Source organism: Cherax quadricarinatus, chromosome 23, assembly GCF_038502225.1.
Source record: "Cherax quadricarinatus isolate ZL_2023a chromosome 23, ASM3850222v1, whole genome shotgun sequence".
In the NCBI taxonomy this organism is placed as follows: domain Eukaryota; kingdom Metazoa; phylum Arthropoda; class Malacostraca; order Decapoda; family Parastacidae; genus Cherax; species Cherax quadricarinatus.
Window position 1 is genome coordinate 26692022 of NC_091314.1, and position 130498 is coordinate 26822519.

General features: G+C 40.0%; 1 protein-coding gene across 1 annotated transcript; it reads right to left on the minus strand.

The window, feature by feature from the left end:
• Positions 1-34828: 34828 nt before the first annotated feature.
• Positions 34829-121369, minus strand: LOC128685567 (pescadillo homolog). The gene is made up of 10 exons (XM_070088031.1): positions 121245-121369; positions 113854-114087; positions 111757-111964; positions 111389-111552; positions 87080-87215; positions 76024-76145; positions 69554-69703; positions 68157-68266; positions 46738-47024; positions 34829-35351 (listed from the first exon to the last, which is right to left on the minus strand). The coding sequence occupies exons 1-10, from the start codon at positions 121266-121268 to the stop codon at positions 35011-35013; spliced, it is 1776 nt and encodes a 591-aa protein (XP_069944132.1). The 5' UTR covers positions 121269-121369; the 3' UTR covers positions 34829-35010.
• Positions 121370-130498: the final 9129 nt, after the last annotated feature.

Sequence of the window (130498 nt, forward strand, 5' to 3'; positions counted from 1 at the left end):
TGTCCCCTAATACCACTCCTCTCATCCAGCCCATGGACCAGCAGATCATTTCAAACTTCAAAAAGCTCTAAACCAAAGCAATGTTTCAAAGGTGCTTGGATGTGACCTCAGACACTCAATTGACCCTAAGAGAGTTCTGGAAGGTTCACTTCAATATCCTTAAGTGACTTCCAGGACTTTGAACTCTGCTTGGAGAAAATTGTGGTCAGAATGTGTCCAAAAAAAGGATTTTGAAGGGTTTGAGGTTGACCCTGTCGACCCTACACTTGTTGTGCAAACTATTGTGGCACTGGGGAATTCCAAGGGGTTGAATGTGTGTGGCCAGGATGTGGAAGAGTTAGTGGAGAACCACAATGAACAGCTAACCACTGAAAAGATGCAAGAGCTTCATCTGCAACAGCAACAGACCACAGCTGAGGAAATTGCTTCAGAGGAGGAGGAAGAGAGATGGAAGAAGATGCCTTCTTCAGAGATTAAGGAGATTTGTGCCATGTGGAATAGGGTGCAAACATTTGTAGAGAAACATCACCCTAACAAATCCGTTGCAAGCCGTGTCGGCAACATGTACAATGACAATGCCTTGTCCCATTTTAGGCAAATTTTAAAGAGACGCCAGAAACAGAGCTCTCTGGAACAATTTTTTGAGCGACAGGGGTCCCGTGACTCTCAAGCTGGTCCTAGTGGCATTAAAACACAAAGAAGGGAAGTAACCCCAGATAAGGACTGGGTACCTAGAGTCTTTATGGAAGGGGATTCCCTTTCCAAACAATAGTGCAACTTCTCCCATCTTCCATACACCAACAAGAGTCTTCAGTAAAGGTAAGTGTGATATTATTGTTTTATACTTGATTTCTCATTCTTTTCTGTATGTAAATCTATATTTAATCTATTAAAAAAATAATTTTTGTTAATACTTTCGGGTGTCTGGAATGGATCAATTGGATTTACCTAATTTCTCTTGGGAAAATGGTTTCGACATTGGTGAATTCCGAACTTCGGCAGACTCTCTGGAACGGATTAATCACGAAACTCAGCGGTCCATTGTATAAGGACAGGACATAGAGGCGACTGTGGATGTGGATACTAAAGAGGTTTTTAGGGAGCTGAGCAACTCTGTAGAAGGACAGCTGTGGGAATCTCACTGGAAGGTGATGAGAAACTGCCATAGCATAAGAGATACCCTTGTTTTTCCTTAAGACTAACGAATCTCCTTTTCTCTTAAGCAAACTAGGCAACAGCATGGTAAGCCTCTCTACAGTTAAGGCAAGGGGGAGGTTGATACACCACAGACTGGGCATTCCGCCATTTATAATATTTGGCTGGGAGGCCGAAGTGCCAGCAATTTCTGCATAATTATGGTGTAGGGATTAAATCCTGCACTTGTAAATCGTGTCCTGATATATATATATATATATATATATATATATATATATATATATATATATATATATATATATATATATATATATATATACTGACCGAATTTTTTCCCATAAGGAATATTGTGAAGTAGATTAGTCAGTGGACCCCCGGTTAACGAACTTTTTTCATTCCAGTAGTATGTTCAGGTGCCAGTACTGACCGAATTTTTTCCCATAAGGAATATTGTGAAGTAGATTAGTCCATTTCAGACCCCCAAACATACACGTACAAACGCACTTACATAAATACACTTACATAATTGGTCGCATTTGGAGGTGATCGTTATGCGGGGGTCCACTGTATATATATATATATATATATATATATATATATATATATATATATATATACATATATATATATATATACAGTGGACCCCCGCATAACGGACGCCTTGCATAGCGGACAATCCACATAGCGGACGCTTTGATCGCTAAAATTTTGCCCCGCATAGTGGACAAAAACCCGCTCAGCGTCCTTCGTCCGAGACGCGTCCAATGTGCGCTTGAGCCACGCTCACATGTTCCGCGGGTGGCATTGTTTACCAGCCAGCCTCCGCGGTAACATCCAAGCATACAATCGGAACATTTTGTATTATTACAGTGTTTTTGGTGATTTTTTTCTGGAAAATAAGTGACCATGGGCCCCAAGAAAGCTTCTAGTGCCAACCCTACAGCAATAAGGGTGAGAATTACTATGGAGATGAAGAAAAAGATCATTGATAAGTATGAAAGTGGAGTGCGTGTCTCCGAGCTGGCCAGGTTGTATAATAAACCCCAATCAACCATCGCTACTATTGGTGGTACAGCTGCTGCTGCTGCTGTATCACCGTCAGCTGCTGCTGCACTGTCAGCTGCTGCTGCTGTACCACCGTCAGCTGCTCCTGCTGCTGTAGTACCGTCTGCTGCTGCTGTAGCATCATCTGCTGCTGCTGTAGCATCGTCTGCTGCTGCTGTAGCATCGTCTGTTGCTGCTGTAGCATCGTCTGTTGCTGCTGTACCACCGTCAGCTGCTGCTGCTGCTGTAGCATCGTCTGCTGCTGCTGCTGCTGTAGCATTGTCTGCTGCTGCTGTAGCATCGTCTGTTGCTGCTGTAGCATCGTCTGCTGCTGCTGCTGCTGTAGCATCGTCTGCTGCTGCTGCTGCTGTAGCATCGTCTGCTGCTGCTGCTGCTGTAGCATCGTCTGCTGCTGCTGTAACATCGTCAGCTGCTGCTGCTGCTGCTGTAGCACCGTTGTTGGTGTGGCTTATTGAGAATACCAAGAAACAATTAACCCCAGAGGATTTGCCACCCAGGATAGCCCAAAAAAGTCAGTGTCATCGAAGACTGTCTAACTTATTTCCATTGGGGTCCTTAATCTTGTCTCCCAGGATGCAACCCACACCAGTCGACTAACACCCAGGTGAACAGGGAAAATGCCTGGAACTAGTGCTCATATTGGTGAATTTAGAGCCAGCAAAGGTTGGTTTGAGAGATTTAAGAATCGTAGTGACATACACAGTGTGATAAGGCCTGTTCTGGAAGAAAATACCAAACAGGACCTACAGTACTCAGGAGGAAAAGGCACTCCCAGGACACAGTGTCTCATCAGTCATTGCTGCATCTTCAATAAAGGTAAGTGTCATTTATTCTTCATTTAGTAGAGTAGTACATGCACAATATATATTGTGCATGTATACTCTTATTGTGCTGTATCCTTTCTTTGTGTGTAGGAAAATGTATATTTCATGTGGTAAAATTTTTTTTTTCAAACTTTTGGGTGTCTTGCACGGATTAATTTGATTTCCATTATTTCTTATGGGGAAAATTCATTCACATAGCGAACATTTCGCATAACAGCCAGCCCTCTTGCACGGATTAAGGTCGCTATGCGGGGGTCCACTGTATATATATATATATATATATATATATATATATATATATATATATATATATATATATATATATTATATATTATGTGTGCGTGTGCCTGCAATAAGATCACAGTAAACAGGTGATTTCAGAATATGCAAAACAACCACTGTGAAAGAATAGAGAAATTCCAAGCACTTTCGTGACTACTCGCATATATATATATATATGCAGGACAAGCCATGGGGGAGGGCGTTGGGGTGGAAATCTTTAGCTCAAGTACAGTGGACCCCCGCTTAACGATCACCTCCCAATGCGACCAATTATGTAAGTGTATTTATGTAAGTGCATTTGTACGTGTATGTTTGGGGGTCTGAAATGGACTAATCTACTTCACAATATTCCTTATGGGAACAAATTCGGTCATTACTGGCACCTGAACATACTTCTGGAATGAAAAAATATCGTTAACCGGGGGTCCACTGTACTTTCACACTTCTCAGTGCATCATCAGGAGCTGTGCAATGTTGCAAGGGAGCAACCAAAGCAGGGAGAGAGTTCTCAGTGTAGCGTAGATGTTACCGTCCACGGTTACCCTTAGACTGTGGTTAGTGGTCGGTGCCACCCCACCCTACCATCATCTCCCTACTCCCCATATGGGGTAGGAGGGTTTCTGAGATGTCAAATATGAAATTATAAGATATAAAAAGCCAGCCCTAAGCTTTTTCTAATCGTTTATAACAGGTCATGTGGTTTGAGAAAATAAGTTTCTCATTAGATACCGTAGACATGGATTGCTATTATTCTGTGTGACCTTTTCAAATAATGAAAGGAATAGAAAGTGCTCTTTGTCTGTTTAAATGTTCTGCTCTGAGGTACTCGAATGTTCTACCGATGTACTCAGAAGTATCTCTTCCTAAATACTGTATGCTATTTTTCTACAAACGCTCACTACTCAAAGCCCACAAAGCTGCTCTCAAGTTAGAATTTCTAAATAAGTGCCTAAGTGAACAGGTCCTTCCGAAATCTCTACTGCAGAACAGGTTGGTCAGGCTAGCTACTACACCATTCGATCAACTACACAAGTTATTGCTCATTAAAAATATTGAACTAGTAAGACATGAAAAGAAGATACTTTTCACTGAAATGAGAAAAACCAAAACAGTATTCTTTAAAAGATTCCCCCACGTTGGCATGACTACTTGCTTGATTATATTTATAGGGAACTTAGAAGAGTCAGACAAAACGCCAAACGCAATCATTTTAGGAAGTTAAATAATCTCATAGCACAGAGTGGTTGGACCACACATGTGAATCCGGAGTTTGTTATGAACCTCTAGCAAGAAATTAAGCAGTGATCAACAGGCAGCACTAGGGTTTGGATTAAGCTTGGCGCCCTCAACAAATGTCGTTAATTACATAGACTTTGCAAAATCGTTTTGCATACTAGAAAAACACGGCGACTTGACCCCTGATACTTTTAATATATGCAAAGGTATGGTGTATGGAACTTTACTCCAACCAGTGTTACCCAGTTGCCCATTAAGATTCACAAAAGCTTACAAAGAACTCATTAATGATTAGACTTTGCACCTCTCACGAGGTGATAAATCTAAGGTAGCTGTTATTTTGGACAAAATTGAATATTTAGAGAAAATGAACCATTTATTGAGTGATGATGAAACGTATAAACCGCTCATTAAAAACTCCACTGACCAAGTGTAGAGCCATTTTAATAAACACCTTAAAACGTTATTGAAAGGGAATGATGAATTAATTAAATATCTGTCAGCTAGGTCAGCAACTCTACCATATCTATATGGGGTAATCAAGACCCATAAGCCAGGATACCCAGCACATCCCATTATTAGTTCAGTAGGCTCAGCATCATATAATCTATCTAAATGGTTGGTTAAACTTCTAACTCCCATGGTTGGTAAGATCTCAGACGCACATATTAAAAATAATGATGACCTCACTGAGAGGCTCCAGAAATTAAATGTCCCTCATGACTTTTCTTTAGTGAGCTTTGAAGTTACAGCTCTGTTCACCAAAGTCCCTGTCCCTGACTTGCTTTCGTACCTCAAAGAGGAACTAGAAAACTTCCCCACGAAAACAATAATTGAATTGATAAAACTTTGTTCCTGATTGCAAATTCGTGTTTGAAGGGAAATACTATGCTCAAAAACAAGGCATGGCAATGGGAAATCCCCTTAGTCGCTTACTCAGTAACCTGTATATGGAATTCTATGAGACCAGACTTCTTAAAGACATTCTCCCAGATAAAGCTAGTTGGTTCAGATACGTAGATGATGTTCTTTGCCTGTGGTCTAATGATCACAACATTGATGAGTTTCTTCCCAGACTCAATGGCTTAGTACCTTCCATTAAGTTCACCACAGAACATTAAATAACACTTTGCCGTTCCTAGATGTTTTAATCCATCGTGTTGATAGAAAATTCAAATTCACAGTTTATAGGAAGTCCACCAATATGTCGTCATACATTCACTATTATTCCAACCACGAAATCACGGTAAAAAGGCGTGTGTTCCTCACAATGTTCTTGAGAGCATTGCGCATCTGCAGTCTAGAGTACCTAGAGGACGAAATCAGCAAGATATTCAACATAGCCACAAAACTAAGATATCCTAGAGATGAAGATTGAGACACTTATGCACCATATGAGAATCTTTATTTAGGAAACGTTTCGCCACACAGTGGCTTCATCAGTCCAATACAAAGCAGAAAGGTGCAAGGAGAGGAGATTGAGGTAATCAGTCCCTCAGCCTGGAGTCGATGTGTTTAGTCCATCAATCTTGTAGAATGTACAGCATGATCATGTGATCATGTCGGAGGATCTCACCTTCAAGGGCCATAACATTGTATCAATCGCAGCTGCTAGAAAAATGACAGGATGGATAATGAGAACCTTCAAAACTAGGGATGCCAAGCCCATGATGACACTCTTCAGGTCACTTGTTCTATCTAGGCTGGAATATTGCTGCACACTAACAGCACCTTTCAAGGCAGGTGAAATTGCTGACCTAGAAAATGTACAGAGAACCTTCACGGCGCGCCTAACGGAGATAAAACACCTCAATTACTGGGAGCGCTTGAAGTTCCTGAACCTGTATTCCCTGGAATGCAGGTGGGAGAGATACATGATTATATACACCTGGAAAATCCTAGAGGGACTAGTACCGAACTTGCACACGAAAATCACTCACAACAAAAGCAAAAGACTTGGCAGACGATGCAACATCCCCCCAATGAAAAGTAGGGGTGTCACTAGCACGTTAAGAGACCATACAATAAGTGTCATTGGCCCGAGACTGTTCAACTGCCTCCCAGCATACATAAGGGGGATTACCAATAGACCCCTGGCAGTCTTCAAGCTGGCACTGGACAAGCACCTAAGTCGGTACCTGACCAGCCAGGCTGTGGCTCGTACGTTGGTTTGCGTGCAGCCAGCAGTAACAGCCTGGTTGATCAGGTTCTGATACACCAGGAGGCCTGGTCACAGACCGGGCCGCGGGGGCATTGACCCCCGGAACTCTCTCCAGGTAGTCAGGTGAGGCGAAGCAGGAGGAGGCAGGGTCATAGTGATACCATCCACTAGTCTAAGTAGGTCTTTGTCCAAAGGTAGGACAAGTTGGAGAATTCTTTGTATTATCACAACTGTCAGACACTGCATCATCATGGGATCCTGATACAAAGAATTCTCCAACTTGTCTTACCTTTGGATGAAGACCTACTTCGACTAGTGGATGGTACCACTATGACCCCACCTCCTCCTGCTTCGCCTCACCTGACTACAGTATATAAGCCACGTCTACGGCCCTATGCTGTACATTCTACAAGATTGATGGACTAAACACATCGACTCCAGGCTGAGGGACTGATTACTTCAATCTCCTCTCCTTGCACCTTTCTGCTTTGTATTGGACTGATGAAGCCACAGTGTGGCGAAACATTTCCTAAATAAAGATTCTCATATGGTGCATAAGTGTCTCAATCTTCAACTTGTCGGTTTTCAAAACCATTCATCATATCCTAGGGATTTTGTCGAGAAGGAACTAATGTCAGCAAAAGACTTTTTACAAGACTGAACCTAAAGAAGTGATGGCCAGAATAAATGTACTGGTTTAACCATACAATGAGAATGTGGCTTGCCTGCGTGATCAATATAAACCTTGCTTTCAAAAATACGGGGACAGTGAAACAAAGGCTGATTAAAAACACCCTCCAACAAAGTTGGTGGGGTTTACAAGGTCTCATGTACTCAGTGTCCTCTCTCATATATCAGTCAAACAGGTAAATTTCTGGAAACCAGAATTGCCCAGCATAAATACTCAGTCAGGACAGGGCAGGAGTCGAATGTTATCTTTAACAACGTTAGTTCATGTAATCACCCACCAGAATGGGATGCTGCCCAGATTATAGTACCAAACAGTTCTGTCATAAAAGAAACATAATTGAATCTTCCCTCTTGAAACATGAAAGGAATACAGCATATGTATAACTCAAATTACGGGTTATACAAACTCGATAGCTATTTAGTAGAGTCCATTGTACACAATCTTAAACAACAATGCTATACAAAAATCACAGGATTGTTCTTTGTAGATCAGGTCAGCAAACAAAGGGAGACAGCAGAGGGCAGCAAAAGACTAGCTCCCTTAAGGTCTACTATACTAATAGCAGGAGTGTAAGAAATAAGATAGATGAGCTAAGATTAATTGCAAGTGCAGGAAACATAGATATCATTGCAATAACAGAGACCTGGCTCAATCTGAAAGATAGAGAGATGCCTTCTGAATGTCACATACTGACAGGGTCAACAGGAAGGGTGGTGGAATAGCAATGTACGTCAGAGACAATTTAAATTGTTGTGTTAGACAAGATATAAAATTAGAAGCATCAGCCACTGAATCTGTTTGGTTACAGCTTCTCGAGGGCCGTGAAAAACTAATTTTGGGTGTGATTTACAGGGCCCCAAATCTTGATAGGGAGTGCGGTAAACTTCTATGGGATGAAATTCGTAAGGTATCTACATATGAAAATGTTGTGATAATGGGAGATTTCAACTATAGACAGATTGACTGGAGCAATTTGACAGGAGATTTAGTCAAGTGACTTTCTTGATACGATTCAAGATTGTTTTTTAAAACAGTTTGTGACAGAGCCAACTAGAGGAAATAACCTGCTTGACTTGGTTCTTGCCAGCATGGAAATGCTAATTAATAATCTTGAGGTTAATGATGAGTTTGGGGAAAGTGATCACAAATCACTCAGTTTTAATGTATCATGGAATTCCCCTAATAATGGCAATCAAGTCTCTGTCCCTGACTTCATGCTTGGCTGATTTCATAGGACTGAAAAATTACTTGGGTGGGCTGAACTGGAATGACCTGACTATGGGTCAGGTAGGTGGTGACGACTGCCGATATGACGTTTTCCAAGGCATAGTTCTAGCTGCTCAGATAACTTATGTTCCAAATAGGGAAATCAGATCAAGCAAAAATGATCCTATATGGATGAACAATAGATTAAAACATCTCATTGGTCAAAAGAGAGGCATATATAGGCAAATCAAAAGAGGAGAGGTGCAATTAAGAAATCAATATATTCAGTTAAAGAGAGAAATAAAAAAGGGAATAAGAAAAGCTAAGAGAGATTATGAGGTTAAAGTTGCAAGAGAATCGAAGACTAACCCAAAAGGATTCTTTCAGGTATACAGAAGTAAGATCAGGGACAAGATAGGCCCACTCAAAAGTTACTCAGGTCAGCTCACGGACAGTGATAAGGAAATGTGTAGAATTTTTAACACATACTTCCTCTCAGTTTTTACACAGGAAGATACTAGCGATATTCCAGAAATAATAAATTATGTAGAACAGGATGATGATAAATTATGCACGATTAGGGTCACAAGTGGCATGGTCCTTAGGCAAATAGATAAATTAAAACCTAACAAATGCCCAGGCCCTGATGAACTGTATGCAAGGGTTCTAAAGGAATGTAAAGAGGAGCTTAGCAAGCCTCTAGCTAATCTTTTCAACATATCACTACAGACTGGCATGGCGCCAGGTAAGTGGAAAATGGCAAATGTGATACCTATTTTCAAAGCAGGTGACAGGTCCTTAGCTTTGAACTATAGACCAATAAGCCTAACCTTTATAGTGGGAAAATTTATGGAATCAATAATTGCCGAGGCAGTTCGTTGCCACCTTGAAAAGCATAAATTAATCAACGAATCTCAGCATGGTTTTACAAAGGGGCGTTCCTGCCTTATGAATTTATTAACTTTTTTCACTAAGGTGTTTGAGGAGGTAGATCATGGTAATGAATATGATATTGTGTATATGGACTTCAGTAAGGCTTTTGACAGGGTCCCACATCAGAGACCATTGAGGAAAATTAAGGCACATGGAATAGGAGAAATTTTTTCCTGGACAGAGGCATGGTTGACAAATAGGCAGCAGAGAGTTTGCATAAATGGGGAGAAATCAGAGTGGGGAAGCGTCACGAGCAGTGTTCCACAGGGGTCAGTGTTGGGCCCTCTGTTGTTCACAATCTACATAAACGACATTGATGAGGGCATAAAGAGCGACATAGCAAGTTTGCCGATGACACCAAAATAGGCCGTCGAATTCATTCTAACGAGGACATTAGAGCACTCTAGGATGATTTGAATAGACTGATGCAGTGGTCGGAGAAGTGGCAGATGCAGTTTAATATAGACAAATGCAAAGTTCTAAATGTTGGACAGGAAAATAACCATTCCACATATAAACTAAATAATGCAGATCTTAATATACTGATTGCAAAAAAGATTTAGGAGTTCTGGTTAGCAGTAATCTGAAGCCAAGACAACAGTGCATAAGTGTTCGCAATAAAGCTAACAGAATCCTTGGCTTCATATCAAGAAGCATAAATAAGAGGAGTCCTCAAGTTGTTTTTCAACTCTATATATCCTTGGTTAGGCCTCATTTAGATTATACTGCACAGTTTTGGTCACCATATTACAGAATGGATGTAAATTCTCTGGAAAGCATACAAAGGAGGATGACAAAGTTGATACCATGTACAGTGGACCCCCGCATAACGATATTATTTCAATCCAGAAGTCTGTTTGGGTGCCGTTATAGACCGAATTTGTTCCCATAAGAAATACTGTGAATTAGATTAGTCCTTTTCAGACCCCTAAAATTACACCTACAAAAGCACTTACAAAAATAAACTTACATAATTGGTCGAGTTGGGAGCTGATCGTTATCCGGGGGTCCACTGTATTAGAAATCTTCCCTATGAGGATAGACTGAGGGCTCTGAATTTGCACACTCTAGAAAGGCGTAGAACCAAAGGGGATATGATTGAGGTGTATAAATGGAAGACAGGAATAAATAAAGGGGATGTAAATAATATGCTGAAAATATCAAGCCTAGACAAGACTCGTAGCAATGGTTTTAAGTTGGATAAATTCATATTCAGGAAGGATATAGGAAAGCACTGGTTTGGCAATAGAGTTGTGGATAAGTGGAACAAACTCCCAAGTACAGTTATAGAAGCTAAAACGTTGTGTAGTTTTAAAGGTAGGTTAGATAAATACATGAGTGGGTGTGAGTTGGACCTAATTAGCTTGTACTACTAGGTCAGTTGCCGTGTTCCTTGGGTGAATGTGACCTGACCTGACTAGGTTGGGGCATTGGCTTAAGCCGGTAGGAGACTTGGACCTGCCTCACATGGGCCAGTAGGCCTGGTGCAGTGTTCCTTCTTTCTTATGTTCTTATGCCATGTGGATTGATGGATTGGTGACGCCAGACCAGTGTCTACGCACCAAAACTTTAAACCACATCAGTTGTGATGGTTATATAACGCGTGTAGCTGTTTATGTACTATACAGTGACAAGCACACAAGATAACGAGACAATGTAAAAAGAAGTTAAAGGGTATTAGTAGAATTTAGATCATAGAAATATTATCGGATAGGCATAGAAAGTCCCCATGTATGGCATATTAACAGACACTGAGCAAAATAGTACACAATATTTTGGAAGATATACTTCTGAGTACGTACAATGGTAGAATATTCGAGTACCTCAGAGCAGGACATTTAAATGGACAAAGAGCACTTTCTATCATTAATTCAAAAGGTCATACAGAATAATAGCAATCTATGTCTACAGTATCTAACGTGTTTCTCACACCATATGAAATGTTATAAACGATTAGAAAAAGCTTAGGGCTGACTTTTTGGCTTTTTATATCTTACAATATCATACTTGACATCTCAGAAACCCTCCTACCCCATATGGAGAGTAGGGGGATGATGGTAAGGTGGGGTTGGCACCGACAACTAATCGCAGTCTAAGGGTAACCGTGGACGGTGACACCTACGCTACTCTGAGAACTCTCTCCCTGCTTTGGTTGCTCCCTTGCAACATTGCACAGCTCCTGATGATGCACTGAGAAAAGTGAAAGTACTTGAGCTAAAGATTTCCACCCCCACCCATGGCTTGTCCTGCATAGTTAAGATTGTCTGCGATTGTTTGCATATACATTATATATATATATATATATATATATATATATATATATATATATATATATATATATATATATGTGTGTGTGTGTATATAATGACAGTAGTTTGTTGGATTATGTATTGGTAGATAAAAGACTGTTGAGTAGACTTCAGGATGTACATGTTTATAGAGGGGCCACAGATATATCAGATCACTTTCTAGTTGTAGCTACACTGAGAGTAAAAGGTAGATGGGATACAAGGAGAATAGAAGCATCAGGGAAGAGAGAGGTGAAGGTTTATAAACTAAAAGAGGAGGCAGTTAGGGTAAGATATAAACAGCTATTGGAGGATAGATGGGCTAATGAGAGCATAGGCAATGGGGTCGAAGAGGTATGGGGTAGGTTTAAAAATGTAGTGTTAGAGTGTTCAGCAGAAGTTTGTGGTTACAGGAAAGTGGGTGCAGGAGGGAAGAGGAGCGATTGGTGGAATGATGATGTAAAGAGAGTAGTAAGGGAGAAAAAGTTAGCATATGAGAAGTTTTTACAAAGTAGAAGTGATGCAAGGAGGGAAGAGTATATGGAGAAAAAGAGAGAGGTTAAGAGAGTGGTGAAGCAATGTAAAAAGAGAGCAAATGAGAGAGTGGGTGAGATGTTATCAACAAATTTTGTTGAAAATAAGAAAAAGTTTTGGAGTGAGATTAATAAGTTAAGAAAGCCTAGAGAACAAATGGATTTGTCAGTTAAAAATAGGAGAGGAGTTATTAAATGGAGAGTTAGAGGTATTGGGAAGATGGAGGGAATATTTTGAGGAATTGTTAAATGTTGATGAAGATAGGGAAGCTGTGATTTCGTGTATAGGGCAAGGAGGAATAACATCTTGTAGGAGTGAGGAAGAGCCAGTTGTGAGTGTGGGGGAAGTTCGTGAGGCAGTAGGTAAAATAAAAGGGGGTAAGGCAGCTGGGATTGATGGGATAAAGATAGAAATGTTAAAAGCAGGTGGGGATATAGTTTTGGAGTGGTTGGTGCAATTATTTAATAAATGTATGGAAGAGGGTAAGGTACCTAGGGATTGGCAGAGAGCATGCATAGTTCCTTTGTATATAGGCAAAGGGGATAAAAGAGAGTGCAAAAATTATAGGGGGATAAGTCTGTTGAGTATACCTGGTAAAGTGTATGGTAGAGTTATAATTGAAAGAATTAAGAGTAAGACAGAGAATAGGATAGCAGATGAACAAGGAGGCTTTAGGAAAGGTAGGGGGTGTGTGGACCAGGTGTTTACAGTGAAACATATAAGTGAACAGTATTTAGATAAGGCTAAAGAGGTCTTTGTGGCATTTATGGATTTGGAAAAGGCATATGACAGGGTGGATAGGGGGGCAATGTGGCAGATGTTGCAAGTGTATGGTGTAGGAGGTAGGTTACTGAAAGCAGTGAAGAGTTTTTACGAGGATAGCGAGGCTCAAGTTAGAGTATGTAGGAAAGAGGGAAATTTTTTCCCAGTAAAAGTAGGCCTTAGACAAGGATGTGTGATGTCACCGTGGTTGTTTAATATATTTATAGATGGGGTTGTAAGATTAGTAAATGCAAGGGTCTTGGCAAGAGGCGTGGAGTTAAAAGATAAAGAATCACACACAAAGTGGGAGTTGTCACAGCTGCTCTTTGCTGATGACACTGTGCTCTTGGGAGATTCTGAAGAGAAGTTGCAGAGATTGGTGGATGAATTTGGTAGGGTGTGCAAAAGAAGAAAATTAAAGGTGAATACAGGAAAGAGTAAGGTTATGAGGATAACAAAAAGATTAGGTGATGAAAGATTGGATATCAGATTGGAGGGAGAGAGTATGGAGGAGGTGAACGTATTCAGATATTTGGGAGTGGACGTGTCAGCGGATGGGTCTATGAAAGATGAGGTGAATCATAGAATTGATGAGGGAAAAAGAGTGAGTGGTGCACTTAGGAGTCTGTGGAGACAAAGAACTTTGTCCTTGGAGGCAAAGAGGGGAATGTATGAGAGTATAGTTTTACCAACGCTCTTATATGGGTGTGAAGCGTGGGTGATGAATGTTGCAGCGAGGAGAAGGCTGGAGGCAGTGGAGATGTCATGTCTGAGGGCAATGTGTGGTGTGAATATAATGCAGAGAATTCGTAGTTTGGAAGTTAGGAGGAGGTGAGGGATTACCAAAACTGTTGTCCAGAGGGCTGAGGAAGGGTTGTTGAGGTGGTTCGGACATGTAGAGAGAATGGAGCGAAACAGAATGACTTCAAGAGTGTATCAGTCTGTAGTGGAAGGAAGGCGGGGTAGGGGTCGGCCTAGGAAAGGTTGGAGGGAGGGGGTAAAGGAGGTTTTGTGTGCGAGGGGCTTGGACTTCCAGCAGGCATGCGTGAGCGTGTTTGATAGGAGTGAATGGAGACAAATGGTTTTTAATACTTGACGTGCTGTTGGAGTGTGAGCAAAGTAACATTTATGAAGGGATTCAGGGAAACCGGCAGGCCGGACTTGAGTCCTGGAGATGGGAAGTACAATGCCTGCACTCTGAAGGAGGGGTGTTAATGTTGCAGTTTAAAAACTGTAGTGTAAAGCACCCTTCTGGCAAGACAGTGATGGAGTGAATGATGGTGAAAGTTTTTCTTTTTCGGGCCACCCTGCCTTGGTGGGAATCGGCCAGTGTGATAATAAAAGAAAAAAAAAATATATATATATATATTATATATATTATATATATATATATATATATATATATATATATATATATATATATATATATATATATATATATATATAATATGCAATGAGATCACAGTAAACAGGTGATTTCAGAATATGCAAAACAACCACTCTGAAAGAATAGAGAAATTCCAAGCGCTTTCGTGACTACTCACATTATCAAGGAACTATCATAGTTCCTTGATAATGTGAGTAGTCACGAAAGCGCTTGGAATTTCTCTATTCTTTCAGAGTGGTTGTTTTGCATATATATATATATATATATATATATATATATATATATATATATATATATATATATATATATATATATATATATATATATATATACATTATATATATATATATATATATATATTATATACATATATATATATATATATATATAAACACACACACATACATACTCACACAGATGGGGTCCACCTCTGGAGTAAATTGTGGGACCCATAGCCTCGGAGAAGTGGACATTAAGGTTTCAAGGTAGAATATTTGGATTTCTTCCTTTAGCTGTTTGAATATTCCACTTCCCATACCACCCCATCTTTTCATTTTTTTTTTTACCAATAAATAAATATATACAGTGGACCCCCGGTTAACGATATTTTTTCACTCCAGAAGTATGTTCAGGTGCCAGTACTGACCAAATTTGTTCCCATAAGGTATATTGTGAAGTAGATTAGTCCATTTCAGACCCCCAAACATACACGTGCAAACGCACTTACATAAATACACTTACATAATTGGTCGCATTCAGAGGTGATCGTTATGCGGGGGTCCACTGTATATATGAGAGAGAGAGAGAGAGAGAGAGAGAGGTAGTAGGTTGGTAGACGGCAACCACCCAGGGAGGTACTACCGTCCTGCCAAGTGAGTGTAAAACAAAAGCCTGTAATTGTTTTACATTATGGTAGGATTGCTGGCGTTTTTTCTGTCTCATAAACATGCAAGGTTTCAGGTACGTCTTGCTACTTCTGCTTACACTTAGGTCACACTACACATACATGTACAAGCATATGTATACACACCCCTCTGGGTTTTCTTCTATTTTCTTACTAGTTCTTGTTCTTGTTTATTTCCTCTTACCTCCATGGGGAAGTGGAACAGAATTCTTCCTCCTTGAGCTATGCGTGTTGTAAGAGGCGACTAAAATGCCAGGAGCAAGGGGCTAGTAACCCCTTCTCCTGTATATATTACTAAATGTGAAAGGAGAAACTTTTGTTTTTCCTTTTGGGCCACCCTGCCTCGGTGGGATACGGCCGGTGTGTTGAAAGAAAGATATATATATAAACACACACACACACATACACACTTACACAGATGGGGTCCACCTCTGGAGTAAATTGTGGGACCCATAGCCTCGGAGAAGTGGACATTAAGGTTTCAAGGTAGAATATTTGGATTTCTTCCTGAAGCTGTTTGAATATTCCACTTCCCGTACCACCCCATCTTTTCATTTTTTTTACCAATAAATAAATAAATAAATAAATAAATAAATATATATGAGAGAGAGAGAGAGAGAGAGAGGTAGTAGGTTGGTAGACAGCAACCACCCAGGGAGGTACTACCGTCCTGCCAAGTGAGTGTAAAACAAAAGCTTGTAATTGTTTTACATGATGGTAGGATTGCTGGTGTCTTTTGTCTGTCTCATAAATATGCAAGATTACAGGTATGTCTTGCTACTTCTACTTACACTTGGGTCACACTACACATACATGTACACGTTTATTTATACACACTCATCTGAGTTTTCTTTGATTTTATCTTAATAGTTCTTGGTCTTATTACCTTTCCTTTTATATCCATGGGGAAGTGGAATAAGAATCTTTCCTCCGTAAGCCATGCGTGTTGTAAAAGTCAACTAAAATGCCGGGAACAATGGGCTAGTAACCCCTTTTCCTGTAAAGATTACTAAAAAGAATAAGAAGGAAATTGTCAAAGTGGGAAGTCTGAATGTGCGTGGATGTTGTGCAAATGATAAGAAAGAGATGATTGTGGATGTTATAAATGAGAAGAAGCAGGATGTCCTGGCTCTAAGTGAAACAAAACTGAAAGGGGTGGGAGAGCTTCAGTGGAGAGGAATAAATGGGATTAGGTCAGGGGTTTCAAATAGAGTTAGAGCTAAAGAAGGAGTAGCAATAATGTTGAAGGATAAGATATGGCAGGAAAAGAGGGACTATAAATGTATTAATTCAAGGATTATGTGGAGTAAAATAAAGGGTTGGATGTGAAAAGTGGGTTATAGTAAGTGTATATGCACCTGGAGAAGAGAGAAGTGTAGAGGAGAGAGAGAGATTTTGGGAAATGTTGAGTGAATGTGTGGGGAGTTTTGAACCAAGTTTGAGAGTACTTTTGGTTGGGATTTCAATGCTTAAGTGGGTAAAAATGTTGTGGAGGGAGTAGTAGGTAAATTTGGAGTGCCAGGGGTAAATGTAAATGGGGAGCCTTTAATTGAGCTATGTGTAGAAAGAGATTTGGTAATAAGTAATACATATTTTATGAAAAAGAGGATAAATAAATATACAAGGTATGATGTAGCACGTAATGAAAGTAGTTTGTTAGATTATGTATTGGTGGATAAAAGGTTAATGGGTAGGCTCCAGGATGTACAGTGGTCCCTCGCTTTTCGTAGTTCTCGGCAATCGTAAATTTCGCCAATCATAGGGATATTTTCGTATAAACATGGACTCGCTTTTCATAGGTTGACTCGCGAATAGTAGTTCGTCCGGGACGCGTACGCACGGTGTGAGCCAAGGCGGCCTCCCTACCCAGCCAGTCTGACATTGTTTACCAGTGAGAGAAGGTCCCCTCAAGTGCTCCTTCGAAATATTTCGTAATATTCCACTGATTTTAGTGCTTGCAAGTACTAAATAAGCTACCATGACTCCAAAGAAAGCTCCTAGTGCCAAGCCTGTGGCACTAGGCCTGGTCACAGACCGGGCCGCGGGGGCATTGACCCCCGGAACTCTCTCCAGGTAAACTCCAGGTAAAGAAGGTGAGAAATATGTAGTGACAAAGTCTTGTGCCATTTTAGGGAAGTATTAAAGAGACGCCAGAAACAGAGCTCTCTCCACAGTTACTTTGCGAGACAGGACTAGAGTGACTCTCAAGGTGGTCCTAGTGGCATTAAGAAACAGAAGAGAAGCAACCCCAGAGAAGCAATTGGTACCTGAGGTGTTGCTGGAAGGGGATGTCCCTTCCAAACTGTAAACAATCCAATCTCTCTCCTCCTCCAGTCTCCCATATACTAAGAAGAATCTCCAATAAAGGTAAGTGTTATGCTGTTAATGTTTCATTCATCATTTCCCATTGTATTGTTTATGTACTACATGTATATTTCATGTAAAAAAATTTTTTGTTTTAATACTTCTGGGTGTCAGGAACAGATTAATTGTATTTACATTATTTCTTATGGGGAAAATTGATTTGCAAATCGTAAATTTCGTTTATAGTAGCTCCTCCAGGAACGGATTAATTACGAAAAACGAGGGACCACTGTACATGTCTATAAAGGGGCAACTGATATATCGGATCATTATTTAGTTGTAGCTACAGTTAAAGTAAGAGGTAGATGGGACAAGAGGAAGGTGGCAACAACAAGTAGGAGGGAAGTGAAGGTGTATAAACTAAGGGAGGAGGAAGTTTGGGTGAGATATAAGTAACTATTGGCAGAAAGGTGGGCTAGTGCAAAGATGAGTAGTAGGGGGGGTTGAAGAGGGTTGGATGAGTTTTAAAAATGCAGTATTAGAATGTGGGGCAGAAGTTTGTGGTTATAGGAGGGTGGGGGCAGGAGGAAAGAGGAGTGATTGGTGGAATGATGAAGTAAAGGGTGTGATAAAAGAGAAAAAGTTAGCTTATGAGAGGTTTTTACAAAGCAGAAGTGTTATAAGAAGAGCAGAGTATATGGAGAGTAAAAGAAAGGTGAAGAGAGTGGTGAGAATGCAAAAGGAGAGCAGATGATAGTGGGAGAGGCACTGTCAAGAAATTTTAATGAAAATAAGAAAAAATTTTGGAGTTAAACAAGTTAAGAAAGCCTAAGGAACATATGGATTTGTCAGTTAAAAACAGAGTAGGGGAGTTAGTAGATGGGGAGAGGGAGGTATTAGGTAGATGGCAAGAATATTTTGAGGAACTTTTAAATGTTGAGAGGAAGAAAGGGAGGCGGTAATTTCATGCACTGGCCAGGGAGGTATACCATCTTTTAGGAGTGAAGAAGAGCAGAATGTAAGTGTGGGGGAGGTACGTGAGTCATTACATAGAATGAAAGGGGGTAAAGCAGCTGGAACTGATGGGATCATGACAGAAATGTTAAAAGCAGGGGGGATATAGTGTTGGAATGGTTGGTACTTTTGTTTAATAAATGTATGAAAGAGGGGAAGGTACCTAGGGATTGGCAGAGAGCATGTATAGTCCCTTTATGTAATGGGAAGGGGGGCAAAAGAGATTGTAAAAATTATAGAGGAATAAGTTTACTGAGTATACCAGGAAAAGTGTACGGTAGGGTTATTATTGAAAGAATTAGAGGTAAGACAGAATGTAGGATTGCGGATGAGCAAGGAGGTTTCAGAGTGGGTAGGGGATGTGTAGATTAAGTGTTTACATTGAAGCATATATGTGAACAGTATTTAGATATAGGTAGGGAAGTTTTTATTGTACTTATGGATTTAGAAAAGGCATGTGATAGAGTGGATAGGGGAGCAATGTGGCAGATGTTGCAAGTATATGGAATAGGTGGTAAGTTACTAAATGCTGTAAAGTTTTTTTATGAGGATAGTGAGGCTCAGGTTAGGGTGTGTAGAAGAGAGGGAGACTACTTCCCGGTAAAAGTAGGTCTTAGACAGGGATGTGTAATGTCACCATGGTTGTTTAATATATTTATAGATGGGGCTGTAAAAGTAGTAAATGCTAGGGTGTTCAGGAGAGGGGTGGGATTAAATTATGGGGAATTAAATACAAAATGGGAATTGACAGTTACTTTTTGCTGATGATACTGTACTTATGGGAGATTCTAAAGAAAAATTGCAAAGGTTAGTGTATGAGTTTGGGAGTGTGTGTAAAGGCAGAAAGTTGAAAGTGAACATAGAAAAGAGTAAGGTGATGAGGGTATCAAATGATTTAGATAAAGAAAAATTGGATATCAAATTGGGGAGGAGGAGTATGGAAGAAGTGAATGTTTTCAGATACTTGGGAGTTGACGTGTCGGCGGATGGATTTATGAAGGATGAGGTTAATCATAGAATTGATGAGGGAAAAAAGGTGAGTGGTGCGTTGAGGTATATGTGGAGTCAAAAAACGTTATCTATGGAGGCAAAGAAGGGAATGTATGATAGTATAGTAGTACCAACACTCTTATATGGGTGTGAAGCTTGGGTGGTAAATGCAGCAGCGAGGAGATGGTTGGAGGCAGTGGAGATGTCCTGTTTAAGGGCAATGTGTGGTGTAAATATTATGCAGAAAATTCGGAGTGTGGAAATTAGGAAAAGGTGTGGAGTTAATAAAAGTATTAGTCAGAGGGCAGAAGAGGGGTTGTTGAGGCGGTTTGGTCATTTAGAGAGAATGGATCAAAGTAGAATGACATGGAAAGCATATAAATCTATAGGGGAAGGAAAGAGGGGTAGGGGTCGTCCTCGAAAGGGTTGGAGAGAGGGGGTAAAGGAGGTTTTGTGGGCGAGGGGCTTGGAGTTCCAGCAAGCGTGCATGAGCGTGTTAGATAGGAGTGAATGGAGACGAATGGTACTTGGGACCTGACGATCTGTTGGAGTGTGAGCAGGGTAATATTTAGTGAAGAGATTCAGGGAAACCGGTTATTTTCATATAGTCGGACTTGAGTCCTGGAAATGGGAAGTACAATGCCTGCACTTTAAAAGAGGGGTTTGGGATATTGGCAGTTTGGAAGGATATGTTGTGTATCTTTATATGTGTATGCTTCTAAACTGTTGTATTCTGAGCACCTCTGCAAAAACAGTGATAATGTGCGAGTGTGGTGAAAGTGTTGAATGATGATGAAAGTATTTTCTTTTTGGGGATTTTCTTTCTTTTTTGGGTCACCCTGCCTCGGTGGGAGACGACCGACTTGTTGCAAAAAAAAAAAAAATATATATATATATATAAATATATATATATATATATATATATATATATATATATATATATATAGAAATAAGATAATGAGGTCCACCTCTGGTGTAAATTGTGGGACCCATAGCCTTGGAGAAGTGGATAAAAAGGCTTCAATGAAGAATGAATCAATGAATAAATGAAAATGTATATATGTATGTGTGTGTGTGTGTGTGTGTGTGTGTGTGTGTGTGTGTGTGTGTGTGTGTGTGTGCGCGTGTGCGTGCGTGCGTGCGTTCGTGCGTGCATGTGCATGCGTGTCAATTTGGATATATTACAAGGAAGGCTGTGTCTATCATATGAATCGGCAAGTTCTGGAGCTCAAATTGCTCCATAATGTCTGCATCACATTTCAGTCTTGTTGCACTGTGATATGCAGAGTGATGATGTATTGTGACGGGAATATTGTCAACAAAGCTGAGAAAGGAGTTATTATTGTCTAGCATTCTACATAAGACACATTTGCATTCCACTCTTGAGAATATTATCCAACATGTCACAAGAGTGCTCTGCTGATACTATGTTTGGAAAGATAGTCTGTAGGTGTCGTTGGTTGAAGAATAAAGAATTTTTTTATGAACTACCTTGAAATACATATTAGAGGGAGAGAGAATTTCAAGCAGGTTGTTTCTGAGAATAAGAGCAAGGAGTAGCAGTAACAGGGTCAGCATTAATTATAAGTCAAGGTCACTCAAATGGGGGGTCCTGATGTGCAAATGATCTGAAAATTAATGCACTGTGGGGGGAGGGGGGAAGCCAGAGTAATGGTCAAGGCTGAGCAAAAATGAGAAGTATTAAAAGTATCAATTGGAATTTTAACACTGAAATCAGTTAAGATATTTCCCAGAGGCAGCACTAGGTTGTGGAAAGGTCCATCGATGTGCTGGGCCCGGGAAGAGGCTACGAGTGTCCATGATGGAGTTTTTTTTTTTTCTAAAAATAAAAAAAGGGTGGGAAGGGAAAGGAAGATGCCTAGCTCTGAGGAGAAACAAAGAGACTGTACATCCTCCTCTGTGTCAAAGAGGTCCCTTGGCATGGAAGTGTTGATGCTGCATTATTACAACCCAGGATTCCAAATGGCCTGTTACCCTGGGTGTAATGGGAGCAAATAAACACAGTAGAAAAGTTTTAGACTTATATTATCCTTCACCAATTTAGAACAGCAATATGTACACTATGTACAGTGATAAGTATAGTGCACTCCACGGTAAGCAAAGCAGAAATAGAAGCCACAAGATAGCAGACCGTGCTTCAACCAGCTCTAGAATGGGAATGACAAGGGCAGACAGGAGAGCGGTACCCACATAACCTCTGCGATTGCCAAAACCATCTTCTTATTGGCTAGAACCTGGTCACTAGTTGAACGACGGGGCCCCATCATCAACTCTTAGCAACCTGGTTCGCTGGTTGGGGGAGATAGCCTGTAAATGAGGGTGTACATGCGCCGAATAAAGGTTACGTACTCTTTGCATGCCACACCCCCACCCCGAAAAGGCTCAGGATTAGGCTGCCACCTCCCAGTGGTAACCGTGCCGCCATGGCACAAAATAATGGGACCGCCTTTCCTCTCCACCATCCAACTCTTAGATAGAGCTCAGCTTTTCTCGTGACCAAAAGCCAAACCCTAAACTTAGAGTGAGACAGCAGTCAGACAGGCTAGCATAGGTCCAAGATACAGGCGGACGGTAGCCCGCATCCCCTCACTAAAAAAAAAACCCACACCAGGGGATAAAAAAAAAGAGCATGAAAAGGGGTTACCACAAATAACATCCTAACCTAAATAATAATATTATTAGACTCTAGATAAAGAGTCTGCCAACATATTTTCTTTGCCGGCAATATATTTAATAGAAATATTGTAGGGCTGCAGCCTTAGCGTCCAGCGCATAAGCCTTGTGTTGTGGTTCTTCATGGCTTGGAGATATACTAGAGGATTGTGATCACTGTAGACTGTGACCACCTGCGATGTCTGGCCCACATAAACATCGAAATGCTCCAAAGCCAGTACCAGCGCAAGGGCTTCTTTTTCAATGGTAGAATAAGCCCTCTGATGCGGCTGGAACTTGGCTGAAAAGTATGCTACAGGCTGCAACTCCTTGTTCCCGATTTGTAATAGTACTGCCCCAACCCCAGACTCACAAGCATCAACCTGTAATGAAAAAGGTTTGGAGAAGTCTGGAGACAAGAGAATGGGTGCAGTACACAATAATCTTTTTGCTTTATTAAAAGCAGTGTTACAGTCTGATGTCCAATTAAAGGGAACTTTATGACTGGTAAGAGAGGTAAGAGGGGCTACAATATCTGAGAAATTCTTACAGAATCTTCTGTAAAATCCTATCATGCCTAGGAAACGTTGAAGAGATTTCCTATCATGAGGAACTGGATAATCTTTAATAGAAAGAACTTTAGCAAGTTTAGGTGCAACTTTACCACTACCTACTTCATGGCCTAGAAAAGTGACAGTGGCCTGGCCAAAGGAAGATTTAGATAAATTAACTGTTAAATGGGAACTCTTAAAGGTCTCAAACAGAGCCTTAAGTCTAAGTAGGTGTTGATCCCAAGTATCAGACACCACAACAATATCATCTAGGTACGCTGCCGTGCCTTCAAGTCCTTTAATAGCCTGATGGATAAGTTTCTGGAATGAAGAGGGGGAATTTTTCATTCCGAAGGGGGTAACTGTGTATTGATAATGACCTCCTGGAATTACGAAGGCAGAGATTTCCTTCGCCTTATCTGTCAAAGGTACCTGATAGTAGCCTTTAAGGAGATCTAATTTGGACACAAAAGTAGCCTTACCCACAAAGTCAATTACGTCATCCAGACGAGGAAGAGGGTAAGCATTTGTAATTGTGACCTCGTTCACTTTACGGTAGTCTGTACACATACGAAACCCTCCATCAGCCTTCTTCACAAGGATGCACGGTGAAGCCCATGGACTAGATGACTCCTCCACTAAACCATGCTTTAACAAAAATTCTACTTCCTGCTGAAGCAGCCTTTGCTTTTCAGGATTAGCTCTGTAGGGGGAGAGTTTAATTGGTTTAGAGTTTCCCACATCTACATCATGGTAACCTAACGTACATTTTTTCGGCACATCCGAAAAAATATTAGGATATGACTGTAGAAGCTCAGTTAAATTTGTTGCTTGCATTTCAGATAATCACTCCATTAAAGGGCTAGGATCCTTGAGGAGGACAGAATTTGAAAGTTTAATATTAATTTCAGAGATAGAGTGCAAAGGGTCAGAGTTGTCCTCAGAGGTAGAGGACAGAGTCATTACTGGGACTTTATCTGGTGTATGAAAGGCCTTTATTTGATTAATGTGGTAAGTTTTAGTTTTTGAGGTCTTATCAATGGGAGCTACCACATAATTTACATCAGATAATCTACTTACAATCTGCATAGGTCCCAAAAATCTAGCTTTCAAGGTGTGGCCAGGTATAGGTTCCTGCACCAACACCTTGTCTCCTGGATGGAAGGAGCGGAATTGTGCACTTCTGTCATACCTCTGTTTCATCTTACTTTGAGCTGTCTTTAGGTTAGCCTTGGCTAACTGACGTGCCACCTGCAACCTTGAAGACGGATTGTAGAGTGTTGAGCTAACGTCTTCTCCCATCCATCCTTCTTTGAGCACCCGAAGAGGACCTCGTACATTGTGCCCAAAGATCAGCTCAAAAGGACTATACCCTGTAGACGCTTGCACAGTCTCTCGTACTGAGAACAGCAACAAAGGTAGTGATTCATCCCAGTCTGTAGGAAAGTGCATGCAAAAACTTCTCATCATTGTTTTTAATGTCTGGTGGAATCTTTCCAAGGTGCCTTGGGACTGAGGATGATAGGCAGTGGATAAGTTGTGGATTACCCCTAACCTAGTTAATACTTCCCTAAATGCTTTGGCAGTGAAGTTAGTACCTTGATCACTTTGAATAGTTTTAGGAATGCCAAAACAAGAAATGAATTTTGTTAAAGCTTTGAGAATAGCTTTAGTATTAATACTACGCATGGGAATTGCTTCAGGATATCTGGTTACTTTATCCATAATCGTAAATAAATATTGATTTCCAGACTTTGACCTAGGTAGTGGACCTACACAATCTATAATTAGATCTGCAAAAGGTTCTCCATCAGCAGGTATAGGTTGGAGAGGTGCAGGTTTAATGGAATGTCCAGGTTTTCCAACTTGCTGACATTCTCGGCAACACCTAATATGATTCTTCACATCTTTCTTTAATTTTGGCCAATAAAATTCTTTTGTGATTCTATACAAGGTTTTTGTAATTCCTAAGTGACCTCCTAATGACGTATCATGAGCTATATTTAATATTTGAGGTCTGTACTTTGTTGGAGCCACTAACCTGTCATACAATTGCCGGGCCTCTATCTCCTTACCAGTCTCAGTGCAGATCAAATAATCGTTTTTAACTTCATACTTGACCGGATGACCCAAAGAGGATTTACCCATGGCTGCCTCAAAAGCGAATTTTAAAGAAGGGTCCTTTCATTGTTCCTCCCGGAAGGACAGTCCCTCGGGCATGGAAACAGAGACATCTGGCAATCCTGCAACCTGGGAATAGGAAGGCTTGATCGGGGTCTGTTCACTTGATTTACGAGGCTCCGGCCGGTGTGCCTCATAAAACAACGTGGCTATTCCGAGATCGGAGTCGTCCAAGGATAGGTCAACATTCTCTCCAGACAACCCTTGGGATGTTGCCCGAGTTATGGCCAACACCGGAGAAGAATTAATCATTATAGGTTCAGGACACGAACTAACAGTAGTAATGTTATTACCCAGTAATAACATTGCATCTTTCATGGGGAATCCTTTTGAGACACCTACAGTCAAGTACCCAGTGTAATATTTGCACTGTACATAAATTTTATGCAAAGGAACAGAATATATAGCTCCTCCAAATGCTTCCAATAAAACAGAGGAATTCAAAGAAGTATTCTCTGAAAGGGGTAATATTCCCTCTCTTACAAGTGAGCAATATGCTCCAGTATCTCTAAAGGTCTTTACTTTAGTTGTTTCTGAGTTTTCCTGAAGGGAAATAAGACTTTTGCAATAATAAGGGGCCATACCTTTTTCTACTTCTCTAGGGGACATGTTACTAGGGATATTAGAGATTTTCCCAATGGGTTGGGGTTTATGGGGGCAGTTGGGACTGATGTGACCTACTTTATTGCACCTGAAGCAGACGACAGGCTTGCCCTTTACTCCCTGTTGACGTTGCAAATGGTGTCGTTCTGGCTGGTGTCTCTCTGGATACTGTTGTCGAGATGCACCATGAGTAGTTTGCCTCTCCGCAGGTGGACCATATGTTGAGAAGCTTGGCTCACCAGGTGACTTGGTTGGCTGACGTAGACGTTCTCCCTCCGGCTGGCACTTCATTCTCCAAGGTTGACGATCTCTGCTCATGCCAGGCTGTTGAAAAGAGAGACGGGACCGCTCGGACAAGGAGCGGTTAGTTTCGAAGGTATCAGCCAACCTGGCTGCCTCCAATGCAGTGGTTAAGTCACGATCCTGCAGAAAGACTCGAACCTCTGGTCCCACAGACTCCAGCAGGTTATCAATCAGAATAAGCTGCACCAGCTCCTCAAAGGTAGAGACACCACTTGCTTTATACCAGCTGGTAAAAGCTTTGGTTTGCTGTCTCACAAAGTCGACTAGGGATTGACCAAGCTGTCGTCTGCCCAATTTAAAACTCTTGCGGTATTTGGCTGGGATACACGTATATGCTCCCAACACTGTGGTCTTCACTACTTGATAATCAGAAAATTCAACGTCATTTAATACTGACGTGAATTCTTGTGCCTTACCCAATAATGCTGTATGAACCAACGATGCCCAATGCTGTTCCGGTCACCTCAAGGCTCGAGCCTGATTTTCGAAGCTTTCGAAAAATTGCTCTGGTTCGGCCTCATTGAAGCGGGGAACAAACTGTACTGCTTTCTGTAAACTAAAATTATTTACAGAATGCGAAAACTGCTTCCTTTCTCTTTCCCCATCAAATTCTTCCCTTGCGAATGCTCTCTGTTCCCTAGTTTGCTCAAGGTTGATTTTTGCCAGCTCAAGTGCCAACGACACTGATTCACCTTGAGACAACCCAGCTGCACTATACTGACCATTTTGCTCCATAGGAGTATCATCTTCCTCCTGCGAGAACATAGGAGTGTTTGCCCTAGCTCCCGTAGAGGGAGGAGTCTGATGTGCCATCTCTTCTTCTATAAGTTTGTCAGCAATCAGTGAACGCAGTTGCGCAGCTGTGAGAGTGCGTTTGTATGTAATGCCAATGGAACGAGCAATTTGCCAACAACGCTGTAGGGACAATTTAGGTAGGTTATGCAAAGTATATGCCGACACCAGACGTCTGACTCGTCTAGGTGGCATAAGTTATTCGCTATGCACAGTACGATTGCAGAATACCCCAACGTAACACGTTAATTTTCAGAACACGCTTAGCTATGCACAGTACGTTTGCAGAATACGCATACCAGCAAAGCCGACTGCAAAATTCTCCACACCGAACAGGCTAATAACAACTGACACGCAAAATTTGTAAAGCAATGCCAGACAGCTACACTGTTCTAGAAGATTGACTGTAGCGAAGCGAGCACACCGAACAAGCTAGTAGCGAGCTGTTGAACGATCACACAATAGCAAGGCTGATCATAAAGCAACTGACACGCAAAATTTGTAAAGCAATGCCAGACAGCAAGCTGCACAATGTTCCTGCTACGAGCTTCACCCTAAACTCAACCGTTTCTCTAAGTCCAGCTCCAGATCTCGGACAGGCTACCCATATTACAACCCAGGATTCCAAATGGCCTGTTACCCCGGGTGTAATGGGAGCAAATAAACACAGAAAAGTTTTAGACTTATATTATCCTTCACCAATTTAGAACAGCAATATGTACACTATGTACAGTGATAAGTATAGTGCACTCCACGGTAAGCAAAGCAGAAATAGAAGCCACAAGATAGCAGACCGTGCTTCAACCAGCTCTAGAATGGGAATGACAAGGGCAGACAGGAGAGCGGTACCCACATAACCTCTGCGATTGCCAAAACCATCTTCTTATTGGCTAGAACCTGGTCACTAGTTGAACGACGGGGCCCCATCATCAACTCTTAGCAACCTGGTTCGCTGGTTGGGGGAGATAGCCTGTAAATGAGGGTGTGTACATGCGCCGAATAAAGGTTACGTACTCTTTGTATGGAACTAGTTCCATACCCTACATGCCAGTAAACCAGCAACCCAGGATAGGAACCTCACATCCACCATGCCACCTCAGAGGGCAAAAAGAGTGAGCGATTGGAAACCCGCCAAGAGGCACATCCCCCTTTGACCACCACCCTCCAGAACTAATAGGCATCATCTAAAGATACATCTGTAACTTTGAGGGCACCCAAAGCTGTCCTCCAGAACTCTAGAGGGTAGCTCAGCACATCCCTAGATGATCCAGATTCTACAGTAAACACCACTACTACCAAGGGCCTCAACAGAATGAGATGGTCAACAATTCCCTTTTCTTCAACCTAGCTAGAATTTGCAAAGAGAAATCTCCCTAAGGCCAAAAGGGTAAGAAAGGAAGGGATGTATTATTATAATAAAAAAGAAGGGTTAAACCACAAGGGTTATACAGTGCAGCAGAGCAGGGAAGGATGCAGGGGTAATGGGTAGCAAGAGGGAGAGGGATGATTATTAGACGACGTTGGAGATAAATTCTGCATGCTTGTTGATAGAGTGGGAAGGCCCAACAGAATGTGGCTAACAGATACTGGAACTTGACAATTCTCACAGAGAGGAACAGGATGCCTCTCCATGAGATACCCATGAGTAAGACGAGTGTGGCCGAAGCAAAGACGGGAGAGAGTAGTCTCCCAACCTCAACACTAATGACTAGATGATGGCCAGAAACCTATACTCAGTTTAATAGAATGAAGTTTGTTATGGAGCAGATCAGACCAACGTTGTTGCAAACGGGTGCGAAGATGGGTAGCAATTACAGCAAAATAGTCCATGAATGGAACACCTCTTTATGAAACTGGGAGGTCATGTACTGCTGACCGCACAGCAGTGTCTGCCTGTTTATTGCCCTGTATGTCAACATGACCAGGGACCCAACAAAAAACTATCTCTGTGTTTGCTAGAGATACAGTGTAATCAAAGCTGGATAAAAAGAACTAGGGGTGAGGTGTATCTAATTTCCGTATAGCCTGTAAAGCACTAAGGGAGTTTGAAACGACCACAAATGGTGACGCAGGCATAGATGCAATACGGACAAGTTCTACAAGAATGGAATACAATTCAGCTGTAAAAATGCTAACCGAGAGTAATAAATGCCCTTGCATGACACTGTCCGGAAACACTGCTGCGAATCTGACGCCATCAGAAGACTTAGAACCATCGGTGTACACAGGGATGGCATGAGAATGAGAGCAAAGTGGTCAAGAAAAAGAGAGCGGGAAGCCACTGTCGGTAGTTGGGCTTTCGCACATGGGAGTGGGAAGGAACAGACACGAACAGCCGGAACTTCCCAAGGGAGCAGGGAAAGGTGAGACGCTGCATGAACATAGAGAGGTGGTAACTGAAGAGAAAACAAGAGCGAATGTAGGCAGAGAGAAAAGGGATGGAGTAAACGGGCAACGAACAAATAGTCTACTAACATCAATGACTATCCTATATACGGAGGGATTGTAGAGGTCATGAGATCTAACATAATAGCAAAGGCAATGAGCATCACGGCAATCAGACAAGGATGGAAAATTCGCTTCTGAACAGAGGGTCTCAACAGGGGATGAACGAAAGGCACCAAGTCACAGACTGAGACCTTGGTGATATATAGGATCTAACTTAGAGCTGCAGGAGAGGCTGCAGAATAGATTTAGTCACCATAATCTAGCTTGGAAAAGACTAGGGTGGAATGCAAATGGAGGAGAGTGTGATGATCTGGTCCCCATCAACGTTGTGCGAGAACCTTAAGGAGATTTAGCCAACCATGGCAAGTCGTCTTTAATGAAGAAATGTGAGGTCTCCACGCTAGCCGGCGATCAAAGAGTAGGCCCAGAAACCTGACCATATCGCATGCCATAATACACAAACCGTGTAAGTACAAGGGAGTATCCAGTATAAGCGGGTGTCTAATGAAGGTAATGAATCGGGTTTTCATACTGGAAAATTTAAAGCTGTGAGAAGTGGTCCAATGGGAGACTTGGTCTATCACAACCTGAAGGGAGGCTGCTACTAGTCGACAGTCAGCGCTCGAGTAAGCTAAAGCGAAGCCATCAACATAAAGTGATGACCAAGTATGCGAAGGAAGAATGGAAGGTACGTCATTTATAGATAACAGAAAAAAGAGCAGTACTGAAGACACAACCTTGTGGGACTCCTTCGGCTTGTATGAAGTCTGAGGAAAGCGAGGTGCCAATACAGACCCAAAAATGTCTATTGGACAAGAAAGCAGCGATGATGTTTGGTAGATTACCGTGGAGGCCTAAGGAGTGGGCTTGGGCTAGAATGTTATACCTCCAAGTGGTGTCATATGCCTTCTCTAGATCGAAAAAAGACCGCTAGGACAGAGTGGTTGTTAGCAAAGGCATTTTGAATATACATACGTATTGAAGTGGAGCAAGGGGTCTAAAGTAGAGCGGCCTTTGCGAAAGCCATATTGGCAAGGGGAAAGGCTGTTGTGTCTCTGTAAGAATCACATCAGACGTCTATTCACTAATCATTTCATCACCTTGCAGACCACACTGGTCAGGGCAATAGGATGATAGTGAGAGGTGTCGAGCCCTGAGGCATCTGGTTTGCGAACCGGTAGTACAATAGCTGATTTCCAATGTTGTGGGAGAACCACTCACTCCCAAATTAGATTGAAAAGATGCAAAAGAATGGGAAGGGTCATAGAATGGAGATGCTGTAGCATACTGATGCGGATATCAAGTCCCGGCGTTGATGGCCGGCACATGGAAATCGTGGATTCTAATTCCAGTAGAGCAAAAGGTACATTATACGACTCCAATCCATTGGAGGAGAAATCTAAGGGCAATTGCTCTTTGGTAGGTTTAGACGCAAGAAATGGGGGACAGAGGCAAAGCCCTTGGGAGATACGGACAAGATAGTTCCCAATTTCTGTGGCAACTTCTAAAGGTTCTGCGACATCAACTCCAGTAACCCGCAAAATGGGAGCTGAGTCCAGAGTGTACTTACCACACAATTTCAACACCTTTTTCCAAATAGTGCGCATAGGAGAAGACGAGGTAATGGTAGACACACAGTCTCGCCAACAAGCATGTTTAGCATCACGTATGATGCGGCGAGCAACTGCCTTTGCCTGCTCAAAGTCCAAGAGATGCTCCATGGTACGTTTATATCGATAACGGCCCAGCGCAGCACGTTTTAAACATACAGCGTGGGCACATGTAGGAGACCACCAAGGTACGCATGTCTAAGAATGCCTACCTGAAGTTTGGGGGATAGAACGAGTTGCTGCAGTTAGGACTAAGGTCAAAATATGGTGTGCCAGTTCATCAATAGATGACGAAAAGAGGTCCTCGCAACAGGTGGTACGATGAGAGTACAAGTCTCAATCTGCTTCAGTAAACTGCCAAGGAGGGTTATGAAATGGTCGGGTATATGTAGTAGAAGTAAGGATAGGAAAGTGATCACTATCATGTAAATCTGGAAGAACAGACCACATGAAATTAAGTGCAATGGGCAAGGAACAGATAGAAAGATCAATGCAGGAGAGAGACTGAGTGTGAGAGTCAAAATGGGTAGGAGCACCTATTATTAAAACATGAAGAGGATGAGAAGCGAGGAGTCTCTCCAATAGATCACCACGAGTCGCAGTGGGACCCTCCCGCACAGGTGATGGTGAGCATTAAAATCACCCAACAACAAGATGGGTGGCGGTAGAGAAGATATTAAAAACACGATATCGAGATACAGAATGCACAGGAGGGAGAAAGATAGAGCAGACTGTAAACCACCTGTGTAAATAAATCCGAGCTGCAGTATAATGCAGCCAGGAACGAATAAAAACTTGTTGATATGGTATATCAATGCGCACAAAAAGCGTGCTTTCATTAAATGATTCGTCAGGTAAAGGATCTGGAGAGCAACACTTGGAGTTCTCCTCGATTGCCCCTAAGGCCACGATTATTCCATTGTAAAAAAGACATTATGTACAGAAATAAAACTGGCAACAATAAGAAACGATAAAACCTATGGGCTTTTAGGATCTGTAAAATCAACGTGTGGGGGTAACGGTAAGAGTGTAAGCAAGGAAGAATGTGAATGTTGCAGAGGAATAGTGTGTTGTAAGGGTTGCAAAATAGAAGGGGTAGGAGGAGTCTTGTTGGTGTCCATTGGGAGTGTCATCTTCGCAATATATTTGGAGATAGTGTCTAATGTCTCTGTTGTTAAGAAAGCCAACAATCCCATGATGTCAGAGACAGGAGAGGCATTGCAAGGAAAGGTCGAAGTAACTACAAAGGGAACTAAAGAGGTCTGAGGGGGGGCAGGGAGTATGAACCTGGAGAGATGTGTTGGCTGGGGTAGAAGAGACCTGCAGTGTAACAGGAGAGGAAGGAAGTTGGAGGGTAACTATGGAGGAAGACGTTGGAGAACAGGGGAAGAGGGGACTACACGAGGGAGGTGAACCTCTACCTTCGTGTGAGAACTGGAAAGGGGGTGAGAACGAGGCTCCAAGGTAGGATATATATATTCTGTGCAGGTGATGGACGTAATAAAAGTATAGGTGTGCGAGGTCTCGTAGGCTGAGAAGCAAGCGAGTGAGATGAAGAAGTAGAAGTAGGAAGTGGTGCGGAGGTAGGAGTGGTTAAAACTTCAAAAGAAATAGAAACTGGGGCGACCCTGGAAGACACAGACACAGAGGGATTGGGAAGCGGAAGGACCGTCGAGGTTGGAGGTCTTTGGGCTACCTGAGCATATGGGACACGAGGAAGTTTACCTTGAAGGCGGAGCTAAGAGACAGTCTAGTGTAAGTGAGGCCCTCACACCCATTAAGATAATGGATCTCTCGTTCATTACGATAAACCTGGCAACGGTGTGAAAAAGAAGAGACAAGACGGGAGAAGACTACAAGACATATTGGAATGATCTGTTGCAATGCAGACCAGGCAATCTGCTGCAGATCTGCAGTGTTTAGCGGGGTGTCCATAACGACAGCAATTACGACACTGTTGGGGAGTGGGAACTACTTGGCGGACCTCTGGGGGATGTCCCGCAATATAGACAGAGGACGAAAGTTCATGGCAGTTGAAGGGTAAACAGAGCGATGTTACTAGGAAAATGCCTCCGCCCACGAGCAGGCAGGATGTATGTATCTACCTTGAGAATAGGGAGGTTCTGAAGGGTTAATTGTTCTAAAAATCCTTGCCGCAAGACAAAAAATCGCTCTGTACAATGGTACGTAACGTGGTAAGACCACAGTACCACTGCAAGAATTATGAGTAGTGTGGTTACGAATGGTGACTGGTATGTTATCTATGGGAGTGATGCGGGAGAGAGCATGAGCTTGCTCTAAATTCTGCACTGTTACGACACGCGCACCTCTTCGAAGAGCATGGAAGGATATATTTTGGCCAACATGTCATAAAGGTGTTTTACCAATTCCATGATCAGAAAGATAATCAGTTTGAGACGTCGTTTATAAAGAAAAGAATTTTGTCCATTGCAAACTCATTAGTCCAGTACGCAAAGGCAGTGAGTGTCGTGTAGGTCGTTTCTGAGTGGACATTGATGAACTGTCGTCAGTAGATTGTCTTGGATGCTTAGGAGTAGAACCAAGGGCGGTCTGACCCGAGGGAGGTGGACGATCCGAGAACCATTGCACCGTATTCGGGGAAACTGGATGCATTGTGAAAGGTGTGCTAGAAGCAGCAGCACGAACAGAAATGGGTGACGTCGCAGCATCTGAAGCAGGTGATGAGGTGTCACCGGCAGAAAGTACAGGGGTATGAGAAGAGTCGAGAGAATGGTCACATAATGAAGCCAGGTCAGAACAAGGTGTGGGATCAGAATGGGGCCTGGGAGGAGGAAGGGTCTCACAGGGTGAAGACTCCATAATAATAGGTGCATCTTCTTTTTTGTTATTTTAAGAAAAAAAGAAAGAAAGAAGGAAAGGAAAAAAAGAGGGACAGTCACTAGGAGGTACGGAGGGGCCAAAAGTTCTTCCCCTCATCCAAGAGGGCTTCGAGCCCACTGGCAGTAAAGATGCAGCATGGAACCCGTGCCATACCCTACCCATCACGCCAATAAACCAGCGCTCCTGGACAGCAGCCTCACATACACCGAGCTACCTTGGCGGACAAAAGAAAGGACGGTCAGAAACCCGCCACAAAGCATACCTCCTTCGACTGTCACCCCCCAGAAACGACAGGCAGCTTCCGGAGATACACCCATCATCTAAAGGGTACCCCACCCACGACCCGGAAATCTGGGAAGGGAGCAGGGCATCCTCAGACAACTCAGATTCCACGGCAAACAGCACCACCCCCGAGGGAACTCACAGAGTGGGATGAACCCCAGAATGCCATCCCCTACCTAGAAACTGTAATGCCAGAGGGGAGGACCCCAGAGGCTACAAATAGGATGGGAAACAAGAGGAGGGTAGGGAGAGGGGAGGAAAGGGGAAAAAAGGGGGGTATAGGGAGGGTAGGGTAGAGAAGGGAGGATTGGGGGGTAATTAGGTTCAGTCGGAGGAAGAAGACCAAAAGGCCCAATTCCTCAGATCGATAGCCTCTTTACTGCTATAAGGAGCCCCCCCTTAACGAGGGGAAGGGATGGAAAAAGGGAAGGGGACAATTAGCTTTAGTCTAAGGAAGTAAACAAAGAGGTTCAATTCCTTTGATCAAGAGCCTTTTCACATGGAACCCCCCCCTCCCCCTTCCCTAAAGAGGAACAAGTTAATTGCATCAACAGTTCACAGAGGATTTCCCCACACTAGTGTTGACTGCATAACCTGTGATTAGAGTAACAGTTCACAAAAATAAGCACTAAAACCATATGGGCATTCAGCATTGCTCCACTGAAAATACAGAGCTTCCCCAGTGCTCATGTGGGACTGGCTAATATTGAATTAAGATGCTAAATAGCCAACTGTGGTAGAGTACTTTAAACTTAACTCTTTGTGAAGGTGGAAAGCAGTTAATGTGTAAATTTAATGGAAAGAATATATTTATTACATTTTAATGTTAACATTTCAAAAATTTGCAAATGTATATAATGTACCAAATAACTAGTCTTCAACAGCATATTACTATGTAATGATATCTAATAAAAGATACATTTACAGAGTTCTAAAATAAGCTATCATACTTATGACAATCACCTTGCTCTATATTTTAACTACTGATCTTTTCTGACTATTCTCTATTGTTCTGCTTTTCTTCTTCTTTTGCTTTTCTTTTTCATCAATAATTTTCCTCTTGTTTGTCAGTCGCACTACCTTCTCGGCCTCTTTTCTCTCTTTCGTTCTAAGGATGCGATACAGTCTCTTCTGTTTTCTTGGAATCATCATAACAGACAACCTTGTCTCTTCTTTCTCTCGCCTATTTTTTTCAGATTTTTTAACTATGACTTCAGAACCTTCATGAACAGCCATTTTTTCTATACTAGGATTCTGCACTGCTTCTTTTACTTCTTCAATTTCTTCTAGTTCCACATCACATTTTTTGTCTGAAAAATAGCATGCTTTCATGATTACACATCCATAATTTATGTGCAATTTATAACGGATTCATTTTCAGTACTAAAGCAAAAATAAGATACAAAATTTAGCCGTAGACACTAAGAGATTTGGAAGGCTGATAGCCACTGTTAATTACTGTGAGGGACAGTCAACTTTTATATAATTTTGATAATTGTGAGATGTGTGTGTTCTAACTGATGTGACAATGTACAATTCCTGCATATTTATTAATGAAACTTTACTGTGATCATTGTTCAGTATTATCTTCCATATTTTTAATAATTTTTATACTATTAATAATAAAGAAAGAGGCACTCTTTTCATCTCCAAAACTGAAATTCCTTGAGACATAGCACTGCCAAAACATTTAACCTCTTAACTGTCCAAACGTAGATCTACGTTACCGCTAGCGCTCCACACGAAGATCAACATTTTATTTTTCCTGCCTCCAAATTTGGCACAATTGGCCTGAGATGCCTGGTCAGTATAGAATAGGTCTTAACACTTGATGTACGCAGTATTAAAAAAAATCTGGGACCACTTAACCCTTTGTCTGTTTTGGTCGTACATATACGTCTTACGAGGTATCGTGTTTGACGTATATATACTCAAATTCTAGTGGCTTCAAATCAAGTAGGAGAAAGCTGGTAGCCCCACATGTGAGAGAATAGGTCTGTGTGGTCAGTGTGCACCATATAAAAAAAATCCTGGAGCATGCAGTGCATAATGAGAAAAAAAAAAAACTCTTGACCGTTTTTTTTAATTAAAATGCCGACTTTGTAGTCTATTTTCGTATAGTATTTATGGTTCTATTCTCGTTTTCTTGGTCTCATTTGATAGAATGGAAAACATATTATAGAAATAGAGGTGATTTTGACTGGTTTTACTATAAAAAGAACCTGTAAATGGAGCTCAAAGTAGTGGAAATGTCTGATTTTTGCTGATGTTCAAAAGTAAACAAATGATGTCATTGTCCAATAAATGTCCAACTAGCCATTCTAATATGCAGTCATGAATGGGTTGACATTATTTATACAATTATTATAATATTGCAGTAGTCTGCATAACAGTAAATCTTCTATTTTTTGTCTGAATAAAAATTCAAAATAGAAAGCAAGAGTAATATCAGAGGGGCCTGGAGATGTGACTGATGAGCAAAGAAAATGTTATTTTAGAGCCAGGAATGGCTGCATTGTTCATTCTGAACCTTATTTTGAAATTGTCATTTCTTTTAATTTTCGTGAAATTGGCCAAATTGCAAATTTCTGACCATGTTATTAGGTAGATGAAATCGGTAAATGGGCAGTTTCTAGTACTCAGTCGATAGAAAAATATCGCCACGGTCGCTAACTTCGCTAGAGCATAATTCCGTCAGTTTTCCATCAAATTTTGTTCTTTCGGTGTTATTACAATCGGGAAAAGATTATCTATCATTTCATAAGAAATATTTTTTTTTTTTGGGGGGGAAATTTTGCGACACAAGGAGACACCTCAGGATTTGGGGATGCGACAGTCAAGGGGTTAAAGTTCCTCAAAATATTCCAGTCATCTACCCAATACCTCCAGTTCCCCATCTACTAACTCCCCTACTCTGTTTTTAACTGACAAATCCATCCGTTCCCTAGGCTTTCTTAACTTGTTTAGCTCGCTCCAAATTTTTTTCTTATTTTCATCAAAATTTCTTGACAGTGCCTCTCCCACTCTATCATCTGCTCTCCTTTTACACTCTCACCACTCTTTTCACCTTTCTTTTACTCTCTCTATATACTCTGCTCTTCTTATATCACTTCTGTTTTGTTAAAACCTCTCATATGCTACCTTTTTCTCTTTTATCACACCCTTTACTTCATCATTCCACCAATCACTCCTCTTTCCTCATGCACCCACCCTCCCATAGCCACAAACTTCTGCCCCACATTCTAATACTGCATTTTTAAAACTATTCCAACCCTCTTCAACCCCCCATCCCCACTACTCATACTTGCACTAGCCAACCTTTCTGCTAATAGTTGCTTATATCTCACCCTAACTTCCTCCTCCCTTAGTTTATACACTTTCACCTCTCTCTTACTTGCTGTTGCCATTTTCCTTTTGTGCCATCTACCTCTTACTTTAACTGTAGCTACAACTAAATAATGATCCAATATATCAGATGCCCCACTATAAACATGTACATCCTGGAGCCTACCCATCAACCTTTTATCTGCCAATACATAATCTAACAAACTACTTTCATTACATGCTATATCATACCTTGTATACTTATTTATCCTCTTTTTCATAAAATATGTATTACTTATTACCAAACCTCTTTCTACACAGCTCAATTGAAGGTTCCCCATTTTCATTTACCTCTGGCACCCCAAGTTTACCTACTACTTCCCTCACAACATTTTTACCCATTTTAGCATTGAATTCCCCAACCACAAGTACTCTCTCACTTGGTTCAAAACTCCCCACACACTCACTCAACATTTCCCAAAATCTCTACCTCTCCTCTACACTTCTCTCTTCTCCAGGTGCATAAACACTTACTATAACCCATTTTTCACATCCAACCCTTATTTTACTCCACATAATCTTTGAATTTATATATTTATATTCCATCTTTTCCTGCCATATCTTACCCTTCAACATTATTGCTACTCCTCCTTTAGCTCTAACTCTATTTGAAACCCCTGACCAAATCCCATTTATTTCTCCCCACTGAAACTCTCCCACCCCCTTCATCTTTATTTCACTTTAAGTCAGGACATCCAGCTTCTTTTCACTCAAAACATCCACAATCATCTCTTTCTTATCATTCGCACAACATCCACGCACATTCAAACATCCCACTTTGACGGTTTTCTTCTTTTTCTTTTTAGTAGGCTATACGGGAAAAGGGGTTACTAGCCCATTGTTCCCGGCATTTTGCTTGACTTTTACAACACGCATGGCTTAAGGAGGAAAGATTCTTATTCCACTTCCCCATGGATATAAAGCGAAAAGCAATTAGAACATGAACTATTAAGATAAAATCAAAGAAAACTCAGATGATAACCTAACCTAACCTAACTTAACCCAAGTGTGTACAGTGGACCCTCAACCAGCGATATTAATCCGTTCCTGAGAGCTCATCGTTAGTCAAGTTAATTTTCCCCATAAGAAATAATGGAAATCAAATTAATCCATGCAAGACACCCCAAAGTATTGAAAAAAAAAATTTTTACCACATGAAATATTAATTTTAATACACACAAACTGAAGACATGCACAGTTACATGACACTTACCTTTACTGAAGATCTGGTGATGATTGATGGGATGGGAGGAGCGGAGACCGTTGATCTTGTTAGTGTTTAGAAGGGGAATCCCCTTCCATTAGCACTTGAGGTAGCAAGTCTTTTTCTGGGGTTACTTCCCTTGTTCTTTTAATGCCACTAGGACCAGCTTCAGAGTCATTGGACTTCTGTCGCACAACATATCTGTCCATAGAGGCCTGTACCTCTCGTTCCTTTATCCTAGTGTTTCACAACATTGTCAGTGTAATAGTCACCAGCACGGCTTGCAATAGCTGTGTGAGGGTGATTTTCATCAAAAAAGGTTTGCACTTTAAGCCACATTGCACACATTTCCTTAATCTTTGAAGTAGGCAACTTCTTCAATTTCTCTCTCCCCTCCTCCGAAGCAGTTTCCTCAGGTGTGGCCTCTTACTGTTGAAGATGATCTAGCAGCTCATCAGTGGTTTGTTCTTCATCGTCCTCCTCCACCAACTCTTCCACATCCTCACCAATATGAGCACTAGTTCCAGGCATTTTTTCCTGTTCACCTGGGTGTTAGTCAACTGTTGTGGGTCGCATCCTGGGGGACAATATTAAGGATCCCCAATGGAAATAAGTTAGACAGTCCTCGATGATGCACTGACTTTCTTGGGTTATCCTGGGTGGCTAACCCTCCGGGGTTAATTGTTTCTCGGTAATTGTTTCAAGTTAAGCCACACCAACAACACACTCTCCACATCTTCGAGTAATACAGCTGATGGTGGTGCAGCAACAACAACAGCTGACTGTGGTGCAGCAGCAGCTGCACCTTTGGCAAGAACAGCTTCCTTGATTGCCGTTTTCTTACCCACAATAGTAGCGATGGTTGATTGGGGTTTATTATATAACCTGACCCTCCGGGGTTAATCGTTTCTCGGTAATTGTTTCACGTTAAGCCACACCAACAACACTCTCTCCACATCTTCGAGTAATACAGCTGATGGTGGTGCAACAACAACAGCAGCAGCTGCACCTTTGGCAAGAACAGCTTCCTTGATTGCCGTTTTCTTACCCACAATAGTAGCGATAGTTGATTGGGGTTTATTATACAACCTGACCAGCTCAGAGACATGCACTCCACTTTCATACTTAGCAATGATCCCTTTCTTCATCTTCTCACCCTTTTTGCTGTAGGGTTGGCACTAGAAGCTTTCTTGGGGCCCATGGTGACTTATTTTGCAGGTGCAATCACTACAAAGGCTGTGATAATATATGTTCCAGTTGTATGTTTGGAAGCAACCGCGGTGGCTGGCTGGCTTGTAAACACTGTCACCCAGGGGACAAGTGAGGCGTGCTCAGGCCAAAGTGGACGCGTATGGTACGGAACGAATAGCGCTGGTCAGGTTTTTAAGCGCTAGTTGAGGCAAAATTTTTGCGTTAAAATGTATCGCTAGTCAGATTTATCGTTAATCGATGCCATCGCTGGTTAAGGGTCCACTGTATATACAAACGTGTACATATATGTATGTGTGACCTAAGTCTAAGTAGAAGTAGCAAGACATACCTGAAATCTTGCATGTTTATGAGACAGAAAAAAAGACACCAGCAATCCTACCATCATTATAAGGCATAATAAGCATGACTGGCAAGTAATACTTGTTCAGGAATCAGATGTGACCACTCTGCATTGTGTAATACCCACTGGATCATGAGCGGCTCTCTGTCCGAGACAGAAAGAGAAAAAAAGAGACAGGAAGACAGAAGGACAGGTAAGTAGACACATAGATAAACAGAGATAGAGTTAGACAGACATGTATATTTGTAATAATGAAAACAAATAAAGCCAAGGTTCACTGGAGCAGTGCATGATCATCAATTGTCAATCCACTGCTGCACTGTCAGCAGCAGAGTGACACTTGTCTTACACTGTGCTTCAAGGAATTTCATATATATTCCTGCATGTCTAAAATATTGCTGGAACCTATAAATGCTTGGTAAATGTCACCAAGAACACCTGTCACCAAGACAGGTGAAAATGTTCATTTGTAAGTGTGCTTGTGACTATCTGAGTACTATTTCAGTACTTAACCATTAAACTGTCCAAACGTAGATCTACGTTTGCACGCGTAGCGCTCTAAACGTAGATCAACGTTTTACTTTTCATTTCTTCAAATTTGGCACAATAGACTTGAGTCGCCTAGACATGAAAGAATGGGTCTGTGCACTCAGTGTGCGCAGTATTAAAAAAAATCTGGGAGTGCTCAGTACCTTGTGGGAGCACCAGTTCAATTGAGCATCAACTAGAGCAAATAGCATGGCCAACACCAGGGATTCACTGATGCCATGTCGCATTATTACTCCCATTTTAAAAGGAAAGTAAAAATAGGTTAGATAAATACATGAGTGAGTGGGTGGATGTGAGTTGGACCTGACTAGCTTGTGCTACTAGGTCTGATGTCATGCTCCTTCCTTCAATAGATCTGACCTGATTAGGTGGGCAATTGGTCTAACCTGGGGGGGTGGGGTGGCATAGACCTGCCTTGCATGGGCCAGTAGGCCTGCTACAGCATTCCTTCTTTCTTATGTTCTTATGTATTTGGCAGGCTGGCCGACTGGCTTTGGCTGTGTCTGTCTGTCTATATCTCTGTATCTGTCTGTCTATTTGTCTCTCTCTCACATGCACACATAAATACAGTTACTATACATAGTGTAAATTACTTAGGATAACCCAAAAATTCCAGGCAAAGATAGATAGACAGACGGACAAACATGTTTGTGTGTATCAGTGAAAACAAATAAAGCCAGGGTTCCCTGAGCGCCCATTTATCAAATGTCATTTGGCTGTCAACAGTTGTCATAACACCATTCTTCAAGGAGTTTCATATACATATACACCAGGCAGACAGAAAGAGAGATAAGCAGATGTACACAGATAGACCAATATAGACAGGCAGATAGATAGAGAGACAAGACATGTTTTTGTGTAACAGTGATAACAAATACAGCGAGGGTTAGCTGGAGCAGTAGACATTTATCAAATGTCACTGGGCTGTCAACAGTATAGGGATAATTTTTATAACACCATGCTTCAAGGTATACTCCAGTGTGTCTAAAACATTGCTGGGACCTATAAATACAGTGGACCCCCGCTTAACGATCACCTCCAAATGCGACCAATTATGTAAGTGTATTTATGTAAGTGCGTTTGTACGTGTATGTTTGGGGGTCTGAAATGGACTAATCTACTTCACAATATTCCTTATGGGAAAAAATTCGGTCAGTACTGGCACCTGAACATACTACTGGAATGAAAAAAGTTCGTTAACCGGGGGTCCACTGTACTTTGTATATATTTCTAGACAACAGTAAATAACCCAGGCAGGTGTAAGTGCTCACCTGTCAATCTGATTGTGACTATTTGAGCACTATTTCAGTACCTAATATTAGTGTCATAACAAAAACTGGCTATGAAATCACAAGAACTATTACAAATTATAATTATCAGAACATAAAAAATATACAAATTAAAATAAAAACAAGAAAAAAAGGTATATCAGCAACACTTCTGCAAGCGGCAGGAGTCGATGTTGCTGTCAGGTGAGCATCCAGAGCCAACTTCACAGTCTTATATCTTGGTAAGTACTGATCCTAAAAATTTTTTTTAACCCTATAACATATAGAAAAATGTGCTCTTCATTAAAAAAAAAAAAAATTATTTTTCAAAATATTAGGAGCGCCACGCAAGTAAACGCAGATCTACGTTTGGACAGTTTAAGGGGTTAATATTAGTGTCAGAACAAAGATTGCCTATGAAATCACAGGAACTACCGCAAATTGCAATTATCCGAACATAATTATATAAATGTAGGTAGTAGGTTGGAAGACAGCAACTGCTCAGGGAGGTACTACTGTCCTACCAAGTGAATGTAAAACAAAAGTCTGTACTTGTTTTACATAATGGTAGGACTGCTGGTGTCTTTTTTTCTGTCTCATGAACATGCAAGGTTTCAGGTACGTCTTACTACTTCTACTTACACTTAGGTCACACTACACATACATGTACAAGCATATATATATACACACACCCCTCTGGGTTTTCTTCTATTTTCTTTCTAGTTCTTGGTCTTGTTTATTTCCTCTCATCTCCATGGGGAAGTGGAACAGAATTTTTCCTCCGTAAGCCATCCGTGTTGTAAGAGGCGACTAAAATGCCCGGAGCAAGGGGCTAGTAAGCCCTTCTCCTGTATATATTACTAAATGTAAAAGAAGAAACTTTTGTTTTTCCTTTTGCGCCACCCCGCCTCGGTGGGATACGGCTGGTGTGTTGAAAGAAAGAAGAATTATATAAATGTAGGTAGTAGGTTGGTAGACAGCAACCACCCAGGGAGGTACTATCGTCCTGCCAAGTGAGTGTAAAACGAAAGCCTGTAATTGTTTTACATGATGGTAGGATTGCTGGTGTCCATTTTTCTGTCTCATAAACATGCAAGGTTTCAGGTATGCCTTGCTACTTCTACTTACATCTAGGTCACACTACACTTATATGTACAAGCATATATATACACACCCCTCTGGGTTTTCTTCTATTTTCTTACTAGTTCTTGTTTATTTCCTCTTACCTCCATGGGGAAGTGGAAGAGAATTCTTCCTCCGTAAGCCATGCGTGTTGTAAGAGGCGACTAAAATGCCAGGAGCAAGGGGCTAGTAACCCCTTCTCCTGTATATATTACTATATGTAAAAGGAGAAACTTTCGTTTATCCTTTTGGGCCACCCCGCCTTGGTGAGATACAGCCGGTGTATTGAAAGAAAGAAGTAGGTTGGTGTAGGTAGTAGGATGGTAGACAGCAACCACTCAGGGAGGTACTACCATCCTGCCAAGTGAGTGTAAAGCGGAAGCCTGTAATTGTTTTGCATGATGGTAGGATTGCTGGTGTCTTTTTATTCTGTCTCATACACATGCAAGATTTCAGGTACGTACCGTCTTGCTACTTCTACTTACACTTAGGTCACACTACACATACATGCACAAGCATATATAGACACACCCCTCTGGGTTTTCTTCTATTTTCTTTCTAGTTCTTGTTTATTGCCTCTCACCTCCATGGGGAAGTGGAACAGAATTCTTCCTCCGTAAGCCATGCGTGTTGTAAGAGGTGACTAAAATGCCGGGAGCAAGGGGCTAGTAACCCCTTCTCCTGTATAAATTACTAAATTTAAAAAGAGAAACTTTTGTTTTTCTTTTTGGGCCACCCTGCTTTGGTGTTATATGGCCAATTTGTTGAAAAAAATAATTATATAAATTTGCCAAGGGAGTGTAAAATAAAAACCTGTAATTGTTTTACATGATGGTAAGATTGCCGTGTCTTTCTGTCTCATAAACATGCAAGATTTCAGGTACGTCTTGTTAATTCTACTTACACTTATGTCACACTACACATGCATGAACAAGCATATATATATACCCCTCTCTGGGTTTTCTTACTAGTTCTTGTTTATTTCCTCTTATCTCCATGGGGAAGTGGAACGGAATTCTTCCTCCATAAGCCATGCGTGTCATAAGAGGCAACTATATTGCTGGGAGCAAGGAGCTAGTAACCCCTTCTCCTGTATATATTATTAAAGTTAAAAAAAGAAACTTTTGTTTTTCTTTTTGGGCCACTCTGCTACCGTGGGATACAGCCGGTTTGTTGAAAATAAAAAAAGAAAAGACTGCCAGTGTTTCATACACATGTAAGGTTTCAGCTACATCTTGCTACTTCTGCTTACACTTAGGTCACACTACACATGTATGTACAAGCATATATAACCCCCCCCCCCAGTTTTCTTCCATTTTCTTACTAGTTCTTGTTCTTGTTTATTTCTGCTTATCTCCATGGGGAAGTGGAACAGAAGTCTTCCTCTGTAAGCCATGCATGTCATAAGAGGCGACTAAAATGCTGGGAGCATTTTCAACATCTTACCAGAAGATATCAGAAATACTGCTGGAACAAGTGTTGAAGCCTTCAATAGGAAACTAGACAAGTATCTTCACCAGGTGCCAGATCAACCAGGCTGTGATGGATGTGGGGCAGCAGGCCTCCAGCAGCAACAGCCTGGTTGACCAGGCGTACACCAGACAAGCCTGGCCCATGGCTGGGCTCAGAGAGTAGATATACTCTTGAAATTCTTCAAAGGTATATCAAATGTATGAGCAAGGGGCTAGTAACCCCTTCTCCTGTTTTTTTTTTTTTCAACAAGTCGGCCGTCTCCCACCGAGGCAGGGTGACCCAAAAAAGAAAGAAAATCCCCAAAAAGAAAATACTTTCATCATCATTCAACACTTTCACCACACTCACACATTATCACTGTTTTTGAAGAGGTGCTCAGAATACAACAGTTTAGAAGCATACACATATAAAGATACACAACATATCCCTCCAAACTGCCAATATCCCAAACCCCTCCTTTAAAGTGCAGGCATTGTACTTCCCATTTCCAGGACTCAAGTCCGACTATATGAAAATAACCGGTTTCCCTGAATCCCTTCATTAAATATTAACCTGCTCACACTCCAACAGATCGTCAGGTCCCAAGTACCATTCGTCTCCATTCACTCCTAACATGCTCATGCACGCTTGCTGGAAGTCCAAGCCCCTTGCCCACAAAACCTCCTTTACCCCCTCTCTCCAACCCTTTCGAGGACGACCCCTACCCCGCCTTCCTTCCCCTATAGATTTATATGCTTTCCATGTCATTCTACTTTGATCCATTCTCTCTAAATGACCAAACCACCTCAACAACCCCTCTTCTGCTCTCTGACTAATACTTTTATTAACTCCACACCTTTTCCTAATTTCCACACTCCGAATTTTCTGCATAATATTTACACCACACATTGCCCTTAAAGAGGACATCTCCACTGCCTCCAACTGTCTCCTCGCTGCTGCATTTACCACCCAAGCTTCACATCCATATGAGAGTGTTGGTACTACTATACTTTCATACATTCCGTTCTTTGTCTCCATAGATAACGTCTTTTGACTCCACATATACCTCAAAGCACCACTCGCCTTTTTTCCCTCATCAATTCTATGATTAACCTCATCCTTCATAAATCCATCCGCCGACACGTCAACTCCCAAGTATCTGAAAACATTCACTTCTTCCATACTCCTCCTCCCCAATTTGATATCCAATTTTTCTTTATCTAAATCATTTGATACCCTCATCACCTTACTCTTTTCTATGTTCACTTTCAACTTTCTACCTTTACACACATTCCCAAACTCATCCACTAACCTTTGTAATTTTTCTTTAGAATCTCCCATAAGCACAGTATCATCAGCAAAAAGTAACTGTGTCAATTCCCATTTTGAATTTGATTCCCCAAAATTTAATCCCACCCCTCTCCCGAACACCCTAGCATTTACTTCCTTTACAACCCCATCTATAAATATATTAAACAACCATGGTGACATTACACATCCCTGTCTAAGACCTACTTTTACCGGGAAGTAGTCTCCCTCTCCCTCCTGTATATATTACTAAATTTAAAAGGAGAAACTTTTGTTTTTCCTTTTGGGCCACCCCGCCTCAGTGGGATACGGCCGGTGTGTTGAAAGAAAGAACATAAAAAAATGCCCTCTTTATTAAAAAAAAAAAATGATTTTTTCCCCCCAAAATATTTGGAGTGCTGGGGAAGGGGAGGGGTCAAACATTGATCTATGTTTGGACAGTTAAGGGGTTAATTCTAATCCCTCTCATATCCTGTGCTTGCAATGATTTTCAAGCAAAATCTGAAACAAGTCTTTAACCCGTAAACGGTCCAAACATATGTATACGTTTTTACCGCTAGTGCCCCAAACGTATATATACGTTTTTTTTTGTCATACATTCAACATTGCCACAATAAGCCTGAGTCGCCCAGACATGAGAGAATGGGTGTGCGCACTCACTGTGTGTCATATTAAAATAATTGGGGATGGCTGAGTACCATATGCTCTTTTTTCCTATTAAAAAAAAAAACTTTTTTTTTCTCTCAAAAAAGTTTGGGCACTACGGGAGAGAACGTATATATACATTTGGACCGTTTACGGGTTAAACACAAATGCAACTCATGAAACTATTACACAATAACTGTGGAGCAACTTACCTTTATTTTCTTCCACTGTTGTCTCACTTTCCTTAATTTCTTCATCTTCGCTGTCTTCATCTTCACTATCTTCCACATCCTGTAACTGGTCTAGAGGCAAGTCTCCTTTCTGTAGAGCCTCAAGTTTCTTTTTTTCTGGTGGGACATACAATGCTGTTGTTGTTGCTGTTTCTAAGGTAAATGGTGACAGATGTGCAGGAAGAGTTACCCCAGGAAAATACTCTTGCACTGGGAGAAGTATACGAGCATTGATGCAGTCATATACCCACTGTGGCTGAATATAATACCTGGAATTTTTTTTTTTTTCAATAAAACGTCTGCACCAATAAAAAATTGAAATAAAACACAAATATCAAAAATATTCAGTATTTAAGGGGAAGTAATAGGTATAACAATACTGAGAGACTGGAGTAAATACACATATACACACAGCCACCTTTCAGTGGCTGTGACATACATCTACATTACTGAGGCCAGGGTCCCTTGCATAGATCTACTCATAAATTATAGCAGCTTTAAATTTGGTAGGAGAGGCCTACTAGGCCCCTACATATGAGAGGATGGGTCTGCGTTGTCAGTGTATGCAGTAAATAAAAAATCGGAGCCCCTACAGTGTACTGTGGGAACGCTATACTAAGTTCACCTTGTTCACCAAGCAGCATGGATGCAAAGGCCTAACTCCCAGGTAAACTGAACAAGTTTTATTCTCTGTTGACAGCTCTAACAATAATAATTATGGAACCAACAATGAGTAATTTGGTTTGAACCATATAATAACTGAAAATGATCTTCAGGGCATTGGAAGTATCATTGCAAGATGATCACTAAATACCCTCTCATTTGAAGTTTAGTGATCACTTGCTACAGAAAAGAAATGGGCTCAGAAAAGATGTTGTGTCTGTGCACACACAACAAGGCCCCCACCAAAGTGCAGACACACAGGTTTTGTGTGTAGAGATGTGTAAAATACTGATGTGAAAGTTAAGACACTTGTGCAACATCTGGTTATCTTTATTGTAAACGTTTCACCAGATGTTGCACAAGTGTCTTAACTTTCATCTTGTCGGTAAACTTTCATCTTGTCGGTATTGTATACCTGTCTTGCACAAAATACTGATGTGTATGAAGTCATGTTTCAAGGGCTTTCACAGATTGCAACAGTTCTAGAAACATGTTAGAACAACAGTAATGCAAAACATTTGTACTTGTGCTGTTCACATGTTAACAATGTACTAATGACGCTATTAGTGCGGGTACTGTGCTGCATACAAAAGCTGGATATATGTATGTGCATGAGATGGGTATCACGGGTCATGAAATTTACTGGAAAATGCAAAAAATTAGAAACCCCCCCAAAAAAGGACAAAATAATAAAACAGAAATGTGAAGTGTGTGACAATCCCTGATGCTGCCATCACCAGGTCATAACCTTCACAGGTAAGTAGAAGATTTGAAGGGGTGAAAAATTGTGCATACTAGTATGCTGGACACAGTTATCAGTTGCATACCAGCATGCTGGACAGAGTTTAAAGGTTAACAGATATTGGCAACCTACTGAACAATCTACAAACTACACAGAGATGACAAAGAATCACCGAGCTCCTCAAGAATGCTAGATTATCTGATTAACGGAAAGAAGTGCTGACCAGGGAAGTGGAAAGTATCGAGCTTAAGTTAAAGGATTCATACAGGATCCAGGAGAGACAGGAGGAGCTAAAAGCAATTATTAGTGAAACTGAAAGAAATTTGAAATATTTCTTTTCATTTTATTATATTTATTATTATTATCACACTGGCCGATTCCCACCAAGGCAGGGTGGCCCGAAAAAGAAAAACTTTCACCATCATTCACTCCATCACTGTCTTGCCAGAAGGGTGCTTTACACTACAGTTTTTAAACTGCAACATTAACACCCCTCCTTCAGAGTGCAGGCACTGTACTTCCCATCTCCAGGACTCAAGTCCAGCCTGCCGGTTTCCCTGAACCCCTTCATAAATGTTACTTTGCTCACACTCCAACAGCACGTCAAGTATTAAAAACCATTTGTCTCCATTCACTCCTATCAAACACGCTCATGCATACCTGCTGGAAGTCCAAGCCCCTCGCACACAAAACCTCCTTTACCCCCTCTCTCCAACCTTTCCTAGGCCGACCCCTACCCCGCCTTCCTTCCACTACAGACTGATACACTCTTGAAGTCATTCTGTTTCGCTCCATTCTCTCTACATGTCCGAACCACCTCAACAACCCTTCCTCAGCCCTCTGGACAACAGTTTTGGTAATCCCGCACCTCCTCCTAACTTCCAAACTACGAATTCTCTGCATTATATTCACACCACACATTGCCCTCAGACATGACATCTCCACTGCCTCCAGCCTTCTCCTCGCTGCAACATTCATCACCCATGCTTCACACCCATATAAGAGCGTTGGTAAAACTATACTCTCATACATTCCCCTCTTTGCCTCCAAGGACAAAGTTCTTTGTCTCCACAGACTCCTAAGTGCACCACTCACTCTTTTTCCCTCATCAATTCTATGATTCACCTCATCTTTCATAGACCCATCTGCTGACACGTCCACTCCCAAATATCTGAATACGTTCACCTCCTCCATACTCTCTCCCTCCAATCTGATATTCAATCTTTCATCACCTAATCTTTTTGTTATCCTCATAACCTTACTCTTTCCTGTATTCACCTTTAATTTTCTTCTTTTGCACACCCTACCAAATTCATCCACCAATCTCTGCAACTTCTCTTCAGAATCTCCCAAGAGCACAGTGTCATCAGCAAAGAGCAGCTGTGACAACTCCCACTTTGTGTGTGATTCTTTATCTTTTAACTCCACGCCTCTTGCCAAGACCCTCGCATTTACTTCTCTTACAACCCCATCTATAAATATATTAAACAACCACGGTGACATCACACATCCTTGTCTAAGGCCTACTTTTACTGGGAAAAAATTTCCCTCTTTCCTACATACTCTAACTTGAGCCTCACTATCCTCGTAAAAACTCTTCACTGCTTTCAGTAACCTACCTCCTACACCATACACTTGCAACATCTGCCACATTGCCCCCCTATCCACCCTGTCATACGCCTTTTCCAAATCCATAAATGCCACAAAGACCTCTTTAGCCTTATCTAAATACTGTTCACTTATATGTTTCACTGTAAACACCTGGTCCACACACCCCCTACCTTTCCTAAAGCCTCCTTGTTCATCTGCTATCCTATTTTCCGTCTTACTCTTAATTCTTTCAATTATAACTCTACCATACACTTTAACAGGTATACTCAACAGACTTATCCCCCTATAATTTTTTCATACAGAAAAAAAAAAAATCTAGTAACAGGCCCTTGCTCAGGCAAGATGTGACTTACACAGATGGCAACAAAAAACTGAGTGAGATTCTGAAATCTCAATATGACTGTTTAACGAGCAAAACATTAGCTAAGAACTACGTATAGACCAATAGCTCTAATGTCCAACATCATAAAAATCTTTGAAAGAGTACTAAGAAGCATGACTGTAAGCCACTTGGATTCCCAAAAACTGCACAATCAGGAACAACACGAGTTCAGTGCAGGTCGTTAGTGCCTCTCACAACTAGTGGATCACTTTGATATGGTCTTGGATGCACTGGAAGAGAAACAGAATGCAGATGTAATATACACAGACTTTGCAAAAGCCTATGACAGGTGCGATCATTGTGTAATAGTGCACAAAATGCGTGCTAAAGGGATAAGTGGCAAATTGGGCAGATGGATCTTCAACTTTCCAATCAATCGAACACAGACAGTAGTGGTAAATAGAGTTAAGTTTGAAGCTGCCATGGTGAAGCTGTGTTCCACAAGACAGTACTTGCTCCCATCTTGTTCCTCATCATATCAGACATAGACGGAGAAGCAATCCATAACACCATGTCATCCTTCGCAGACAATACTAGGATCTGCACGAGACTGTCATCCATTGAGGATATGGTTGACCTTCAAGAAGATATAAACCAAGTTTTCCAATGGGCAATGGAAAACAATATGATGTTCAATGAAGACAAATTCCAACTACTCCGTTATGGAAAACTGGAGTAGATAATAACTAGAACTGAGTATACTACAAACTCTAGTCATACAATAGAGCGGAAAATTAATGTGAGGGACCTGGGAGTGGTAATGTCCGAGGATCTCGCTTTCAAGGATCACAACAGTGCCACGATCACAACTGCAAAGAAATATGACAGGATTGATAATGAGAACATTTAAAACAGAGAGATGGCAAGCCAATGATCATCATTTTTAAACCACTTGTTCTCTCTAGGCTGGAATACTGCTGTAAATTAATATCTCCATTCCAGGCAGGTGAAACTGCAGATCTAGAGAATGTACAGAGAACTTTTACTGCACATGTAAGTTCCGTCAAACACCTTAACTACTGGGAACATTTGAAAGCACTTGACTTATACTCGCTGGAACGCAGGTGAGAGATATACAGTGGACCCCCCGGCATACGATGGCATTGCTCTATGTTAAATCCAGCATACGATACATTTTAACGCAAAAATTTTGCCTCACCTCACGCGTCCCACGTGTGGCCTCAGTGCCAGTGTTCATAAGCCAGCCAGTGCGGTCGCATCTATGAATACATTCAGTACATTTCACATTATCCCAGTGTTTTTAGTGCTTGTAACTACAAAATAAGTCACCGTGGACCCCAAGAAAGCTTCTAGTGCCATCCCTGTGGTAAAAAGGGTGAGAATTAGTATGGAATTGAAAAAAGTGATTAAGGAAATGTGTGCAAAGTGGCTTGAAGTGCAAACCTTTATGGATGAAAATCACCCTCACACAGCTATTGCAAGCCGTGCTGGTGACTATTACAATGACAATGTTGTGTACCACTTTAGACAAATCATAAAGGAAAGAGAGGTACAGAGCTCTATGGACAGATATGTTGTGCGACAGAGGTCCAGTGACTCTCAAGCTGGTCCTAGTGGCGTTAAAAGAAGAAGGGAAGTAACCCCAAAAAAGGACTTGATACCTCAAGTCCTAATGGAAGGGGATTTCCCTTCTAAACAATAAGTTCGACATTCTCCCCTCCTCCCATCCCATCAATCATCACCAGATCTTCATTAAAGGTAAGTGTCATGTATTCTACTGCTAGTAGAATACTACTAACTGTGCATGTCTTCTTCAGTTTGTGTGCATTAAACTTAATATTTCATGTGGTAAATTTTTTTTTTTCATACTTTTGGGCGCCTTGCACAGATTAATTTGATTTCCATTATTTCTTATGGGGAAAATTAATTCGCCTTATGATAATTTCGGCATACGATGAGCTCTCAGGAAAGGATTAATGTCATATGCTGGGGGTCCACTGTATATTATAATCTACACTTGGAAAATTCTAGAAGGAATGATCCCTAATTTGCACATAGAAATCACTCCCTATGAAAGCAAAAGACTGGGCAGGCAGTGCAAAATACCCCCAATGAAAAGTAGAGGTGCCACTGGTGCACTAAGAGAAAACACAGTAAGTGTTCGGGGCCTCAACTGTTCAACAGCCTCCCACCAGGCATAAAAGGAATTACGAATAGACCCCTGGCTGCCTTCAAGAGGGAGCTGGACAGATACTTAAAGTTGGTGCCGGATCAGCCAAGCTGTGGTTCATATGTTAAACTATATGCAGCCAGCAGTAACAGGCTGGTTGATCAGGCCCCGATCCACTGGGAGGTCTGGTCATGGACCAGGCCACAGGGGGCGTTGATCCCTGGAATAACCTCCAGGCAGACGAAGCTCAGTCAGTCTTAAAGGGTACACAGCAATTCACAGAAACCTAACTGAGCCCAACGCAACAGTACAAAGATATCAATAAGGTAGCAGGATTTATTAAGCTTAACCCTTAAACTGTCCAAACGTAGACCTACATTCGCATGCGTAGCGTTCCAAATGTAGATCTACGTTCGCACGCGTAGCGTTTCGAACGTAGATCTACGTTCGATTTTAATGTAAAAAAAAAAAAAAAAAAAAAAGTAGATCTACATTCGGAGCGCTATGCGTGCAAACATAGATCTACGTTTGGACAGTTTAAGGGTTAAATAGCTTCACATGTTAATAAACAATATAAATTCTGTAGATCAATGGTTCAGAGAACTGACATGTTGATAAATTAGACACATGTGCAACTCTTGGGTATCTTTATTGAGGAAACGTTTCGCCACACAGTGGCTTCATCAGTCCAAACGTAGGAGAAACTTGAAGAACAGGAGGAGAATGAGGTAATCAGTCCCTCAACTTTGAGTCGATGTGTTCAGTCCATCAACCTTGAGTCGATGTGTTCAGTCCATCAATCTTGAATAGAATACGGCATATCAGCGGAGAAGCAGCTTATAAACCGTATGGCAGGAGAGGTGCAGCAGTCATAGGTCGTGTCACATTTGTTCAATGTGGAAGTAGGTCGTGCCCAAGAATTAGGCAAGCGAAGAATTCCTAAGTATTAAGATCCCAAGAAGTTGCAGTGTCTGACAGATTTGTAGATCAATGGTTCAGAGAACCGACATGTTGATAAATTAGACACATGTGCAACTCTTGGGTATCTCATTCTCCTCCTGTTCTTCAAGTTTCTCCTACGTTTGGACTGATGAAGCCACTGTGTGGCGAAAAGTTTCCTCAATAAAGATACCCAAGAGTTGCACATGTGTCTAATTTATCAATATAAATTCTATTCTTGCCTTGACAGGCAGCCAATGCAGCTTGTACAAGTAGAAGTCTTAGTTAAAATACCAGTCTAGCTGTACAATTCAGTACAGATTTCATTTTTTTTTATAACAAGTAGTTATTGCTACTTCTACTTACACTTAGGTCACACTACACTTACATGTTTATTTATACACACTCATCTAAGTTTTCTTTGATTTTATCTTAATAGTTCTTGGTCTTATTACTTTTCCTTTTATATCCATGGGGAAGTGGAATAAGAATCTTTCCTCCGTAAGCCATGAGTGTTGTAAAAGTCAACTAAAATGCCGGGAACAATGGGCTAGTAACCCCTTTTCCTGTTAAGATTACTAAAAAGAATAAGAAGAAAATTGTCAAAGTGGGAAGTCTGAATGTGCGTGGATGTTGTGCAAATGATAAGAAAGAGATGATTGTGGATGTTATGAATGAGAAGAAACTGGATGTCCTGGCTTTAAGTGAAACAAAGCTGAAGGGGGTGGGAGAGTTTCAATGGAGAGGAATAAATGGGATTAGGTCAGGGGTCTCAAATAGAGTTAGAGCTAAAGAAGGAGTAGCAATAATGTTGAAGGATAAGCTATGGCAGGAAAAGAGGGACTACAAATGTATTAATTCAAGGATTATGTGGAGTAAAATAAAGATTGGATGTGAAAAGTGGGTTATAGTAAGCGTATATGCACGTGGAGAAGAGAGAAGTGTAGAGGAGAGAGAGAGATTTTGGGAAATGTTGAGTGAATGCGTGGGGAGTTTTGAATCAAGTGTGAGAGTAATGGTGGTTGGGGATTTCAATGCTAAAGTGGGTAAAAATGTTATGGAGGGAGTAGTAGGTAAATTTGGGGTGCCAGGGGTAAATGTAAATGGGGAGCCTTCAATTGAGCTATGTGTAGAAAGAAATTTGGTAATAAGTAATACATATTTTATGAAAAAGAGGATAAATAAATATACAAGGTATGATGCAGCACGTAATGAAAGTAGTTTATTAGATTATGTATTGGTGGATATAAGGTTAATGGGTAGGCTCCAGGATGTAGATGTTTATAGAGGGGCAACTGATATATTGGATCATTATTTAGTTGTAGCTACAGTTAGAGTAAGAGGTAGATCTGAAAAGAGGAAGGTGGCAACAACAAGTAAGAGGGAGGTGAAAGTGCATAAACTAAGGCAGGAGGAAGTTCGGGTGAGATATAAGCGACTATTGGCAGAAAGGTGGGCTAGTGCAAAGATGAGTAGTGGGGGGCTTGAAGAGGGTTGGTATAGTTTTAAAAATGCAGTATTAGAATGTGGGGCAGAAGTTTGTGGTTATAGGAGGGTGGGGGCAGGAGGAAAGAGGAGTGACTGGTGGAATGATGAAGTAAAGGGTGTGATAAAAGAGAAAAAGGTAGCTTATGAGAGGTTTTTACAAAACAGAAGTGTTATAAGAAGAGCAGAGTATATGGAGAGTAAAAGAAAGGTGAAGAGAGTGGTGAGAGAGTGCAAAAGGAGAGCAGATGATAGAGTGGGAGAGGCACTGTCAAGAAATTTTAATGAAAAGAAGAAAAAATTTTAGAGTGAGTTAAACAAGTTAAGAAAGCCTAGGGAAAGTATGGATTTGTCAGTTAAAAACAGAGTAGGGGAGTTAGTAGATGGGGAGAGGGAAGTATTAGGTAGATGGTGAGAATATTTTGAGGAACTTTTAAATGTTGAGGAAGAAAGGGAGGCAGTAATTTCATGCACTGGCCAGGGAGGTATACCATCTTTTAGGAGTGAAGAAGAGCAGAATGTAAGTGTGGTGGAGGTAAGTGAGGCATTACGTAGAATGAAAGGAGGTAAAGCAGCTGGAACTGATGGGATCATGACAGAAATATTAAAAGTAGGGGGGGATATAGTGTTGGAGTGGTTGGTACTTTTGTTTAATAAATGTATGAAAGAGGGGAAGGTACCTAGGGATTGGCAGAGAGCATGTATAGTCCCTTTATATAAAGGGAAAGGGAACAAAAGAGATTGTAAAAATAATAGAGGAATAAGTTTACTGAGTATACCAGGAAAAGTATACGGTAGGGTTATAATTGAAAGAATTAGAGGTAAGACAGAATGTAGGATTGCGGATGAGCAGGGAGGCTTCAGAGTGGGTAGGGGATGTGTAGATCAAGTGTTTACATTGAAGCATATATGTGAACAGTATTTAGATAAAGGTAGGGAAGTTTTTATTGCATTTATGGATTTAGAAAAGGCATATGATAGAGTGGATAGAGGAGCAATGTGGCAGATGTTGCAAGTATATGGAATAGGTGGTAAGTTACTAAATGCTGTTAAGAGTTTTTATGAGGATAGTGAGGCTCAGGTTAGGGTGTGTAGAAGAGAGGGAGAATACTTCTCGGTAAAAGTAGGTCTTAGACAGGGATGTGTAATGTCACCATGGTTGTTTAATATATTTATAGATAGGGTTGTAAAAGAAGTAAATGCTAGGGTGTTCGGGAGAGGGGTGGGATTAAATTATGGGGAATCAAATTCAAAATGGGAATTGACACAGTTACTTTTTGCTGATGATACTGTGCTTATGGGAGATTCTAAAGAAAAATTGCAAAGGTTAGTGGATGAGTTTGGGAATGTGTGTAAAGGTAGAAAGTTGAAAGTGAACATAGAAAAGAGTAAGGTGATGAGAGTATCAAATGATTTAGATAAAGAAAAATTGGATATCAAATTGGGAAGGAGGAGTATGGAAGAAGTGAATGTTTTCAGATACTTGGGAGTTGACGTGTCGGCGGATGGATTTATGAAGGATGAGGTTAATCATAGAATTGATGAGGGGAAAAAAGGTGAGTGGTGCGTTGAGGTATATGTGGAGTCAATAAACGTTATCTATGGAGGCAAAGAAAGGAATGTATGAAAGTATAGTAGTACCAACACTCTTATATGGATGTGAAGCTTGGGTGGTAAATGCAGCAGCGAGGAGACGGTTGGAGGCAGTGGAGATGTCCTGTCTAAGGGCAATGTGTGGTGTAAATATTATGCAGAAAATTCGGAGTGTGGAAATTAGGAGAAGGTGTGGAGTTAATAAAAGCATTAGTCAGAGAGCAGAAGAGGGGTTGTTGAGGTGGTTTGGTCATTTAGAGAGAATGGATCAAAGTAGAATGACATGGAAAGCATATAAATCTCTAGGGGAAGGAAAGAGGGGTAGGGGTCGTCCTCGAAAGGGTTGGAGAGAGGGGGTAAAGGAGGTTTTGTGAGCGAGGGGCTTGGACTTCCAGCAAGCGTGCGTGAGCGTGTTAGATAGGAGTGAATGGAGACGAATGATACTTGGGACCTGACGATCTGTTGGAGTGTGAGCAGGGTAATATTTAATGAAGGGATTCAGGGAAACCGGTTATTTTCATATAGTCGGACTCGAGTCCTGGAAATGGGAAGTACAATGCCTGCACTTTAAAGGAGGGGTTTGGGATATTGGCAGTTTGGAGGGATATGTTGTGTATCTTTATATGTATATGCTTCGAAACTGTTGTATTCTGAGCACCTCTGCAAAAACAGTGATAATGTGTGAGTGTGGTGAAAGTGTTGAATGATGATGAAAGTATTTTCTTTTTGGGGATTTTCTTTCTTTTTTGGGTCACCCTGCCTCGGTGGGAGACGGCCGACTTATTGAAAAAAAAAAAAAAAAAGTTATGTAAACCCACAAATGAATAAATGCAAAACTAAATTTGAGAGGAAATACAGTAGGGGCCCGCTTTATGGCATTCCACTAATATGGACATTTCAAATTATGACCAAAACTCGCTATACGGCTCCCCCCACCCGACTTTCTAATACTGTCACCACGCCCCACCTGGTTTAACATTCTCCGTGAGCTCTGCATCTCTCCATTATATCAGGAAACTTTCCAAAATTTCAGGTGTTTTAACCCTTTCAGGGTCCCCAGGCCCTCTCAGAGACTTGTTCTCAGGGTTGCCAAAATTAAAAAAAAAAAAAAAAAAAAAAAAAAAAAAAAAAAAAAAAAAAAAAAAAAAAAAATCTTATGAAAATAGTTTTTTTTTTCCTAAACATTATAGGCTAAACAAAAAAGTTTTACCATCAATACTTACCAAGATATGGAGGCGTGAAGTTAACAGAAAATGCCCGGTATATGGTAACATTGCCAACTGCTGTCACCCAGTATTACTTTATTTTGTTTTTTAGGTACTATTTTCTATGATTTTTTTTAATTTTTTTTTTTTCCAAGTAACTTTTATGGCCTGTGAGACCAATATGAGCACTATTTTATAAGTTTTTCTCTTTATTTACTATACACTAACTGCACAAACACTGTTGTCCTTATATTGTTTATAATTGTTTACACACACAAATGATATAAAATGCTGTTTATTACTATTTTTCTATATTTTATATACACATATACAGTCACAGGGAATGTTTCTAGAAGTTCTGCAGCCTGTGGAAGTTCTTGAAACATGGTGCTATGCACAGTGGTGTTTTACACTCCTCACAAATAAAATGAGTGTCTTTGCGTTGTTGTGGGGTTTTTTTTTGTATGTGCACAGACGTAACACCTCTTCTGAGCCTTTTTCTTGAAAGCAGTAGCAGGCAGTTTTACTAGGAAGTGATCACCATGCTTCAGACGAGAAGGTAGTTGTTGATAATTTGGTGGGCAGTCTATTGCAGGTGTTGTTCCTTGGTACTTGAATACTATTTGTCTGATGACAGACAAACAGAATTCGCCATATGGTGGTTTGTTTCTGGTCCTTATCTTATACATGTTACGTATAAGCATTGAGCATGGAAATGTCCAGAATATGTAAAAAGAGTTTTATGTACCACTTATAACTCTTGCAAACACAATCAGCAAACCCAATCTGTATGCCACATTTGTTCACTGAGCGCATATTGAGGGCATAATCAATCACAGCTACAGGTTTTAGAATGGGTTCTTTGCTCTCTCTATGCTGCCTGCCAGTGTTTGTCATTTTGTTAGGGTGAACTGATGACAACAGTGTGACATCTCGTTTGTCATGCCACTGAAATGCCATAATGTCATTGGCAGCAAATGCCTGCACCTTACCTCTACGAGTGCCAGCATCAAACCTGGGCATATGTTTACGATTTGCACGCACTGTGCCACACACACACATCAGTCATGTTCACTCGCATAAAATCACTGAGTGAGGGGTTTGTGTACCAGTTATCAGTATATAATATATGCCCCTTACCAAGGTATGGTTATGCCCCTTACCAAGGTATGGTTCTATCATTGTTCTAACCACATCACCAGAGATGCCCAATAACTTCCTGGTATTTTGCAATGTATAACTTCCAGTGTACACAATAATATCCAATACCAGACCACTATAACAATCACAAAGCACAAACAACTTTATACCAAAGCGTTTCCTCTTGCTTGGTATGTACTGCTTGAAAGAGAGTCTTCCTTTGAACAGAATCAAAGATTCATCAATTACACGCTTCCTGAAGGGATAAAAATACATACTGAATTTCTCTTTCAGATACACAAACACATTCCTAATCTTATATAACTGTCGTTTCTGTCAGGCCTGGTTTTGTCTGAGAAGTGAAGCATACGTAATAGTAGCACAAATCGATTCACTCCCATTATATCACTGAAACCTGGGATTGCAATCAGGCGGTCTGTTGACCAGTAGATCTACGTTTTTTTTTTTACATGTTTTCAAATGGGGAAAATCAAGGTCGGAGCGCTACGCATGTGAATGTAGATCTACGTTTAGACAGTTTAAGGGTTAAAGGAGGGGTTTGGGATATTGGCAGTTTGGAGGGATATGTTATATATTTTCATATATACTTCTAAACTTTTGTATCTGGGCGCCTCTGCAAAAGCAGTGATCGTGTATGAGTGAGGGGAACCCTGCCTCGGTGGGATACGGCTGGTCTGTTGAAAGAAAGAAGAGGGGAAAATGTTGAATGATAATGAAAGTATTTTCTTTTTGGGTCACCCTGCCTTGGTGGGAGACAGCCGACTTGTTGATAGAAAAAAAAAGTAATGAGTGAACTGTATATGCATTTTATTGCTCTGGGACGCTTTAAATGTCGTAGTATATTATTTGTGGTTGAGGTGGGGTGGGGGTGGCCTGGCCTGGTTACCATACCTACCACACCTGATTTCTTACAATAAATACAGTGGAACCTCTACTTACGAGTGCATCCACGTGCGAGTTTTTCCAGATACGAGCAGCTGCTCAGTCGATTTTTTGCTTCCAGACGCGAGCAAAATTTCCAGATGCAAGCGGGCCTCAAGGGAGGTTAATTGACACTGGTGAGGGGGCTCTAGCTCTTGAGCTAGGGAATTGGATCTCAGTTGTTTGTTGGACTATCTTACTGAAACTTGGGCAATGTATGATGAAAAGATGCTTCTTAATGTACACCAAAAATGAAAGAAATTGGACCATAAATAACGGAGTTCACTTGTCAGCCATTAGCCTCCCCTTAGCGGTATATTTTCGTATGGTTTTTATGGTTGTATTCTCGTTTTATTTGGTCTCATGTGATGGAATGGAAGATAGACTACAAAAGTAAATATGATGTTAATTGGTTTCACGATGAAAAGTACCTTGAAATTGAGCTCAAAATAGCAGACATCAGTGGTAGACATCATGAGGTAGCAGTGGCAGACAACATGAAGCAGTAGTGGCAGACAACATGAACCAACAGTGGTAGACATCATGAGGTAGCAGTGGCAGACAACATGAAGCAGTAGTGGCAGACAACATGAACCAACAGTGGTAGACATCATGACGTAGCAGTGGCAGACAACATGAAGCAGCAGTGGCAGACATCATGGGGTAACAGTGGCAGACAGTGGCAAAGTGTAGCATTAAGAGTGTAGCAATTAAGTGTAGCATTAAGAATGTAGCAATTAAGTGTAACAATTTAGTGAAGCATTAAGAGTGTAGCATTTATAAGTCACACTGACATTTCTGGGTTATCCTAGGTTCTCTACACATGTAGTCAGGAGCAGGAATGGCCACTGTGGTGGGCCTGTAAACCCCAACAACAACAATGGCAGCTGTCACCATCACAAGCCACATACATAATGACATGTATTTTATTCATTCTAGTGTATATATCATGTTTCTATGTTATTGATATTGTTTAGTATGTCATATTACATGAATTGTGATAGATAAATAAGTTGTAGGGAAATTATTATAGAATTTTCTCGTGCCTGGAATTCCACTGGAACGAATTAATTCCATTTCAATTAATTTAAATGAGGAAAATTGACTCTGCAAACGAGCAAATCCAGTTGTGAGCAAGGTCATGGAACGGATTAAACTTGTAAGTAGAGGTTCCACTGTACTACTCATATTGCCCTACAGTAAGACTACAAATATTTTAAGGTAAGTAATGAGTGTACTATATGTGTATTTTACTTTTTTTGTTGTTTTTTAATGCCTAGTTCTATTGCTAACTCCACTTTACAGCAATTTCCACTTTACGGCGGGAGCCCAGAACCCAACCTGACGTATAAGTGGGGCCCTACTGTAAATGCATGGATAAGGACTAAGATACTCTACTCAAGATATTTTCTGACTAACAATACTATAAGAAAATTGCAAGATTTAACAATCTGGATATAGTAGGGCCCCACTTATATAGCAGGTTAGGTTCCAGGCTACCGCCGTAAAGCAGAAATCACCGTAAAGTGGAACACCTTTTTTTCCCCCCTTATAAATGCATACAAATACTAGATAAGAAGTTTACACTAACATATATTAAGTTAGCAATAGAACTAGGCATCAAAAAACAATAAAAAAGTACAATACACACATAGTGCACTCATTACTTACCTTAAAATATTTGTAGTCTTAATCTAGGGTGAGACGAGTAGTATTTATTGTAAGAAATCAAGTGTGCTATGTATGGTAGTCAGCTGGGCTACCATACCAGGGCACCCCACCTACACATAATATTCTATTACATTTAAGCATCCCAGAGCGATAAAATGCATATACAGTTTACTCATTACTTACCTTAAAATATTTGTAGTCTTAATCTAGGGTGAGATGAGTACTATTTATTGTAAGAAATCAAGTGGTGTGTGTATGGTAGTCAGCCAGGCTACCATACCAGGCCATTCCACCCACACATACTATTCTATGATATTTGATATTTAAGCATCCCAGAGCGATAAAATGCACATACAGTTCACTCATTACTTACCTTAAAATATTTGTAGTCTTAATGTAGGGTCAGGGGTGAGTAAATGAGATAAAACAAATAAATGCAAGAGAGAGAGAGAGAGAGAATGAGTACATGAGGGAGGACAGGCGCAGAGTTATGTAAACAAACCAGGCGAACATAAGTTTTGTAAACAAACAAAGTGTACACGTCTGGTTTGTGTACAAGTTGTCTCTACATTGATACGGTAAAATAAATAAAGAATAACATTCCCATTCTCATGTAACACCATTTTTAGAAGAAATTACTTTTTTGGGTTATTCTAGGTTCTCAGTTCCCGGATAGACCTACAGGCGGCAGGTTGTGTAGCGGGCTAGCTGCAGGATTTTCAAGGATAGCTCCTGGTCAAAGAGGCTGACCAGGTCCCTACTTAACAGAACTCAGTGTGAATGCTTTGAGAAGATACCAGAGCAGTGAACGGACATCCCAGTGCATCGTTTCAGCTTAAATAGTTGAAGTGTTGTGCAGTTTCAGAGGATTTGGTGTTGTCGAGTCAGGACCAGTCAGCGCCTCCCCCCCTCTCCGCTGGGGGGAGGGGGAGGGCGTGTGTAGTAAACAGTGACCCTCTCATAACGCCTCACCCCTGCCCGTCTCCCCCGCCTCACCCACCCAACTCCCAGCGCCACCCCATCTGTAGAGGGTACTTCTCCCCTAACCCACGATGTCAGCGATGGCACTGCAGGGAGTGCCGGGCTCACAGGAACTTCCACTACAGGGACAGCATCGTGGAGTTCGACCGCGAGGCAGCTGTCAGGTGTGCCACAGGCAGTGTGTACTCAGTTCCTCAAGCTTCAACATCCGTGCACACGAGGGCCTGGGATCTTCAATCAACTTGGCGTCCACCAGGACGCTGACATGTCCCTAGGGGAGCTCTGCATCGGGCTGCTAACGGAGTCACTGGCTTCTTGGACCTCTTGGGGAGGGTCGATGGTGCTCGTGCAAGCAGCAGATCCCAGGGCAACTTGCTGCTGTTTGCAATGGCTGTCTACCGAGGAGAGACAGGCACCTAGCAACATCTGTTGTTGGGGCACTGGATGAATTCCCTATTATGTTTGTTAGCTGCTCATTACTCTGTAATTTGTCTATGATTGTAATCATGTGATAACGTGTTTATCATCCATTACCTTTGAAACTTGTCATGATTTTGACCAGCTCTACCTGGAGCTCATTACCTTTGTAAATTCTCATGATTAATGTGTTTATGATTCATTACCTTTGCAATTATTCATGAGTGTGACCAGCTCTACCTGGAGCTCATTACCTTTGTAACTTGGTCATGATTATGACCAGATCTAGTTCATTACCATTGTAACTTGCTCAGCTATCAAAACTTTGGAGTCCAGTCCCTGGACCAATTATGTACCTCTGTAATCTTTTGACTACCGCCCACAGGATGGGTATGGGGTGCATAATAAACATATTCAACTAACTCCTAGGTTCTCTACACATATGCTGTTATGTATGATAATCTATGTAACTGTATTTATGTATACCTGAATAAACTTACTTACATACATACAAAAGGAATAATTTTCTATAGTTACCCCAAGTAACACATTTTCTCTTATGTTAGACTAGAGAAAATGTTATTCTTGCTGTCACTTGTACAAGTTACCTGGCTATATTAACATTTAATGACTCGGTGATTATTATTATTATTTCTAATATGGCGTCATTTGTGCAAATCGTCTCACTACCACATCTCATATTTATGTTTATTTATTCTACTGTGGGGTGTATTTATCATCTTTATATGTTATGCATCGTATTTATTATGTAATTTTGAAAAAATATCATAGATGGATTAATGAAAATGTGTATATTAACGTAATATACGACATTTAAATGAGACTCGGTGATTATTATTATCATTACTAATATGACGTCTCGAGATATAAGACTTATACTCTTACTGATTTTAATGTGTACCAGCATGCCAGCACAGTAAGTAAGTTTATTTAGGTACAGGTATACATAAGTATAATTATCAGAGTATATATAAAATATGAAATAACATTTAAAAACACTTGAAATTTTGGAGTTTCCAGACATAATGGAGAGACTTAGTGCTTACGGATCTCACAGAGAATATAAACAAACCGGGTGGGGCGCGGTGACCGTATTAGAAAGTCAGGTTGGGGAGCCATATAGCGAATTTTGGTCATAATTTGAAATGACCATATTAGCGGAATGCCGTAAAGCGAAACGCCGTAAAGTGGGGCCCTACTGTACGTCCAACAAATAAAAATGAAGAATCCAGGAAGACCTCCCAGATTACTCACTGATCCTATAGGCTACAAATCGACAGTACCATAATCGAGGGCACCAAAATCTCTAGTCTGTACTCTCCTGAAGCTTTCCCTTAATAATCAAAATCTATTTTACCCTCATTTGGTTTCAATTTTCTATTTGGCATCCATGTCAGAATATCTAGCAAAGGAGAACTAAACCAGTTTTTGCATTTTCCACATTTAGAACCTGGATGTAGATGTAATGTCTGAGAAATGGTAACAGACAGAACCAAGTACAATATATGGTCACCAATTTGGGTGGGCGATACAATTTTTTTTTTTTTTCAACAAGTCGGCCATCTCCCACCGAGGCAGGGTGACTGAAAAAGAAAATAATTTCATCATCATTCAACACTTTCACCTCACTCATACATAATCACTGTCTTTGCAGAGGCAACCAGATACAACAGTTTAGAAGCATATATAAAGATACATAACATATCCCTCCAAACTCCTGCTCCTTTAACCTTTAAACTGTACAAATGTAGATCTACCTTTTTTCAACATTTGAAAGTATGTAAAAAAACGTATATGTTCTTTTCTTTTTTGTTTTTAAATTTGAAAACGTGTAAAAAAAAACTTTGATCTACTTTTTTTTGTTATATTTGAAAATATGTAAAAAAACGTAATCTACTTTTGGAGTACTACACATGTGAACGTAAATTTGTTTGGACAGTTTAAGGGTTCAAGTGCAGGCATTGTACTTCCCATTTCTACTAGTCAAGTCTGGCTATATAAAAATAACTGGTTTCCCTTAATCCCTTCACTAAATATTGCCCTGCTCATATTCCAACACCTCGTCAGGTCCCAAAAACCATCGTGTCCATTCACACCTATCTAACACACTCACGCCCACAAAACCTCCTTTACCCCCTCCCTCCAACCTTTTCGAGGACGACCCCTATCCCGCCTTCCTTCCCCTACAGATTTATACGCTCTCCATGTCATTCTACTTTGATCCATTCTCTCTAAATGATACAATTATTCTCAAAATTATTCAAATCTATTGGCTCCAGGAACTTGCATGAATAGATTTTTCTGTTGTGGATATTCAAACCAGTAGTTAAAATGGCCACACACAAGATAGCCCTATTCTCTGCAAAGGATTCAGTGGAAAAACCAAATTCATTAACAAAAAATCTATGCCATCAGTGCCAGGATGATACACAACTACAGTGGACCCTCGACCAACGCTGGCATCGTCTAACAATAAAATCGCCTAACGATGCTTTCGCCTTGAACACGTCGGCCTGTCCGTCCAGCCTGAGTGCCTCAGCTGCCCTGCCTTCAGCTAGTGTGCCATTATTTACAAACCAGGGCGGACAGTTCCACGCATATATGCGATACATTTTGTATTATTCCATTGTTTTTAGTGCTTGTAACTGCTAAATAAGTCACCATGGGCCCAAAGAAAGCTTCAAGTGCCAATCCTGTGGTAAAAAGGGTGAGAAATACTATCGTACCAATGTCAGCTGCTGCTGCACCACTGTCAGCTGCTGCTGCACCACCGTCACCTGCTGCTGTACCACGGTCAGCTGCTGCTGCACCACTGTCAGCTGCTGCTGCACCACCACCATTAGCTGCTGCTGCTGCTGTACTATGGTCAGCTGCTGCTGTACCATGGTCAGCTGCTGCACCACCGTCAGCTGCTGCTGCACCACCGTCAGCTGTTGCTGCACCACCGTCAGCTGCTGGTATAGCACTGTCAGCTGCTGCACCACTGTCAGCTGTTGCTGTGCCACCGTTAGCTGCTGCTGTACCACCGTCAGCTGTTGCTGCACCAACATCAGCTGCTGCTGCACCACCGTCAGCTGCTGCTGTACCATGGTTAGCTACTACTGGTGCTGCACCACAGTCAGCTGTTGCTGCACCACCATCAACTGCTGCTGCACCACTGTCAGCTGCTGCTGAACCATGGTAAGCTGTTGCTGCACAATCAGCCGCTGCTTTACCACCATCAGCTGCTGCTGCACCATCGTCAGCTATACTACTCGAAGTTGTGGAAAGTGTGTTGTTGGTGTGGCTTAATGAGAAACAATTAACCCCAGAGGGTTAGCCACCCAGGATAACCCAAGAAAGTCAATGCATCATCGAGGACTGTCTAACTTATTTATTTCCATTGGGGTCCTTAATCTTGTCCCCCAGGATGACCCACACCAGTTGCCTAACACCCAGGTGAACAGGAAAAAATGCCTGGAACTAGTGCTCATATTCGTGAATTTAAAGCCAGCAAAGGTTGGTTTGAGAGATTTAAGAATCATAGTGGCATACACAGTGTGATAAGGCGTGGCGAAGCTGAAAAATTCCAACCCCAACAAGTGTTCAATTGTGACGAAACAGGCCTGTTCTGGAAGAAAATGCCGAACAGGACCTACATTACTCAGGAGGAAAAGGCACTCCCAGGACACAAGCCTATGAAAGACAGGCTAACTCTGATGTTTTGTTGTAATGCTAGTGGGGATTGCAAAGTGAAGCCTTTACTCATGCATCACTGAAAATCCCAGTGTTCAAGAAAAACAGTGTCTCATCACACTCTTCAATAAAGGTAAGTGTCATTTTAGCATTTATTTATGTAGTTATTGTGCATGTCTCATTGTTTTCTTCGTAGGAAAAGGTATATTTCATGAAAAATTTTTTTGTTTTTTTAATACTTTTGGCTGTCTGGAACAGATTAATTGGATTTCCATTATTTCTTATGGGGAAAATTAATTCAGCTGATGATAAATTTGGCTAAGGGCAAGCTCTCTGGAACAGATTAATATCGTTGGTCGAGGGTCCACTGTATCAGTCTCCCAATTTGCTAATGACTATTGCTGCCACTTTCACCGTCATTTATCTCAAATAAAAAAAGGGGAAGGGGCTGCATACGTTTTTATCATATTTACTTCTCTTTTTGGCACGCAAGTCTTTTCATTATACAGCATTAGCCCTTTTCAAAGCATTTAAGAAAAAATATTGCTTTACCTATATTTCAGTACAATGTACCTATTTAAAGAAATGTTCCCATTCTCAGGTTCTGTACTTGGAAAAGGGGTTCCACAATTCAGGCTAGACAAAAGTGAAAGATAACAGTATATGGTGAGTGTTTCTTCATTATTAGGTCACCAAATATAAAGCAGAATGATTGAGTATTGTTGACATACAATACAGTATTTTTAAAAATTCATAAAATCATTTGATTCATAAGCTGCCATAGTCGAGTTACAATTCTTCAAAACAAATACAGCAAATAATACAATCCCAGAAAAGTACAATATACAGTAGAAGTATGCCAAAGAATCAGCATTGATGGGTTTACCGGGAGAGGATTTCAGGGGTCAATGCCCCCGCGGCCCGGTCTGAGACCAGGCCTCATGGTAGATCAGGGTCTGATCAACCAGTCTGTTACTGCTGGCTGCACGCAAGCTGACGTACGAACCACAGCCCAGTTGGTCAGGTGTACTGACTTTAGGTACCTGTCCAGTGCCCTCTTGAAGACATCCAGGGGTCTATTGGTAATCTCCCTTATGTATGTTGGGAGGCAACTGAACAGTCATGGGCCCTGGACACTTATTGTGTTGTCTCTCAGTGTACTTGTGGCACCCCTGCTTTTCATCGGGGGAATGCTGCATCTCCTGCCGAGTCTTTTGCTTTCATAGGGAGTGATTTTCGTGTGCAGGTTTGGTACTAATCCCTCCAGGACCTTCCAAATGTATATTATCATGTATCTCTCTTGCCTATGTTCGAGGGAATACAGATCAAAGACCTTCAACCATTCCCAGTGAGTATTGGTATTGGAAAAAAAAAAAATTAACTGAATAAATATCTTCCCATCCCTATTTTATACAGTTCACTTACAATTATTGAAACAGTTTCTTTGATATTAAGCATATCATTTCAGCTAGGATTAAATGCATCATAACAGTCATAAACATTGAAGCTAAATCTTTTGAATGCTACTGAATGTAGCATTATAGTTTACCTGACATTAAAATCAGATTACTACATATACCCAGCATCAAATTTGTTTAATGTTGCCACCAGAGCTATACTATGCTATAAAAAATCTACAATACAGTACACAAATACATATATAAGAGCAACAGTAAATATCCTCAGGCATTCATCAATTACTATACAAAATATAGTAAGGTTCTAAATAACATGAAAAAACATAGGTTACATAAACTCGATTATAAGGATAGGTCGGTAAAAATCTTGAAATTTAACCAATACCTTGATAAATATTTTTGTGTCTTCTGTGGTCTATCCACAATCTCATGTGTAATTGATTCATCTGTCACAGGGTACGTACTTCCTTCAGCAGTACTTTCATCCCAGGAAACCTGCCAAAAAGGAAGTGGTCTATTATTTAACATTACTATTCAATTATGTGTCATTTCAAGGAGACTCACAGAAGCATGATGTAGAATGCTAGTGCACAAAATTGCAGTGTAAATATTTAGCACATCCTCTTTTTTTTTTCTTTTAATGCGTCAGTCATTTCCCACCATGGAAATATGACCCAGAGAAAGGGGAACACTTTCACCATCATTCACACTATGACTGTCTTGCCAGAGACGTGCAGATACAACAGTTTAGATGTCACTCTAAACAGCAAATATCCCAAACCACTCCTTTGAAGTGTAGGGACTGTACTTCCCACCTCCAGGACTCAAGTCCAGCCAACCTGTTCCTCTGAATCCCTTCACAAAATGTTGCCCTGCTCACACTCTCAACAGCTCATCAAGTCCCAGAAACCATTCGTCTCTACTCACTCCACTTTTTATTTTTAACAAGTCAGCCATCTCCCACCGAGGCAAGGTGACCCAAAAAGAAAAACCTTTCATCATCATTCAACACTTTCACCATCACTCATACATAATCACTGTCTTTGCAGAGGCACTCAGATACGACAGTTTAGATGTCCCTCCAAACTGCCAATATCCCATACCCTTCCTTTTAAGTGCAGGCACTGTACTTCCCATTTCCAGGATTCAAGCTGGCTAACCTGGAGTAAGCAGCACAGCAAGAAACTCCTTCCTGATAAAGCATGTGCAAAAGGTTCAAAGGTTTGCACAAAGACTTATCCTGGAGCTCAGATTAATGTAATACCTAGAAAAATTCCATGAACTGACCCTGTTGACCCTAGAAGAAAGGAGAATAGGGGGAAAGAACTTGATAACCAAATCCTGGAGTAAACTGGCTGGAAAAACAAAGACAAACTGTTCAAAGGGAACCAGGAATTGAGGAACAAAGATGGAAGCAAAACACACAGATTATCCACAGGGACATCTCAAAATATTTCTTTAGTAGTCTCAGGCTGATTCAAATTTGATTGAATAGGATGAGGTGGTGGGGAAGATTTTAAGGGTAGGTACGATAAGAGCTTCAGGCAGATCGAGTCCAGTAGGTGCCAGCTATGCCAACCATAATGGTGGAGTCAGCAGCAGTATCTCAACACCCTCAAAACACAGCAATCTTGCTAGAGTACAAAATATATAAGAAGATTCCAATTCACACTCATATGGCAGGACAATAGCACTGTACCTCCAAGGGTGGTTACTGATAATCAACCTACTACCCAGTCACAGAATAAATTTGGGCTGGTAACGTAGTAATAATTAACATACTTGTCCCTGGCATGCTCTGATGACAAAAGTAAGAGACTCCAGGTTTGTTTCACGATTTAAGAAGAACTTCAGACCCTTGAACAGACACTGCTGCTTTTTCTTCTTTAATGCCTCCTCTCTTGCTGCCTGCAGCTGATCTGTATCCTCATCCTGCAATAAGTTATTTAATTTACAATTAATTCCTTTTGCCAAATCCCTTGACACACTTGTAACCTACTGCCTACTGGATAGGTATATCTGCATTTGTTAGGTAAAAGGACACAAGTGCAACTAACACGACATTTTATTGTGGCAACATTTCGCTCTCAATATAGGGACACAGAAGGTACATAAAGGTATAGAGAGGGGTGCAAAGCATAATATAATCATACTACTACTACTACCTACAATGATTATATTATGCTTTGCATCTCACTCTGTACCTATATATACCCTCTGTGTCTCTGTATTGTTTGTAACAGCTTGAGAAAGCTCCTGGAGAGTGAAACATTGCCACAATAAAGTGACACATTAGCTGTACCTGTGTCCTTTTACCTAACATATTGTTGGTAATTTTACCAACAATCTGTATTTGTAATTAGTGTATTCATTGCATTCTTGAAGCTTTGAAGAAATTACCAAAAACATTACCATTACAGTGGTCCCCCTGCTTTTCGTAGTTCCTGGCAATCGTAAATTTCGCCAATCATAGGGGTATTTTCGTATGAACATGGACTCGCTTTTCATAGGTTGACTCACGAGTCATATCATCCGGGACGTGTACCCATGGCGTGAGCCGGGGCGGCAGCCAGTCTGGCATTGTTTACCAGTGAGCGAAGGTCCCCTCACGTGCTCCAGCGAAATATTTCATAATATTCCACATATTTTAGTGCTTGCAAGTACTAAATAAGTTACCATGGCTCCAAAGAAAGCTCCTAGTGCCAAGTCTGTGGTAAAGAAGGTGAGAAATACGATTGAATTTAAGAAAACCATCATTGAACAATATGAAAGTGGTACAAGTATGGCCGAACTGTCCAGGATGTATAAGAAACCCTACACAACCTTATGTTCCATAGTGGCCAAGAAAAAGGAAATCAAGGATGCTGTTGTTGCAAAGGGGGTAAATATGCTGACAAAAATGAGATCACCAGTACTCGAAGAGGTTGAGAAGTTATTATTGGTGTGGATAAATGAGAAACAATTAGCAGGAGATACTCTTATGACTTCGATTATTTGTGAAAAGGCTAGGCAGTTGCATGAAGATTTGGTAAAGAAATTGCCTGCAAATAGTGGTGATGTGGGTGAATTTAAGGCCAGCAAAGGCTGGTTTGATAGATTTAAGAACCGTACTGGCATACACAGTGTGGTAAGGCATGGTGAGGCTGCCAGTTCGCACCACAGGGCGGCTGAAAAATATGTGCATGAATTCCAGGAGTACATAGAGGCTGAAGGACTGAAACCTGAACAAGTGTTCAATTGTGATGAAACAGGCCTCTTTTGGAAGAAAATGCCAAAGAGGACCTTCATTACACAAGAGGAAAAGGCAATGCCAGGACACAAGCCTATGAAAGACAGGCTGACGCTAATGTTCTGTGCTAATGCTAGTGGGGATTTCAAAGTGAAGCCATTACTAGTGTACCATTCTGAAAATCCCAGAGTGTTCAGGAAAAACAATGTTATGAAGAGTAAATTGTGTGTGTTTTGGAAATCTAATAGTAAGGCATGGGTCACGAGGGAAATTTTCGTTGGTTGAGTGGTTCAATGAAGTGTTTGGCCCTAGTGTGAAGGAGTATCTCCTGGAAAAAAAATTGGATCTCAAGTGCCTGTTAATAATGGACAATGCACCTGCTCATCCTCCAAACTTGGATGACCTAATTTTCAAGGAGTTTCGGTTCATCACAGTAAAGTTCTTGCCCCCGAATACCACTCCTCTCCTCCAGCCCATGGACCAGCAGGTCATTGCAAACTTTAAAAAACTCTACACAAAAGCAATGTGCCACAGGTGCTTGACTGTGACCACAGACACTCACTTGACCCTAAGGGAATTTTGGAGAGAACACTTCAGCATCCTCCACTGCATAACCCTTATAGGTATGGCTTTGGAGGGAGTGACTACCAGGACTTTGAACTCTGCCTGGAGAAAATTGTGGCCAGATTGTGTTGACAAGAGGGATTTTGAAGGGTTTGGGACTGACCCTAATGAGCCTATGTCTGTTGTAAAATCAATTGTGGCACTGGGGAGTTCCATGGGGTTGGATATGAGTTTGGAGGATGTGGAAGAATTGGTGGAAGACCACAACGAAGAGCTCACCACTGAGGAGCTGCAAGAGCTTCAGCAGGAAGAGCAACACATCGCAGCTCAGAATCTTGCTGCAGAGGAGGAGGAGGAGGAGGAGGAGGAGGAGGAGGAGGAAGAGAGATGGAAGAAGGTGCTTTCTTCAGAAATTAAAGAGGTTTTTACTATGTGGGGTAAGATGGAAAGCTTTATGGAGAAACATCACCCTAACAAGGTTGTTGCAAGCCAGGTTGGCAACATGTACAGTGACAAAGTCTTGGGCCATTTTAGGAAAGTGTTAAAGAGATGCCAGAAACAGAGCTCTCTCCACAGTTATTTTGTGAGACAGGACTCCAGTGACTCTCAAGGTGGTCCTAGTGGCATTAAGAAACAGAGAAGACAAGTAACCCCAGAAAAACAATTGGTACCTGAGGTGTTGCTGGAAGGGGATTCCCCTTCCAAACTATAAACAATCCCCTCTCTCTCCTCCTCCAGTCTCCCATACACTAAGAAGAATCTCCAATAAAGGTAAGTGTTATGCTGTTAATGTTTCATTCATCATTTCCCATTGTATTGTTTATGTACAAAAATTATGTGTGCAAAAATTATAGGGGGATAAGTCTGTTGAGTATACCTGGTAAAGTGTATGGTAGAGTTATTATTGAAAGAATTAAAAGTAAGACGGAGAATAGGATAGAAGATGAACAAGGAGGCTTTAGGAAAGGTAGGGGGTGTGTGGACCAGGTGTTTACAGTGAAACATAAGTGAACAGTATTTAGATAAGGCTAAAGAGGTCTTTGTGGCATTTAGGGTTTTGGAAAAGGCGTATGACAGGGTGGATAGAGGGGCAATGTGGCAGATGTTGCAGGTGTATGGTGTAGGAGGTAGGTTACTGAAAGCAGTGAAGAGTTTTTACGAGGATAGTGAGGCTCAAGTTAGAGTACATAGGAAAGAGGGAAATTATTTCCCAGTAAAAGTAGGCCTTAGACAAGGATGTGTGATGTCACCGTGGTTGTTTAATATATTTATAGATGGGGTTGTAAGAGAAGTAAATGCGAGGGTCTTGGCAAGAGGCGTGGAGTTAAAAGATAAAGAATCACACAAAGTGGGAGTTGTCACAGTTGCTCTTTGCTGATGACACTGTGCTCTTGGGAGATTCTGAAGAGAAGTTGCAGAGATTGGTGGATGAATTTGGTAGGGTGTGCAAAAGAAGAAAATTAAAAGTGAATACAGGAAAGAGTAAGGTTATGAGGATAACAAAAATATTAGGTGATGAAAGATTGGATATCAGATTGGAGGGAGAGAGTATGGAGGAGGTGAATGTATTCAGATATCTGGGAGTGGACGTGTCAGCGGATGGGTCTATGAAGGATGAGGTGAATCATAGAATTGATGAGGGGAAAAGGGCGAGTGGTGCACTTAGGAGTCTGTGGAGACAAAGAACTTTGTCCTTGGAGGCAAAGAGGGGAATGTATGAGAGTATAGTTGTACCAACACTCTTATATGGGTGTGAAGCATGGGTGATGAATGTTGCAGCGAGGAGAAGGCTGGAGGCAGTGGAGATGTCATGTCTGAGGGCAATGTGTGGTGTGAATATAATGCAGAGAATTCATAGTTTGGAAGTTAGGAGGAGGTGCGGGATTACCAAAACTGTTGTCCAGAGGGCTGAGGAAGGGTTGTTGAGGTGGTTCAGACATGTAGAGAGAATGGAGCGAAACAGAATGACTTCAAGAGTGTATCAGTCTGTAGTGGAAGGAAGGCGGGGTAGGGGTCGGCCTAGGAAAGGTTGGAGGGAGGGGGTAAAGGAGGTTTTGTGTGCGAGGGGCTTGGACTTCCAGCAGGCGTGCGTGAGCGTGTTTGATAGGAGTGAATGGAGACGAATGGTTTTTAATACTTGACGTGCTGTTGGAGTGTGAGCAAAGTAACATTTATGAAGGGGTTCAGGGAAACCGGCAGGCCGGACTCGAGTCCTGGAGATGGGAAGTACAGTGCCTGCACTCTGAAGGAGGGGTGTTAATGTTGCAGTTTAAAAACTGTAGTGTAAAGCACCCTTCTGGCAAGACAGTGATGGAGTGAATGATGGTGAAAGTTTTTCTTTTTCAGGCCACCCTGCCTTGGTGGGAATCAGCCAGTGTGATAATAAAAAAAAAATAATAAAATGTATATTTCATGTAAAAATTTTTTTTGTTTTAATACTTCTGGGTGTCAGGAACAGATTAATTGTATTTACATTATTTCTTATGGGGAAAATTGATTCGTAAATCGTAAATTTCGTTTATAGTAACGGCTCCAGGAACGGATTAATTACGAAAAACGAGGGACCACTGTACTTTCCACTACAAATTCTATAACTGAAAACCTTAATCTTGTAATAAACTCATCACAGCCATAGCTTGCTTACTTAACCAGATCCTTGAGATCAAACCCCCTTTACTAATTAAATAATATAGTGGTCCCTGGATAATCGTTGGGCTCGATAGTCGTCCTTTTCGGAAATCGTCGCGTTATTTTCGTCCAAACATTGGCTCGCAAATGGTCAGTTGACTCGCTAATCGTCGTTCGTCCTGGACTCGTACTCATGGCTCTGAGCCGCCTCGGCCTCCCTTCCCAGCCAGTGTGCCATTGTTTACCAGTGAGCAACGGTCCCCTCACTTGTTCATATGAAATATTTCATAATATTCGATTCATTTTAGTGCTTGCAAGTGCTAAATAAGCTAACATGCTCCAAAGAAAGCTCCTAGTGCCAAGCCTTTGGTAAAGAAGGTGAGAAATACGACTGAATTTAAGAAAAACATCATTGAGCAATATGAAAGTGGTGTACATGTGGCCGAACTGGTCAGGATGCATAACAAACCCCATACAACCATATCTTCCATTGTGGCAAAGAAAAAGGAAATCAAGGAAGCTGTTGTTGCTTGGAGAAAATTGTGGCCAGATTGTGTCCACAAGAGGGATTTTGAAGGGTTTGTGGTTGACCCTGATGAACCTATGTCAATTGTGAAATCTACTGTGGCATTGGGGAGTTCCATGGGGTTGGATGTGAGTTTGGAGGATGTGGAAGAGTTGGTGGAGGACCACAACGAAGAGCTAACCACTGAGGAGCTGCAAGAGCTTCAACAGGAAGAGCAACAGATTGCAGCTCAGAATCTTGCTGCAGAGGAGGAAGAAGAGAGATGGAAGAAGGTGCCTTCTTCAGAAATTAAGAAGATTTTTGAAATGTGGGGTAGGATGGAAGGATTTATGGAGAAACATCACCCTGAGAAGGATGTTGCAAGCCATATCGGCAACTTGTACAGTGACAGAGTCTTGGCCCATTTTAGGGAAGTTTTAAAGAGATGCTAGAAACAGAGCTCTCTGGACACTTTTCTTGCTAAACAGGACTCCACTGACTCTAAAGCTGGTCCTAGTGGCATTAAGAAACAGAGAAGTATGTAACCCCAGAAAAGGACTTGGTACCTGAGGTGTTGATGGAAGGGGATTTCCCTTCCAAACAGTAACTAATCCAATCTCTCTCCTCCTCCAGTCTTCCATACACTAAGAAGAATCGCCAATAAAGGTAAGTGTTATGCTGTTAATGTTTCATTCATCATGTCCCATTGTATTGTTTATGTACTACATCTATATTTCATGTAAAATTTTTTTTTTGTTTTAATACTTCTGGGTGTCAGGAATGAATTAATTGTATTTACATTATTTCTTATGGGGAAAATTGATTCGAAAATCGTCTATTTCGATAATCGTTGCACTTCTAGTAACGGATTAACGACGATAAACGAGGGACCACTGTAATTACAATCTTTTGACTAATACTCATATTATTATATGCATATAAAATTGCTAATACCCACAGGATGAGTATATATATAGGGTGCATAATAAAGTAATCAAATCAATAACAGACATGGCACACACCTAAACAACATAAAGTGCAAATGTAAGAAAAACGTGACAAGAAAATGCAGACTGAGATGGAATAAATATGTTGACCATTCAAGAATTATAGGTTCCAATACAAGATTAATAGAATGCAGCTGATGATAGTAAAGCTTAAACTGAGACCTACTAAAGATGTCATCAAAAATAATACAAGAATGGTGTTGATTGAAAAGTGTGCAAAATATTACCCTAACTACAATAAAAAAAAAATAGGTACAATATAATCAAAGGCAACACAAGGTAAGAAAGTGACAAAAGATGCTCTGTATTTAAAACTTACCAAAAGGTGAGTGTCAATGCCATCCTCTTCATCATCATCATCTACCTTGTTTCTCAGCAGTGGTGCATTTAATGATGCTACATGTTCTGATATGATTTCATTCCTGTTTTTCTTCCCTTTACCTAAAATGCAATATATTTTTAAATGAAATAAACCATTAAAGTACACTGCTGTATTTTTATATGTATATTCATCTTAATTGTGAAGTTAGCACACTTCTGGCAAGATGGCATTTGCATGAATTATGGTAAATGAATTTCCTTGTTTGGTTCACTCTGCCTTGGTGGAAGACAACCAATGAGGTAATCTCTGTTACCACTTATACATAATTAAACTAAATAGATGGCATTGTATGCCATACACCACATTGCCATGATAGAGAGACAAATAATTAACTTTAAAATACTGGAGATTATCCCTTTCAGGGTTGAGAGGCCCTCTCCTAAACTTAATCTCAGGGTTGAAAATTTTTCGGATAAAAAATTATTTTTTCTTATGAAATGATAGAGAATCTTTTCCCAATTATAATGACACCAAAAGCATGAAATTTGATGGAAAACTTACGGAATTATGCCCTCGCGAAGTTAGCGGTTTCGCTGATGTTTACGCATCGGCGATTCCGCCCATTTTGAGCCCTATTTTTGGCCAATTCCTGTGTACTAGTCGACAAAAATCATATTTATTTTGCTAGAACTCCATTTTTTTCTATCGAATGAGTACAAGAAACCACCCATTTACCAATTTCAACTATCCAATAAAGTGGTTAGAAATTGGCAATTTTGCCAATTTCACACAAATTTCAGAAGATGCCAATTTCCAAATAGGATCCAGAATAAACAAGAAAGACATTCCTGGCACTAAAATAACAAGTTCTCTGTTCGTTAGTCATGTCCCTAGGCCCCTCTTATATTTCTTTTGCTTTCCACTTTGAATTTTATTCTTACAAAAAATACAAGATTTACTGTTATGCAGATTACTGCATGTTACAAAAAACGCGATTCTAAAAGCTTAGAGATCTCCAGTGAATACTAGAAAGGACTACCCATCTAGCATCCAGCCTGTTACTGGGTTTTCATAACAATTAGTCAGTATCCTTTTCCAATTATCCATTAGAATTCAGTATGATTCAATAGTGCTTCAGGATTACAACTGGTAGGCTACTAACTAGAGAAATTAAAATTTAATAAATTTATTAAGTATCGTCTAGAGGTATATTATCAAAGTAAATTAAATTAATAATAATCAAAATAATAATAATCACTTCTCTCGTATACAATAGTATTGTGCTGAAAGCACATATCTCATTTATAATTCTTAAGTACCGTCTGGTACATTAACATTTAATAAGATATTACAAATATGTACAAGTAAGTTTGTGTGTAAGTGCTCTTAGTAGTTCACTATGTCTCACGACTCGACTAGACTTAAACAAGTGACTGACAAAGTCCTCAAATAAACTAACTTCTTGACCAACTGGCAATCAGAGCAGTCTGCTTGAACAATAAAAAGAATGCTAAGCCCAATAGCAATATAACAAGCAACTGCGACACAGAATCAGGAACAGGGAGATAATATAACGACAATAAGTAGGGACCATCTGCAGATCCTGCACAAAAGTCACAAAACTCCCATACTACTGAATCTAAGTTCAGCATAAGAAAATCCCCGACTGTGATAATACACAGATACCAGTACAAGTTAGGTCAGAAGCTACAGCTCAGGACCTGAGTTGTTTAGTGTCTATGCGACACACAATCTCAGTACAACGTCGAAAATCACTAAGTCTATACAATGTTCTGTGAACAGTCTCATAGAACCTACAAGAAAGCTAGAGACAATCTTCCAACAAGGGCCTATAAGGGAGATTTAGGCACTTTGTCTGGAATACGTCCAACCACTCAGCGAGTCTAGACCAGACTGAATACTTCAGGTGAGGTGAGGGCACCCCCCCCTTGATCACGTGATAGCTCCGTGGGTTGCTGCCCAGCAAGAAGCCGGCAGGAAAACGAGCAAAGAGCGATAATTACAGTAGTTAGACAATCAAGACTTGAACTTTGAGCACATAATATATGTGTTACATCCTACCTAACAACAGGTAACTAAGTCAAATAATATTATAAAGCAATATATTCACGATTTAGCTAATATCGCAAATATAAGCAGTATAAAATTATATGAAAAGGTAATATACATTATATATATTGCAACCCATTCAGGGGTTGCAACACCCCCCCAACACAACAAACGGTCGCACTAGGAGCTGCATTAATGTCTTTCACATTGTTACTGATTACTCATATCAATACAATTTAATATAAACATTAATCAGAGTCACTCTTGTGCCAAGCACTTCTATAATTTAACAGTGTCTGTTTCACTATAAGTTATGCCACTAGTATTAGGGCAGTACACAGTATCATATCTCTGCATACTCGTGGTTATGTACATCAGTGCAGAGACAGCATAGCGTAGACAAGCATAATAGTATTGTGCTATAGACAGGAGACAGCATTCCACTCATAAGTAGTGGTTGTGGAATGCGAGGCAGTATGGACATCTGAGTATGAAACAGCTTAAGGTGCGTAGTGAGGGGGGGAGGGTCTGCGGCAGGACAGTGTTGCGCCACACGCAGTAACATCGCCCACACAACACTACCCACTCATCACTCAGCTTCTGTCTCCTTACACACATATCAATACTGTGAATATATATATATTTTTTTTTTTCAACAAGTCGGTCGTCTCCCACCGAGGCAGGGTGATCCTAAAAAAAAGAAAGAAAATCCCCAAAAAGAAAATACTTTCATCATCATTCAACACTTTCACCACATGCACACATTATCACTGCTTTTGCAGAGGTGCTCAGAATACAACAGTTTAGAAGCATATACATATAAAGATACACAACATATCCCTCCAAACTGCCAATATCCCAAACCCCTCCTTTAAAGTGCAGGCATTGTACTTCCCATTTCCAGGACTCAAGTCCGACTATATGAAAATAACCGGTTTCCCTGAATCCCTTCACTAAATATTACCCTGCTCACACTCCAACAGATCGTCAGGTCCCAAGTATCATTCGTCTCCATTCACTCCTATCTAACACGCTCATGCACGCTTGCTGGAAGTCCAAGCCCCTCGCCCACAAAACCTCCTTTACCCCCTCTTTCCAACCCTTTCGAGGACGACCCCTACCCCTCTTTCCTTCCCCTATAGATTTATGTGCTTTCCATGTCATTCTACTTTGATTCATTCTCTCTAAATGACCAAACCACCTCAACAACCCCTCTTCTGCCCTCTGACTAATGCTTTTATTAACTCCACACCTTCTCCTAATTTCCACACTCCGAATTTTCTGCATAATATTTACACCACACATTGCCCTTAAACAGGACATCTCCACTGCCTCTAACCGTCTCCTCACTGCTGCATTTACCACCCAAGCTTCACATCCATATAAGAGTGTTGGTACTACTATACTTTCATACATTCCCTTCTTTGCCTCCATAGATAACGTTTTTTGACTCCACATATACCTCAATGCACCACTCACCTTTTTTCCCTCATCAATTCTATGATTAACCTCATCCTTCATAAATCCATCCGCCGACACGTCAACTCCCAAGTATCTGAAAACATTCACTTCTTCCATACTCCTCCTCCCCAATTTGATATCCAATTTTTCTTTATCTAAATCATTTGATACCCTCATCACCTTACTCTTTTCTATGTTCACTTTCAACTTTCTACCTTTACACACATTCTCAAACTCATCCACTAACCTTTGCAATTTTTCTTTAGAATCTCCCATAAGCACAGTATCATCTGCAAAAAGTAGCTGTGTCAATTCCCATTTTGAATTTGATTCCCCATAAATTAATCCCACCCCTCTCCCGAACATCCTAGCATTTACTTCTTTTACAACCCCATCTATAAATATATTAAAGAACCATGGTGACATTACACATCCCTGTCTAAGACCTACTTTTACCGGTAAGTATTCTCCCTCTCTTCTACACACCCTAACCTGAGCCTCACTATCCTCATAAAAGCTCTTTACAGCATTTAGTAACTTACCACCTATTCCATAAACTTGCAACATCTGCCAAATTGCTCCTCTATCCACTCTATCATATGCCTTTTCTAAATCCATAAATGCAATAAAAACTTCCCTACCTTTATCCAAATACTGTTCACATATATGCTTCAATGTAAACACTTGATCTACACATCCCCTACCCACTCTGAAGCCTCCTTGCTCATCCGCAATTCTACATTCTGTCTTACCTCTAATTCTTTCAATTATAACCCTACCGTATACTTTTCCTGGTATACTCAGTAAACTTATTCCTCTATAATTTTTACAATCTCTTTTGTCCCCTTTCCCTTTATATAAAGGGACTATACATGCTCTCCGCCAATCCCTAGGTACCTTCCCCTCTTTCATATATTTATTAAACAAAAGTACCAACCACTCCAACACTATATCCCCCCCTGCTTTTAACATTTCTGTCATGATCCCATCAGTTCCAGCTGCTTTACCCCCTTTCATTCTATGTAATGCCTCACGTACCTCCACCACACTTACATTCTGCTCTTCTTCACTCCTAAAAGATGGTATACCTCCCTGGCCAGTGCATGAAATTACCGCCTCCCTTTCTTCCTCAACATTTAAAAGTTCCTCAAAATATTCTCGCCATCTACCTAATACTTCCCTCTCCCCATCTACTAACTCCCGTACTCCGTTTTTAATGGACAAATCCATACTTTCCCTAGGCTTTCTTAACTTGTTTAACTCACTCCAAAATTTTTTCTTATTTTCATTAAAATTTCTTGACAGTGCCTCTCCCACTCTTTCATCTGCTCTCCTTTTGCACTCTCTCACCACTCTCTTCACCTTTCTTTTACTCTCCATATACTCTGCTCTTCTTATAACACTTCTGCTTTGTAAAAACCTCTCGTAAGCTACCTTTTTCTCTTTTATCACACCCTTTACTTCATCATTCCACCAATCACTCCTCTTTCCTCCTGCCCCCACCCTCCTATAACCACAAACTTCTGCCCCACATTCTAATACTGCATTTTTAAAACTATTCCAACCCTCTTCAACCCCCCACTACTCATCTTTGCACTAGCCCACCTTTCTGCCAATAGTCGCTTATATATAAATAATATATATAAATATAATATATATATGAATATATAAATATAATAATTAGACATGAGTATATGTAGTTAATATGGGCTGGAGGGATTAAGTTACTTTACTGAATTTGACATAGCAAGTAACAAAAGGTATTTGGGCATTAAAATCACGTTAATTTAAAATGGGGAAGTGCCCAAATACACGTCAAAATGTTCAAAGGACACCACAAGAGCTAGAGCCTCTTTCTCAATAGTGGCATAATTTTTCTGGTGTCGGTTGAGCTTAGATGAATAGTAACATATAGGATGGAGAATATCAGTGGATGTTGACTGTTGGAGCAGCACAGCACCCACTGCATAACACTCGCATCTATACGTAAAAAGAAGGGAAGATTGAAATTAGGACTCAACACTGGAGCAGAGGAAAGCAGATGCTTCAACCTTTTGAACGAGTCTGAACAATGTCTAGTCCAGATGAACTGAACTTTGCTACTAATGAACACAGTGAGAGGTGTAGGTGGAGGTGTGTGTGCTGGCTTGTCTGTCACTTGACACACGTGGCAATGTCACACATGATTAGCTACTGTTTCCTTCATCTTTGGCCAAGTAAAATGTTTTGCCAATTTACCGAGTGTCTTCTTGACACCCAAATGTCCTCCAATGGGACTATTGTGAGAAAAATCAATGGCTTGTTCACCAAATGTAACTGGTAACACTACGAGATGCTTGACTGTGGTGGAAACACTATCAGCTGACAACTTACATGTATTTTTCTCCATCAGTACACCATTACTATAATAGTAACAATTATCGAGATCCTTTGCTTCACTCTCAGTAACTGCTATATCTCTCAGTCTTTCCAGTGACTGATCAACAAACTGATCCTTGATTAAATCATCATGAGTTAGAAATTTAACGTCAGTAGTGTCCTGACTAGGTTGATGACTGGGAGGAGTTGGTGTTAATGACCCTGGGCGCAGAGCGTCACTAAACAACATATTCAAGCCCAAATCATTGTCATCCACTAACTCAACAGGAGACAAGGATGGTTGTTGTATCTTTGACATAGCTCTAGTAATTGTGCAGAGAGGAAATAAAATAGGTTTCTCTCTACAAGCTTCAATGGCATAATTATCATCAGTGTTATTATCAATCACAAGTGGTTCTTTACATATACCAGCATGAAGGATATCGTTCCCTATCAACAAGTCCACTGACCTGATGGGAAATACACCACTGGATATACCCACTGAAATATAACCAGTATAATAGCTTGTTTCAATGTAAACTCTGTGCAAAGGTACTTTTATAACAGCCCCTCTATAGGCTTCTAACAATACATCTATCCTGCAATAGGTATCATCAGTTATGGGCAGTACATCTTCTCTTAATAACGTGAGATAACTGCCAGTGTCTCTGAAAGTAATTATTTCAGTCAGATGTGATTCGTCAAATCCTACTTTACCTCTCGAAAAGTAAGGACTCATCGCTGAACGAATCTTTTCGTCAGATACACTTTCTAACGCTAGTCATCTGTCCTGAGTAATATTATCTAAAACAGTAGGATCAGAGATATTACTAGGATTTTGGTGCCTTTGTTGCTCGGAAGAGGATACGACTTGAGTGGGGGCGCCAGCCGCACGACTGTCTCTCGCATCTCTTTCCAACTTATAACAATACTCTCTAGCATGTCCTTTTCTGTTACAATAGGTACATTTAACTTTCTTCTTCTCGATATCAGATTTCTGTCTAGCCACAGAGACAGATTCAGGATTGTGAGTTTTCCTGGTAAAGGTACGAGAAGTTACAGTAGCAGGTACATCAGGCCGGCAATGAGCAGCTGATTTAGGTTGCCAACTTCTAGGACAATCTTTAGTTACCTTGTTTCTTTGTGTTTTAGTACGTACAAGTTTTTGAGAAATCTCGTAATTGTCTGCTAATGCTGCAGTTTCCAGAATATCTGAGGTAGTATGATCGATCAGATATTCTTGTATGTCAGCAGACATACAGTTTTGTTAAACTCTTCATGTAGTAACAACTGAACAAGGCTGTCGTAGTTGTTACTCTTGGCAGACCTACACCACCTCTCAAATGCAACTTTTTTCTCACGAGCAAACTCTACACAAGTTTGATCTTGTCGTCGTTGTAACGTACGAAATGCGCTTTGATAACTTACAGGTAACAAGTTATATGTCTCTAGAATAGTTAGCTTGACAGCGTCATAACTAATGTACTTGGCAAATGGTAAAGTAGCAGTACAAGTTTGAGCTCTTCCTGTCAAAGCTGTGTGCAACAAGGTAGCCCAGTGCTTACGTGGCCAGTTCATAACACGTGCCTGGTTCTCAAACACATCAAAATAGGTGTCTAAGTCACTTTCAAAAAACTTAGGAACCATGGATGCAGCTTTCTACACATTAAATGTGTCCTGTGATCTATCAGTCTGTTGTCTTCCAAGACGAACATTTTCTCTCTGGAAATCATTTCATTCAATTTCCTCTGTGCCTCTATTTGTGCAGTCTGCAACATAATGAGGCGTTCAAACCTCTCAAACTGTTCCTGAGAGATAGGACCAGTGGGTAATGGAGGAGTAAGGAACCTAACATGGTCTGGACGGCCCTTAGGTCGGACACCTCATTCAACCATCCCTAGAGTGTCTAGATCTGGTCTATGATAAGTAGATACAGGTGTAGCATACACAGTACTAGCGTGAGGCTTAGTCATACTACGAGCTATACTCTGTACTAATGTGTCAGTGAGGGAAGGAGTGAGCGAGAACTGAGCTACACTAGGCTCAGACACTTCTGCCTTAGTTGCTCTTTCTTCTACTTCATCAAATAGAGTCATACTTCCTAATTGTGACACTAGGCTTTCTGAATCTGAATCATAATCAGACATCTCTGTATGAGCAGGAAACAATATATCTTTAATTAATGCTCTGACAGTTTCTGCGGTGCAATCCCTGTTATACGTCACACCGAGATATGTGGCTACTCGCCAACACATCTGAAGTTTTAATGTACTTAACTCAGACAAAGTCAGAGTATCAATTAACTGTTTCACTTTGGCATACATCACGAAAATAAATGTACTACGAGAGAGTGATTATGGGAAACTATAATCCTAATAGGAATTTTGGTGTTGGTCGTCTTAGAGCTAGAGCTCATCAACAGTATTTCCATCTCCTTGGATCAAGAAACTCAGTCAGGTACATACATCCACCTGGTATGTTGTACAAGACTAAACTCCATGTCTTCAGATTAGGAAAGTACTCTAAGTGTTTGATCATAGAGTTACTAGTATGTCAAACTGGACAATTTCTCCAACACCTTGGATCAAGAGCATCCCGGACAGGCCCCCATTTGTTACAAAAAACGTGATTCAAAAAGCTTAGAGATCTCCAGTGAATACTAGAAAGGACTACCCATCTAGCATCCAGCCTGTTACTGGGTTTTCATAACAATTAGTCAGTATCCTTTTCCAATTATCCATTAGAATTCAGTATGATTCAATAGTGCTTCAGGATTACAACTGGTAGGCTACTAACTAGAGAAATTAAAATTTAATAAATTTATTAAGTATGGTCTAGAGGTATATTATCAAAGTAAATCAAATTAATAATAATCAAAATAATAATAATCACTTCTCTCGTATACAATAGTATTGTGCTGAAAGCACATATCTCATTTATAATTCTTAAGTACCGTCTGGTACATTAACATTTAATAAGATATTACAAATATGTACAAGTAAGTTTGTGTGTAAGTGCTCTTAGTAGTTCACTATGTCTCACGACTCAACTAGACTTAAACAAGTGACTGACAAAGTCCTCAAATAAACTAACTTCTTGACCAACTGGCAATCAGAACAGTCTGCTTGAACAATAAAAAGAATGCTAAGCCCAATAGCAATATAACAAGCAACTGCGACACAGAATCAGGAACAAGGAGATAATATAACGACACTAAGTAGGGACTATCTGCAGATCCTCCACAAAAGTCACAAAACTCCCATACTACTGAATCTAAGTTCAGCATAAGAAAATCCCCGACTGTGATAATACACAGATACCAGTACAAGTTAGGTCAGAAGCTACAGCTCAGGACATGAGTTGTTTAGAGTGTCTATGCGACACACAACCTCAGTACAACGTCGAAAATCACTAAGTCTATACAATGTTCTGTGAACAGTCTCTCACAGAACCTACAAGAAAGCTAGAGACGATCTTCCAACAAGGGCCTATAAGGGAGATTTAGGCACTTTGTCTGGAATACGTCCAACCACTCAGCGAGTCTAGACCAGACTGAATACTTCAGGCGAGGTGAGGGCACCCCCCCCTCGATCACGTGATAGCTCCGTGGGTTGCTGCCCAGCAAGAAGCCGACAGGGAAACGAGCAAAGAGCGATAATTACAGTAGTTAGACAATCAAGACTTGAACTTTGAGCACATAATATATGTGTTACATCCTACCTAACAACAGGTAACTAAGTCAAATAATATTATAAAGCAATATATTCACGATTTAGCTATTATCGCAAATATAAGCAGTATAAAATTATATGAAAAGGTAATATACATTATATTCATAATCATAATATACATTATATATATTGCAACCCATTCAGGGGTTGCAACACTGCATTAATGTAGAAATGGTATAAATAATATCAGTGCACTTGTGAAAGACTATTAGACTCACCAGTTGACGTGTATTGGATGCTTGGCATGATTTGTTTAATTTTGAACTTTGGTAAAAATTGAACATTTCTGCTACTTTGAGCTCAATTTCATGGTACTTTTCATTGTGAAACCAGTCAAAATAATATCAATTTTTGTAATATATCTTCCATTCTATAAAATGAGACCAGGAAACCTAGAATACAACCATAAATACCATACGAAAATACAGTGCAAAGTCACTGTTTTAATCCAAAAACACGATCAAAGTTTTTTTTTTTCTCATTATGCACTGTTTGCTGCAGGATTTTTTTATACTGTGCACACTGACCACATAGACCCATTCTTTCATATGTAGGCTTTCTCTCATTAGATTTGAAGGCGCTAGAATTTAGGCGTACTAGTACGTCAATAACCCTAGTGCGTAAGCCGTACTAGTACGTCGAAAACCCTGGAAGGGTTAACTCTCCAGTAAACTAAAACTGACAACTGCCAAATGACAGAGACGTGATTGTTTTGCAGTGTTATGTTTAAAATACTGTACAGCCTCTCCTCCCTTAGTGACGTACTCGTTTACCAATGACTCAGACTTACGATGGGCTCTCTGACCAGCATGCATACCTAAATAATGTATATCAGAGCTGATTTCCTCTATTCTGTTTATTACAATATACAGTACACTACTGTATAAACATTTAAACATACCAAAATGTTATAAATGGTGGAAAGGTAACATTAAAACAATATTAAAGATGGTTGACACAAGCCTACCACCATTACAGTATGCTCCTCACTTAGTGATGAATTTGTTTACTAACATGGCCTTAGGAACAGAACTCCATCATTAAGTGAGGAGAGGCTGTATTGACAAGCTGATTTTGACATAAGGTTGACACACATCATAAAACACCATCTTAAAGCACAGTAAAATACACAAATAACCTACACATGTAGGAAAGGGAAGCTTGTAGCAATGTTTTGGTGAGAGAGCCAGTGCATGTTATGTATGTAGAAGGGGACAGGTATTTTCAAAATAATGGACAATTCACTGGATAAATCATGCTTTAACTTCCTTATTTTATGGGTACAGTACTATATCAGTATACATATTTTTTTTTTTTTTTTTGCCATTTTTAACATTATTCTAATTTAATGGACATTCAGACAATTCTCCATTAGACTGCTATATTGAGGGTTTGCCATATTAATCCAGGGTATTACAATTTATAATGCTTACTTTTCACCATGTCTTGTAGCTTGGGTGGGTAGTGGATATTCAGACTGTGATAAAGTCGGAAATTCACAAACCCCAGCAATGTTATGTAGAATTCTGCAAAGATCTTCATGATTTTAAAGTCAATATGTGTGTCATTCTGTAAAGAAAAAATGGAGAGATGAATTATATTATTATTATTATTACATAACTATAACAAAAGACGTGGATATTCAGACTGTGATAAAGTCGGAAATTCACAAACCCCAGCAATGTTATGTAGAATTCTGCAAAGATCTTCATGATTTTAAAGTCAATATGTGTGTCATTCTGTAAAGAAAAAATGGAGAGATGAATTATATTATTATTATTATTACATAACTATAACAAAAGACGACTGCCTTTTTTGTGACTTGCAGTGATAGCCTGGATAATCATGTGATTACCAAAGCTTTCTAGTCACATGATGAGCTGAATGAGTAGGAAAATTTTTTAAACGTGTCATAGGGATGCATATAACAGCTGACAAAAATTCTATTTCAATGATTTATTATTACAGTATACAGTAGATCGTTGGATAACAAGTGATCTGTTAACAACTTTTCATTATAACATGGTTGCAAAATGTAGAGGAAAATGTGGCATGCACCATGTTATTTCTTCTGCGTCTCAGTAAGCCTCAGGGTGAGTCTATTGTCTTATGCGCTTGTGGGTGGGAGCATGCAAGACAGTGACTACAGTACTAGGCGAAGAAGGGCGAGTGAAGTTCTGAGCAAAGGGGAGAGAGAGTGGCCCAAGAGTGTATGCTGTTGCTGCTGCTCCATGTTTCCTTCATGCATTGTATATCCCATGTGACAATGGAGCATACTGTCAGATATGCCCTGTTAGGGAGATGGGTAAAGGCAGGTGGGTGAGGATATGCAGGTGAGGGCAAGTATTCGGAAGAGTGATGGGTGTTAAGCATGGGGCGAGGTTCATAAAAGCATGGTGATGAGTAGAAAGGAAGTATGGAGGGAGAGTTAGGGTGAGGCAACTATGGGAGATGGGTGAAGGTGTAGGCCTGATGTTAAGGAAGGAGCACTGCACCAGGCCTACAGGCCCATGACAGGCAGGTCCAATGTGCACCCACCCACTCATGCACTTGTCTAACCTATTTTTAAAGCTACACAAGGTTTTTGCCTCAATGACACTACTTGTGAGTATGTTGCACTCAACCACAACTTTATTACCAAATCAGTGCTTTCCTACATACTATTTAACCCTTAAACTATCCAAACGTAGATCTACGCTTTTTCAACATTTGAAAGTATGTAAAAAAACGTAGAGCTTCTTTTTGTTTTTTACATTTGAAAAACATTCTTCGTTAGGTATTTTTAGCAAGTTATTTACATCCTCATTATTTATTCCTGTTTTCCAAATTATTTATTTATTTATTATCACACTGGCCGATTCCCACCAAGGCAGGGAGGCCTGAAAAAGAAAAACTTTCACCATCATTCACTCCATCACTGTCTTGCCAGAAGGGTGCTTTACACTACAGTTTTTAAACTGCAACATTAACACCCCTCCTTCAGAGTGCAGGCACTGTACTTCCCATCTCCAGGACTCAAGTCCGGCCTGCCGGTTTCCCTGAACCCCTTCATAAATGTTACTTTGCTCACACTCCAACAGCACGTTAAGTATTAAAAACCATTTGTCTCCATTCACTCCTATCAAACATGCTCACGCATGCCTGCTGAAAGTCCAAGCCCCTCGCACACAAAACCTCCTTTACCCCCTCCCTCCAACCTTTCCTAGGCCGACCCCTACCCCGCCTTCCTTCCACTACAGACTGATACACTCTTGAAGTTATTCTGTTTCGCTCCATTCTCTCCACATGTCCGAACCACCTCAACAACCCTTCCTCAGCCCTCTGGAAAACAGTTTTGGTAATCCTGCACCTCCTCCTAACTTCCAAACTACGAATTCTCTGCATTATATTCACACCACACATTGCTCTCAGACATGACATCTCCACTGCCTCCAGCCTTCTCGCTGCAACATTCATCACCCAAGCTTCACACCCATATAAGAGCGTTGGTAAAACTATACTCTCATACATTCCCCTCTTTGCCTCCAAGGACAAAGTTCTTTGTCTCCACAGACTCCTAAGTGCACCACTCACCCTTTTCCCCTCATCAATTCTATGATTCACCTCATCTTTCACAGACCCATCCGCTGACACGTCCACTCCCAAATATCTGAATACATTCACCTCCTCCATACTCTCTCCCTCCAATCTGATATCCAATCTTTCATCACCTAATCTTTTTGTTATCCTCATAACCTTACTCTTTCCTGTATTCACTTTCAATTTTCTTCTTTTGCACACCCTACCAAATTCATCCACCAATCTCCAATCTCTGCAACTTCTCTTCAGAATCTCCCAAGAGCAAAGTGTCATCAGCAAAGAGCAACTGTGACAACTCCCACTTTATGTGTGATTCTTTATCTTTTAACTCCACGCCTCTTGCCAAGACCCTCGCATTTACTTCTCTTACAACCCCATCTATAAATATATTAAACAACCACGGTGACATCACACATCCTTGTCTAAGGCCTACTTTTACTGGGAAATAATTTCCCTCTTTCCTATGTACTCTAACTTGAGCCTCACTATCCTCGTAAAAACTCTTCACTGCTTTCAGTAACCTACCTCCTACACCATACACCTGCAACATCTGCCACATTGCCCCCCTATCCACCCTGTCATATGCCTTTTCCAAATCCATAAATGCCACAAAGACCTCTTTAGCCTTATCTAAATACTGTTCACTTATATGTTTCACTGCAAACACCTGGTCCACACACCCCCTACCTTTCCTAAAGCCTCCTTGTTCATCTGCTATCCTATTCTCTGTCTTACTCTTAATTCTTTCAATAATAACTCTACCATACACTTTGCCAGGTATACTCAACAGACTTATCCCCCTATAATTTTTGCACTCTTTTATCCCCTTTGCCTTTATACAAAGGAACTATGCATGCTCTCTGCCAATCCCTAGGTACCTTACCCTCTTCCATACATTTATTAAATAATTGCACCAACCACTCCAAAACTATATCCCCACCTGCTTTTAACATTTCAATCTTTATCCCATCAATCCCGGCTGCCTTACCCCCTTTCATTTTACCTACTGCCTCACGAACTTTCCCCACACTCACAACTGGCTCTTCCTCACTCCTACAAGATGTTGTTCCTCCTTGCCCTATACACAAAATCACAGCTTCCCTATCTTCATCAACATTTAACAATTCCTCAAAATATTCCCTCCATCTTCCCAATACCTCTAACTCTCCATTTAATAACTCTCCTCTCCTATTTTTAACTGACAAATCCATTTGTTCTCTAGGCTTTCTTAACTTGTTAATCTCACTCAAAAACTTTTTCTTATTTTCAACAAAATTTGTTGATAACATCTCACCCACTCTCTCTCTGTTTTCCAAATATACACCTCAATCATATCCCCCCTAATTCTATGCCTTTAGTGTAGATTCAATGCCCTCAGTCCATCCTCATTGGTAACATTTCTGAAGCATGGGATCGAATTTGTCGTCCTTCTCAATACAGTGGACCCCCGGTTAACGATTTTAATCCGTGCAAGAGGGCTCATCGTTATGCGAAATAATCGTTATGCGAATTAATTTTCCCCATAAGAAATAATGGAAATAAAATTAATCCGTGCAAGACGCCCAAAAGTATGAAAAAAAATTTTTTTTACCACATGAAATGTTAATTTTAATACACACAAACTGAAAAAGGCATGCACAATTACATGACACTTACTTTTATTGAAGATCTGGTGATGATTGATGGGATGGGAGGAGGGGAGAGCATTATCTTCTTACTGTTTAGAAGGGGAATCCCCTTCCATTAGGACTTGAGGTAGCAAGTCCTTTTCTGGGGTTACTTCCCTTCTTCTTTTAATGCCACTAGGACCAGCTTCAGAGTCACTGGACCTCTGTCGCACAACAAATCTGTCCATAGAGCTCTGTACCTCCCGTTCCTTTACGATTTGTCTAAAATGGGCCATAACATTGTCATTGAAATAGTCACAAGCACGGCTTGCAACAGCTGTGTCAGGGTGATTTTCATCTATAAAGGTTTGCAGTTCAAACCACTCTGCACACATTTCCTTAATCTTTGAAGTAGGCACAATGGATTCCACAACTGGCATAGGCTTCTCAGGGTTAGCCCCAAACCCTTCAAAATCTTTCTTAATTTCCATACTAATTCTCACCCTTTTTACCACAGGGTTGGCACTAGAAGCTTTCTTGGGGCCCATGGTCACTTATTTTCCAGAAACACCACCGAAAACACTGTAATAATACGAAATATTCCGAGTGTATGCTTGGATGTTACCGCGGAGGCTGGCTGGTAAACAATGGGACGGCCGGCACATGTGAGGGCACATTGGACGCGTCTCGGACGAAAATCGGTATGCGGGTTTTTAATCGGTATGCGGGGCAAAAATTTTGCGATAAAAGTAATCGTTATGCGGAAAAATCGCTATGCGATGCCATCGTTATGCGGGGGTCCACTGTATACATTTTTCAGCAGATTTATTTTTATTCTTTAATACAGTGACCAGACCCTTGTGGCATATTCTAAATGATGTCTAACCAATGATATACAGAGGTGAAGTATAACATGGAGACTCCTGTTATACTTCTTGATATGAAGCCAAGAATACTATTCATTTTATTGTGAACATTTACATACTGCTGTCTTGGCTTTAGATTACAGCTAACAAGAACTCGTAAATCATTTTCACACTTGCAGAGATTAAGATCTACAGTGGACCCTAAGGTAACGGCATTAATCCATTCCAGAGAGCTTGCCTCTAACCAAATTGGATGTTAGCCGAATTAATTTTCCCCATAAGAAATAATGGAAATCCAATTAATCAGTTCCAGACACCCAAAAGTAACTTTTTTTTTACATGAAATATACATTTCCCTTCACAGAAAACAATGAGACATGCACAATAAACAATACTGAAATGACACTTACCTTTATTGTGGACTTATTGAGTGATGAGATGGGAGGAAGGGATTTGATGGAGGTGTACTATTGTAAGGACTTCAGGAACAAGTCCTTTTCTGGGGTTACCTCCCTTAAAGGGATTAAAGGCTTCACTTTGCAATCCCCACTAGCATTACTACAAAACGTGAGAGTTAGCCTGTCTTTCATAGGCTTGTGACCTGGGAGTGCCTTTTCCTCCTGAGTAATGTAGGTCCTGTTTGGCATTTTCTTCCAAAACAGGCCTTTTTCATCACAACTGAACACTTGTTGGGGTTTTAATTTTTCAGCATCTATGTACCCCTTAAAGTCCTGCACATATTTTTCAGCTGCTTTTTTGTCAGAACTGGCAGCCTCACCATACCTTATCACACTGTGTATGCCACTATGATTCTTAAATCCCTCAAACCAACCTTTGCTGGCCTTAAATTCACTAACATTAGCACTAGTTTCAGGTGTTTTCTTCATTAGATCATGCAACTGCCTTGCCTTTTCACATATTATTGACTGAGAAATGCTGTCTCCTGATAATTGTTTCTCGTTGATCCACACCAACAACAGATTCTCTACATCTTCGAGTATTTGCCATCTCTGCTTTGTAAGCATACTTGAAGCATACTTGCACCTTTCGCAACAACAGCTTCCTTGATTGCCTTTTTGTTGGCCAAGATAGTAGTGATGGTTGAATGGGGTTTGTTGTATAACCTGGCCAACTCAGAGACATGCACTCCACTTTCGTAATTTGCGATTACCGCTTTCTTTAATTCAATAGTATTTCTCACCCTTTTTACCATATGGTGGCTTATTTAGCAGTTACAAGCACTAAGAACACTGGAATAATACAAAATGTATCGCATGTATGCGTGAATCGTCCGGACTGGCTTGTAAACAATGGCAAACTAGCTGAAGGCAGGGCAGCTCAGGTGCTCAGGGCGGAGGGACAGGCGGACACATTCGGGACGAATGCCCTTAACCGAATTCTTGGGCTTTAGCCGAGCCAATATTTTGATGCAAAAACGGGATGCTATCCAATTTTGGCATTAGCCAATGCCACCATTACTCGAGGGTCCACTGTATATTATTTAGTTTACAAGTGCCATGGTTATTTTCTTTTCACTCGCTTTGAACTTTGCATTTATCTACAATGAACTGCATCTGTCACTTCTCTGACCACTGCACCAGTCTATTCATATCTTTCTGTAGCGATCTAGCTTCCTCATCAGAATTAATCCAATGGCCCATTTTGGTGTCACTGGCAAACATGCTTATGCTGCTATTTTTCCCTCCCATGTACAACCCAAGCAATGAGGTGTACAATTGTCTCATTTATCAACTAACTGGTTTTCTAAACCATTTATACACATCCCATCAGACACAGCAACATCTTGGGATCTTGATGCAAGGATTTCTCCAAACTTGTCTAACCTATAGACATGACCTACTTCCACTAGTGGTCTTCTCCGTTGGTGACTCCACCTACCACTGCTCCACCTCATTTGCCATCAGCATATAAGCCCTATCTCTGCAAATATGCTGTACTTTTATCAAGATTGATGGACTGAACACATCAACTCTAGGCTGAGGGATTGATTACCACAAATGCCTCATCTTCCACCTTTCTCTGCATTGGACTGAAGAAGCCACTGCATGGCAAAACAATTCCAGAATAAAGGTTCCTGAATGTTGCACAAGTGTCTCAATTATAACACCCCAGGCACTCTAACCCCCCCACAACAAATAGGACAAACAAACAGTAAGGTACTACTGTCTGCTAGCAGAGATAAGGGGTGCAGGATCTTTGATGCACATCACAATGACCTACATTTTTTTTTTTTTTTGACAATTTTGAGACTTATAATTTTTTTTGTTGGGTGGGGGGGGGGGGGGACCAAATGAACATAACAGTAAGACCTGTTTTTCCATATGCTCCTCAGTTCAGATTACACACCACTTTCAGGAACGTATATAACTACTGTGTTATCTGATGGTCAACTTCATGTACATATCTGAAACATTGCAGTTTCCAGTTAGCTTTACTTAATTCCATAAGCATTTCTGTAGTAAAGTAGATCAAATTTGTTGTTATGAATAATACACCACCACATTATGTGCCACTTTTTCACTGCCATCCTCTGCTTTCTGTTTTATCCCTTGTGCTTTTCAATCTTTTTTATTGTTTTGTTCCTTTTACATTTACAGCTATACACAGTAGCCTGCTTTATGGCATTTCACCTTATGGCATTCCGCTAATACGATGATTTCAAATTATGACCAAAACTTGCTATATGGCTACCAGTCTTTCAAATACGGCACGCCCCACCCAGTTTGTTTGCATTCTCCGTGAGCACATCTCTCTATTATGTCTGGAAACTTTCCAAAATTTCAAGTGTTTTAAAGTTACTGCATATTTTATATGTTCTCTGATAGTTATACTTGTGTGTACCTGTATCTAAATGTACTTACACACTGTACAGGCATGCAGGTACACATTAAAATCAATAAGAATCTCTCTATTCTTGACACCATATTAATAATAGGTAGTAGGTTGGTAGACAGCAACCACCCAGGGAGGTACTACCATCCTGCCAAGTGAGTGTAAAACGAAAGCCTGTAATTGTTTTACATGATGGTAGGATTGCTGGTGTCTTTTGTCTGTCTCATAAATATGCAAGATTACAGGTATGTCTTGCTACTTCTACTTACACTTAGGTCACACTACACATACATGTACATATTTGTTTAATCACATTCATCTGAATTTTCTTTGATTTTATCTTAATAGTTCTTGGTCTTATTACATTTCCTTTTATATCCATGGGGAAGTGGAATAAGAATCTTTCCTCCGTAAACCATGCGTGTTGTAAAAGTCAACTAAAATGCCGGGAACAATGGGCTAGTAACCCCTTTTCCTGTAAAGATTACTAAAAAGAATAAGAAGAAAATTGTCAAAGTGGGAAGTCTGAATGTGCGTGGATGTTGTGCAAATGATAAGAAAGAGATGATTGTGGATGTTATGAATGAGAAGAAGCTGGATGTCCTGGCTTTAAGTGAAACAAAGCTGAAGGGGGTGGGAGAGTTTCAATGGAGAAGAATAAATGGGATTAGGTCAGGGGTTTCAAATAATTAGAGCTAAAGGAGGAGTAGCAATAATGCTGAAGGATAAGCTATGGCAGGAAAAGAGGGACTATAAATGTATTAATTCAAGGATTATGTGGAGTAAAATAAAGATTGGATGTGAAAAGTGGGTTATAATAAGCGTGTATGCACCTGGAGAAGAGAGAAGTGTAGAGAGAGAGAGATTTTGGGAAATGTTGAGTGAATGTGTGGGGAGTTTTGAATCAAGTGTGAGAGTAATGGTGGTTGGGGATTTCAATGCTAAAGTGGGTAAAAATGTTATGGAGGGAGTAGTAGGTAAATTTGGGGTGCCAGGGGTAAATGTAAATGGGGAGCCTTTAATTGAGCTATGTGTAGAAAGAGATTTGGTAATAAGTAATACATATTTTATGAAAAAGAGGATAAATAAATATACAAGGTATGGGAAATGTTGAGTGAATGCGTGGGGAGTTTTGAATCAAGTGTGAGAGTAATGGTGGTTGGGGATTTCAATGCTAAAGTGGGTAAAAATGTTATGGAGGGAGTAGTAGGTAATTTTGGGGTGCCAGGGGTAAATGTAAATGGGGAGCCTTTAATTGAGCTATGTGTAGAAAGAAATTTGGTAAATAAGTAATACATATTTTATGAAAAAGAGGATAAATAAATATACAAGGTATGATGTAGCACGTAATGAAAGTAGTTTGTTAGATTATGTATTGGTGGATAAAAGGTTGATGGGTAGGCTCCAGGATGTACATGTTTATAGAGGGGCAACTGATATATCGGATCATTATTTAGTTGTAGCTACAGTTAGAGTAAGAGGTAGATGGGAAAAGAGGAAGGTGGCAACAACAAGTAAGAGGGAGGTGAAAGTGTATAAACTAAGGGAGGAGGAAGTTCGGGCGAGATATAAGCGACTATTGGCAGAAAGGTGGGCTAGTGCAAAGATGAGTAGTGGGGGGGTTGAAGAGGGTTGGAATAGTTTTAAAAATGCAGTATTAGAATGTGGGGCAGAAGTTTGTGGTTATAGGAGGGTGGGGGCAGGAGGAAAGAGGAGTGATTGGTGGAATGATGAAGTAAAGGGTGTGATAAAAGAGAAAAAGGTAGCTTACGAGAGGTTTTTACAAAGCAGAAGTGTTATAAGAAGAGCAGAGTATATGGAGAGTAAAAGAAAGGTGAAGAGAGTGGTGAGAGAGTGCAAAAGGAGAGCAGATGAAAGAGTGGGAGAGGCACTGTCAAGAAATTTTAATGAAAATAAGAAAAAATTTTGGAGTGAGTTAAACAAGTTAAGAAAGCCTAGGGAAAGTATGGATTTGTCAGTTAAAAACAGAGTAGGGGAGTTAGTAGATGGGGAGAGGGAGGTATTAGGTAGATGGCGAGAATATTTTGAGGAACTTTTAAATGTTAAGGAAGAAAGGGAGGCGGTAATTTCATGCACTGGCCAGGGAGGTATACCATCTTTTAGGAGTGAAGAAGAGCAGACTGTAAGTGTGGTGGAGGTACGTGAGGCATTACGTAGAATGAAAGGGGGTAAAGCAGCTGGAACTGATGGGATCATGACAGAAATGTTAAAAGCAGGGGGGGATATAGTGTTGGAGTGGTTGGTACTTTTGTTTAACAAATGTATGAAAGAGGGGAAGGTACCTAGGGATTGGCGGAGAGCATGTATAGTCCCTTTATATAAAGGGAAAGGGGACAAAAGAGATTGTAAAAATTATAGAGGAATAAGTTTACTGAGTATACCAGGAAAAGTATACGGTAGGGTTATAATTGAAAGAATTAGAGGTAAGACAGAATGTAGAATTGCGGACGAACAAGGAGGTTTCAGAGTGGGTAGGGGATGTGTAGATCAAGTGTTTACATTGAAGCATATATGTGAACAGTATTTAGATAAAGGTAGGGAAGTTTTTATTGCATTTATGGATTTAGAAAAGGCATATGATAGAGTGGATAGAGGAGCAATGTGGCAGATGTTGCAAGTTTATGGAATAGGTGGTAAGTTACTAAATGCTGTAAAGAGCTTTATGAGGATAGTGAGGCCCAGGTTAGGGTGTGTAGAAGAGAGGGAGAATACTTCCCGGTAAAAGTAGGTCTTAGACAGGGATGTGTAATGTCACCATGGTTGTTTAATATATTTATAGATGGGGTTGTAAAAGAAGTAAATGCTAGGGTGTTCGGGAGAGGGGTGGGATTAAATTATGGGGAATCAAATTCAAAATGGGAATTGACACAGTTACTTTTTGCTGATGATACTGTGCTTATGGGAGATTCTAAAGAAAAATTGCAAAGGTTAGTGGATGAGTTTGAGAATGTGTGTAAAGGTAGAAAGTTGAAAGTGAACATAGAAAAGAGTAAGGTGATGAGGGTATCAAATGATTTAGATAAAGAAAAATTGGATATCAAATTGGGGAGGAGGAGTATGGAAGAAGTGAATGTTTTCAGATACTTGGGAGTTGACGTGTCAGCGGATGGATTTATGAAGGATGAGGTGAATCATAGAATTGATGAGGGAAAAAAGGTGAGTGGTGCGTTGAGGTATATGTGGAGTCAAAAAACGTTATCTATGGAGGCAAAGAAGGGAATGTATGAAAGTATAGTAGTACCAACACTCTTATATGGATGTGAAGCTTGGGTGGTAAATGCAGCAGCGAGGAGACGGTTGGAGGCAGTGGAGATGTCCTGTCTAAGGGCAATGTGCGGTGTAAATATTATGCAGAAAATTCGGAGTGTGGAAATTAGGAGAAGGTGTGGAGTTAATAAAAGCATTAGTCAGAGGGCAGAAGAGGGGTTGTTGAGGTGGTTTGGTCATTTAGAGAGAATGAATCAAAGTAGAATGACATGGAAAGCATATAAATCTATAGGGGAAGGAAAGAGGGGTAGGGGTCGTCCTCGAAAGGGTTGGAAAGAGGGGGTAAAGGAGGTTTTGTGGGTGAGGGGCTTGGACTTCCAGCAAGCGTGCATGAGCGTGTTAGATAGGAGTGAATGGAGACGAATGATACTTGGGACCTGACGATCTGTTGGAGTGTGAGCAGGGTAATATTTAGTGAAGGGATTCAGGGAAACCGGTTATTTTCATATAGTCGGACTTGAGTCCTGGAAATGGGAAGTACAATGCCTGCACTTTAAAGGAGGGGTTTGGGATATTGGCAGTTTGGAGGGATATGTTGTGTATCTCTATACGTATATGCTTCTAAACTGTTATATTCTGAGCACCTCTGCAAAAGCAGTGATAATGTGTGAGTGTGGTGAAAGTGTTGAATGATGATGAAAGTATTTTCTTTTTGGGGATTTTCTTTCTTTTTTGTGGGTCACCCTGCCTCGGTGGGAGACGACCGACTTGTTGAAAAAAAAAAAAAAAAAAAAAAATGATGTAGCATGTAATGAAAGTAGTTTGTTAGATTATGTATTGGTGGATAAAAGGTTGATGGGTAGGCTCCAGGATGTACATGTTTATAGAGGGGCAACTGATATATCGGATCATTATTTAGTTGTAGCTACAGTTAGAGTAAGAGGTAGATGGGAAAAGAGGAAGGTGGCAACAACAAGTAAGAGGGAGGTGAAAGTGTATAAACTACGGGAGGAGGAAGTTCGGGTGAGATATAAGCGACTATTGGCAGAAAGGTGGGCTAGAGAAAAGATGTGTAGTGGGGAGGGGGGGCTGAAGAGGGTTGGAATAGTTTTAAAAATGCAGTATTAGAATGTGGGGCAGAAGTTTGTGGTTATAGGAGGGTGGGGGCAGGAGGAACGAGGAGTGATTGGTGGAATGATCAAGTAAAGGGTGTGATAAAAGACAAAAAGGTAGCTTATGAGAGGTTTTCACAAAGCAGAAGTGTTATAAGAAGAGCAGAGTATATGGAGAGTAAAAGAAAGGTGAAGAGTGTGGTGAAAGAGTGCAAAAGGAGAGCAGATGATAGAGTGGGAGAGGCACTGTCAAGAAATTTTAATGAAAATAAGAAAAAAATTTGGAGTTAAACAAGTTAAGAAAGCCTAGGGAAAGTATGGATTTGTCAGTTAAAAACAGAGTAGGGGAGTTAGTAGATGGGGAGATGGAGGTATTAGGTAAATGGCGAGAATATTTTGAGGAACTTTTAAATGTTGAGGAAGAAAGAGAGGCGGTAATTTCATGCACTGGTCAGGGAGGTATACCATCTTTTAGGAGTGAAGAAGAGCAGAATGTAAGTGTGGGGGAAGTACGTGAGGCATTACGTAGAATGAAAGGGGGTAAAGCAGCTGGAACTGATTGGATCATGACAGAAATGTTAAAAGCAGGGGGGGGATATAGGGGATATAGTGTTGGAGTGGTTGGTACTTTTCTTTAATAAATGTATGAAAGAGGGGAAGGTACCTAGGGATTGGCAGAGAGCATGTATAGTCCCTTTATATAAAGGGAAAGGGGACAAAAGAGATTGTAAAAATTATAGAGGAATAAGTTTACTGAGTATACCAGGAAAAGTATACGGTAGAGTTATAATTGAAAGAATTAGAGGTAAGACAGAATGTAGAATTGCGGATGAGCAAGGAGGCTTCAGAGTGGGTAGGGGATGTGTAGATCAAGTGTTTACATTGAAGCATATATGTGAACAGTATTTAGATAAAGGTAGGGAAGTTTTTATTGCATTTATGGATTTAGAAAAGGCATATGATAGAGTGGATAGAGGAGCAATGTGGCAGATGTTGCAAGTTTCTGGAATAGGTGGTAAGTTACTAAATGCTGTAAAGAGCTTTTATGAGGATAGTGAGGCTCAGGTTAGGGTGTGTAGAAGAGAGGGAGAATACTTCCCGGTAAAAGTAGGTCTTAGACAGGGATGTGTAATGTCACCATGGTTGTTTAATATATTTATAGATGGGGTTGTAAAAGAAGTAAATGCTAGGGTGTTCGGGAGAGGGGTGGGATTAAATTATGGGAAATCAAATTCAAAATGGGAATTGACACAGTTACTTTTTGCTGATGATACTGTGCTTATGAGAGATTCTAAAGAAAAATTGCAAAGGTTAGTGGATGAGTTTGAGAATGTGTGTAAAGGTAGAAAGTTGAAAGTGAACATAGAAAAGAGTAAGGTGATGCGGGTATCAAATGATTTAGATAAAGAAAAATTGGATATCAAATTGGAGAGGAGGAGTATGGAAGAAGTGAATGTTTTCAGATACTTGGGAGTTGACGTGTCGGCGGATGGATTTATGAAGGATGAGGTTAATCATAGAATTGATGAGGGAAAAAAGGTGAGTGGTGCGTTGAGGTATATGTGGAGTCAAAAAACGTTATCTATGGAGGCAAAGAAGGGAATGTATGAAAGTATAGTAGTACCAACACTCTTATATGGATGTGAAGCTTGGGTGGTAAATGCAGCAGCGAGGAGACGGTTAGAGGCAGTGGAGATGTCCTGTCTAAGGGCAATGTGTGGTGTAAATATTATGCAGAAAATTCGGAGTGTGGAAATTAGGAGAAGGTGTGGAGTTAATAAAAGCATTAGTCAGAGGGCAGAAGAGGGGTTGTTGAGGTGGTTTGGTCATTTAGAGAGAATGGATCAAAGTAGAATGACATGGAAAGCATATAAATCTATAGGGGAAGGAAAGAGGGGTAGGTGTCGTCCTCGAAAGGGTTGGAAAGAGGGGGTAAAGGAGGTTTTGTGGGCGAGGGGCTTGGACTTCCAGCAAGCGTGCATGAGCGTGTTAGATAGGAGTGAATGGAGACGAATGATACTTGGGACCTGACGATCTGTTGGAGTGTGAGCAGGGTAATATTTAGTGAAGGGATTCAGGGAAACCGGTTATTTTCTTATAGTCGGACTTGAGTCCTGGAAATGGGAAGTACAATGCCTGCACTTTAAAGGAGGGGTTTGGGATATTGGCAGTTTGGAGGGATATGTTGTGTATCTTTATACGTATATGCTTCTAAACTGTTGTATTCTGAGCACCTCTGCAAAAGCAGTGATAATGTGTGAGTGTGGTGAAAGTGTTGAATGATGATGAAAGTATTTTCTTTTTGGGGATTTTCTTTCTTTTTTGGGTCACCCTGCCTCGGTGGGAGACGGCCGACTTGTTGAAAAAAAAAATAATAACATTACACTTACCTTTACTGAAGACTTCTGGGTGGATGGAAGATGGGAGGAGGTGATAGGAGGAAGGTGTACACTATTGTTTGGAAGGAGAATCTCCTTCCATTAGGACTTTAGGTAGCAAGTCCTTATCTGGGGTTACTTCCCTTCTTCTTTTAATGCCACTGGGAACAACTTGAGTCACTGGACCCCTGGCGCACAAAATATCTATCCAGAGAGGTCTTTTTCTGGCGTTTCTTTAAGATTTCCCTGAAGTGGGACACAACACTGTCATTGTACATGTTGCAGATACGGCTTGTTTCAGCTTGGTCAGGGTGCAACTTTTCAACAAAACTTTGCAACTCATTCCACATTCCACACATGTCCTTAACCCTTTCAGGGTCCAAGGCCAAAATCTGAAGTGACGCACCAGTGTCCAAGAAATTTTGAAAAAAAAAAAAAAAAAAAATTATTTTTTCTTACAGAATTAAAGAGCATATTTTTGTGTGGGATATTGGCAGTTTGGAGGGATATGTTGTGTATCTTTATACGTATATGCTTCTAAACTGTTGTATTCTGAGCACCTCTGCAAAAGCAGTGATAATGTGTGAGTGTGGTGAAAGTGTTGAATGATGATGAAAGTATTTTCTTTTTGGGGATTTTCTTTCTTTTTTGGGTCACCCTGCCTCGGTGGGAGACGACCAACTTGTTGGAAAAAAAAAAAAAATAAAAAAAAAAAATTAGAATCTGATCAGTACATACCGAGATACAGTGCCAAGAAGTTTATAGAAAATGATGTGGTGGTGGCAACATCGACGAATTCCACATATGCGTATTATATTATTTTGTTGTTTTAGTTGTTTTTTCTTTTCTTTTCCAATTTTTTTCTATTCCTACTAACATTTGGGGCCTGAGAGACCAATACTGTATATAATTTATATATATAAACTCACTGTATTGAACACAATAACCGCACTAAAGTTATTATCATATTATTGTTTACCACTGTTGTTTATTACAATAAACATGCACAAATATTGTATAATACTAATGTTCTATCATATATTTACATATTTACAATCACTGGACATGGTTTTAGAACTGCTGGAGCTTGTGGAACTCCTTGAAACAAGGCACCATGCACAGAGGCATCTTACATTCCTCACACATAAACCGAGTGTCTTTGCGTCTTTGTTGCCGTCGTTTTGTTTGTGCACAGACAATGCATCTCTTCTGAGCAAATTTCTTTTGAGTAGAAGGAAGCTGTATTATGAAATGATCACCTTCTCTCCTCAAACACTTGGGTATATCCTGAGGAATTCGAGGACCATGTTGTATTGCAGGTGTTGTTACCTGGTACTTCATTATGAGTTGTCTGACAACAGACAAACAAAATTCACCATACGGTGGTCTGTTACCAGTCTTTATTTGGTACATATTATATGCATTGAGCATTGAAATGTCCATGAGATGGAAGAAAAGTTTCATGTACCACTTGTAACTCTTACGAACACAGTCAACAAAACCAATCTGCATGTCACACTTGTCAACCAAGTGCATGTTTTGTGTATAATCAATCACTGACACTGGTTTTCGAATACGTTCATTAGTCACTCGATCAACTTTGCCACTGTCTTGCATTTCATTACGGTGAATGGTTGTCATCAATGTGACATCTCGTTTGTCATGCCACCGTAATGCCATGATGTCATTGGCAGTAAACACCTGCACGTCATCACCACGAACACCTGCGTTGAGCCTGGGCATAGGTTTACGATTAGAACACACTGTGCCACACACATCTGTCTTGTTCACTCGCATGGAATCACTGAGTAATGGGCTTGTGTACCAGTTATCGGTATATAATGTATGCCCCTTACCAAGATAAGGTGCCATCATGTTTCTCACTACGTCACCTGAGATACCCAATAACATCTTGGTATCTTTCAATGTTTTACTACCCGTGTATACAACAATATCCAACACCAGGCCACTGTCACAATCACAGAGTACAAACAGTTTTATACCAAAGCGGTTCCTCTTGCTCGTATATACTGCTTGAATGACAGTCTACCTTTGAACAAAATCAAAGACTCGTCAATTACAAGATTCTTGAATGGATAAAAGTATATCCTGAACTTTTGTTTGAGATACATGAAAACATTTCTAATCTTGTATAACCTGTCACTTCTGTCAGGCCTGGTTTTGTCAGAGAAGTGCAACATACGTAACAGTAAGATAAACCTGTTCACTGGTATTATTTCACTGAAGACCGGGGTAGAAATTAGCCGATCTGTGGACCAGTATGCTTTTATATTATGCTTACAGATGTGAGGCATAAGCATTATTGTTGCAAAAAGCAAATACATTTCTGCAACAGTCGTCTCTTTCCACCTGTGTAGTCTTGACTGTGGTGATAAGATCGTATTTGCCATGGTGTACTGAAAATACTTATTACTTTCCCTGGCAATAATTTCCATCAATGGCTGGTCAAAGAATAATTCAAAGAATTCCAGTTCATTGGCCGTGGTTCCAAGGGGACAGGTAGGTAGAATTCCACTTTGAGAGTCATCAAAGTGGTTAGGCTTGGGAACAAAATTGGGATTTTGCTGCCAATCCCACATACGGTTTTCTGGTGGATACTGGACATCATAGGCTGGTTGTGGTTGTGGCGGGCTGGTGGCTGACGCTCCGCTTTGTCCTTGAACTGACGAGTCAGCAACGTGGGTCCCTGCGTTGCACGGTGAGTCACGCATGGCGGTGCCACTACCACCACCACTAACACCATCCACTGATGACTGTGGTCCATCCATGCCAAGTGTAGCCACATCATCCTCACTATCACTACCTAAAACGGGTGTAGGGCCATGGGATGTACTCCGGGATGTACTCCGTCCCCTGGGCACAGCATAGGGTACACTACCCGAGGGCATGCGGCGGCGAACATACCGACGCTTCACTGGTGAATATGATTCCTCACTATCACTACTCGAATGATCGTCGAGCGCAATAAAATCACAATCCACATCAGAATCATCGTCATTACTGAAGTCAGAGGCCTGGCCACGCGAAAATATTAGTTTTCTCTTACGTTTAGGAACACCCGACCGTGAGTCATGAGTGCCCACACCACAGGTAGAAGGTCGAGGATCGTCGGGGTTTTCTGCACTAATATCGATATCCTGGTCATTATTTTCGGTCACTAACTTATCAAAGCCGTAGAATTCGTCTTCATTTCCACTTCCATCAGTGTCAGAACTATCAGACAGGAAGAGGAGAGTCCCAATTTTCCGGGGAGTGAGAGCTGACTTGCAATGAGGCATGGTGAACAAGGGTGACTGAGCCGGCGTTCCCACAATGCTATGCAGGCGCCTAGATTTTTTGTTTACGGCGCAGACCCACGGCGCAGACCCATTCTCTCACATGTAGGCCTATGAACGCTTTCGTGCTAAATTTGACGGCGCTAGAATTTTGGCGTAGATCTACGGTTTGGACACTCACCGTAAAGCCGTAGATCTACGGGACGGACCCTGAAAGGGTTAATCACTGAAGAAGGCACCTCATCCACTCCCTCTTCCTCCTCCTCTGAAGCAAGTTCCTCGGCTGTGGTCTGATACTGTTTCAGTTGAAGCTCTTGCAGTTCGTCAGTGGTTAGCTCTTCCCTGTGGTCCTCCACCAACTCTTCCACATCCCCAAGCTTTCCTTGGGTCCATGATGACTTATTTAGCAGTTGCAAGCACAAAAAACAATGGATTATTATGAAATGTATTGTATGAACCCGCAGGGTGATGGTCATGTGTTGGGAAACAATGGCACACTGAGCATGAATGGTGTGGGAGACTGGCTTTGTGTGCGTGGTGACGGGCGGACGGGTACCGGACGGTTGCCGAAACACGAGTTTTTTCACGAAACTCGAGGCCAATTTTTTCAAAAAAAAAAAAAAAAAAAAAAAAAAAAAAAAAAAAAAAAAAAAAAAAAAAAAAAACTTGCCGAAGGTCGCATTTCACGAAAGTCGAGGCTGCCGAAACTCGAGGGTCCACTGTATATATATATTTTTTAACATGCCAGCCATCTCCCACCCAGGCAGGGTGACCCAAAAAGAAAGAAAATCCCCAAAAAGAAAATACTTTCATCATCATTCAACACTTTCACCTCACTCACACATAATCACTGTTTTTGCAGAGGTGTCCAGAATACAACAGCTTAGAAGTATATACGTATAAAAATACACAATATATCCCTCGAAACTGCCAATATCTCAAATCCCTCCTTTAGAGTGCAGGCACTGTACTTCCCATTTCCAGGACTCAAGTCTGGTTATATAAAATAACCGGTTTCCCTGAATCCCTTCACTAAATATTACCCTGTTCACACTCCAACAGCTCGTCAGTTGCCAAATACCATTTATCTCCATTCAATCCTATCTAACATATAAAGAGGAAATTGCGCTCTTGCAAATTTTGCCCTGTCGGTGATATTTACACATCAGTGATTTTGTTCCCTTTGAGTCCTATTCTCGGCCAATTACATTATTCCATTAGACCATATTCTTAGCTATTTTGCTAGTATGTGTTCCATGTTATCTATTGAGCACAAGAAATTGCCCTATCAACCATATCAACTATCCAATAAAGTGATCGGAAATTGGTAATTTGGCCAGTTTCACACAAAGTTCAAAATACTATTCCAATTTCAAAATAAGGTCCAGAGTAAACAATGCAGGCATTCCTGGAACTAAAATAACATTTCTTCTGTTTATTAGTTATGTTTCCAGGCTTTACAGATGAATTCCATTTCGATTTATTTTTCACAAAGAATTTGTATTCACACCAAAAAATAGAAAATTTACTGTTATGCAATTGTAATAATTGTATAAATAACATGAGTGCATTTGTGAATGTATATTAGATCCAGCAGCTGACATGCATTGGATGCATGATGTGATTTGTTCACTCTTGAACATCAGCAAAAATCAAACATTTCCGCTACTTTGAGCTCCGTTTTAAGCTATTTTCAGTACTAAAATTAATGAGCCTCATCTGTTTCTTTAATATATCTTCTATTCTATCAAATGAGACCAAGAAACCACGAATATAACTGTAAAAACCCTACGAAAATTCACCGCCAAATTGTTGTTTTAATCCAAAAATACAGTTGCAGTTATTTTTTTTCTCATTATGCACTGCGTGATGCAGGATTTGTTTTATATGGTGTACACTTACCACATAGATGCATTCTTTCATATCTAGACCCAAATTTACTGCTCACAGTTTATTTGAGTGAGATGAGCTCATGATGTAGTACTACTATGGCTTGGCCCCTGGCTTCAAAGCTGTAGAACTATGGGACAAACCCTTCTTGAAGGGTTAAACAAGAAATTTACTGAAAGTTTCAAAAAAGAAATTATCTCCACCTTCATTACTATGACACTGTCTTTAACCCTTTCGATGTTGGTCCCATTATATCACGGTTTTGAAGCCAATGTTGGTCCCATTATATCACGGTTTTGAAGCCAATGTTGGTCCCATAATAAGATGTCATAAGCTCAGCTCACTCAGATAAGCTGTGAGTGGGAAATCTGGGCCTAAATATGAGAATGGGTCTATGCACTAAGTGTGCACCATATAAAAAAAATTCTGCAGCACAGAGTGCACAATGAGAAAAAACTGCGACCATGTTTTTGGTTTCAAACAGCGAATTTGCAGTGTATTTTCATATGGTTTTTATGACTGTATTCTTGTTTTCTTGGTCTCATTTAATAGAATGGAAGATGTATTACAGAAATAGAGATAATTTTGATTGGTTTTCAGACTAAAAGTAGCTTGAAAGTAGCTCAATGTAGCAGAAACATTCGATTTTTGCCGATGCTCAAGAGTAAACAAATCACGTCACGCCTCCAATACACATCAACTGGTGGGTCTAATATGTGTTCACGAATGCGCTGATATTATTTATACAATTATTACAATAATGCAGTAGTTTGCATAACAGTAAATATTCTATTTTGTGTGAATAAAAATTCAAAATGGAAAGCTAGTGTAATATAAGAGGGGCCTGGAGATGTAACTAATGAATAGAGAAAATGTCATTTTAGTTTTAAGAATATCTGCAGTGTTTATTCTGGACCCTATTTTGAAAATGGCCTTTCTTAAATTTTGTGTGAAATTGGTCAAATTACCAATTTCTGATTGATTTATTAGGTAGTTGAAATAGGTAAATGGGTAGTTTCTTGTACTCAATCTCTTACATAGATCTATGTACATGTAACTGATGCCAGAAGCCCCAACATACATTCACATTTTTGAACTCGGCTCCCTCAGATAAGTGTGAGCTGTAAATTTTAGCCTAGATATGAGAAAATGTGTCTGTACAGCGTGTGTGCACACAGTATAAAAAAAAAAAAATCCTGCCATATTTGGTGCATGAGGGAAAAGCAAACCTCTGTGTGTTTGATTTAAAATAGTGACTTTAAGGCATTTTCTAGGATGTTTTTCATGGTTTTACTGGCTATTTCTTAATATCACTTGATAGAATAGAAGACATGCAACTGAAATAGAGATAATTTTGCTTGGGCTCTAGATGGAAAGTAGTTTGATATCAGGCTCAAAGTGGTGGTAATATTAGATTTTTATTGATTTTCCTGAGGATGGGAAAGGCCCAGAGGCCCTCCCAGTCTTTTGAATGGGGATTTTACTAGGTCTGCTTCAATTACTGGGACACCCTAAATTGTGACCAAACATCCTTTTTTTTTTTTTTTTTTTTTTTGGTGGTGGTGGTGGGGGGGGGGGGGGGGGGGGGTCTAAAGACAGCGAGAAAAATTCTCAGATCAGGGATTTGGACAGTGAAAGGGTTAATTTAGGGATACCAAAAGTGATGGGGTTAAGAAACAATAATGAATTAAGCAGTAATACAAAAGACTTTATCAACCTTAAATTGGCTAGAAAGAAAAGAGATACATGTAACTGAAATTGGCCAAAAACATTGCAGGGCTTTAATTTCAACTGAGATTGTTCAGTACATCATCTGATACAATGACATGAATATAATGTGTGTAAAAGTTAGGTTTGTAAATTTAATCATGCCTGTGATTTAACATGAACTTGAAAATAAAAATATAAAATGTCACATAATTTGTCATTTTACTTGACAATGTGTGCATTAAGTTTGATGTAGTTCTCCCTATTCACTGTTATAACCAAGCAAATAAAGACAACCTGATAAAAAAAAAAAAACAACAAAAAAAAAAAAAAAAAAAAAAAAAAAAAAAAAAAAAAAAAAAAAAAAAAAAAAAAAAAAAAAAAAAAAAAAACAATAAAAAAAGCAAAGCTACCTTTCTCTATTTCTATACAAGGTAAAAAGGAGGATGGTGTACCGAGGCATCTGTGAAGACAGAGAACCTTATGCATGGAGACAAAAAAGAAAATGTACCAGAGTAAAGTTGTACTAACTCGTTATATGGTATGAAACATGGGTTTTGAATATTGCAACAAGAAGGCTGGAGGCAGTGGAAACATTATATTTGACGGCAACATATGGTGTGAATATTATGCAGAGAATCTGAAGTGTGGCATTACCTAAGGTATTATTCAGAGGATGAAGGGGTTTCTTGAGGTGGTTTGGACATTCATAAAAGATAAAGCAAAATAGGATGGCTAGGAGGGCATTTAAATCTGGGGTGAGGGGAAGAGTTGAATGTAAGCATGTTAGGTAGGAACATGTGGAGGCAGTTGGCTTATATGATCTGATGCACTGTGGAGCATGATCAAAGCCACATTAAGGGGTTCAGAGACTGGTTAGCCAGGCTTGAGTCCTGGAGGCGACAAGCACAGTGCCCATGCTCTGAATGAGGCGTAGAGATGTTACAGTTCAGAGAATCATCTGAACTGTGGTAAGCATATTTCTGGGAAGACAGTGATTGAGTGGGAGATGGCATATCAAAAGAGGGAATGGGCAGTTAAGAAATCAATATATTCAATTAGAGAGAGAAATAAAGAAAGGAATAAGAAAAGCAAAAAGGGATTATGAGGCTAAGGTCGCAAGGGATTCAAAGACTAACCCAAAAGGGTTCTTTCAGTTATACAGAAGTAAGATTAGGGACAAGATTGGCCCACTTAAGAGTAACTCTTGTCAGATCATTGACAGTGATAGGGATATGTGTGAAATTCTCAATACCTACTTCCTCCCAGTTTTCACACAGGAAAATACTAGTGATATTCCTGAAATAGTAGATTATGTAGAACAGGACAATAATAAACTATGCACGATTGTGGTAACTAGTGACATGGTCCTTAGACAAATAGAGAAACTAAAACCTAACAAATCCCCAGGCCCTGATTAACTGTTTGCAAGGGTGTTAAAGGAATGTAAAGAGAAACTTAGCATACCTTTGGCTAATCTTTTTAACATATCACTACAAACGGGCATAGTGCCTGGTAAGTGGAAAATGGCAAATGTAATACCTATTTACAAGGCAGGTGACAGGTCCTTGGCTTCGAACTATAGACCAATAAGCCTTACCTCTATAGTGGGAAAATTTGTGGAATCAATAATTGCCGAAGTGATTCGTAGCCATCTTGATAGGTACAGATTGATTAATGAATCTCAACACTGTTTTACAAAGGGGCGTTCCTGTCTTACGAATTTACTAACATTTTTCACTAAGGTGTTTGAGGAGGTAGATCATGGTAATGAATATGACATTGTGTATATGGACTTCAGTAAGGCTTTCGATGGAGTTCCACATAAGAGGCTATTGAGGAAACTTAAGGCACACGGAATAGGAGGAGAAATTTTTTCCTGGGTAGAGGAATGGCTGATAAATAGGCAGCAGAGAGTTTGCATAAATGGGGAGAAATCAGAATGGGGGCACGTCACTTGTGGTGTTCCTCAGAGGTCAGTGTTGGGACCGTTGTTGTTCACAATTTACATAAACGACATAGATGAGGGATTAAATAGCAACATAAGCAAATTTGCTGATGACACCAAAATACGCCATCCAATTCATTCTAATGAGGACACTAGAGAACTCCAGGATGATTTGAAAAGACTGATGCAATGGTCGGAGAAGTGGCAGATGCAGTTTAATACAGACAAATGCAAAGTTCTAAATGTTGGACAGGAAAATAACCATGCGACATATAAACTAAATAATGTACATCTTAATACCACTGATTGCGAAAAGGATTTAGGAGTTCTGGTTAGCAGTAATCTAAAACCAAGACAACAGTGCATTAGTGTTCGCAATAAAGCTAACAGAATTCTTGGCTTCATACCTAGAAGTATAAATAATAGAAGTCCTCAGGTTGTTCTTCAACTCTATATATCCTTGGTTAGGCCTCATTTAGACTATGCTGCTCAGTTCTGGTCACCATATTACAGAATGGATATAAATGCTCTGGAAAACGTACAGAGGAGGATGACAAAGATGATCCCATGTATCAGAAATCTTCCCTATGAGGATAGACTGAGGGCCCTGAATCTGCACTCTCTCGAAAGGCGTAGAATTTGGGAGGATATAATCGAGGTGTATAAATGAAAAACAGGAATAAATAAAGGGGATGTAAATTGCGTGCTGAAAATTTCCAGCCAAGACAGGACTCGCAGCAATGGTTTCAAGTTGGAAAAATTCAGATTCAGGAAGGATATAGGAAAGCGCTGGTTTGGTAATAGAGTTGTGGATGAGTGGAACAAACTACCGAGTACAGTTAATGAGGCTAAAACGTTGTGTAGTTTTAAAAATAGGTTAGATAAATACATGAGTGGGTGTGGGTGGGTGTGAGTTGGACCTGACTAGCTTGAGCTGCTGGGTCTGGTGCCATGCTCCTTCCCCAAGTGGAGGTGACCAGACTGGGTGGGTCATTGAGCTAATCCTGGGGGAGGGGGGGGCGGGTCATGGACCTGCTCTGCATGGGTCAGTAGGCCTGTTGCAGTGTTCTTTTTTTCTTATGTACTTAAAAAAAAAATTCAAGTCAATTTTATGTGAAATTTAAGATTTTATATGCAAAATATGAAAAGGAAGCGGCAAAAGCAAAAGGTACTTCGTCTGCTAGGAATGCTTAAATCATGTCTGAAAAAAAAATTTAGTCAGGAGATTCAATGCAAAAAAAATTACAATTTACCTCATTACAATAGCCCAAGTCTTACCCGAGGAGCGAAAGGATGTGGTGCAATCCAGGTGATTAGCTGACCCATTATTTCTACTTGATAGTAGTAACCTTTTATGGAAATGAACACCTTCCTAAGTGCATTGGCTTCAATAACATAATGCATAAATTCTATGGTTAACCTGCGACACATTTCAATCGTAGCTGAAAAAGCAAAAATATAAAAACATAAATACCCAAACAGAGGATAAAATAAGAGGATAAGAAGAGTACTATACATTTTAGCCTCAGACTGAGACTCTCTTTAGCAGTTAAGTCTTAAAAGTATACAGTGCATATTCATATATTATATAACTTAGCAACAAAAAAGTACACAATGCATACAAAAAATTATTAAGAGTACAGTACCAAGCGGTGTTCGATGTATTGCTGGTAACTTAGAGAAGAGAAAGCAAAGAGTCAGGGGGTCATCCAAATCTCGCAGTGCATTAACAAAGGTAGGGTAACGCTCTCGTACAATGTGATCTAGCTTGTAAAAAGGCTTCTGGGTACAGAGCTTTCTTGACTTTTGTTTATCATTTCGAGACCATGCCTTCCTCATTTTTCTCATAAAAGCCTGAAATATATTGTGAATATTAACAAAAACCTGACACAAAATAGCAGAATATACATTACTGATGTGATCATTACTATTTTGAAGACAAGTGTGGAAACATACTGCATTACAAAATTATCACTTAGTTCCTAAACCCCATATTAAATAGCATTTCAATCATTGCAAGCTAACAATTACAGAAATGGGGTCCATTAATTATATTAAGTTACTGATAATATAACAAAGTTGTACAGTATACTTCAATGCACATACTGAGCTCTACTGTATTTACTGTAATACAGTAATGCATGTCCTAAGAGGCGACTGAAATGCCGGAAGCAGGGGACTAGTAGCCCCTTCTCCTGTGCAAATTATTAACGTTAAAAAGAAAAACTTTTGTTTTTCTTTTTGGGTCACCCTGCTTTGGTGGGATATGACCGGTTTGTTGATTTTTTTTTTAACACGTCAGCTGTTTCCCACCAAGGTAGGGTGAAACAAAAATCAAAGAAAAAACTTTCATCATTCATTCATATGAATGTATGTATGTACAGCCTCTCCTCACTTAGCGACATACTTGTTTACCGATGACTTGGACTTACAACGGGCTCTATGACCAGTATTCATACCTAAATAATATATATTAGAACTGATTTCCTCTATTCTGTTTATTTTAATATACAGTACACTACCGTATAAAAATTTAAAAATATACCAGAAATGTTATAAATGGTGCAAAGGTGACATTAAAACAATATCAAAGATGGCTGACCATTATAGTATGCTCCTCACTTAGTGACGAATTTGTTTACCAACGTGGTCTTAGGAACGGAACTCGGTCGTTAAGTGAAGAGAGGCTGTATACGTATTTAATTCAGCATCTGGCATCATTACAAAGTGGGCAGAGCTATAGCAGAGGGAGAAGCGAGCAGTGTCTCAGTAACTCATGACTGCCCATATAAAATACTGTATAATTATACTATTACTATCAATAAAAGTTATCTACCTATCACATTTATTCCAGAATACATATGTATTAGGTTTAACATAAATAATGTAGAAACGTGATAAAAATGCCTAAATTAATAAAAACTGACATTATACAGTGAGGTATTGAAGGTTGGAGGGCAGAGAGAGAGAGAGAAAAAAAAAGTAACCGCAACCATTACAGAAAATGTTACGCGCTATGCGCCTGAAGGGTAACTATAAAAATCACTCTTATCCTATGCAAAGACTGAAAAAAATGTGATTTTTCTCAGCTATGCACACATTTCCTGGAATATCTCAAAAGTTATTGACCTATTTCATGTTGTATTACTGTTAATAATAAACAGACTGAATGAAGTTTCCCAACAAACATTAAACTGAATGTTTTAATTTTGGGTGGTGACACTTTTGAAGTGTCAGTAAGGGGTGATTCCTCGATTAATGATGAATTCGTTTACCGACGTGGTCTTAGGAATGGAACTCCATCAGTAAGTGAGAGGCTGTAAGTACAAAATGCAAACTGCTGAGAAAAAAACACAGGCATGGGGAGATCGGAGCTATGAAGCCAAGTCACTATACAGTACATACTTTGTTATGGGGCTCCGAGCCTAACTTACAGATGAAAAAGACAGATCGAGATTACTGCAAACAGGAAACATTAAGGAACTGATTTATTCACTAACCAAGATTTTAGCCATGGTGGCGCTTATTTTTCTTTGCTGTGCAATTCATCACATATTCTCGATTTTTTTTTTTTTGTAATTTACACAGCATCTCATCAGCTTAGAAAATTTCAGTCTCCCCTTTTCTTATTATATCTACAATTTTGTATGGTTGTAAGACTGGATTAAAACTCTGTGGCCCTTACTGCTTACTCTGAGCAATAGCTACACTTATTAGTGCTTTCTGTGACTGAGACAACTTACCCTGTGCTCTCTGAAATTCCAGATGATTGGTTCATGAAGAAGAAATTGAATATCTTTTAAGAAGTAAAGTGTCTTGATTTTGGAGTCTCCTTTCTGTACTCTTTTCCTATGGCGAGGCTCACGAGGATATATTCCTTTAAGGATACATATTCGCCGAAAATCTCGGAGGGAAAGCTGTAACTTCTTGACAGCTGCATTTCTAGTTATGTACTTTTTAACCTCTCCTGCTTCTCCCTGAAATTGGGTTAATAATATTATGGTTACTGAGATAAGTCAAAAGCTTACTTACACAGAAAAGCAGGATAGCAATAAATAAAATTCAGTAGTGACTGCTAAGGGAAACTGAGGAAGTGGCCCCCCCCTTCTCTACCTCGGTTTTACACATCTGAGATACAAGCGAAAGTTATTACATGAACCCACACAGACTCATGGTGATAAAAAATCTCATTGTTAATACAAGTCCAAAGCATCCTGTTAAAAAATAAACCAATATTTTGACCCAAGGAACTTAGAAAATCCTCACAGATTATTAAAGCATACTAGGAATCTACTATGAGCTGACCAAGAAGCTACTGTAGAGTGAGCATAATTCCTACTGTACCACCAGAGGGTCACATCAACCTAATAACCTCTGCAGCCAATGATCATATGAGTGGCCCCTCAGGTATCTAAATGAGTCATTCTGGGTGTATTACATAATACAGGTTAGCCATCACTAATCCAGCATCAGTGGGACCTGTAGTGTGCCAGATTACAGTGTGTTTAGGTTGGAATACATTTAATTATCCTATCAACAGAGACTCTTTCTGCTACATCTTCTTCATTTTCATCACTGCTTTCGCCTCCACTGGCTTGCTGCTGCACAATTTCTGAGACAGTAGTATAATGATGAAATTTGAGTCAATCTGAAATTATGCTAGCCAAAATTGGTGCCAGATTACTGATGGAACAGTATAACTGACTGCCGAATTAGTGATGACTGACTTGTACATGTCATGCCTATTTAGGAGCACAGCATCAGTATGGAAGCCACACCTGAAAAACATGTCAAGAAACTGGAGAAAGAGCAGAAGTATGCAGCAAGACTAGTTCCAGAGCTGAGGGGAATGGAATTAATGACTCTGGTGGACAGAGAACTATATCTCAATCACTCTGAATACAAAACAGATTTAGGAGGTTGGATTAACAGTAATCTAAAGCCAAGATAACAGTGTGCAAGTGTCTGCAATAAAACTAATATAATTCTCAGTTTCCTGTCAATAAGTATAAATAACACGAGTCTCAAATTATACTTCACCTCTACATATCATTGGTTAGGCCTCATTTAGATTATATTGTGCAGTTCTGGTCACCATATTGCAGAATAGACATAAATATGCTGGAAAGCATACAGAGAAGAATGACAAAGTTGATCTCATGTATCAGAAATCTTTCTTACGAGGATAGACTGAAGGCACTTAATCTGCACTCTCTAGCCCTTTCAGGGTTGGTGCTGTACTAGTATGGCTTGCGCACCAGGGTTGGTACCGTACTTACACGCATAAATTCTAGCACCTTCAAATCTAGGGAGATTAAGCTGGTAGGCCTATATATGAAAGAATGGGTCTATGTGGTCAGTGTGCACAGTATAAGAAGAAAATCCTGCAGCACACAGTGCATGAGAGAAAAAAACTGACCGTGTTTTTGCTTTAAAACAGCGACTTTGCAGTGTATTTTCGTATGGTGTTTATGGTTGTATTCTAGTTTTCCTGGTCTCATTTTATAGAATGGAAGACATATCACAGAAATTGAGATGATTTTGATTGGTTTCACAATGAAAAGTACCTTGAAATTGAGCTCAAAGTAGCAGAAATGTTCGATTTTTGCCAAAGTTCAAAAGTGAACAAATCATGCCTCACGTCCAATACGTCAACTGGTGAGTCTAATATTATTTCACAAGTGCACTGATATTATTTATACCACTTCTACACTAATGCAGTTGTCTGCATAACAGTAAATCTTCTATTTTTTTGTGAGAATAAAAATTCTAAGGTGAAAGCAAAAGAAATGTAAGAGAGGCCTGGGGACGTGACTAATGAACAGAACAAATGTTATTTTAGTGCCAGGAATGTCTGTCTTGTTTATTCTGAACCCTATTTGGAAATTGGCATCTTTTGAAATTTGTGTGAAATTGGCAAAATTGCCAATTTCTGACCACTTTATTGGATAGTTGAAATCGGTAAATGGGTGGTTTCTTGTACTCATTCGATAGAAAAAATGGAGTTCTAGCGAAATAGTTATGATTTTTGTCGACTGGTACATTGGAATTGACCGAAAATTGGGATCACAGTGGGCAAAATCGCCAATGCGTAAATATCGTTGAGACCACTAACTTAGCGAGATCATAATTCCGCAAGTTTTCCATCAAATTTCATACTTTTGGTGTCATTATGATCGGGAAAAGATTCTCTATCATTTCATAAGAAAAAATCATTTTTTTTCGAAAAATTTCCGACCCTGAGAACAAGTTTAGGAGAGGGCCTGCCAACCCTGAAAGGGCTAGAAAGGTGTAGAATTATGGGCAATACGACTGAGATATATATATAGTGGACTCTCCCTTTTCGTTGGGCTCTGTTTTCATGTATTTCAGTTATCACCGACTTTTCTCGTAAAAATATTGGCTCAGTTTTCATTACTTTCCTCTGTTCTCGTCATTGGTACAGTACCTGTCTAAGTGCCACGTGCACACAAAGCCTCCCAAACACGCATTCTGAGGCAGTGTCGCTTTGTTTCTCGATGAGTGAACATTATCCTGTGAGGTCATAGGAAACATTTCATAATAATTCATTGTTTTTTTGCACTTGTTTATTCTGTGTGACTGCTAAATAATCCACCATGGGCCCAAAGAAAGCTGCTAGTGCCAGCCTGTTGATAAAGAAGGTGAGAAACAATAGAATTCAAGAAAAAACTCTTAGCAAAGTACCAAAGTGGAGGAGGAGGAAGAGAGAGGGGAGAATGTGCCTTCTTCAGTGATTCTATGATATGTATAATACTAAAGCAGCAGGAGTCGATAAACGCTATAGCACCAGCCAATGATAAAGTGTAGCACTAACAGTGTAGCAAGTAAGTTAAGCAATTAAGCAATAGAAAAAGGATGAAACGAAACTAACTCCTCCAGTGTTATTGGAGGTATATAGGGCCACTGACATATGCCGCCCTGTCTATCTTCCACCATCCTAAACCAATGCCAGCATCCCCGAGGTACAATAAGTGTAAATATTTCTTATTTATAAATTATGTACAATGTTTGTGTGTATAGTGTTGGTGGCTTCTGCTGCTGCCTCCATTACCACTAATATGTATGGCTTATGCTCTCAGTGGCCCTTATAAACCCAACATCACCACCACCACTTACTCCTCACATATGTAATGACATATTTTATTCATTCTAGAGTATATATCATGTTTCTATGTTATTAATATTGTTTATTATGTCATATTAGATGAACTGTGATAAATAAATAAGCCCTGGAATAGTCATTCTCTATAAAATGTATTTTTTGTTTATACTTTTGGGTGTCTGAAACGGATTAATTGGATTTACATTATTTCTTATGGAAAAAATGGTTTCAGTTTTCGTGAATTTCACATTTTGTCAGACTCTCTGGAATGGATTAATCAAGAAAAGGGAGGGTCTACTGTAAATGGAAGACAAAAAGGGAGGGGATATAAAGAATGTGCTAAAAATATCTAACCAAGACAGAACTCACAATGGATTCAAGTTAAAAAAAAATTTAGACTTAAAAAGGATATGGGAAAGCACTGGTTTGGTAATTGAATTGTGGATGAGTGGAACAAACTCCTGAGTAGCATCAATGAAGTAAAAAATCTTGGTACCTTTAAAAACAGGTAAGATAAGATTTTGTTTGGATTTTTAACTCCTGAGGGTTAGCCACCCTGAATAACCCAAGAAAAGCAACTGTGCATCATCGAGGGACTGTCTGTCTTATTTCCACTGAGGTCCTGAAGCTTGTCTCACAGGATGCAACCCACACCAGTTGACTAACAATAACAAAAAAAAGCACAATACCATGACTGGAACGATAACAAATAACCCACACACAGAAGAGAGGAGCTTACGACGACGTTTCGGTCCGACTTGGACCAATTACAAAGTCACAAGTTGGACCGAAACGTCGTCATAAGCTCCTCTCTTCTGTGCAGGTTATTTGTGTACAGTTGACTAACACCCAGGTACCCACTTGCTTACTAGGTGAATGGGACAACAGGTGTAAGGAAACATGCCTAATGTTTCCACCCTTGCCAGGGATTGAACCACAGGCATTCAGCATGTGATGCGAGAGCACTGCTTACCAAGCCATGGGTCACCTTGACAAGTACATAAGTGCATGTGGGTGGGTGTAACTTGGACCTGCCTAGCATGGGCCTGTAGGCCTGTTGCAGTGCTCCTTTCTTATGTTTCCACCCATGCTGGGGATTCAACCATGAACATTCAGTGTGCGAGGTGAGTGCACTGCCAACCGAGCCACAGGACACCACAAAAATTATAAAAGGTCATTAAGTAAAAACAAATAGACATAGGTAATTTAATACATACACAAATATTGAACTGGGCCATGTGAGGTAAACATTAATTCATAGAGCAGCACTAAACCTGTAGTGATCATACAGTGCTCGGGAATGGGAAGCAATCAAATATAATTCAAGAAATGGAAGGACAGCTATTATTCCTTGGATGAAGAGCCATTTACCAGCACTCAGCTGGCATCTGAGAGGACCCCAGGTGTTATCCTAGATGAGGCAAGACGTATAGGCAAGTCTCCTAACACCTACAGTGGAACCTCAAATTTCGAACGTATCGCTTATCGAAGTCTTCGAAAAAAGAACCCTTTTTACGAACCAACTTTGCCCCTATTATCGAACTCGCCCCTATTTTCAAACCGCCGGGTACCGGACCTGTCCGGCAACCCACTCTGTCCGTGTCCCCACGCAGGCGCCATGAGCCAGTCTGGTTTTGTTGATGCTTGAGTGAACACTAACCTGTGATCTCATTCAAACATTTTACAATTATTTCATTGTGTTTAGTGCTTGTGGGACTGTGAAATTAGCTACAATGGGAGCAATGAAACTTGCTAGTGGTAACCCTGTGGTAAAGAGAGTGAGAAACACCATAGATATGAAGAAGGAAATAATACAGAAGTGGAATGATGTCCAAATGTTTGTGGAGAAGTACCACCCTGAGCAAGCTGAAACAAGCCATCTTTGCAACAAGTTCAGTGACAGAACCATGTCCCATTTTAGGGAAATCTTAAAGAGGCACCAGAAATAGAGGACTGTGGACATTTATTTTGTGAGACAGGGGTTCAGTGACTAAGCTGGTCCTAGTGGCATTAAAAGACAGAGAAGGGAAGTAACCCCAGAGAGGGCTTTGATACCTGAAGTCCTCATGGAGCGGGATTCCCCTTCCAAACACTAACCTCAACCCCTTCTCTCCTCCTCCCTATCTTCCAGATGCCATCACCAATCTTCAATAAAGGTAAGTAAAATGTTATTTCATATGTTTATTTAAATTTATTAATACATAATTGAATGCTATATTTGTTGTATGTAACTATAAATAATCTCTATAAAATGTATTTTTTTTTTGTGAATATTTTTGGGTTTCTGGAACGGATTAATAGTATTTCCATTATTTCTTATGGGAAATATTGCTTCGCTTTTCAGATTTTTCAAATTTAGAACTAACTCCTGGAACAGATTAAGTTTGATATTTGAGGTTCCACTGTACTTCTCACTGCCTAGCAGTAAATATATATAGGAGTTAGTCTACTGTTGTGAGTAATATGCTAGAAGAGATCTACAAGGAACTGCAGGGAAATAGCACTGATTGGCTGTCTTGGAATATCTTAGGTCACCATCCCTTGTGGGTTGTTATTACATTCAAGGGGAGTGCTAAACCCGTAGGGGGGTCATAGAGCGCCTGAGGAATGAAAAACATTCCATCAATCAACCAATTTTTATTTACTTACAAGATTACATTGAGATTATAAAATTACAAAAATGATTTGCAGTGCAAAGAGAGCCACTATCATGCCTAGGCATTATGGGCAGACTTAATTTAATGGCTTACAGACTACATAATACTAAAGAAATTGAACGTAGTTTAAGTTGTGCATCTTGTTTATTTATAGTACACAGTAATTTCACTCAAATTACAATAGTTTCAATAGTAAATGTTGTAATTATATTATGGGAATATAACATTGTGAGTTGTTGAAAGTTTACAGTATGAGAATGCTACAATTGGGTAGTAATGGTTTGGGTAGGTATTTATACTACAAGGTAGTTTTAATCAATATATGAACTTTGAGTGTCACATTTTGAAGTTTTAAGATTTAGATAATTAGGAGATTTTTTGGTAAAGTTAATAATTAATTAAATACCGAGTATTTAGTTTAGGGTGATTAAGTGGTTTTTGAGAAGAGTCTTAAACTGATGTTCAGAGCGGGTTACTTTAGTATTAAATGGTAATGAATTCCAAATTTTCGGGCCCTTTATGTGCATAGAGTTTTTATAAAGTGAGATATGGACACGAAGTACATCAAAATGAGATCTATGTCTTCTGTTATGGTATAGTGACCTGTTAAGGTTGGTGAGAAGTTTGAGTGCAGGGTTTATGTTTGAGTGTAGTGTTCTATATATGTAGTAGGCAGATGAGTAAGTATGGATTTTCTTTACGTTGAGCAGTTTTTGAATATTGGTGGAATATGTTGTCAGGAGTGGGAATTTATCATCATTCTGACTGCAGCCTTTTGCTGGGTTATTAGTGGTCTTAGGTAATTTAATGTTGTTGATCCCCATGCACAAATTCCATATGTGAGATAAGGGTAGATGAGTGAGTGATACAGTGCCAGGAGAACTGATAATGGAACATAATACCGTATCTTTGATAGTATGCCTACTGTCTTAGAGATTTTCTTGGAAATCTGCTATATATATGTCTGGAATCTGAGGCTATTGTCAAGGTGGATTCCTAGGAATTTTCCCTCTGTGAGTCTTGTGATGAGTGATCCGTTTAGCATTATATTAAGTGGAACATTTTTCAACTGTTTCCAAACTTAATTCATGCAATTTGAGCATTGGTCCCATTCCTTAGAGCAAGAGCCCTTCGGGGTTAATAATCCAGATAAAATCTTCTTTCTAGAAGGGACTGAATTATTATTGTATGTGTAGATGTGCTGCCTTAGCGGCCATGTAACACATGGAGAGTCAACCAACACTCATCATCGTGTAAATAACACTAAATCCATTTAATAATCTTCTCACTTTTGAATATTATGTCGGTCTGACAGTTACACCTCAAACACAAACCACAGTGACCAACACCTTACCTTCTTCTTCTTTATTCCTGCCATTTTAGTAGAGAAGCAAAGCAACAGCAGCAGCAGCAGCAGCAGCAGACCGTCGCGTGTTTACTGGAACTACTGTTTGTCTTCATTATTCCTCCAAATATCTTAAAATAAGTTAAATTTGCATTATATATTCTACTGCAACATGTTTAAAAAAAACGTAATATCAACAATTTATCAAGAAAATTATAAATCTAGTATTATTATTTAAAACAATTTTGTTACTTGCGAATGCGGAAAATGGTAGTTCATTTGTTAAATAAATAAGAAGAGAGCAGCGGAGCTGCTGAAAGATATATGCGCAGAAAGGTGTATTTCTCTCATTGTATATATTAAACCAAGAGTTTACTTTAATGCCTGTTGGCTTTAACTCCCATTAAATGACCTAAATAACACTTTCTCAAATATTGGGCACTAGTAAATTCACCAAATCTAAAGAAATAATTCTAACTAAACCTAATGACCTTCCCTCCTACCTTTGGATACACCATATAAACTAAATGATTGCTTTTCAACTACTGGAACAAATCTTGTCAGTAAAATCTCAAACTCCCAAGACTAACAACTGTCAATCTTGATCACATCTCCAGCAATCAAGGAGCTAAATACAGAAGGAGGAAACTTATTCTCAAACCAGAACACAGAGACAACTTTATGAACCACTTGGATCAATGGTATAAGAATTACGAGCCCATTGGCACACAAAAATTTAATGATGATTTAGTTACCACTATTGAGAGTGTCCTCACAGATCAAGTGGGCAGGAATAGAAAACAAAGACCCTCCACTATAAATAACAATAAAAACCAATGTAAATACTATAATGATCTAGAGCTACGCGCTACGCAATCTAACACATGCAGCTAGGAGGACTGGTAAAGCATACTGTGAATGTAGAACCCCAGACCTGCTCAGAACATTCCAAGCAAGGAATAGAAAGCAAGAACTTAGGCAACAGGAATGGGAACAGTTTGTTAGTGGATTAAATAGGTCCACCCCTTTAAGTTTGGCTTGGAAAGGTATAAATAAAATAACCAGGAAAAAGACTGGCAATGTTGCTCATCCCTTTCCTCTTGAAAAAGCAAATGACCTCATAAATGACTGGTCCAAAACATCCAGGCATGAAAACCTTCCATCTCATATTAGAAAAAATTTAGAGAGTACTTCTGAAGAAATGTTGAAACTGATTAATTTTATGAGCCAAAATATTGATGAGAGTGATTGCCTCTTTACCGAGTATGAATTAGATAATGCATTAACTAAAGGTCGATCAACTGCTCCTGGAGAGGATGGTATAACCTATGATATTCTCAGAACTCTAAGGCACGTGCCTGATAACCCTTTGTTGGCACTGTATAATCTCAGTTACACTGAGGGCGTTCTTCCTACTTCCTGGACCAATAGTCTCATTGTGCCTATCCCTAAGCCCCAACAGCCTGATACATTTAGGCCGATCTCCTTAACTAGTTGTCTTTGTAAAACTTTTGAAAGAATGATACTTAACAGACTGTACTACAGAATCAGACACCAACTTTCCCCCTACCTCTATGGGTTCATGAAAGGTAAAAGTGTGCAGAACTGTATTTCCACCTTTCTCACTGCACACACCTCTACTAGTTTTACCACTTTTCTTGATCTAAAATCTGCATTTGATATTGCGAACAGAACCGTTATACTACATGAACTAGCCAAAATGAATATTGGTGGTAGCTTACTCTGCTGGATAATAGGATACCTGTCAAATAGAGTATCCTCTGTCCTTTACCAAGGCTTCAGAAGTGAGTCTAAAGAAATGTCTTTAGGTACACCGCAGGGAGGAGTTCTTAGTCCCATGCTATTTAATATTCTGATTAATGCTCTCCTAAATGCTCTACCTGCCTCACCTAAACATATAGCTATAAGCTATGCTGATGGTATCATGATCCATACAAAAGGGCATAAGAAGATGAGTACCATTCTTAATGAAGTTCAAGCAATTTGTAATCGACTAGGCCTCATAATGTCTTCCTCTAAAACGAAGATATTAACAAGCAAACGACATCCCCCACCCATCTATTTGCAGGGTGAAATCATTAGCTACGTTAAAACTTACAGATATCTTGGTGTAGATGTACCCTTTAACAAATTCACTATACCACAACTAAATAAGAAATGCAAAGCTAGGCTAAATGCTCTCAAAGCTGTTGCTGGCTACAACCCCAACTATGGTGCTAATGTGAGAATCGTGAGAATGATGTACATAGCCTATGTTAGGTCCTTAATTGATTATGCTGCTCCCATGATGATGTTAGCTAGAGAAAGTTCTCACCGACCCTTGGAATTAATGCAAAATGAAGCTCTCAGGATTATTCTTGCCTGTCCCAGATCTACAAAAGTTCTTAACATGAGGAAGGACCTTAGTATTTCTAGTATCAGTGATAGGATTGTTGAGATTAACACTGTACTCGGTATTAGAATGTTGAGAAACGAACCAGACACTGTCACAATGAATCTTACCAAATGTCTAGAGGTAAATACACACAGATCTAAATGGATTGTGAAAACGTGCAATTGCATTAAGTTTTATTACCTGCATGAACTGTATTACTGTAGGCAACAAGAGCATTTCACCCCTCCGTGGAAGATGTGTTCATTTAATATCACATACCTGCAAGTCCCTCCCAAGAAGCTCATTGCTAGTAATCCCTTCCTTAAATCACTTGTTAGAGCAACTGCTCAGAAGAAATTTCTCACCTAGCTGGTAGTAATAAGTTATCACAAGTTATATACACTGATGGATCTAAACAGGAGTCTTCTGGCAGGGCTACATCTGCTCTTGTTGCCATCTCCCTAGTTAAGAACGATAATAAATTTGTTGAGTTAGGCATAAGAATTAACAACTGGGCGTCTACACTGCAAACTGAATTGTTTGCAGTCCTAATGGCGCTAAAGCTAACCTATGACACTGAGCTTGACTCTATCATCATTACTGATTCTATGTCATCATTGAAGGCTTTTGACTCATATAATGACTCCAACAACATGCTCATTGGAGAAGCCAGGTATAGATACTAAAAAATTAGGGACAAAGGAATTAATGTACAATTGCTATGGATTCCATCACACATTGGATTACTCCTTCATGATAAAGTTGATATGTTAGCCAAGAAGAGTACCCAGAAGGAGAATGTAGAATATAACTTTGGTATAACTGTGTCTAGCATTAGGAATAATATTAGGAGAGAAGTAACTAGTGAAAATGATTGTTATAGGATTGCAGTTAGAAGCCTGAGTAGATCTATAACCCACTATGATAACATGAACGTAGATAAGTATGTTTATGGAGCAACGTGCAATGTGAACAGACTGACTGATGTTGTAGTGGCCAGGCTTAGGGTTGGTTACAAGTACTTCTGGCAGTTTGGGAGACACCCAGATGATGATCAAACTAAATGTAAATTATGTGATCAAGCATATGGTCATTGTCTTGAACACTATGTGCTTAATTGTCCACTTATTGAGGAATACAGAGACAGACAGTATAATAACCTATGTGACATGTCAAGATATCTTATTAATGAAAATAAGATGCCAGATATACTAAGCAAATTTCCTAAATTTGCTTGTAACAGATAAGTGAACTATAGATATGTAGATATAAATCCATATGTATTCCTGTTAACCCTTTGGGGCCTAGTTCCTAGGCCTTTTGTGTATCCATATGCTCTTGCGCTACCGTCCACAGGATGGATATGGGGTGCACAATAAACTAGCCACTTCGGTGGCAAAATCTAATCTAATCTAACTCTCTTGCTCCGGTAAAAGATTATCTCACTATCGCATCTGCTAGAAAAATGACAGGATGGATTTATTTTATTTATTTATTTATTTATCTATTAATTTGAACATGATACATTGAAGTACAAAGAAATACAGTGGTTAAGTGTAACATGCCAAAGCCCCTTGTATGCAGAGTATTATGGGCAGGCTTAAAATTAACTTAAGATTAACTAAGCAATGATACATTCAGTGATAAACATTATTGTAAACAAATAACAATTAAGCACAAATGAGTATTTCAAAGACAGGTCATATGGTCATTTACTGTGTTGCTGAGCATTCAGTAGAATGGAGTATTCTGTTAGGTAATGTAATTAAAAATAACAAAGTTTAATTGGGTCACAGGTTAAACATTCATGAGATACAATTATTCAGTATTTATTTGGTTGTGGGTGAGTTAATGATTTTTAAGAAGAGGCTTGAATTTATAAACAGTGTTTTTTTTTTATATTCACAGGTAGTGAATTCCAGATTTTTGTGCCTTTTATGTGCATTGAGTTTTTGCATAGTGTGAGATGGACACGAGGAACATCAAAGAGTGATCTGTGTCTTGTGTTATGGTCATGTGTTCTGTTGAGGTTGGTAAGGAGATGTTTGAGGGGAGGGTTTATATCAGAGTTAAGTGTTCTATGTATGTAGTAGGTACAATAATAAGTATGGATGTTTTGTATGGTGAGTAGGTTTAGAGTTTTGAATATTGGTGGAGTGTGCTGCCTGTAGTGGGAATTTGTTATTCTAACTGCAGCCTTTTGTTGGGTAATTAATGGTCTGAGATGGTTTATTGTTGTTGAGCCCCATGCACAAATTCCATAGGTGAGATAGGGGTAAATGAATGAGTGATATAGGGCCAGGAGGGCTGACTGTGGAACATAGTACCGTATCTTCGATAGTATGCCTACGGTCTTGGAAATTTTCTTGGAAATTTGTTGTATATGTGTTTGAAATTTGAGTCTATTATCAAGGTGGATTACTAAGAATTTTCCCTCTGTGAGCTTTGTGATAGGTGATCCGTTTATCATTATGTTAAGAGGGACATCTGTACCTCTGTTACCAAACTGAATGAAGTAGGTTTTGTCAGTTTACCTGGAGAGAGTTTTGGGGGTCAACGCCCCCGCGGCCCGGTCTGTGACCAGGCCTCCTGGTGGATCAGAGCCTGATCAACCAGGCTGTTGCTGCTGGCTGCACGCAAACCAACGTACGAGCCACAGCCCGGCTGGTCAGGAACCGACTTTAGGTGCTTGTCACAGCCTGGTTGATCAGGCTCTGATCCACCAGGAGGCATGGTCACAGAACAAGCCGCGGGGGCGTTGACCCCCGAAACCCTCTCCAGGTAAACTAAAAATCTCCAAGCTGGTTGCATCTATCCCTTACTGCTCCCACCCAGGCTATCTCGAGAATTTAGTCGCTGAAAAATAAAGCCGGAAACAAAGCACACATACCATCAATAATATATATGTATGTATGTATATATATATATATATATATATATATATATATATATATATATATATATATATATATATATATATATATATATATATATATATATATATATATATATATATATATATATATATATATATATATATATATATATATATATATATATATATATATATATTTATATATATATGTAAGAAAGTTCTTCATGCGCTATCATCATTTATTACAGCATTGTTCAGTAAATTAATTGAAGTGCAAATCTTCTGGAACATACTGTAACAAGATTTATGCCAATGTACAAAAGTAGCGACCTAATAGAAGTCACTAATTACAGATAAGTTTGAAACTTGCATTTACTTTTTAAAATATTTGAAAAAAAAAAAAAACATATAAACAAATATTGACTTCATAACCAAACATAATATTCTCCGTTAACGTCAGTTTGGCTTCAGGCCGGGACGGAGTACTAATTTATTTATTTTTTATTATTATTTGGATATGATACATAGTTGTACAAAGAAATACAGTAGTTGGGTGTATATGCCAAAAGCCCGTTGTATGCAGAGTATTATGGGCAGGCTTAAAATTAACTTAAGATTAACTAAGCAATGATATATTCAGTGGTAAAAAATACAGTAAACAAATTACAACATGAAGTACAAATGAGTATTTCAAATAAGAAGCTTTATAGTTGTACAAATTTGAAGCACAATTTATAATATAATCCGGTTAAATCGAATAAAATCAATGATTTGTAGTGTAGAAACAGGTCATATGGTCATTGGATGAGGTATTGAGCATTCAAGAGAATGGAGGTAATTTAATTACAAAAAAAAATAGTTTGGCAGGGTCACAGGTTATACATTTATGAGATACAATTAATCATTATTTATTTAGTTGTGGGTGAGTAAGTGGTTTTTAAGAAGAGTCTTGAATTGATAAACAGACAGTGTTTCTTTTATATTCACAGGTAATGAATTCCAGATTTTTGTTCCTTTTATGTGCATGGAGTTTTTGCATAGTGTGAGATGGACACGAGGAACATCAAAGAGTGATCTGTGTCTTGTGTTATGGTCATGTGTTCTGTTGAGGTTGGTAAGGGTGTCGTAGGGGAAATGAGGGGGCAGTCGGGCAAAATTTATAACTCTTTTGTTTACCGTCCGATTTTCTCCAGTTTTGGTGCACAAGACAAAGTATTTTCACTCTTTCTTGAAAACGTTTATCAAAAATATACCTCAAACAACATCTGAGAAAAGACTGATTTACTGAAAATGCCCTTGTGCCCGAAGTCATTCTTATATGGGACTACGTAAGGTAACATGGTTGGACACTTGGTGCCGAGAGAACAATGCTAATACTAATTTTGATCGTGAGATTTCCTCTAAATAACTTATCCTTATTTCACAAAAAAATAAAGTTTGTTAGTTCCTGGAATATTGCAAAAAAATCTGCCCTTTACTCTCACATTACTCCCAAAGTATTTGGAATATTTCCAAAAATTCAACGGTGGAAATTAGAGAAATCATTATTCTACAATTTCTGTGAATATTATTCCATTTAATTAAGTAATAAAGGAAGAATTTTGTACTTTAGGTGAATAAGTTACTTCTGAGATATCGGCCGGGAACGCCGGCCGGCCCCCGTCTCAAAAAAAAAAAAAAAAAAAATCGCGAAAATCGCGTTTGTTTGGGTGTATTTCTTAGTAAACTGATGTTCTAGTGCAGTTATCCTCTTCAAAACACCGTTTTCTCTTACTCCGAGACCAAAGAATACGACATGGAGAGGAGTAACTCATTATTTATCGAAATATTCCCGATAATCTCTCGTCATATTATGGCCTATTTTTATTCAGTCTAGAGTATATAACATGTTTGTATGTTATTTATAGTGTTTATTATATCATATTATATCAATTCTGATAGATAAATAAGCCGTAGAGTTGATATATAAGCGTAATAATGGGCGATTCTTGCTGGCACCTCGGGAGCGGGAACACTGCCGAGCGTTCCCGTCTGGTTCCCGGTTGTCGCTAAGTCTGCAGCCCCGCCTACTGTTTTATGATGCCAAATAGTCTTTTATTTATTTATTTATTTATTTATTATAAATTTGTGCACACATACAGAGGTACAAAAAAAAAATACAGATAAGAGCAGTATGCCAAAGCCACTTATACTATGCATAGCATTACGGGCTGGCTTAAAATTAACTTAAGATTAACTAAGCAATGATGAAGTCAGTGATAAAACATTAATGCAAACAGATTACTATAAAGCACAAGTGAGTATTACAAAGACAGGTCATATGAAGGATTCTGTAAGGTAGTGTATTTAAAAATAATAAAGTTAGATTCGGTTTTAGGTTTAACATTTATGTGATATAATTGTGAGAAACATTTAAGATATACAATTTATAAGGTTCAGTTATTCAGTATTTATTTGGTTTTGGGTGAGTAAGTGATCTTTGAGTAGAGACTTGAATTTATAAACAGGTAGTGTTTCTTTTATATTTACAGGTAATGAATTCCAGATTTTAGGGCCTTTTATGTGCATTGAGTTTTTGCATAGTGTGAGATGAACACGAGGAACATCAAAGAGTGATCTGTGCCTTGTGTTATGGTCATGTGTTCTGTTGAGGTTGGCAAGGAGATGTTTGAGGGGAGGGTTAATATCAGAGTTAAGTGTTCTATGTATGTAATAGGTGCAGTAATAAGTATGGATGTTTTGTATGGTGAGTAGGTTTAGTGTATTGAATATTGGTGGAGTGTGCTGCCTGTAGTGAGAATTTGTTATCATTCTAACTGCAGCCTTTTGTTGGGTAATTAGTGGTCTGAGATGGTTAATTGTTGTTGAGCCCCATGCACAAATTCCATAGGTGAGATAGGGGTAAATAAGAGAGTGATATAGGGCCGTGAGCAGACTCGCTACCAATATCACCGTCACCATACTTGATATAAATGACTATAATTTCTTGTAGAAACGTCGTAGAACATTCATTCTGGTACCATTGTGTTGCCAGAGAGTTAAGCTATTTTTTGGTATATATAACTCAATTTCCATAATTTTTCGATTTTTGGGTGAGTGCGCACGGCAATTTGCCCTACAGCCCCCTTCGTTTGAGGGGAGAGTTTATATCAGAGTTAAGTGTTCTATGTATGTAGTAGGTACAATAATAAGTATGGATGTTTTGTATGGTGAGTAGGTTGTTTTAATTATTGGTGGAGTGTGCTGCCTGTAGTGGGAATTTGTTATCATTCTGATGCAAGAAAAATAATGCTCAGCTTAATAAGATTTTGTTCGGATTTTTTAACCTCGGAGGGTTAGCCACCCAGGATAACCCCCCCCCCCAAAAAAAAAAAAAAAAAAGCAGGCAGTGCATCATCGAGGTACTGTCTGTCTTATTTCCATTGGGGTTCTTCAATCTTGTCCCCCAAGATGTGACCTGCACCAGTCAACTAACAGCCAGGTACCTACTTGTTTGCTAGGTGAACAGGGGCAGCAGGTGGAAGGAAACACGCCCACTGTTTCCACCCGTGTCGGGGACTGAACCACGGACACTCAGCGTGTGAAGCGAGAGCGTTGCCTACCAGGCCACGGGCCACCCAACAATCTACTATTGAAAACAATAAATATCCAATGGGTCTCTTTATCGATTAAAAAAAAAACTTTGTTACAACAGACCGCAGCATTCTACTGCATAAATAAGAACATGGAACTAGAAGACATGTTCTTTCATACATAAAAATCGTACCTCAGTGAGAGACACAAACATGTGATTGATAATGACTTCCACAACAACCAAATCGATCAACATAGGAGTTCCACGAAGTAATGTCCTGTATATATATTTAACTTTCATTATCTTTAAGTTTACTTCTAATAATTGACTGTTATTATTATAATGACGAGAAAGCATTGAACCCAAAGGGGAATACAGTGCCTGGAGAAATGGGAGGTAATCAGGCTCAATCCAAGAAA

What these genes read in the sequence shown, in the direction of transcription:
- LOC128685567 (XM_070088031.1), bottom strand. Translation starts at nt 121,268, where the DNA reads ATGGCAGGAATAAAGAAGAAGAAG. An exon ending in CACATCCTTTCGCTCCTCGG is followed by an intron (nt 87,216 to 111,388) that starts GTAAGACTTGGG and finishes TTTTCTTTACAG; the next exon opens with AATGACACACATATTGACTT. An exon ending in GCATTGACACTCACCTTTTG is followed by an intron (nt 69,704 to 76,023) that starts GTAAGTTTTAAA and finishes AACTTATTGCAG; the next exon opens with GATGAGGATACAGATCAGCT.